The sequence below is a fragment of the Rhinatrema bivittatum genome, chromosome 19 (assembly GCF_901001135.1).
Source record: "Rhinatrema bivittatum chromosome 19, aRhiBiv1.1, whole genome shotgun sequence".
Taxonomy (NCBI): domain Eukaryota; kingdom Metazoa; phylum Chordata; class Amphibia; order Gymnophiona; family Rhinatrematidae; genus Rhinatrema; species Rhinatrema bivittatum.
The window spans coordinates 24,733,433-24,842,343 of NC_042633.1; the positions used below are offsets into that span (position 1 = coordinate 24,733,433).

The window sequence follows — 108,911 nt, forward strand, 5'->3', positions numbered from 1 at the left end:
CTTTAAATTCCCTGGCAAAAATCAAATAAAAGCTGATAACGAAGGTCCCTAGCTCTATCCAAACATCCTGCCTCTCCCTTCCTCCCTACCCGTTTCCACCCCTGCATCCTACTTCTCCACTCCCTCTCCACTCCCCTCCTTCCTGGCCTGACTCCTCTCCCCTCCACGTCTGCCTCCACCGTCACCCCGTGCTTTTCCTTTTGGCAGCCCCTGAATCTTTCTCTCTCTCTCTCTCTCCCCACAGAGAAAGATTTCTCTCGCCACTTCCGGCCGGCCATGCAGAGGATCCTTCGCCTCCTCTTCCACCTCCTGGTCCATATTTATTCCTCCCACTTCCGCGCGGTGCTGGCCCTGGAGCTGCACCCCCACCTCAACACCCTCTACCTGCACCTGCTCCTCTTCTGTGCGGAGTTCCGGCTCCTGGAGTGCGGGGAGATGGCGGCGAGCGAGGAGCTCACCACGGCCCTGCTGAAGGCGGGCCGCCAGTGCAGCAGTGCCTCCTGAGCTCCGCCGGGGGGCCTGGGGGGCCCACTTTCACCGTGCTCCTCGCCCCCCCTTCTTTCGGGGCTGCTGGGGCCTCGGCCAGGCTTCTAGCTCCTTGGGGGCGTGCCGCTGGGAGGTCGCCGTGCAGTTCCGGGGGCCTGGGATGCGAGGCACCGGGCCCGGAGGCTGGAGATGCAGTGGGGCGAGATCCGTCCGCAGCCTGGAATCTGTGAGGGGAGCGGGCGCCTCGGGGGCCCTCTAGGAGATTGGGCGTGCGAGGACAGCCGGCTGCCAGCCCTTCTTCGGCGCCTGCGAGAGCCCCTTGAGATTCCTGGGGAGCTGCTTCTCTTGGACAGCGTTGCCAGTGCACTGATGGGAGCCCCTCTTGCAAATTCCTTTCCAGATCTGGCTGCAGTTTTGACCATTTCCTCCGGGTAGGGGAGATGTGGACTGGGACCTCTGCAATTCCTCCTTCTACGGATCGTGTGGGTGCAGGCACTGGCACGGCTGAAGGCTATGTGCATGCAGGTCTCCGAGTGACATCCTTGACCTGTAACAGCCGCCCCCATGCGTCCTCCAAGACCGGTCCCCTGCTCCCAAAGAACATTTCAATGCTGGAGCAGGGGCAGAATTGGAGGTTCATGCTCTGGATGTGAGCCCGGCCCTCCCTGGATATTATTTATTATTTCTTTGTAATAAACGTCTTCGTACCTGTGTTCTGTTTGTCTCTCTGTCTGTCTGGGCTACTTCAGCACTGCATTTAGTAAAAGAAGGGGTTGCCCCGCGTACTCTGTTCAGGCCGGTGCAGCATGATTCCAGCGTACAGATGGGAGAATGTGCTCTGGGGTTCCCGATCCCTTCCTGTGCTCTAATGGTGGCTGCACTCTTAGGTTTTCCATCTTTATGAGATGGGTGAGCTCCTGGTGTTGGGGTGAAGGACAATTAAGCTCTGGAATTTGTTGCCAGGGGATGTGGTTAGTGCAGTTAGTGTAGCTGGGTTTAAAAAAGGATTGGATAAGTTCTTGGAGGAGAAGTCCATTAATGGCTATTAATTAAGTTGACTTAGAAAATAGTCACCGCTATTAATTGCATCAGTAGCATGGGATAGACTTAGTTTTTGGGTACTTGCCAGGTTCTTATGGCCTGGATTGGCCACTGTTGGAAACAGGATGCTGGGCTTGATGGACCCTTGGTCTGACCCAGTATGGCATGTTCTCTTGTTCTTATGTATGCACCATGCTCCAGTGCAGAGCACTGTGTATGGAGAGTTTCACGGAGGCCCCTCTATGACCCAGCACTCCTTAGAGCTTACAGCCGTGGTCGGTACCCGAGCTTCAGCTGAGAAGCAGGGAAGAAACCCCGCCCTGTGCTGTCTCCTGGTGGGGATCCTCTGAGTCCAGAGAAAGGGAGGTTCCCTACAGCTCCCAAGGTGGAGGGTCAGGGACCTGAACATTGTTTCAGCCGCTGCGCCCCTGTCCTCTGATTGCAGCTTTATTACAGAGCGTTTCCAATCACAAAGCCTGACGCTGCATTTCTGCTGCGTGCACCTGATGCTATACCCTCTGTAGCCTCTTCTTTTGCTTGAGTTACCATTTTGTAATGTGACCTCCTTCTTTTCCCATCCTTTTAGTTGAATTATTCTGTATAGTACTTTGGCAATACGTGTAAAAGGGTCCTGCCACTAAGGTGATCTGAATGTGGATCCAGCTGATGGCCACCCGGAGGCAACAGTGCTGGAGTCTCCCAGCGCCAGGTCAGTGCTGCCCCCTGTGGCCAGTCGGGAGAAAAGCTCTAGTACACTTATTTATGTAAACTTTTTTTTTTTATCCACTGTGGGGAGTGCTGAGAAAAGGATTCCCAGGACAGACAGCAGCCCTGAGCTGGATCTGATCTGGACTGGACATCCTCTCTCCCCAAATCTCCTCCTTCTGCCCATGAGAAAAGCCATTGGGGTCCTGTGTTCAGTCCCAGCTTCTGCCAGTGGGGTAAGCACTGAGGAGCAGCAGCCGTGGAGGAGATCGGTGGGGCGGTGTTGCCACCTCGTGGCCCTGCTCCAGAATGGGGCCAGGGACTTTCTCTCTGTCCTGCCACCCCCCTCTGCGGAGGGACAACCTTTCCCCTGGCAAAAGCTGTGATTCAAGCAGCCCTCCATGCTCGGGGTCTGTAAAATCTTTCCCTACCCACTAAGCTCTGACCTTGCAGGTCTGAATCCAGTCAGGTACCCAGACAGAGGCAGAAAGGAAAGCTCCAGTCCCTGGAAAGGCGGACACTTAATCTCATTTTCCCAGGAAAATGTCCACAATGACTAGACAAAAGAAATGCACTACAAAAAGTAATGAAGCCAGGGCTCGGTCAGTCATCGCATACAAACAAGCCCTGAGTGTTCTCAGCACTCCCCAACCTGTCCGACCCCAGCACTAGCAGCAGCAGCTGGATGCCAGTTCTCCAGATGTTCTTCTCCTGGGGACCAGATAATGAGAAATAAAGCAGCTGCCTCTATGGGGCTGTAACCACGATGGGGAACAGAGATGAGGGGGTTTAGTTATTTCTCTCTTAACTATTCTCTTATCTGTCTCTTCCATTCTCTTTCAGCGGCAGTAGCAAAAGACAGCAATGGGAACTGATAATAAATGCAATTGCTATTCAGATCTGAGCAGAGCTGCGTCAGGGGGACGTGGAGGTGGGATGCAAGGGGTGGATCTCATGGCGGTCTCTCCCCAGCCTCCCTGCGAGAGGAACTGGGACTTGGGGAATCTCCTGTAGCTGAGACTTATTTTCAATTACAAAATCAGCCTCAGCAGGGGCTGAGTTACCTGGGTCAGGAAGGAGGGGGGAAAACCTGATGGACTTATAACTGCTTTCTTGTTCTGTTGCTGCTTCAGTGAGAAATGTGTTCCTACTGCTATTTACCGTTTCTCTAGCGCTGCAGGACGTATGCAGCACTGGACAGCTACATAAGAGGCAGTCCCTGCTCCGTGGAGCTTACAAGCTAGGTGAGAGGAGGCGGGGCAGAGGGAGCTGCGCTTGTGAGGAGTAACGGCAGCAGACAGGGAGCTAAGGTAGATCGGTGAGAAGGAGGGGTAACCTGGTGGGATAAACACTGGAGCGGAATTTCCTTCTGGTTGTAGTAAGGAAAGAGGGCTAAGGGGCACACCTGCCTCCTTTCCTTCAGTGGAGAGAGCGGGGGCATAAGAAGGTCTCCGAAAGTGGGCACTCCGGGTCACCTGGAAGTATCCAGCAGATGTGAATAGGGAAATCCATTCTATGGTCCTTCCCAGAAGCGGTGGAGAACTCCAGGTGTGCATGCACCTGCCCTCCAGAAACTTGTCCAAACCTGTTTTAAAACCCAGCCGTGCGCTCTTAACTTAAATTGTGAGCCCTCTGGGGACAGGGAAATCCCGCAGTGTCGGAATGTAATCCACTTTGAAGTGTCGGAACAGGCACAAAAGGAAGAAACCGAATAGAAATCAAAATGTAAAAAACATAACCGCATCCTCTGGCAATAATTGCCACAGCTCACTTGTGTACTGAGTGGAAACAAAGTACTGCCTTAAATGTATTAAAACCTGCTCCCTATCACTTTCACAATGTGACCAGCTAGTCCTAGCACGGCAGGGCTCTGTTAAAAGCCGTTCCACCCCTCCCGATTTTACAGACCTCGACCCTATCCCCTCTCGGGCTCTCTCTAAGGGAGCTGCCAGCTCCAGGTTGGCAGGGGCAGGCTGAGCCAGGCCTGGTGTTACCCCAGCAGTGTTTCCTCTAAGAGGGCCCAGACCTCCCAGCCCAGAGATGCACGGCGGTAAAACCATGCCTGACTCCGCTGCAGCCGCAGGAGATGATTGGACACGCTCTGCCCTCTCCAGCGTTCACCGCAGCTGCACTCGGCGGACATCTGTAAGCTCCAGGACATCAGTAAAGGCCCAGCAGGGCGCTGAGGGCCCTTAGGGGAGCGCAGGGCCCTGCAAGCCTCCCTTCAGCCTGGAGCAAGAGGCGATGGCTTGGATTAAATAAACAGCTCTGTCCTGAGTGGGATCTCATCCACTGAAACTCAGCAGAAGGGAGAAGGAGAAATCTTCAGCCTATGAGCAGGAGCACAGAGACAGAGTGACTGCATAAAACTGACATTAATTGCAGGGGTAGAGCATTTTAATACCAGGACAGCACTTCTAAAACAGCAATTTCAAAATAAAAGAGCAGAGGCATCTGGTGGTGCCTCTGCTCTGAGCCACCACCCGATCCTCTTAGAAAAACCTCTGTCCAGATGTTCTCTCACCTGCAAGGCTCTGTGCCTAGAAAAAGTGAAAGATAAGTTCCAAAGATGACATAACGTGAAAGCCTTGCCTGCCCAAAAGTTGGGACCTGGGTTAGTAATACTAAGGCTCTGGGTTCAAACCCCACCAAGCCAGCAATGGCCTGGATTCCAGCCTAGCCCATAGCAGGGGGGTGTTACTGCCTCAAGTGAAAGGTCGTTTTAGTGACATTGTGGCCATTTTTCATGGTAAAAGGTAGTAAACCCCCCCCCCCAGCTGCTGATGGCCCATATACTGTTATTAAGTTTTCACTGACTATACTCAGCCCACAGGCCTATCTCATCCCCTCCAGCCCCACTTTCCTGTGCTGACCCCCACCTAGCTTCTGACCAAGCTAGACTGGAGCCCACAATGTAAGCTCTCTGGCTGCTAGACCAGCGAGCAGATGCTCCGGGTATTTTCCCTTTACACTTTTCTTTTCCTGACTCTGCTTCAAAATGATCAGGGAAGGCCCTACTATTAAAGGATCAGTGTTGCCAACTCCTTCTTAAAGAACGTCACTAGATCCACTGGGAAAAGTCTCCAGGTTTAGTGAAAAAAAGTAGCTAAAACCATACTGGGCTGTGGTGTCAGCGTAGCTGGTGAGCCTAAGATTAGTGGGGGAAAGAGGGGTGGATCACGTTCACGTGCTCTCTCAGAAACTGACACATTCTCTCAGTCACACGCACTTTCTTAGAAAACTCCTGCACTGTCGGACACGCACGCGTTCTCTTTTTCTATTGCGCACCCACACGCACTCTGCTATTGCTCATGTGCGTGCTTAGTGAGTGTCCCTCCCTTGACTGGCTATCCATGGGCACGACAGCAACATCATGTAAAATCCTGCCCTTGCCATCCCTTACCCAGCCTGCAGCAGCTACCTTCCTCCTCCTCCCTCTTCAGGACACTCACTGCGTCCATAACCCACTGGCACTGCCCTTCTCCTAGAACAGCCCAGCCAGTTCATGCAGAGGCCTGACTAGCAGGGCAGAGAACATCCCCTGACTCCCAGCAGCACAGCAACAAAATAATAATTGCTGAGCATAAACTACAGCCCCCCTCCTGCTCCTGCTGCTGCTGTCAGTCTCTCAGAAGGGGATCATAAAGTTAATCCAGCTCCTGCTTTTTTTGCTGGCTGAGATTTGTTCTTTCTCCTCCTAGCAGAGAGAGTTCGGCCCTAATGTTATCAAATTCTCTGGGGGTAGGGGAGAGACTCAACCAGCAGAGTCTGTTCTGAGGAGTAAGTGGGGGAGAGGGCAGGACCAGCCAGCATGGTACTAGTCTAGCCAATGGAGGTCTCACTGTCTTCTACGTTCCTGCCCCACTCTAGCCAGAAGAGGTCTAACTCTTTTGTACATTCCTGATCCACTCTAGCCAACGGAGGTCTCACTTTCTTGTACGTTCCTGTCCCACTCTAGCCAGAGGAGGTCTCACTAACTTGTACGATCCTGCCCCACTCTAGCCAACGGAGGTCTCACTGTCTTGTACGTTCCTGCCCCACTCTAGTCAGAGGAGGTCTCACCCTCTTGCACGCTCCAAAAGCACTCTGGTCACAAGAGGTCTCACTCTCTTGTACTCTCCTGGGGCATTCTAATCAGAAGAGGTCTCTCTCTCTCTGGCACTTTTCTGCTTCCATTTGTGCTCTGTAATTAAGGAGCCCAGTGAAAGTTTTAGAGCTGGGTGAAGTCTCTGGTTCCTCTTCGTACCCAGATCAGTCCAGACTCCTGAGTTTTGCATCCCTGCCAGCAGGTGGAGACAAAGTTTTACTGACACTGTACATATCCCAGTGTGCCACCTGAGGTCCTTCAGTATTTCTCTGTCTCCAGCAGATGGTAGATAGTGACAAAAGAAATAGAGAACAAGGAACTAGTTAGAGGAATCTGTGCAGCATCGGGGTTCCCAGCGGGGGGGGGGGAATCTACCTTAGCAGCTCAGTGAGCTCAGCGATGGGGTTTTTCAGCAGCTTCTCTGCCTGTGGAGAACACCGGGTGTTGGCTCCGTGGCACTATTCCCCTGCTTCCTATTGATGTGCTGATGGTGGCGCAGGTGCGGGGGAGGAATAGCATGTATATGCAGCAAAAGCAGCATGGCGTTCAGGAGTCTGCGTTGAGCATTGCCGCACTGGTAGGCGAAGCATGGGGGCTGTTCGCGGCTGGCCGATGTGGCAGGTGGGCACAGACAGGGCCACAGGGACCATGCTGAGAGAGAATTAAAAAGCAGCATCAGCTGCAGGCATCGTTCCGAGAGAGAGAGAATTCAAGAGTGGCAGCGGCTAGCAGGACCTCCCTTCCCTGCAGCGCGGGAACGGCAGCCATCTTAGTTGCAGCTCCCACGTTGCTGATTGGGGGACGGCCTGGCTTCACTGTGTCTGTACATCTCCACGGGTGGATTCCAGGAAAGAATGGGTCACCGAAAGGGGGCTCTGATCCTGGGAGGATTTTATTTACGTGGAGTTTGCACAACGCCTTCTCTGGCATGAGGGATATCGCTGATAGACGGGCCCAATCTCACAGTTCTCAGATGTGGGATAAAACCAGGATTTTCCCTAAATGGCAGGGTTGTTTTATGGCTCTGATGATTCAGAAGCCGACGGGCGTCCGATAGGGATGTCCTCAGGGAGACTTAGCTCTTCAGGAAGGTTGCCCTAATAATCTGGAGCTAGGACAGTCGATTCACATGGAGAGTCCCCATGGCCCAGCTAGAATGTGTCCTTTCCACTGGCCAGTTGAGAGGGTCATTTGATGAGGAAAGGTTGGCGGGGCCATAGCTACGCTTTTATCTGAGACCAAGGTTGCTCTAGAGCTGCTCAACTTTCCTAAGGAGGATGTATCAGTTTCAGGGGTGATTATAAAGACCACCATTCTGGTGGCGGGGTCAACAGCACTGAAGAATACCCGGGACTGGTTGTGGGAATCCATCTTCCAAAGATGTTCGAGGTCTCAGTGTGGCGCGTCCGAGCTGCAGGACGTCTGTGCGGGGTGCGATAGCTCCAGGGTTCTCTGTGGACAAGCACGCATTAACAGCCGCACAAGTGGGAACATTAGCCTCCAGCATAGAGTTTAAACATGCTCAGTATAGCTAAGGCTCAGAAAGTTCTTGAAGATTTTTCTGACCATGCCCTAGTAATCTGGAGCTAGGACACTCAATCTGCCACTGGGGTCTCTTGCTCAAGGGCAACCCAGGGTCACCTCCCAATCTGCCGCTGGAGTCCCCTTCCTCCTGGGGGACACTCAATTTGCTGCTGGGGTCCCCTTCCTCCTGGTGGACCACTCCACCTCTGGATCTGCTGATGTCCTTCGGTTTTTCTCCCTTGATAGGAGGGTTTTCCCTGGCTTGGGTTTACAGCTCCACTAGGCTCATATCTTGTTTAGCGTTCAGTGATTCAGGCCCTCCGCAGTCTTAGCTTTCAATAATTTTAGCTCCACTAAGTTCATGGACAGTCATTCACTGTTACCCAGCCTGGATGTGTCACCTTCTCTCAGCCAAACGGCCAAGATCCAGGCAGGACCATGGAAAGAGAATATATGCACACCCTTACATCCTGCCTGGCCTTTCTTTCTCTTGTCTGAGAACTGGATACCCAAAGGTCTGACTCCCCTTGTTAGTCAGGGTGAGAATCTGTTTGCTTCCTAGAACTGTTTTTCTGTACATGTTTCTCACAAATCCCTCTTTCAGAATTCTCCAATGTAGGACTTTTCCAGTCATAGTTCTGTAATTTAGGATTTTGCAATCCTTTGATTTAAAGTGATATTTCACTGCAAGTTACCAACGGTAGTCCAGGGGGGCTGTGACATGCAAATCCCCTACCTGAGTCTCTGACTCATCTATTCAGTGGTCATTTAAGCACCTTCACAGTAAGAGGTCTGGCAACCTTTTCAATCTCATTCTGGGTTTCCCGGGCTGGCAGCTCATGTTACATAGCTGCATTGTCCTCTTTTTTTCTCTGCTGCAGATCACTTAAATGGTAGCATGCACTTTAACCTCTGTCTCCCTTGGGAGGTGGGTTTCACTCTCCTCCACTTAAATTTCCTCTCTTGCATGTACCTCCCCTTTAAACCAAAGTCTCAAGGCATTCCTTCATTACTTTTGTGTGCTACTGTCAGGGGGACATTCACTGTGTTTCCAGGGCTATCATAAGTGAATCTTATTGTGGGCTTCACAGTCCTGTCATTCTGGGCAGTGGAAACAATTCCTCAGTCTCTATAGTTTCTGATTTTCTCTGGGGGTAAATCTCATTTATGGCACCTCCTTCCCTTTCTTGTTCCAGGTTGTCCATCCCTCTTTTGCCATCTGTACCACCCTCAGTCCTATCATCACCCTTGGGGGCTTCTTGGATTTTCCTCTCCTGGGTTTTCATCCCCGGGAACTGTCTTACTAAGTCCCCATCATGTGCCTGTTGGTTTGGGGTACAGTCTCTCCAATATGGCTCCCAGGTGATCCTCATATTTCCCCCACCTAACTCTCTTTCTGAATCCTCACTATCATATCCACTATGTCTGTCTTCCAGTGGAAATTCAGGGGTCCCTATCAGTTCCGATGGGGATTCCTGCCAAAGTGAGGTTGGGTCTCAGATCTTACTGTTTCCTTTCTTCTTGGCCGGGGTGGAGGGGTTCCAGCTATAGCTTGGGGTAGGGGAAATACCAACTGTCCACTGGTCCAGGATATGGTTTTTGTGTACCATTTTTACTAGTCCTTCACCCCATTCTGGTCTTACTCGATAAACAGGCAGGTTGTTCAGTTTTTCCTCATTAACATAGGAGGTAGACCTCCACCTATTAGCAATTTTGTGTCTCCCAGTCAGCCCCCAGTTCTCTAAGAGTACGCTGTCCCCTGCCATCAAGTTGTTCTGCCTCACCTTTTGGTCATATCGGTGCTTGTTTCTCTGGCTCAGTTTGTAGGCAGATTCAGTAGCCAACCTATAGGCTGCCCCCAACTGTTCTTTTAGCCTCTTCACATAGCTTTGAAAAGTCTGACGCAATGACCCACCTACTGAAATCCCAAAACACAGACCAATTGGCAACTGGGCCTCTCGCCCAAACATCAGAAAATAGGGTAAAAACTCTGTAGCATCATTATATGTGCAGTTGTAAGCATGCACAAAATAGCTCACATACTGGCTCCAGTTCCTCTTTTGAGCTAGCTTCAATGAGTTTGCTTTCAAAATCCCTCCTCCGGTCAGAGTGTATCCAGGCTGGCAGCCCATAGGTCACAAAGAATTTCTCCCATAATACTCAGGAAACAGTCTCTGCTCTCTGGTCCTTGATGGGATATGCCTGTGCATACCTGGTGAAATGGTCTGTCACAACCAGAATGTTCTCTTTATGCTGGGAGTCCATTTCTAAAGTCAAGAACTCTATACACACCAAGTCCATAGGGCCTTGACTAGTAATGTTTACTATTGCTGCTGCTCTGTGCAGTAGGGTCTTTCTTTATGTACAACTAGTACATTGTTTACATTGCAGAAAGATTAAACAATTTTTTTGCTTCGGTGTTTACTGAAGAGGATGTTGGAGAGATACCCGTTCCGGAGAAGGTTTTCATGGGGGATGATTCAGATCAACTGAACCAAATCACGGTGAACCTGGAATATGTGGTAGGCTAGCTTGACAAACTGAAGAGTAGTAAATCACCTGGACCGGATGGTATAGACCCCAGGGTTCTGAAAGAACTAAAAAATGAAATTTCAGATCTATTTCAATAGTGTGATTGTAGCAGTTAATTTTTTTTATTTTATTATTTGTATTTTCTATAACTTTGTTCCATCTTTCATTGTATGGAAAGTCAGTATGGCATTTTTATGGCTGTTCACTGCCTTGGTCATGCCTATGATGGTGGAAGGCTGGTATATATGGAAATTTATCAGTTTTTCTTACTTGCCTGTACGCCAAGAAAGAGCTCTGTGCGAGAACCTCAGATTTTTATATACATAAAAATTGCATTATTATCCCACTGAGTCACCGTAGACAGATATCACTGGGTTTGTTCTCTCCCACCTAGCTGTAGATGAAACAGTCCTGCACCCTGCAGGGCATTTCAGATTTCTTTACTCAGGGCCTGCGCTTCCCGGGCGCCTAGGGTGCCAGCCATTAGGGGCCGTGAGCGGAGTCCATCCCGCTCACAGCCGAGAGGAGTAGAGACTCGGCGGGCCGCGAGCAGCACCCATCCTGCTCGCGGGCGAGAGAAGCAGAGTCTCGGTAGCCACGAGCGGCATCTGTGTGCGAGAGAGAGACCGAGAGGGATTTTGTGTGTGTATATGAGAGTGCAATGGTGTTAGTGAGGGAGAGGGAGGGAACCTTGTAAGGATGCCTGTGTGAATGAGACAAGGAACCTAAGTGTGTGTGTATGAGAGTGCAATGGTGTAGTGAGAGAGGGAGAGAGCCCTGTAAGGATGCCTGTGTGAATGAGACAAGGAACCTAAGTGTGTGTGTGTGTAAGAGAGGGGGCCTGCCTTAGTGAATGGGGCCGTGATCAGGGATAAAAGGGGAGGGAGGGAGGGGGGGCCGCAAGGCACAAGTTGCGCCTAGTACCCTTGCACCGGCCTCTCTGTACCGTATGTGGTGGAAGGGGGAAACGTTTTCTGTGTGTGTGCTGGGAGAGAGAGAGAAATGCAGAGGAGGAGGGTGGTGAAAGTGAAGGGTGCATATACAGAACAGGTGTATGAAGGGGAGGGGGTAAAGGAACGTGCAAGGAGGGAGCATGTAGCAATTGACAGCCAGCGTTGGGGGCTTTACATAGAAACCACGCCCAGCTCCGGCCGCCTGGGACTGACGTACAGACGCAAGGCGTGCAGCCGTTCACACCCCGTATCCGCCTCAAGAGCGTAGGTCCCCGATAGCCATATTTAACTTGGGCAAAAAGCCCGCGCGCAAACACACACATATTTAAATACACTGAACTGTAAAAAGAAAGGAACAGTTTGCTTCAGACTCCTTCGATAGTGTGCTTTTATTTTTTTTATGTGTTCTCTTATGTCTCCAGACAAATCATGAAGTTGTGTTTTTTTGACAACATCTAAGATGGCCGTCAAGCGGGCACGATCGAGTCACGTGGTGTAACGGCGGCGCAGGGGCGTACGCGCGGTACGTCTGTGCGTCTCTGCGCCGCCGCCGGAGCAGGAAGGTTGAGGAGGAGCGGGTGAGTGGTGGGACAGTCTTTGTCACCATGGGAACAGGGCCTACCTAGGGTCTGTAAGCACCGCGTTGGCGGGAGGGAGAGAAGCCCGGGAAGTGTGGCCCTCCACCGTGCAGCTCCCGCACGGTGCATTGTAGGAATTGTAGTCCCTGCACCCGGTAGCTGTGCACCAGAATGCAACTCGGGAGAGCGGCCACTGCGCTATAGCATCTCTTTTTCCTTCTCAATTCTTCCCAAAGTAATGTCTCCCTCCCCCCCCCATCACCCCTATACCCCCCACCTCAGCAATGTCTCCCTCCCCCCCATCAACTCCTCAATAATGTCTCCCTTACCCCTCCTATTATCAATTCTATATAACCCCCAGCTTAGTAATGTCTCCCTTACTCTCCATCACCTGTATACACCCCCACCTCAATAATGTCTCCCTTACCCCCCACTATCACCCCATACACCCCCACCTCAGTAATGTTTCTCTTGCCCCCCCCCCCCCCCCCCCCCGGTCACTTTCCAGAACGTCCTGGGTTTAGCATCCTGCCCGCAGATGGAGACAGAGAAAGTATTACTGACACTGTACATAACCCAGTTGCCACCTGCAGTCCCTCAGTATTTCTGTCTCCAGCAGATGTTAGATGGTGTAACTGCACCTTGAGCCCAGAAGGAACAGGGAAGTATTCTTTGATGCTGGTTTCCTGTGTTGTTTACTAAAGTTGTTGGGGGGGGGGGAGCACAAAGGCCTCTGTTTTTTATTGCCACGGCATTGTGCGCTCGCCGAGAACGCTTGGGAGTGCAGCACTGGAGGCTGGTGGGTCGTGTCAAAGCAGCAGAAATAGGCAGATATCCCAAGGCATGCTGCTCTGGAGGTGAGGGCCTGTCAATACTGAGGGATAGCAGGTGGCACACTAGGTTATATGCAGTATCAGTAAAACTTTCTCTGTCTCCATCTGCTGGCAGGGGGGCAAAACCCTCCCTTACCCCCACCTTTATAACTTATACATCCCACCTCAGTAATGTCTCCTTTACCCCCATCACCTGTATACACCCCACCTCAATAATGTCTCCCTTACCTCCCCCCCCCCCCCCCCACTATCAACCCTATACTCCCACTTCAGTAATCTTTCCCTTACCTCACACTATCAGCCCTATACCCCACCTCAATATTGTCTCCCTTAACCCCCATTACCTGTATACACCTCCACCTCAGTAATGTCTCCCTTACTCCCCCTATCAACCCTATATACCCCCATCTCAGTAATGTCTCCCTTACCCCCCCCCTCCCTACTATCAACCCTATACATCCCATCTCATTACTGCATCTGGTACCCCACCACAAACAACTCTATACTCCCCAGCTCAGTAATGTCTCCCTTGCCTTCCCCCCACTATCATCCCCTCCATATTGTCTCCCTTGATCCCCTTCCCCCCTACTATTGGTCCTATACAACCCTACCTCCGAAATGGCTCCCTTAACCCTTGCTATTATCACCCCCATGGTCACCTCCCACCTCAATAATTTCTGCTCAATGCATCAGTAATATCCTCATTGCATGTGCTCCCCCATTCCGTCTCTAATCTTCCCCCTTGTCTCAGTAATGACCTCCCCCCCCCGGTGGCTCCTGCTCTCAGCTGCTCCTCCTGCTTCCTTCCCAAGGGCACACATGCCTGCTTTTGCTTCCGTGCCATTTCCTGCCTTCTTGGTCCCTGGGAGAATGTGCGACCAGCCCGAAGGAGAAAGCATGCTCCTCTTCCTCAGGCCACATGAACCCTTTGCATGTTTAGACAATCTGTCTCTTGAACTTGTTACTCTTAGAAAGTGACGAATGGTTTTCTTCGGAGAAGCTGCGTTTTTGCCATCTGGTGGGGAGGGAATGGATGGCTGTGTAAAACAGTGTTCGTACCCCAGATCAGTCCAGACTCCTGGGTTTTGCCTCCCTGCCAGCAGATGGAGACAGAGGAGAAAAGCTTTACTGACATCGCCATGGCCCACCCATTTTGAGCTCGGGCCCACCCAACCAGGGCTGTCTGACACTGGAAGAGGCCTGTTGGAGTAATTCCATTGTGGGATCCCATCCCCGTGACAGCGAAGAGGAGGACCTCGGAAGCAAGGCCGTCATGGGATCCCATCCCTGTCATGGCGAAGAGGAGGACCGGAACTGCAATGCTGTCGCTGGATCCCATCCCTGCAATGGTGGAGGGCCAGAGCTACAATGCCATCGCGGGCTGCCATTCCCGTGGCGGCGGAAGTAGGAGTTTGGCTGTGGATGAGAATAGGAACCTGGGTGTGTGTGTGGATTAGAATAGGAGCCTGGGTGTGCGTCTGTGTGTGGATTAGAATGGGAGCCTGGGTGTGCAATTGGAATATGCCATCTTTGGGAATGTGCATTTCTTATATTTTTGTATTTTGCTCTTTCTTCACTATTCCACTGTTCAGAGTCTAGTTTCTCAGGCTTCCTATTTCGGTTTTGTCTGCCTGTTTCTGATTTGTAGTCCCTTATTTCTCTATTAGGTAAGGGTCGGTCTCTTGCCTGTGTGTGACTGAAGTGCAGTATTTCTACTAGTGTGTAGTTTCTCTGTAGCAGTTACTCCAGTAGGTGATGTATTAATGTTCTAGGGCCTGGTGTAGTATTTGCATTGCTGCTTTCTCCTAAGGTTGCTGCTGTTTGAGTCCTGAGAGTCAGTGCTGTGACTGTATGGTATGGCAAGATTCTAGATGTCTCTTTTTTTGCAGGAGTTTATTTATTTATTTATTTAAAGTTTTTCTATACCGGCATTCGCAATGGATATCGCATCATGCCGGTTTACAATTAACAAGTGGAGAAGGAACAAAATAATAATAAATAATAATAATAATAAACATTAAACAAGTGAAGACAAAAGATTGCAGTTACAATAAAACAAGGGAGTTGCACAACTTGGAACAGTTGTTCCAAGTTGTGTAATGAACAGGCGTTCATTACTTCACAAAATGTTTAGCAGTGGAGGGATATTTTTTGCTGGGGTGACACCAGAATTTGAATATTTTTTTTCATGTTGGTTGTAATGTGAATTGTCCTAGCTCTGCTCTGCACCTGTTCTGATGATTAATGATAGTTTATTGTTGTTACGATGATTTCTGGCCTTCTGCAAAGAGGATTCATGAAAGAATACATTCATTTTTGTTTTGTTACATGATTGATTGGAGCTGTTTGTTTTCTTTGCTTTTCACATGATATACTTGTGCATTTATAAACTGCAATAAATATAAAATAAGTTAATACAGATTAATAAGAAATTTTTAATGCTGGTAAGTGCTTGAAATAATTGAGGTAAAATGTTTTAAAGTTTCACGCATGATGCATAATGGCTGTTGCAAACTACTTAGAAAGCCACAGTAGTGTGCAGTATATGGCATTATTTATCAATAAGAATACAACTAGTAGGTCTCTGACCTGCATGCCTAAAGCCCACCCATGTTAACCTTGTGCCCACCCAAAAAATCAGTTGTGGCTCCACCACTGGTGTCTGGGCTAAGAGGCTGGTTGGCAGGGAGTGGTACACTCCTGAGACCGATCTCAGTTGGAATGGCAAAGTTATACCCATTACTGAAGGAGGCACTCGAGCTTTTGATGCTTCCAAAAGTAGATACTTAGGTCTTGGTGGCAACCAAGAAAACCACCATTCTGGTGGCAGGGTCCACCTTGCTGAAAGATTTGCAGAACTAGAAACTGGAAGCTCATCTCCAGAGGATTTTTGAGGTTTCTGCTTTAGGTATCTGGGCTGCGCGGTTTTATGCAGAAAGCTTCTTTGTGCTGGGTTCAGCAGTTGCAGACGAAGGCGACGTCTTCACCATCCTCTAAAACAGGCAGAGCACGTGGAGGCTGCAGTAGCCTATGTGCCGGATGCATTATATGACTTCATTAGAACATCCTCCAGAAATATGATGTCCGCGGTTTCTGCCAGACAACTGTTAGGGTTAAGAAACTGGTCTGCAGATGTTTGGTCAAAGTCTCAGCTAGGGACCCTCCCAATCAAAGATATGTTTGGGGAGGAATTAGTGCAGCTGGTGAAGCATCTGGGAGAGTCCAAGGGGCATGTACTGCCGGAGGACAAACTGAAGGGGGAAAGAAATCCTTTGCCACCCGTTCACATTTTAGAGACTATAAAAGAGGGAAAGCTCGGGCAGGACCCAGTCCTTTTTGAGGTGAGCGAAAACCGATCTGAGCTCCCTGTACATACCAGGATCAGTCCAGACTGTGGGTTATGTCCCCCCTTCCAGCAGATGGAGTCAGAGCAAAAAACTGAGAGAGCGGTCCCTGATAACTGGTGCGCCCTCTGAAAACCTCCGGTATTTCTCTGACTCCAGCAGATGGCAGTTGCACCTTCGGTTCCCTAGTTCATTTAGAGGATAGTTTACAGAATGTCTTTATTCTTTGTTTTTCCTCTAATTCTTTCCTTGGATGGATCATAGTTATAAAGTTAAAAAAAAAAAAAAAAAGCCTGTGTTCAGCTTCTCTGGAGACTTGCAGGCAGACCTTTGTTTTCAGTGACAGATCTGTCTTGTACATTCCGTCTTGCGTTGTTCTGTTGTTTTTGGGGTAAGTGTTTACTTATTTCCTACAGCCAGTATTTCAGCTGCCTTAGGGGTGAATGTTGGTGGTCCAACCTCTCTCCCACGACCCCCTGCTGCCCTGAGATGCCGTTTCTTCCTCGGGGCAGCCTAACAGTTGCAGAGACACGCCATTCCTCCGGCTGAACGGGAGAGCGGGTCGTTTCTGATAGGTAGCAGCGCTGAAATTTCTTGTTCCTGTGAGGAGCTGGGTGCAGGGGGAGGGGTGGTCCAGTCCCTTCCCCGTGGAGACCCCTGAGAAGCTTCATACCTCAGGTCTCCCGTCAGAGAAGTAAAATCCCTCTGTCACTTTAAGACCCCTGAGAAGCCTCATGCCTCAGGTATCTTGTCAGAGAAGTTAAATCCCTCTGTCACTTTAACATCCATGAGAAGTCTCTGGTCTCTTGTTGTCAGAGAAGTAAAATTCCTCTGTCACTTTAGGCTGTCTGCAGGGGAAAAGAAAAAGGAAAAAGAGGAAAGGTTTTTACTTTTTATTAATCAGTACCCTGTATGAGGACCGGCAGCTTACGGGGGAAGGAGCAGAGAGCAGTTTTCTCTCTCTCCTGCTCGCAGCAGCCAGGCACAGAAGGACTTTCCGTTCCGCGGCAACTCCTAACCCCCCCCCCCCCCTCCTCCCGATGCCTCGATTGCCATTTGTATCCACATGTGGAGAGCCAGCCTGCTGCACCTAACATAAGACATGCCATACTGGGTCAGACCAAGGGTCCATCAAGCCCAGTATCCTGTTTCCAACAGTGGCCAATCCAAGTCACAAGTACCTGACAAGTACCCAAACATTAAAAATATCCCCAGCTACTATTCCTTATTGATTAATAGCAGTTTATGGATTTCTCCTCTAGGGACCCACTCAAACCTTCTTTAAACCCAGTCACACCAACATCTGTAACCACATCCTCTGGCAATGAATCCCAGAGCCCAATCATGCATTGAGTGAAAAATAATTTCCTCCATTTTAAATGAGCTAATTGCTAAATACATAGAGTGCCCCCTATTCCTTCTCTTGTTTGTTTGCCAGATGGGGGAAGGGAATTCTCATTTTACTACTGATTCTGTGCTTTTATTACACCTAATTTAAGCCCTGTGCAACCCGCTGACCTAGAGCCTGCCTCTCCTCCCAATGCGGCCCTCCCCTGGGGGGGGACCTTAAAGAGACAGCAGGCCTTTTCTTCTAAGTTTGTGATTCTAATGCACAAAGTTTTTTTTAGAAGCGGAGGCTGAATGGCAGGAGGAGGGACTTATACCAGCAAAGGTCCCCAGGCCATCAGGGGTGTTGGATCCCTCTAGGGGACAGTCAGGACGGACAGCTGTTAATTCCTCGGGGTCTTTAGCTCCTAATCTGCCGGACCCTGGGTCGCAAGACCTTCTCCTTGGGGATGCAGTCGGGGACATTGATGGGTCCGCCCCAGAGAAGTTGGACCAGATAATTAAATTGCTTGGAGAGAATAAGGTGCATAAATTGCCGGAAGATCGTCACTACGAGGACCCGGTTCAGAGGCCAATGGCGTTGTCGTCAGACTAGACCGGTGCCTCACAGGACTCCCTCTTCAAGGTCGCAGTCCAGGTCTCATTCCTTTCAAGGCCAGAGACCGGCTCAGAACTCCTCTATGCACAGAGCTTCTGCTACATCTACCCAATGAAACGTTGCTGGTCCACTCTTCGGTTCCCAGGATAGGAGGACATCTTTCCCTCTTCTACGAGGAGTGGATCAAAATCACCTCAGACCGGTGGGTCTTGGATATTCTACAGCACGGTTATGCTTTAGAATTTGCTCGACCTCTCAGAGACAGGTTTGTCTTCTCTCCGTGCGGTCTCATCAAACAGTGCGCAGTGCGACAAACACTGGATTGGCTCCTGGATTTGGGTGCCATTCTCCTGGTGCCAGTACCGGAACAAGGGTTGGGCCATTATTCCGTCTACTTCGTAGTCCCCAAGATGGTCAACAGGACTCTCAAGATACCACACTTCAGGATGGAAACCTGCGCTCAGTGATTGCTGCGGTATACCGGGGAGAGTTCCTCACGTCCTTGGACTTGGCGGAGGCTTATCTTCATATCCCCATCCTGTAGGAGCATCAGCGCTTCCTCCGCTTCAAGATTTTAGGGCAGCATTTTCCAGTTCCAGGCTCTGCCATTGGCTGGCGACCGCTCCTCGCACCTTCACCAAAGTTATGGTGGTGGCGGCGGTGGCCCTACGGAGGGAAGGGATTCTGGCTCATCCGGGCGAAGTCCACGGATTTGTGCCAGCACTCAGTGGAAAGAGTATTACTTCTCCTCCAGTCGCTAGGCTGCATCGTCAATTTTGCCAAGAGCAGCCTCACTCCGGCACAGTCACTCGACTTTTTGGGAGCTCATTTCGGCACCAAAGTGGGCACAGTCTCTTTGTTTGGATCGGGCCCAATCTCTCCTCTCTCAGGTTCAGTGCTCTCGGAACCTCCGACTTCCCACTGCTTGGGACTATCTCCAGGTGCTGGGCTCCATGGCCTCCACTATAGATGTAGTGCCTTGGGCGTTTCCCACATGCGTCCCTTGCAAAGAGCATTACTCTCCCGTTGGAAGTCGGTGTTTCGGGAATTTCAGACTCTTCTGCCGCTATCATCTCTAGCCCAGGACAGCCTGACCTGGTGGCTCAACCTGGATCACTTGCTAAGAGTGGTGGACCTAGAGGTTCCGCAGTGGGTGATCATTACGACAGACGCCAGCCTCGCCGGCTGGGGGGCTGTGTGCGGATGCCAATCGACGCAGGGGCAGTGGATGCCAGTTCAGTCAGCGTGGCCCATCAACTGTCTGGAGACAAGAGTGGTTCATTTGGCGCTGAAACGCTTTCTTCCTCTAGTCCAAGGCCGAGCAGTCCGAATCCTCTCCGACAACGCAACGACAGTGACATACATCAACCGTCAGGTAGGGACAAGGAGTCTCCATGTCGCTCAGGAGACGAACAAGCTAATGCCGTGGGCGGAACTCCATTTGTCCCATCTGGCGGCGTCTCACATTGCAGGCGTAGACAATGTTCAAGCGGACACCCCATCTCGATCTGATGACCACTCAAAGGAATGCGAAGGCTCCGCGCTTCTTCAGTCGCAGAAGAAGAACAAGGCGCAGAGGGCGTCGATGCCTTAGTCCTCCCGTGGCCGCGGGACCTCCTGCTCTGTCTTTTCGCCTTGGCCCCTAGTGGGAAAGGTGCTCCGAAGAATAGAGTCACCAGGGGCCCATGATCCTTGTAGCTCCGGAATGGCCTCGACGGCCATGGTTTGCAGACTTGGTCAACCCTAGCGGTGGACGGCCCGCTTCGACTGAGACATCTGCTGAACCTTCTCTGACAGGGCCCAGTATTTTTCGACCAGGGAGATCGCTTCTGTCTAGCGACCTGGCTTTTGAGCGGCGCCGGCTGAGAAGAGGAGGGTACCCAGAGGCTGTCATCTCCACTCTTCTCAAGGCTAGGAAGTCTTCCACCTCCATGTCCTATGTCCGAGTCGGGAAAGTTTTTGAGTCTTGGTGCCAGTCCACAAAACTTCCTCCACGTCATGCGACAATACCCCAGATCTTATCTTTCTTGCAGCGAGGTCTGGAGATGGGATTAGCTTCCAATTCCCTCAGAGTACAGGTGGCAGCCCTTGGTGCCCTCCATCATCAGGATGGAACTACTCTTTCATCGCACCCTGACATAGTCCGGTCCTTAAAGGGAGTAAAGCATGTGAAGCCACCGATACGCAATTTAGGTCCTTCGTGGAGCTTGAATTTGGTCCTTCGAATTCTAGGCGGTCCACTGTTTGAACCTCTGAAGAGAGCTACCCTCACTCTCAGGACAGTATTCCTGGTGTCTATCTGTTCCGCTCACAGAATTTCGGAGCTTCAAGCCTTGTCATGTAGAGAGCCTTATCTACGCTTCACGGATTCAGGGGTATCCTTGTGTACCGTACCATCTTTTCTACCAAAGGTGGTCTCGTTCTTTCATTTGAATCAGTTGGTGGAGCTGCCGTCCTTCCAGGACGAGGATTCCAGAGAGCTTAGACGCCTCGATGTCAAGTGCGTCCTCCTTCGATGTCTGGAGGCTACCAATGCTTCCGTTTATCGGATCACCTCTTGTCCTCTGGAGTGGTCCCCAGAAGGGAAACAGGGCTTCTAAAACCATCATTGCCCGCTGGCTAAAGGAAGCAATTTCTACGGTGTATGTTGGCGCTGGGCGTCCACTTCCAGACGGTATGAAGGCTCATTCTCTCCGAGCTCAAGCAGCCTCCTGGGCAGAAAGCCAAGCGGCCTCTCCGCAGGAGATTTGCAGAGCGGCTACCTGGAAGTCGTTACACACATTCACGCGTCACTATCGCTTGAATCTTCAACCACCGATTGTGGGCTCCTTTGGGGCTCAGGTCATTCGAGCTGGGCTATCAATGGCCCACCCTACTTAGGGAAGCTTTGGTACATCCCACGGTCTGGACTGATCCTGGTACATACAGGGAAAAGAAAATTATTCCTTACCTGCTCATTTTCGTTCCTGTAGTAACATGGATCAGTCCAGACGCCCACCCTACGGATTGTTGGGGGTTCTTTGGGATAATCTTTCAGCTCGACTGTGTAATTATTTCAGGATCGGTTTGGGACTGATTAAGAGTTCAGGTTGCAAGTTTTTTGCTTAGACTTGTTTACAGTTGATATTCAGTTTTGTATTGAGCCATGATATTCAATTTGTATTGATCCATCCAAGATGTTTTTCCTTATTGCTTGGATATTCTTAATACTGAAGTTTTACAGAGGGCACACCAGTTATGAAGGACCGCCCTCTCAGTTTTTTGCTCTGACTCCATAACCCACGGTCTGGACTTATCCATGGTACTACAGGAACGAAAATTAGCAGGTAAGGAATAATTTTCTTAAACCCTTGGTCGAGGAACCGGGGGAGCTAAGTCTTCACAATGAACTGAGGCTAGTCCACTCTTCTCTTCTGGCTGTTGGGGGGGGGTGCGGCGATTGCCTACTTTTACAAGGAGTGTACCAGAATCACAACAGACCAGTGGGTCTTGGACATTATAAAAGATGGCTACATATTAAAATTTACTCTCCAAGTGTGGGAAGCATTCAACGTCTCCCCTTGCGCTCCTCGCGCCAAACATTATTTGTGACACAGTGGACTGCTTGCGACAGCTAGGGACGATAGTGCTGTTTTCCCGGGACAACGGAGAAAAGGTCTGCATTCCATTTATTTTGTGATCTCAGTACAGGAAGGGATGTTCAGACCAATTTTGGATTTAAAGAAGGTCATTGCAGCCCGAAAGGTACCATGCTTTTGTTTGGAGACGCTCTGTTTGGTCATAGTGGCGGTTTGCAAGGGAGAGTTGCTGGCATCACTAGACCTCATTTAGGCATACCTACATATCACAATCAGGCAGGAGCACCAGATGGTCCTGAGGTTTATGATTCTGGGAGACCATTTTCAGTTTTGCGCCCTTCCTTTTGGTTTGGCGTAAGTGCCGTGTACATTCACCAAAGTGATGGTGGTGATGGTAGCAACGGCAGCCCTTCGGAAGAAAGGAGTACTGGTACACCCATATCTGGATGACTGGCTCATTTGGGCAAAGTTGGCGTACCTCTGTCAACTTGCGGTACTGTGGGTCCTAGAGAGACTGAGGGCTCTGGGCTGGGTAGTGAACTTAGCAGAGTGCCATCTAATGCCATCCCAATCCTTGGAATAACTAGGGGCTTGATTCGACATCCGGACTGGCAAGGTGTTTCTCACGGAGGAGCGTCAGGTTCCCTACCTGTTTCAAATTAAGGTGCCCAGAGTTTGGGATTATTTGCAGGTCCTGGCATCGATGCTAGAACTAGTTCCCTGGGCATTTGTGCATATGCAGCCCCTTCAAAGAGTGCTCCTCTTCAGTTGTATCCCGTTATCAAAGAAGTTTCAAATTCCTCTTCCTCTCGGAGGGAGGAGTCCAGGTCCAGTCTTTTGTGGTGGCCTGGTTGGGTCAGTATGAAACATGGGATGGAGTTGGAACTAATGGATTGGGTGACAGTGACCACCGACTTCAGCCTTTCTGATTGGGGAGCGGGGTGTCAGGACCAGACTGTGCAGGACCAGTGGTCGAAGGAGAAGGCATTGTGGTCTATCAGTTGGTTGGAAATGAGAGTGGTGTGCTTAGCTTTGTTTTCCTTTATGCCATGATTACAAGGTCAGGCAGTGCGAGTTCTCTTGGACAGTGCAACAACGGTGGCTTATATCAACCAACAGGGAGGGACCAAAAGTCGGATGGTTTTTCAGGACACTCAGTTGTTGGTTCACTGGGCAGAGCAGCACCTGGCAGTTTTAGTGGTATCTCACATAGCCGGGGTGGACAACGTGCAAGTAGATTTTCTAAGCATACAAAATTTGGACTCCAGAGAATGGGAGTGTCAGAGGAAGCAATGCTTCTCACTCGGGCAAGGTGGGGAACGCCTTGCATGGATTTGATGGTGTCGAGACAAAATTCCAAGGCGATGTGTGTGTACAGTGGCAGGCGAGAACATGTAAACCTTCAGATATGGGTATATTAAAACATACACTACATGCATTGAGATACAATCCATATATGTTTTCCTTTTGATTCTATATCCTGTGACCGTATCAGTCCATAATATGCCCTCAATTGTATTCTCGCAGTACTCACATCATCCATATTTAAAGTGACCAGTTTTTAAAAGTGTCAGTTGGGCATTCTTGTAGATGTGCGTGCACCACTCTATCTCTGATGTTACAACCCCGGGTGGTGACTATCAATGGAGGTTCACAAAAAAACGTATGTAAAGATAATACATACTAGTGTCTTTTAATCGATGCCCCTATTAATCCAATTGTAATGTTTGTAAAATAGTTAAAAAAAAAAATAAAAAATGGACTGCATCTTTCACATATGATTTCGCTCATTGCACATAAGGTTGTAAAAAATGATCCACAAATACTGCTGGTGGTTCCAACATGGCTCCATTTTAGAGCCACTATCGATCAAATCGGGGGTGCTTAAACAGATAACCGCAGTGACAGCGATATACTGATTGTACCTCGACACATGTGTGTATGTTTTAATATGCCCATGTCCAAAGGTTTACGTAGGACGTACTTCACGATCAATAAGAGCTCAGTTGAGCGAACATAAATCGTGTTTGAAAACAAAAAATCTATCAGCCCCTATTGTATAGCATTGTTTAGACAGAGATCATAACTATACACAATTAAAATGGACAATTTGATCATGTATCTGTTTCAATACGAGGTGGTGAAACAACAAAAAAGTAGATGCCCAAGAAAGTCTTTGCCAATTCTTTAATAGGTGGAGACATATAAGGTAAGTTAAAATTGCCCGACTCAGGCCGAGTTTCGTCACATTCCAGTGGCTGCCTCAGGGGCTTAAATTTGAACACACTGAAAAATTTGCAATAGAATTCAAATTGCCATCCGCAGTATGGACATATCTTATGTGTAATGGGTAATGCTTAACTATCTGTCGGTTCCTATTCACTGATGGTTCCGCATACGTCTTCTGCAGATCAACTCGAATCGTCTCCCCTCTTGCACGGACATTCGAGTTGATCTGCAGAAGACGTATGCGGAACCATCAGTGAATAGGAACCGACAGATAGTTAAGCATTACATATAAACATAGAAATGACGGCAGAAGAAGACCAAACGGCCCATCCAGTCTGCCCAGCAAGCTACACACTTTATCCTTTTTTATTTCCCTTTTTCTCTCTCCCACATGTTACTATTGGCTTCCAGTACCCTCCAGCCCTAATTCCCCTCCATCCCACCACCAATTTAGAGAGCAGCGCCATATCTGCATTCAAGTGACATCCAGCTCAATTAGGGGTAGCAACTGCTGTAACAAGCAGGCTACACCCTTGCCCCATACTCTTACCCACCCCTGTTATTATTTTTTGTTTGTTTTTTTTATTTTTTTTTGGAGATAGCAGCCCTCCATCCTTCCGCTCCGTGAAGGTGGAACAATAACTACTGGCCACTGGCATCCCGCTCCGTGAATGCCTCTGTGGCTACTGCCGCTCCGTGCAGTGTTTTGCTGCCTCCACTTTATTCACGCCCTCTAGACTTGATGGATCCACAGATATAAGATATGTCCATACTGCGGATGGCAATTTGAATTCTATTGCGAATTTTTCAGTGTGTTCAAATTTAAGCCCCTGAGGCAGCCACTGGAATGTGGCGAAACTCGGCCTGAGTCGGGCAATCTTAACTTACCTTATACGTCTCCACCTATTAAAGAATTGGCAAAGACTTTCTTGGGCATCTACTTTTTTGTTGTTTCCTCACGGCTTTGTTAGATCGCCTGCCTTGCTGTTTTTTGGGTCAATACGAGGTGGTGACATGTTAACCAAGTTGAATTATCGAGAGGCGCTTTGGATCTTCACTTTAAAAACTCAATCTCCTAATGGTTTAAATGAAGAACTGGATTTTACATCTTTATTATAATAATCCCTTTATGGTTTAAATGAAAAATTGGATTTCATTATGAGATGTGGCCTCATTGGGAGAGCAGTAAGCTTTTTTTCTCACGTCAATTACCTATTCTGAATTAGGAAATTCTATTTCAAACTATGAAATCTTTATGATGGAATATCGTCTCCTTTGATATGAGTCTTTAACAATTGATTTTTAAATTATGTGCACATTTTTTAGCACTTACATAAATTTAAAAATTAAAAATATTTTTTTCAACTCGCTCAAGCATTTTAATAAATATTGGATGGAGGTTGGACGGTTAATGATTATAAAAAAAAAAAAAAAAAAGTAGAACTATCACTGGGTAGTGATGTTAAAATGATATGAAATCTACCACCTCTTCCATATATATATTTTTGAGGTACAATTATTTATATTTTTGGCATAATATATTTGGCCAGTCAAGGGTTAGAAAATAATTTTATAATTGTCTTGATTTGGAAGGTGCCAGTTTTGGTGCTTAGTGTTGGGATTATACACCTTTTATTGTGGTATTTTTTTGATTTTTGGTATATTTGAAAAGGCCATCTAGTGTCGGAGGCTCTAAGGGCTCACTCAGCTGGAGCGCAGGCAACCTCATGGGCCAAGTCAGCTGGTTTCTTCGCAATAAATTTGTCGGGCGGCTTCTTGGAAGTAGTTATACATTTTCTTCAGACATTATTGGTTGGATGTCCGGCATCTGGACTATGAGGGGTTTGGAGAGAGTGTACTGTGAGTGGGGCTATCACATTCCTACCCAGTATAGGGGAGCTTGGGTACATCACAGGAGTCTGGACTGATTTGGTGTATGAACAGGAAAGGAAAATTGATTCTTACCTACTAATTTTTGTTCCTGGAATAGAACAGATCAGTCAAGAACCCTGCCCGGTCAGTAAAGCCCTCTCATCATGGCAGTTTGTTTGGGTACATGATCTTCTGCTTAATGTTGTTGGAACGAGTTTTCCTTAGAAGTTCTGCTTCCTTTCTGCTCATTGAGGGGGGTTGAGGGTCTCATAGTTATTCTCATCTTGGCTTGGGTACAGGTCATACTGAGGGACTGCAGGTGACACTCTAGGTTAAGTAGCAGTGTCATTAAAGCTTTTCTTCTCTGTCTCCATCTGCTGGCAGGGAGGCAAAACCCAGGAGTCTGGACTGATCTGTGATATTCCAGGAATGAAAATTAGCAGGTAAGAACCAGTTTTCCTTTCCCTCAAATCGGATTGTCTGTATCTGTTCCGTCCTCAGCGCCTGCAGCGTGAAGAAAGAGAGCTGCAGCCTCCCCCCTGGCAGAGATGGTGGTCCCGACGCTGGATGCACCAGGCCAGGGCAGCGGCACCATGGTGGCAGACGTGGTATTCGTTATAGAGGGTACAGCTAACCTGGGAGCTTACTTCGAATCTCTGCGTAAACACTACCTGCTACCTGCCATCGAGTGAGTATAGGGTGCAGGGGAGAGGTCATCTCGCAGCATCTGGGATGAGAAACATGGTCCAGTGCGGCAGCTAGTTTCATCAGTAAACGGCTAGGTGACCTTTGAGGAGGTCACACTCTTTACATCAATACATTGTGTGATTATGCATCATTGTTAAGTAGAAATCCCCGGTTAGATTTGCCAGTAAATATTAGAGAAAAACTCGTCTACCCTCTTCATCTCTGGACTTTGACAAGTTTCTTCTCTTAGCACCTGGAGCAAGAGCTTACTGACAGACCGATTCCTGTTGGAGAGGGAGCAAGGAGAGAAGTGCAGAGCACCAGTATGGCTCACCTATCTGACGGAGATTTGTGAGGCCAAGCTTGCACTGAAACTCCACTCTATTGGGAATGCTGCTGGATGGTTGAGGCGTGCACCTCCTGACAGGATGACTAACCATTTTACAGGGATCCCTATAGGAACGCGTCGGCCACTGTGGCAGCCCTGTCTTCAGGGTATTAGAGATGTGTAGCCAGAAAATATTTTTTATTTAATTTTTTTATTATTCGTTTTTGTTTTTCGGTTTGCTTTCGTTTTAGTGTTCACTAAATTGAGTTAGTGCACGCTAAAAACAACAACAAAAAAAACCCCTGTAGGGTTTAGAGCGGGCTTAGCCATTTCTAGAAAGTCAGAGCTCTGTAGTCCCCTGCCTTGCCACACGTGGCACAGTCTCACCACCCAAGCGACAGGGATATTCTCGAGAGTTGCGTAGTCCTGTGCTATGGGGCAGAAAGCAGCTCAGGCCGGCCTTTCTCAGCTCTGTGCTTTCTCTGCAGGTACTTTAACGGAGGCCCTCCAGCTGAGACAGACTTCGGAGGGGATGTGAGTTTATGCCTTGCACAAGTTTCTCCTCTTTGGATTGGGTCATGATGGGGAGAGGAGGAGATGTGAGTTCTCACTAACATCCTGTCTTTACTCTCCCACGGTCCTGGGCAGTATGGCGGCACTCAGTACAGCCTGGTGGTTTTCAACACAGTGGACTGTGCCCCAGAATCCTATGTGCAGTGCCACCCCCCAACAAGCAGCGCCTACGAGTTTGTGACGTGGCTGGACAGCATCCAGTAAGTGTCCTGACCCCTCCCTCGTCCCTGGTCCATGTGCCCAGCAGGGCTGAGTTGGGCTCCTTACTGTGTGGATGGGAGCTTGAGGAGCCCGGCCTCCCTGCCATGACATCACACTTAACTATCTATAAACTAATGTTTACCTACAAGTCAGTCGGTGTTTTTGGTCCCTCCACTGGAAATTTCATCATCAGAAGGGCTACATGCTTGGATCTTTACCCCTTTACCTACTGTGCAGTGCCTCAAGGAATGGCTGTCCTATGCACTGCTTTCTGGATTGTAACCACAGGGGGTCCAGGAGGAGGAGGAGCTGGCCTGGGAGGTTTCAAATGGAGATTAGATGGGGAGGTGTAAACCTGGGGGTTTGGATATATGGTGACAGTTAAGATTTTGAGGTGGCCGTAGCCAGCGATGTGAGGCTGGTGATGTCAGATGCGGCCTGCTAAGTTACAGCCACAGATGTGCTATATGAGCCGGGGGGGAGGTGTGGACCAGAAGAATGAGAGCTTTGTGATGTCCTGGCTGCCCCAGTCCTGTTCCTTAGCAGCTCTGTGGTGCCTCACTCTCATTTGCAGGAGCGACGCTGTGCTTCCTCTGACCAGTGACCCTTGTCCTCTTGTCTCACCCTCCTCTGCAGGTTTATGGGTGGTGGAGGGGAGAGCTGCAGCCTCATCGCAGAGGGACTCAGCACTGCTCTACAGCTTTTTGATGACTTCAAGAAAATGAGGGAGCAGATGTGAGTCCGTAACATCTGCATGTCTGTATTTTCTGACCACGCCTGTCGGTCTGTCTGTGCCTGCTGTGTTTCTAGCTGCTGATCACTTTCTGTCCCTCTTGCTTCTCCATAGTTGCTGCTCACTGCTAACATTTGTGTTTCAGAGGGCAGACGCACAAAGTGTGCATCCTAATCTGTAACTCCCCTCCGTACTTGCTGCCGGCCGTGGAGAGCACTGCCTACTCTGGCTACACCACTGAGAACCTAGTGCAGAAGATCGGGGAGGTGGGTACTGAAGTGCTGCCTCCAGGGGCGTCCTCTCTCCAAGCGTGGAAAATTAGGAAAATCCTCAAGCCAAATGGAGGTGCTCTGAGTTAAATTCGCTGCATCTGGTGCCCCCTGCCTGTTGGGAGAGCCCTTCTGGACCTCATAGGTGACAGGAGGCCAAGATCCCTGTGCTTACGTTCCCTGTACATACCCAGCTCAGTCCAGATTCCTGGGTTGTTCATCCCTGCCAGCAGATGGAGACAGCGAACGTTTTCACCGACACTGCCTCAGAAACCCCAGTGCCTGTGCTTATAAATAGGAAGGAGCAGTGCTATGTTCTCTGTCTGATTCTGGAGAGTGATGCTGGTCTCTGTGTGGGGAGAGACCGGGCTCACCCCTTCCTGACCTCTCTGGAAGGGCCCTCACGTCACCATCTGTCCCTCTCTTTCAGCGTGGGATACACTTCTCCATCATCTCGCCCCGCAAACTGCCGGCTCTCCGGGTGCTCTACGAGAAGGCTGCTCCCGGGGGCGTGATAGAAGCACAGCCCAAAGACTTCAGCCAGGACCCACGGCACATGATCTTGATTAGGGGCATGGTCCTCCCAGGTAGGGAAGGCCCCTCCATTTCACTTATTTCACTGGCAGACACGTCCTGCCATCCTTGCTGTGCCATAGTCTGGATGGGCACCACCAGGCCGAGGCCAAAGCCTAGTGCCCTGGAAGATTCCGAGATCGAGCCAGTGGGTTCTCAGTGCTTGTGTTGACCAGGCTGATCCTGCCGTCTCCTTGGATGTAGTCCCTGGGTGATTTGTTACCTTGGCCCCAGATCGCTCCACCACTACCTCACTGACCCTTTAATTCTCTTCTGTCCCTTGTAGTGGGGGGTGTAGCGTCGGCATCCGGCACGGTACAGCCTAAGCAGGCCCTTCCTCAGCCACCACTGCAGAGTGCCCCAGCGCAGATCCCGCCAGTCCCACAAGGCCCACAGCCCTACCAGGTGAGCCCCAGCTGGCACTGTCTTAAGACTTATGTGGTTTTACCCTGTTTGGACAGTTCTGGTCAGTCCATTCTGTGCCCGAGTTAAATATCTGATTTTCTGAACAGTTCATCCTGCTTTCTCGTTCAGAAATCACAGTCTGCTTATTTTATTTTCTGTAGATTTGTAATTTGTTTTTCCCTGCACGTGCCCAGATTCAGTCCAGACTCCTGGGTTTTGCCTCCCTGCCAGCAGATGGAGACAGAGAAAGTTTCATGGACACTGTACATAACCCAGTGCGCCCCCTGCAGTCCCTCAGTATTTCTGTCTCCAGCAGATGGAGGAGGTGCAAAACCTGCAGTCTGGAGAGCGAGAGGGAAAAAAAAAGATTAAAAGACAAAATTTCTGGATCCTCCCAGGGGGTTGTGAGGTCCTGGTGGGGCAACCCCGGCCCCGGTTTGAGGTGGACAAGCAGGGCGCTGGTGACCCTTCGGATAGCTCGGTCCGGAAGTCTGTGGGGTGGACATCTAGTGGTCCAGATCCCTCATCCCCCGTGAGACAGCGGTGGAACCTGCTGGCAGTTCTGCACTGCAAGCCCAGTGGAGCTGGGAGGTTTCCCTTTTATACTTTTATTGTATTTATTTATATTTGATTCCCTTTTATAGTTTTATTTACCAATTGCTTTTACTGCTTGCTATTAACCTCACCGTTTTAGATTATTGAACTGCCAATTCAGATTATTTATCTCATCTTTCTGGAAACACTGTGATTCATGAACTACACCTCGCTTTTACTGTTTTAATTTCGAGCCATAGGAGGATGTTACCGAGGCTAATTTTAGCGATGTTTTAAATGTTGTTATTGTTTTTAAGTTAAATGTTTTAGGAATTGACATTGTATTAGATTTTATTAAAAACTGTTGTAGACCGTTATGATGGAACCCACCGAATGGACGGTATACAAAAATGTATAAAGAAATAAATAGGGTTTGCCCTGGGCTGGGTTGCTAAAGTTTGGTGCAAGGAGACGGATATAGCCAGTGGTCTGGCTCTTTTCTGATCTGCCATGCGGCCTGCGCTCCTGGAACTGGAACCTCTGCACCATAGGAAAGTATTGGTTTCTATGGATCTTTATTTGTTCTCAGAGAGTAAAAAAAAAAGAGAGAGAGAGAACAAGGAACTAGTTAGAGGAATCTATGCAGCAGTGGGGTTACCCGTAGGGGAGGGCTTCGTAAGCAGCTCGAGGAGCTCAGCGATGGGGTTTTTCAGCAGCTTCTCTGCCTGCGGAAGAGTTCAGAGGTTGGCTCTGTGGCGCTGAGAGATTGTTCCCCTGCTCGCTGTTGAGGTGCTGCAGGCGCGGGGAGGAATGGCAAAAGTGGCATGGCATCTGAGGGGTCTGCATTGAGCGTGGCCGCACTGGTAGAATGAGCCTCACGGGTGACGGGGTCTGGCGCTGAGGCTTTCCCCGTCTGCGAAAACGGCGGCCACTTTCAATTCCCTAGCAGCGGCGGAAAAGGCAGGGGAATTCCCTCCTCAGCTGTCGCCAGCGGTTCCCTGTCCCGCGGAGATGCAGAGAAGGCAACTTGCAGCGAGGAGGAGTCTCTGGTTCTGGTAGAGGTCTTCTGCCGGTTTTAGTTTGCTTATGCACAAAGCTTGTTTCCCTGTACGTACCCAGATCAGTCCAGACTCCTGGTTTTGCCTCCCTTCCAGCAGATGGAAGGCACAAGGAGTGAGTGTACTAAAGGGAGCCCTTCTTGAGGATCACTGATACTGGAGGTATCCTTGAGAATGGTTCCCTCCTTTCTGCCTAAGGTGGTTTCCTCTTTTCATTTGAATCAGTCCGTGGAACTCCCTTTCCGGCTTTGGATCCTTCCACTCCTCACTCTAGAGATTTGTGGCGCTTGGATGTGAAACAGGTACTTTTGTACTACTTGGAGGTTACCAACTGTTTTCGCCTGTCGGATCATCTTTTTGTGCTGTGGAGTGGCCCCAGAAGGCGGCATAAGGCCTCTATTGCTCAGTGCTTGAAGGAGGCTATCAGTTCTGCGTACATCACTCACGGTCGGCTGGTGTCTGTGGGTCTTTGTGCTCATTCTACCCAGTCGCAAGCGGCCTCCTGGGCCGAGTGTCAACAAGTTTTGCCACAGGAGATCTGTAGGGCAGCTACTTGGAAGTCTTTGCACACGTTTGCCAGACATTACCGTCTGGATGTCCAGGCCACGGAAGCAGGGGGTTATGGTGCCCGTGTGCTACGAGCGGGACTCTCAGGGTCCCAACCAGTGTAGGGAAGCTTTGGTACATCCCAGGAGTTTGGACTAATCCGGGTACGTACAGGGAAAGGAAAATTGGTTCGTACCTGCTAATTTTTGTTTTATGCAACGTGCGTGCTTGCACTGGGTACAGCAGATGCAGGAAGGTCTCCCAAGGTCAGGCGAGGAGGCAGATAGGGCTGAACCTGTTGAGGCGGCAGTGGCTTACGAGGCGGATGCCCTGTATGACTTGGTTCACACATCGTCTCGGATTATGGTGTCAACCGTATCCGTTGCTTTGGTTGCAGAACTGGTCAGTGAACATATCTTCTAAGTTTTAGGTTCGCTTCCTTTTAAGGGCTGGCTCCTGTTTGGTGAGGACCTGGAGCGGCTGATGCAGTCCCTAGGTGGTAAGGTCCTCAGGTTGCCAGAAGATAAGCCTAAGGACAAGAGATTTTTTCAGATCTGTTCTCATTTTCGGGATGGTCTAATTCTCGTCTGGCAAGGGCAATGCAAGTTCCGCAAAAGCAGTTTTCCCTGTGGGGTCAATCCTGGGGTCAGTCCTTTTGGGGCACCCGGAGACCATTCAGGGGCGCTACTGTTTTACTGTAACTTTTCGCTCCTTCTAGTTATTGTTAATGTTATGATTCTTAAGTTCCATGTAAACTGATGTGATATGACCTAGCTCATGAATGTCGGTATAGAAAAGCATTAAATAAATAAATACTGGGGGTAGCGCAGCAGGAGTTAAGTCCTCGCAATGAGGCGAGGCTGATCCACTCTGTCATTCCTATTATGGGGTGTCACCTGGCACGGTTTTGCGCGAAGTGAGCCAAGATTGCTCAGGACCAATGAGTTCTCGGTGCGGAAAGAGATGGTTACACTTTAGAGTTTGCTCGGCTTGTTTCTAGAGTTAAAGACTTGTTTCTAGTTTCCCCTTGCAGTTCTGTAGACAAACAAGTGGCGGTTCGAGACACGCTGGACCTTCTTCAACAGCTGGGGGTGGTAATTCCGGTTCCACACGAGCAACTAGGATTGGGAAGGTCCAGAACCCGCCCGTTTGGTAGAGAGTGAGAGTTGTCCGCTCATTTCGTTTGTATAATATGAAATACAGGATTGTTTAAATAAAGTTTATTAGTTGAAGAGAGTTTTTGAAGTTTTGGATAGATTTTTGTGGTTGCTTGGGTGCCAAGTCATTGTATGACTTCATCTGTATGTCTTCTAGGTCTATGACGTCCGTGGTTTCCGCTAGACGGCTTCTTTGGTTGCAAATCTGGTTGATGGATGTTTGGTCTCAGCTAGGTTCACTGCCCTTTAAGGGAAAGCTTCTTTTTGGGGTGGACTTGGAGGAGCTTGTGAAGCATCTTGGAGAAACTAAAGGGCACAAGCTGCCAGAGAACAAGCTGAAGGTTGGCAGAGGTTCCTCTTCTTCACAGGCTCGATTTTGAACGAATCGGCGTTTCCAGCAGTCTCGACCTTCGGGAGGCAGTCAGAGACAAGGAGCCTGGGAGGCAACAATTTTGGAATCAGTCCTTTCGAGGCAGGAGACCGAATAGAAATGGACCTGGTCAGAGGGTCTCTGGTTCTAAGTCTACCAAATGAAGCAAGGCCGGCCCACTCCTCAGTTCGAAAATCGTAGGTCGGTTAATCTTTTTCTTCGATGAGTGGGCCAAGATTTCATCAGATCAGTGGGTCCTAAACCTAATAGAACACGGTTCTGCCTTAGAATTTGCACGCCCATTAAGGGACTTGTTCATAAGGTCCCCTTGTATTTACGAGCAGAAAAGACGAGTGATTCGAGAGACTGACAATCGTCTGCGAATGCTGGGGTCCATAATTCCTGTCCCTGTGGAGGAGCAGGGGTCAGAAAGGTATTCCATTTATTTTGTGGTCCCAGAGAAGGAAGGCACATTTCAACTGATCTTGGATTTAAAGAAGGTGAATATGGCTCTCAAAGGGGAGTTTTTAGCTTCTCTGAATTTGACCGAAGATTATCTTCACATTACAATATGTTTGGATCATCAAAAGTTTCTAAGGTTCATGATTCTCTGAGCTCATTTTCAATTTTGTGCTCTACCTTTCAGATTGTCGACAGCTCTAAGGACCTTTACCAAGGTGATGGTTGTGGTGGCAGCGGCTCTCTGGAAGGAGGGTGTTCAAGTTCCACCCGTATTTGGATGATTGACTGATCCAAGCAAAGTCTGAAATCCTTTGTCATCAGGCAGTTGCAATAGTGGTGCAGTGCTTGAGGTCCCTGAGCTGGGTTGTGAATCTCCCCAAGAGCCACCTGGTCCCATCTCAGGTTTTGGAGTTTCTGGGAGCTTGTTGCGACACCGGGCTCAAAAGAGTGTTTCTCACCGAGGAATGGATAGTCAAGATCCAGAGGCAGGTTTGCAGCTTGCCGAACAGTGCTGTTCCCAGGGTGTGGGATTATCTGCAGGTTCTTGGGTCTATGACTTCCACGTTGGAATTGGTCCCTTGGGCTTTTGCTCATATGAGGCCTCTTCAGCCAGCATTGCTCTCAAGGTGGAATCTGTTATTGGAGCAGTTTCATCTACCATTGCCTCTTACAGAAAGGGCCAGATTGATTCTAAAGTGGTGGCTTTGTCGGGACAGTTTGAATCGAGGGGTGTCCTTAGAGGTTCCGAATTGGATAGTGGTCACGACTGATGCCAGCCTTACCGGTTGGGGGACTGTGTGTCGGACTCAAGTGGTCTCCGGAAGAAGAGTCACGGGCTATCAATCGTCTAGAGATGAGAGTGGTGCATCTGGCATTGAAGGCTTTTCTTCTTCTTTTACAAGGAAGACCAGTAAGAGTTTTGTCAGACATTGCGACGACGGTGGCTTACATCAACCGGCAGGGCGGTACCAAAAGTCGAGCAGTGGCGCAGGAGGCCCAGGAGTTAGTTCACTGGGCGGCACAGCATCTGGAGTTACTGGCAGCTTCCCACATGACCGGGTTGAACAATATTCAGACGGATTTTCTCAGTCATTGGAAGATAGATCCGGGGGAGTGGGAGTTGTCGGAAGAGGCCTTTCGGCTAATTCATCACAAGTGGGGAGTCCCTTACATAAATCTGATGGCAACGCAGAAGAATGCCAAGGCTCCGTGTTTCTTCAGTCTGAGAAGGAAGCACGGAGCAGGAGTCGATGCCTTAGTACTCCTGTGGCCCCAGGGGATTCTCCTGTATGTGTTCCCACCGTGGGAAAGGTCTTGCGGAGGATAGAAATTCATCTGAGGCAAGTAATTCTGGTAGCGCTGGAATGGCCTCAGTGGCTGTGATTTGCGGATTTGGTCAATCTTACAGTGAATGGGCCACTGCGTTTGGCTCATCTTCCCAATTTGCTGTATCAAGATCCCATATTTTTGGATCGGGTGGATCGCTTCTCTCTCGCGGCTTGGTTTTTGAGAGGAGGCGTCTGAGAGGTAAAGGTTATCCGGAGGATGTTATTACCACTTTGCTGCAAGCTAGAAAGAATTCCATTTCCTTGGCATATATTTGGGTGTGGAAGGTTTTTGAGGCCTGGTGCAAGGAGCAGGAGGTAGATCCAACTCGAGCTTCGGTGGTCCACATATTGTCATTTTTGTAGCAAGGTTTGGTGAAAGGTTTGGTTTTCAACTCTTTGAGGGTCCAGGTGGCGGCGTTGGGATGCCTTAGGGGCAAGATGCAAGGAATGCCTCTGGCGGCACATCCAAATGAGGTATGTTTTCCTGCAAGGTGTGAAGGATTTGCATCCTCTGGTGCGAAAAATATGTCCCCCGTGGAGCCTAAACTTGATTCTTAAGGCGCTGTGTGGGGCACTGTTTGAGCCGCTGCGCAGGGCGACTTTGAAGGATCTTACCTTAAAGGTCGTTTTTCTGGTGGCAACTTGTTCTGCTAGAAGAATTTCAGAGCTTCAAGCCCTCTTGTGTAGAGATTCTTTTCTAAAGATATTGGATACTGGGGTCTTTTTGTGTACAGTTCCTTCTTTTCTTCCAAAGGTAGTTTCATCTTTTCACTTGAATCAGTCGGTGGAGTTACCAGGACACTATGGTGCCTTTTACTAAAGAGTTGAAGTGCCTAGATGTAAAGAGGGTGCTGTTACGGTATCTGAAGGTTACTAATAGCTTCAGGGTGTCAGACCATCTTTTCATTCTCTTGAGTGGTATGAAGAAAGGTCATAAGGCCTTCAATAGCACGGTAGTTGAAGGAGGCGATAGCTTCAGCATACATTTGTAGGGCCATTCTGTGCCTCGGTCTGAGAGCTCACTCGACTCGCTCACAAGCGACATCCTGGGCCGAATGTCAGCAAGTGTCGCCACAAGAGATTTGTAGAGTGGCCACTTGGAAGTCATTGCACACTTTCACCAGACATTATCATTTGGCTGTCCAGGATCCAGAGTCTAGGAGCTTTGGTGAAAGCATGCTTCGAGCGGGACTCTCTCAGTCCCGCCCTGTTTAGGGAAGCTTTGATACATCCCGGGAGTCTGGACTGATCTGGGTATGAACAGGGAAAAGAAAATAGGTTTGTTCCTGTAGTACCACAGATCAGTCCAGACACCTGCCCATTTACTGTGGGGGAGAGTTTGCCGCTCATACTGTTGCTTTGCATATAGTGCCGAGTTGTTGGAGGTTTTCAATGCTGATCACTTATGTTCAATTTGGGAAACGAGTTTTCCATTGTCTTTTTGGGCAACTTCACCTTCTTCCAGCTCGTTGGAGTGGAGGGAGTTTGCTTAGAAGTTTATGGTTGTTGCTGACATCTTGGCTTGGGCGCAGGTCAATACTGAGGGACTGCAGGTGGCGCACTGGGTTATGCACAGTGTCCGTGAAACTTTCTCTGTCTCCCTCTGCTGGCAGGGAGGCAAAACACAGGAGAATGGACTGATCTGGGGTACTACAGGAATGAAAATTAGCAGGTAAGAACCAGTTTTCCTTTAATGCTGCTCATACAGATCTACGAGACAACATATTGATTGATGTTGCCACAGAAGTCTCTGTATTGTGCTTTTCTCTTGCCCCTTGATGCTGTTACTGGGAGGTTGTATTGGGTGGGGAGAGGTTGCTAGCTTGGAGTCGGAAGGGGTTGTCTTTACCAGTGACGCAGTAGTCTGGTTTGCAGTTCTGTCGAGCCGGGCTCACAGAGGTGTCTCCTCCAGGACCCTGTCAGCTTGGGAGGGAACTTAGTGGAGACATTGCATCTGTAGTCACACAGTTCATGGATGGGCAGTACCCCCTTTGTAATGTTCCCCCCCTTCAGCTCTCCAGAGACGGCCTCAGAAGTCCCTAGCTCCCTAATGCCCCCATCCCAGACCGCAGAGCTGTCATCATCCGTCCTGCCTGTGTGGTAAAGGTGAAATGATTCCAGAAGCAGTGCTGGGGTTGACCCTCTCGGAACTGCAGTGGTAACGCTTCTGTCCTGTTTTGCCCGCAGGTGTCTCAGGGGAGCTCTCTGAATGCTGCGCAGGCGGCAGCCCAGTCCGCCGTGGAGGCTGCAAAGAACCAGAAAGCTGGCATGGCAAACCGCTGTAAGTTCCACTCTAGGCCACGAGATCTGCTGTTGCATCTCCTCTCTCTTTTGCTCACTGCATCCCGTTCTCTTTCCTTTGGCAGTCTCTAATCTGGTTTCGCTGCCCAGCGCCCCCGGAGTTGGGGCCACATTCAGCCAGGCCCCCACGCAGCCCATATCAGCCAACTCCGTGGCGGCCATGCCTCCCAAGCTGCCCTCTGCCCCCATGATGCCGCCTGTGCAACCCAGCCTGGTCTCCACGGTAACCACAGGGCCCAGCTTATTACCCCAGCAGCAGGGGCCTCCGCAGCCTGGATCCCAGAGCATGGTATGTATGTGGGTGCAGGGTTGGTCTCTCTCCTGGCTCCTAATGGAGCTGTAAGGGAGAAAAGTAGCAATCAATGTCTAGCAAGCCCCCTCCCGTCTCCCTTTCATAGGGACGGAGAACGTGTTGGTGGATTAAAATCCTGCAAGGCTCATCTCTTCTGGCTGTAAATGCTGCAGGTGCCAGCCCAGCTTTCGTTTTGCCTTTACTTTTCCCTCTTCCCCTCTAGCTCCACCTCTCTTTCCTTCTCATTCTTGTTCTTTGCTCACAGCCGGCAGGAGGGAGCGTTCCCCAAGCCACAGGCGCGCAGCTTCCTACGACGCAGCAGTCTGTCACCAACAAGGTGCTGGCCTGGAGCGGTGTCCTGGAGTGGCAGGAGGTGAGGCGCAGTGTGGAAAGAGGTTTTTTTGGGAGGGGGGGGGAGAGGGGGGACCCTGCTGTGGTGCCATGCTGTCTTTGACCCCCCTGGTCTTTTTCTTTCCGGTCCTTTGGAAGAAACCCAAGCCTGCATCTGTGGACACAAACGCTAAACTGACTCGTTCCCTACCATGCCAGGTCTACGTCAACCAGGGGGAGAATCTGTGAGTGCCCGTGTGTCTCTTTGTCCTAGCCTTGTCTCTGGAAGGGGGGCCCATGGACTGCCTCTGCGTACAGAGTATTTCTGGGCTGGCGGGGGTTTGCAGGCGTGGACTTATGTGCATTTCGAGGGCAGACTTAGAAGGGCCTGCGGGCTCTTTTTGCCTGCCAGCGCAGTCTGTTTGCATGTATCGGGTGCACTTTATATTGTGTACATATTTGCTTGCTGGTCATGTTCTCTGCTTTTCAGAAAAGCTGACCAGTGGCCTCAGAAGCTCATCATGCAGCTCATTCCTCAGCAGTTGCTGGTAAATATTCCCTCGAGGTTATATCCGGCTAGACTGTGTGGTAGCGAGACGGCGTACGGACCACTCCTTCCTGTCTCTGGGGTGGGAGGATAGGGTTGCAAACTGCTCTCTCATATCTCTCTCCTCCCCTTGCAGACTGCACTGGGTCACTTATTTCGGAATTCACGGATGGTTCAGTTCAACTTCACCAACAAGGACTTGGAGTCTCTGAAGGGGCTATACAGGATCATGGGCACAGGATTCGTAAGCAGATCTAGTCTTCTGTCCCGCCAGCCTTCTCCCAGCTCTAGGGGAGACAAGCATGCAGAATACCGGCCCTCTCACTCCTAGCTCTGTGTGTCTCACACCATCCCTTGCTGTCTCCGATCTATGCGTGTAGCCCCCATTCCCTCCCTCTCTGCTTCGTATGTTCTAACCAGCGCGGGTAACTGTGGTTTCTCGCTTGGGTCCTAGGCGGGCTGTGTACACTTCCCGAACACGGCCCCCTGCGAGGTGCGCGTGCTCATGCTCCTGTACTCGTCAAAGAAACGGATCTTCATGGGACTTATACCCTACGACCAGCCAGGCTTTGTGAATGCCATCCGGCAGGTCATCACCACCCACAAGCAGGTGCAGCAGCAGAAACTGGATCAGCAGCGCGGCGTGAGTACCATCTCGAACCTTGCACCCTGACCTCGCCTTGAACTTTGGACTCTTCTTGTCTCTACTAACCTGCCTCTTCCCAGCATCCTCCCCAGCCCCGATGCCAAAGTACTCCTCCATCCTGACCTGTTCCCACGTTGTGCGGCGTGGTGTGGCGAGCCTGTCACCATAAGAGCATAAGACTTGCCATACTGGGTCAGCCCAAGGGTCCATCGAGCCCAGTATCCTGTTGTCAACAGTGGCCAAGCCAGGTCACAAGACCTGGCAGGATCCCAAAGGGTAGATAAGACTCCAAGCTGCTTAACATCCACCTCATTCATCCAATATCATTTTCTTCCAGCAGTTTACAGTGATTAACAAAAAAATATCATCATTGAACATTTGGTATTAGGACTAAGGATCCCTTGTAGCGTTTGCTCCCATACGACTATTAATATTCTTAGAAGGATCTAGATATATTATTGTTTTGTTGATCACTGTAAATTGCTGGAAGATAATGATATTGGATGACTGAGGTGGATGTTAGGGAGTTTGTATGGTTATGCGCATTGGCATGGTGTGAGAAGAGAGAATTCCAGTTAGATTTAAAGTGTTTCTTGGTCTCAAACGAATTCTGCTATATTACTTTAAAAAAGTGTTTGTACATAAGTTTATGTATTGGGACTATTGATTACTGTTCTGTTTTTTTTAGTATTGTGGGGTTTTTGACCTTAGACTGAACAGTTTGGGGTGGTCGAGGTAGTTTTGTTTTTTTTACTGATCTCTGTGGTACTGCAGAAACGAAAATTAGCAGGTGAGAACCAATGGACTTTTCCTCCAGGAACTTGTCCAAACCCTTTTGAAACGCAGCCACACTAATAGTTTTCACCACATTCTCTGGCAACAAATTCCAGAGCTTAATTATGCATTGAGCAAATAAATATTTTCTCTTATTAGTTTTAAATGTATTGCCCAGTAACATTGTGTGTCCCCTGGTCTTTGTACTTTTTGAAAGAGTAAACAACTGCTTAACGCTTACTCGTTCCATTCTACTCATTATTTTATAGACCTCTATCCTATCTCCCCTCCTCCAAGCGGAAGAGTCCTAACCTCTTCAGCCTTTCCTCATAGGGGAATCGTTCCATCCCTTTATCATTTTGGATGCCCTTCTCTGTACCCCCCACAGTGCTCGCCAAATCTTAAACTTATCTCTGCATCCCCTACAGCTGGGATCGGCTCAGCCTATGGCCCTGGGAACAGTGCCACCCAACAGCCAAGCATTCATGCAGAAGCAGCCGGGGGCCCTGCCGGTGACCCAGGGGGGTCCGCAGGTGAGTGCGGGACACCAGGAGCTGCATGTGTACTTGCTCTAGATGGAGTCTCCAGCATGCTTTAGCAGGGTTAATTGCCCGGAGCGCTCCCAGCCTGCTCTGGGTAGAACCAGGACTTGAACCAGCCTCTTCAGGTTGACCTATGAGAGGGGGCATCCCGAATTAGTCACCTGTAACACATCTTCGTCTTTTCCCCCCCCGCAGCTCGCTGGACAGCAGGTCACCCCAGGCATGCCTGCAGTCAGTCAGGTAGCCATGATGGATGAACAGCAGCGGAATCTGGTGAGTTACACAGATTGGCGAGTCCTGGTGGATAGACTGCCTGAGGGGGGGGTGTGCTGATGATAATCTGGTAACGCTCCCTGGGTGTTACTGAGGTGGTATCCTAAAAAGAGACAGGATAGCATCTGTCGCGGTAATTTGGTGACTCCTCCGGATGGGGTTGGGTGAGCGGGGGGGGGGGGGGGGTGTTTCTCATTGTGGTGGTAAGTTGGCTGCATTCTTGCTCATGGTGACAGTTTTGTGGCTCCCCTGGAGGTGGGGGATCTACTCTCCTAAGGGGGTGGGGGGGAGAGGTCTGTGATGGTGTTAATTTGGTGGGATCTCTAGTGGCAGTGGTGAGAATTTGGCGATGTTCCTTGGTGTGGGTTTCACGGAGGTGATGGTAATTTGGCTGCACCCCTGGGATGTAGGCGCTCTCGTGATGGGGATAATCTGCCTGCATGCTCTGGGGGGGGGGGGGGGTTGTCTCATGGTGCTTGAATTTGGTTACATTTTCTGGGGTGACGGGTCTCGTGATATGATGGTGATAAGTTTAGTGAACCCTTCTTTTGCATGTCTCGGTTGTAGCTCAGAGTACAGCAGCAGCCGGCGCCAGCCCCACCTCAGCCCCAGCAAGCCCAAGTACAGGCCCCAGGCCAGCCCCAGCCCCCCCAGGGAGGGCCTATGCTGAGACCCCAGAACCCTGGGGCCAACCCACAGCTGCGCAGCCTCCTCCTCAGCCAGCAGCCGGTGAGTACTGGGACCAGCGTCGGGGGGGCTGCAGGTGGTGCGGGGGGATGGTCCTGGACGCGCAACAGTCGGGCAGGATTTCTGCCCGTTCTGAAGACCAGGACCAGTCTAGTGTGGCTCTAGGAGAGAGTACACAGATGCACTGGGAATAAAACCGTGCCTGGCACTGCCAAACCTGCTAATCTGGGGCTTTCCTAGCGTGGAGCCAGATGCACTCAGGACCAATGGGTTACATGCTCCCCTGCCAGGTAGTCTCGGAGTTTCATTTGAATCAGTCCATTTCATTGCCATCCCTAGATAGGCCCAAGGACATGGAAGAATACCGCTTCCTCTGCCATTTAAACGTCAGTAGGCTTTTGGTGCGGTATTTGGAAGTTTCAGAACAGGTCTGCAAGACTGACCCCTTGTTTGTTCTTTACAGTTGAAGGAGGCAGGGCGAAGCAGCTTCGCTAGCTACCATAGCTCGCTGGATTAAGGAGGTGGTCACGGGAGCCTGTGTGGAGGCAGGAAAGCCATTACCCCTTCAGGTTAAAGCTCATTCCACTAGGGCTCAGGCGGTCTCATGGGCGGAAGCTGGACTGCTGTCTCCTGTCGCTATCTGCCGGGCGGCGACGTGGTCCTCCTCGCACACCTTCTCCAGGTTCTATCACCTGGACGTTCAGGCCCGGGAGAACGCAGCCTGGGAGAACGGACCGCCCCGATCGGGAGTAGCTTTTGTACATCCCATGGGTCCTGAGTCCATCTGGCTACACACTAGGATATGGAGAAATTACTTACCTGATGATTTCGTTTTCCTTAGTGTAGACAGATGGACTTAGCATCCCTCCCACGGCTGCCCAAGAACAATGCCAAGGAATTGCCCGTGAAATGAATATCGATTCCAAGAGATTATGGGTAAGCCGTTGCCAAATCCCTAGATCAGGACATCTATAATGTGGCTGGGATTCAGCCTTTGTTTGGTTGAGGACAGTTACAGTGATCCGTTTTTTAGTCCAGTTGGTTTTAATCAAGTTTTTCAATACTATGTCCACAATGGCTTTTGAAGAGCCTACTGAAGGGCTGAGGTCACTGCGGGGGTGTATCGAGGGTGACGGCAGCTTTGATATACCTGTTCCCTGTACGTACCCGGATCAGTCCAGACTGCTGGGTTATGCCTCCTTTCCAGCAGATGGAGACAGAGAAAAACCTGAAGGGCGCCCTCTCTTAACACGGTGCGCCACCTGCGTCCCCTTCAGTATTTAGCACACAACCCATTGGTCCTGAGTCCATCTGTCTACACTAAGGAAAGCGAAATTCTCAGGTAAGCAATTTCTCCATTGTTGGCAGTGCTACTCGCCGCACATAATGGATGTGCAGTGGCAGGGTGGGAGGGAAGGAGATGGGCTACGAGTGCCGGTGTGAATCATGCTCTCTCTCTCTCTCTCTCTCCCGCCTTCCTTCCTGCCCTATATCCCCCTTACCTCCTCGCTCCCGTTTTGCAGCCGCAGGCCGGAGTCGCACAGTCCCAGCAGGCCCTTCACCACATGCAGCAGACGGTTCAGGGGATGCTGTCTCACCAGAGCCTGGGCCAGCAGATGCCTCACCAACCCTCGGGCCAGCCCCAGTTACAGCTGCCAGGACCAGCGCTCATGCATCAGGCGCCTGGCCAGCAGTGGGGAGGCCAGATGACACCTCGGGCACCGCTGCAAGGTGAAGCTGCCGTCAGGAGGGGGGCTGGGGATTTCCATATGTTTATTGGCATTGGGGGCGCATAGTTAGCTCTCGCCATCCTTAGTGCATGCACTGGGCTTGACTCCATGTCAACACTTGCTCCTCTCCTTCTCACTGTGCGTCTTTCTCTCTCACCCTGTGCAGGTCAAATGATGATGAATCCGGGCCCCCGGGGCCCTGTCTCCCAGCCAGGCCTCCAGCAAGTCCAAGCCCCCAGTGTCATGGAAGAGGACATCCTAAGGGACCTTATTTGAGTTGGTTCTACACTGCAGCCTGCTTCCCCCCATGGGCTCTAGGGGGCAGGCTGGGCTCTCCTTTGCAGGGCAGTGTCACCCTGCACATCCTGGACTGTAGAGGTAGGGAGAGCTGGCACAGGGGCCCTCCACCAACACTGCAAGTCTTTCCTACCACAGCTGATTTTATTTGCATTTTGGTAAAATGCAGACTCCTGTACCTTTTTACAGCGAGAAATAAACCTGTACTTCCTGTTCGTTGTGTGCGCTCTCTTCCGTTGGGGGCCTGCTGCAGCCATGTCTCACACACGATCGCTTCCCTAGGATGCTTACACTCCTGCTTTTTCTCCAGTGGCCCTTAATCTCGCTCACATTTCATTTCCCCGTTTGCTTCTGTGGCTGCTGGTTGCTCTGTCCCGACAATCTGGGACTTGCTTCATGCCACCGGTGGCCCGGTTATTGAACCTCTCCCTCTGCTCTTACAAAGAGCTTCACCGGTCAGACACAACTTGGACAGGGGGGGCGTGGACAAAAGTAAGACAAAAAGCTAAGACAACACGTTGAGAAACAAACCTCTTTAATTCCGTAAGCTCTGTTGTGGACGCACCGGTTCCTTACAAAGCAGACCTTTGCTAGCCTCCATCATGGCCAGCGTTGTGTCTTGGGGGTTTTCTGAATGTTTTTATTTGGTTGCACCTTAACGTGAGGGCCGAGAGTGCCCAGCACAAAGGCTAATCCAAGATTGCAGGCAAGCTCCGGGCCTTGAGGGGCGAGGGGTTTAGTAAGGGGTCGGGATGCAGGAGCTGCTTCCCTGCCAGTCTGCTCTCTGCTCACTTTCAAGTTTGTTTTTTTTTGCTCCTGCCACGGATTCATGACAGGCAAGGCTGGAACGCGGAAGGCAGTGGGGGGTGCACCTGAGCCAGGAGCAGGGAGGCGGCGCTGCCAAAGCCGCCCTGTCCAGGGTTTATATTATGGGAACTCGTTGAGCCCGATACAAACACACCGAATGGGCTGATTAATAAGTTCAGTAGATCCCGTATCAGGCCTGTGGTGTCACTGAAACACTATTTGAATCAGGTACCGAGAGCGTGTGCTCTCAGGATGTTGTCCTATCGATATCCTTTGATCCTCCACCACCACCCCCCCCCTCCCCTAGCACAGCTGCTGTCTAGTCCGTAGCGAGCACCACATAGTTGGCTGGGTAGAGCCCCACCTGACCCCGGCCCGTGACACCCTTGCACCAGCCTTGCTCATCTTCATCTTCAATCTTCGTCAGCTCGTCACCTGCAAGGAAGCAGCAGGGGAAGGGTCAGCACAATGACTTCTCCTCCCCCGCCCCCTTTCCAGAATACAGGAACTCTGTGCTGTAAATCTATCCAGTGTACCACGCCCTCTCCACCCCATCCCAGCACCTCTGGCAAAGGCTGCCTGCAGTTTGGCTGCCATCAGCAATGGCGGCTCTGGGGTCTTGGCTCACCCCTGTGCAAGCAGAGTAGCTTGGTTAGCTCAGGCCTGCCTGCCTGTCCCATGAGCCTAGGGAATACAGTCAAGGGTTAGGGGATAATGGTGGGGGCAGAGGAAGGGAGCTAAGCAGGCTTGCCCCCCTGTGTTACCTGCTCTGAAGCTGAGCTCGTCGGGCTCCTGTCCCAAATAATCGTAGACAGCTCGCACCCGCACCCCTGGAACATTCACCGGCGGCTTACTGGTACTGTGAATCAGAGAGAGGTAAAGAGGAGTTAGCAACTGGGGTAAGGCACGTTCCCCCCCCCCCCCAAACAGCTTATTGGCACTGAATCACAGAGATACAGGGGACGAGGAACCAATGTATGTGTACCACACCCTCTCTCCCTCCAGGAGATGGGAATCAATGTGTGTGTGTGTAGCACACCCTTTCCCCAGAAGATAGGAATGAATGTATGTGTATATCACACTCTCCACCCACCAGGAGACAGCAACCAGTGTTTTTCTGTATGTACCTAGATTCAGTCCAGACGCCTGCGTTTTGCCTCCCTACCAGCAGATGGAGACAGAGAAGGTTTCACTGACACTGTACATAACCCAGTGCGCCACCTGCAGTCCCTCAGTATTTCCCCTGTCTCCAGCAGATGGTGTAAAACCTGCAGTCTGGAGAGAGAGAGAGGAAAAAAAAAAAAATTAAAAGACAACATTTCTGGATCCTCCCAGGGGGTTGTGAGGTCCTGGTGGGGCAACCCCGGCCCCGGTTTGAGGTGGACAAGCAGGGCGCTGGTGACCCTTCGGATAGCGTGACGTGGAATTGGAGATTCTGAATTGGGTAATAGTCACCACCGATGCAAGCCTCTCCGGATGAAGGGTGGTGTGGGAAGATCAGTCGGCGCAGGGCCAGTGGTCAAAACAGGAGGCCTCATGGTCTATCAATCGGTTAGAGACGAGAGTGTTGCATTTTGCGTTGCTTGCCTGTCTGACAAGGTTATGCGGCCATCCACTACAGATCCTATCAGACAATACGATGACAATGGACTACATTTATTTATTTATTTATTTATTTATTTATTTATTTATTTATTTATTTATTTCAAATTTTTTTATATACCCGCATTCGAGACAGCAGTCACATCATGCTGGTTCACATAAAACAGGGGTGCATAGAAAACATAACTATAACAAAGGTGCTGAAAAGGCAGTTACATATAACAGGGTGATAAGAACTTGGATGAGAAGGAAGAGAAAGGATAGGTTATTAAATTACATATGTAAAACAATAGAATGGATAACCAAGGTGTAGTTGGAGATTAGTAGACTATGTTGGCGTCCGGGAAGGCTTGTAAGAATATCCAGGTCTTTAGTCTTTTTTTGAAGGTTGAGATGCAAGGTTCTGTTCTGAGATTTGAGGGGATGGAGTTCCATAACGGAGGGATGGCTGTAGAGAAAGCCCGGTCTCTTAGTGTGCAGTGTCTGGTAGATTTGGACGGTGGTACCTGTAGCGATCCCTTGTATGCATCTCTTGTCGGTCTTGATGAGTTGTGTAGTCGGAGGGGGATCTGTAGGTCGATGGGAGCCAGTTGGTGGGTGATTTTGTATGTGGTGAGAATGGCCTTGTATATTATTCTAAAGTGTATAGGTAGCCAATGGAGGCTCTTTAGTATGGGGGTTATGTGGTCCCTTCTCCTGGTATTTGTCAGAATTCGTGCAGCTGCATTTTGCACCATCTGGAGCGGTTTAGTGTATGAAGCGGGAAGGCCGAGTAGGATGGTGTTACAATAGTCTAATTTTGAAAAAATAATTGCTTGTAGAATGGTTCTAAAATCTTGGGCATGGAAAAGAGGTCTAATTCTTTTCAGCACTTGTAGTTTGTAGAAACAGTCTTTGGTGGTTTTGTTAATAGTGGCTTTGAAATTCAGGCGATTATCAATTAGGACTCCTAGGTCTCTCACTTGTGTGATTTTTGGCGTGGCTTGTTGTGCAGAGGTGATGGTGTTATTTTCTGAGGCGATGAGCAGGAGTTCAGTTTTGCCGGAGTTTAATACCAAATTTAAGCTGGTGAGGAGGAGTTTAATTTTTTGAAGGCATATATCCCAGTAAGCCAGAGTTTTTGCGAAGGAATCCTTAATGGGTATCAGGACCTGGATATCGTCCGCGTAAAGGTAGTGTTTGAGGTTGAGGTCGGTGAGAAGTTGGCATAATGGTATAAGGTAAATGTTAAATAAAGTAGGAGACAGGGAGGACCCCTGTGGGACTCCTACTGACGACGGATGTTGAGAGGATTCTTTGTTCTGTATCTTGACCTTGTATCCTCTATTGCTGAGAAATGATATGAACCAAGATAGTGCTGTGCCTGAGATGCCTATGGAGGCTAACTGGTTAATGAGTAAGGCATGATTGACGGTGTCAAAGGCTGAAGAAAGGTCCAGTAGGATCAGTAAGAAGGCTTGCCCTTTATCGAGGCCCAGGATGAGGTGATCCGTTAAGGAAATGAGGAGGGACTCCGTGCTTAGTGTTTTGCGGAAACCGTATTGTGATGGGAATAGGAGGTTGTTTTCTTCAATATAGTTTGAGAGTCGGGTGTTCACCAGTTTCTCCATAATCTTAGCTATGAAGGGGAGGTTGGCGATAGGTCTGTAGTTGTTTGGGTCATTAGGATCTAGATTAGGTTTCTTCAGTAATGGTTTGAGAGAGGCCAATTTTAGGTCATCTGGGTAAGAACCTTGTGTTATTGAGCAATTTATGATGTCTGACAGGGATTTGGAGATGGAGTCAGGAATTGATAGAAGCAATTTCGAGGGGATGTGGTCCGAAGGGTGAGAAGATGGTTTCATTTTCCGTAGAATACCTTGGATCTCGATGGAATCTCGATGGAATCTCGATGGAATCTCGATACATCAACCGTCAAGGCGGAACCAAAAATCAGCAGTGACTCAAGAGGCCCAGGAATTGATTCTCTGGGCAGAGCAGCACTTAGAGCAGCTGGCTGCATCTCACATCACCAGCGTGAACAACATTTAGGTGGATTTTATCAGCTGCTGAACAGAACACAGTACAAAGGAATTGGAGCTCTGGTGCTGCCGTGGATTCGAGGGATTCTTCTTTGTCTTCCCTCCCGAGGCCTCTGCTCGACAAGGGATTAAGGTGGATTGAGAAACATCTAGGCAACGTGATCCTGGTAGCTCCTGAGTGACCACATCGACCATGCTTCCCAGATCTGATCAACATGGCTGTAGACGGGCCCCTGAGGTTTGGACGTCAGTCGACTGCTTTCCACCAAGGCCCAATATTTTTGGGTCAGGCGGCTTCAGTTCTGAGAGGAGACTACTAAGATGGAGGGGATATTCTGAAGCGGTTATTTCCACCTTCTACATCCTTGATGTATGTACAAATTTGGAGGATCTTTGAGTCCTGGTCTGCTGTTGATGGAGTGCAGCCTCAGTCTGTTCAGACTATGGTGTTGCATATTTTGGCTTTTCTACAGGAAGGTTCTGGTCAAGGGACTGGCCTTTAACTCTCTGAGAGTCCAGGTAGAGAGATTGGGTTGTCTCTGGGGTAAGGTGCAAGGGTATCCTCTGTCCGCACATCCGGATGTTCTATGGTTCCTTCAGGGAGCTAAGAACTTGTGTCCTCAGGTGCGGAACATTTGTCCATCTTGGAATCTGAATCTAGTCCTTAGAGGATTGTGTGAGGCTGTGTTTGAACCATTAAAGAGAGCTACGGTTAAGGACTTGACTCTTAAAATGGTTTTCTTGGTGGCTATTTGTTCAGTCAGGAGAATTTCAGAGCTCCAGGTGCAGTCGTGTTGAGATCCCTTCCTACAGATGTCTGATTCGGGGGTATCTTTATGCAGGTGCCCTCTTTTCTGCCTGAGGTAGTCTGCCGTTCCATCTTAGTTAGACAGTGGAGTTTCCAGCTTTTCCAGATATGGATTCCTGTACACCTCATGCAGGGAAGCTTAGGCTCTTAGATGGGAGGCGTGCGTTATTGGGGTATCTAAAGGTCACGTATGATTTCCGCAGATCAGATCACCTCTTTGTACTGTGGCGTGGTCCAAAGAAGAGAAGTAAGGCATCTAAGGCTACAATAGTGTGGTGGCTGAAGGAAGCGATCAGGTCAACTTGCATTTCTAATGGGCGCCTGCTGCCGGGGGGGGGGGGTTAGGGGCACACTTGATGTTCTCAGGCGACTTCCTGGGCTGAGTCACAACAGGTGTCTCTGCATAAAATTTGCTGGGCGGCTCCTGGGAAGTCTTTGTATATTTTTACTAGGTGGCATCGCTTGGACATGGGGGATCCGGCTTCCATGTGCTTTAGTGAGCATGTTCTACGAGCAGAACTCTCTATGTCCCACCCAAGTTAAGGGGAGCTTATGTACATCCCAGGAGTCTGGACTGATCTCTGTACATACAGGGAAAGGAAAATTGGTTCTTACCTGTTAATTTTCATTCCTGTAGTACCACAGATCAGTCCAGAGACCTGCCCGTTACTGGGGGGGGGGAGAGAGTCCGCCACTCATACTGTTGCTTTGCATATAGTACGGAGTTGTTGGAGGTTTTCAATGCTGATCACTTATGTTAAATTTGGGAAATGAGTTTTCCATTGTCTTTTTGGGCAACTTCTTAGAACTTGCTTAGAAGTTTATGGTTGTTGCTGTCATCTTGCCTTGGGTACAGGTCAATACTGAGGGTGGCAAATTGAGTTATGTACACAGTGTCTGTGAAACTTTCTCTGTCTCCATCTGCTGGCAGGGAGGCAAAACCCAGGAGTCTGGACTGATCTGTGGTACTACAGGAATGAAAATTAGGTAAGAACCAATTTTCCTGTGTGTGTCACAACCTCCTCCCAGGAGACAGACATCAGTGTGTGTGTACCACACCCTTCCCCCAGGAGACAGGAACCTGTGTGTGTGTGTGTAAGGCAGGAGTCTGTGTATACTACATGCTCTCCACAGGATTCAGGAACCAGTGTGTGTATCACACCCTCCCCTCCCCCCCCCAGGAGGCAGGAACCAGTATATGTGTACCACATACTCCCTCTGACTGACACAAGCATTCTGTACAGATTTATGTATACAAGGCTCCTCTGGTAAATTGCTACTCACCTGCCTTCTGTTGGCGTGATGCTGCAGAGTCTCACCTTGTCTGTTTCCTTCCCTGACTTCTTCTTCCCAATCTGTCGCTCCTCCTCAGGATCCCACTCCTAGGGTAAAGAGCCTGTTATTTGAGGCGTGATGCATTGCTGGACAACACCTGCTCCATATGTTTTCACTCTGTCATTTGTATGTCTGAATAATTGCCAGTTCCTGAACATACCCAGATCAGTCCAGACAAGTGGGTTTTGGCATCCCTACCAGCAGATGGAGGCAGAGAAACAAAACTTGGAGGCACTGCTGCATAACCTCGTGGGCCCACCTGCAGCCTCTTCAGTATTTCTGTGACTCCAGCAGATGGTAGAGGTGCAACCCTGCAGTCTGAGAGAATGAAAAAAAAAATTGTATTAAGAAGAGAAGGCTAGTAGAAGATTCAGACGAAGCTCGCTGAGGTGTTAGGCTCCTTGGTGGACCATCCCTCAGGTCGAGCTGGGCGTCCGGGGGTTGGGAACCCCTGTCAGTTGCTCACCCACATCGTGCAGGTGATCTTGATAGCCAGGGGACTGGCTCCCTTAAGACTGCCGAAGCCCCTGTCTGTCTGTTTGGTTTTTGGTTGTTTTTGCTGGCAGGTAAAGTTTTGAAAACAAAAAAAAAAGGGCAAACAGCTTGAGAGCCTGGGGGCGGACGGCCCGGCCTGCAGCGGTGCAGGAGCCTTTAAGCATCGGGAGTTGCTGGCTGAGGCAGACAGCAGGACACATTGGGGCAGGTAGGACGCGCGCCTGGGGGTCCCGGGAAGGAATTGCACCGGTGGTCTGCTCTGAGGCATTTGGTAGCGGGCGGCTTTGACATGGCCTTCTTTGGTTTCCCACGCACCACTGGGCAAGCGATTGGGTGTCCCTGCGGCGGCAGCTGACTTTTTTTTCTCGCGCGTTAGTCGGCACAGAGGAGTATGAGAGGCACGGCTCAGGTGAGCGCTTAAGGCCAGCCAATTGGGAAACCGCGTGGTGTTCAGTGGTGATGCCGCCAAAACCATGGATGCAAGTCTGAAGGGTTGGGGGGCCGGTGTGCTTGGATCCGGACGGTGCAAGATCTGTGGTCACCGAGAGAGAAAGTCTGGTCCATCGATCCCACCTCGAGACAAGGGCGGTTCGTCTGGCCCTGCAAATTTTTCTTCCCCTGGTCAGGGGGGGCGGATGATTCGTGTGTTTCGGGCAATTCGACAATGGGTGGCGTACATCAACCGTCAAGGCGGGATGGAGAGTCGGGCGGTAGCTCTGGAGGCACGATGTTTGTGTGGGCAGAGTGCCATCTCGAGGGCGTAGCAGCCTCGCATGTCACGGGGGCGGAAAACGTACAGGCAGATTTTCTCAGCAGGCAGCAGATGGACCTGGGAGAGTGGGAGTTGTCCCATGAGGCTTGGAACCGCATTTGCGCCAGGTGGGGTGTTCCCCAGCTGGATCTCATGGCGACGTGGGTCAACGCACAGACAGAGAGGTTTTTCAGTCACAGAAGAGAGGTTGGTTCGGTGGGTCTGGATACTCTAGTGTGCCTTGGCCGACGGGGATCCTGCTGTACATGTTTCCTCCTTGGCCTCTGGTAAGTCGAATTCTGAGGCAAATAGAGGCACATCCCAGTTCCGTGGTGCTGGTAGCACCCGACTGGCTGTGGCGTCCGTGGTTTGCAGATCTAGTGCATCTGGAGGACAGGCCCCTTCGGCTGGCTTATCTGCCAAAGTTGCTGCGTCAGGGTCCCATAATTTCGGATCAGGAGGATCACTTTTGTCTCACAGCCTGGCTTTTGAGAAGCGACTGCTGCGCCTGAAAGGTTATTCGGATGAGGTTATCTCCATACTTCTCCAGGCTTGTCGACTTGCCACTTCCTTGGCATATGTTCGCATCTGGAGGGTGTTTGAGTCTTGATGCTGTCAGTAGAGGTTCCTCTTTTCTTGGAATTTTTGCAACAGGGCTTGTCTAAGGGTCTCGCCTATAGTTCCATTTGCGTTCAGGTATCTGCATTGGGCGGTCTTCGGGGCAAAGGGCGAGGGAGGTCCTTGGCCTCGCTTCCGGATGTGGTTCGTTTATTTAGAAGGGGTCAAGCATTTGCGAAGTTATGCCCAGATTGGAGCCTTAATCTGGTCTTGCGTGTTTTTGGTTGGGGCTCCGTTTGAGTCTTTGCGGAGAGCGGTGCTGAAGGACTTGATTCTGAAGGCAGTCCTCCTAATGGCCATCTGTTCGGCCAGACAGGTTTCAGAGTTACAGGCCCTGTGGATTTCCATGGACGAGATTTCCTTGTGGACGGTCCCCTCCTTTTTAGTCTAAGGTGGTGTTCTTTCAGGTTGATCAGTCAGTAGACCTTCCGGCTTTCCTGGAGTGGTCTAAGGATTCCCCGAGGGACAGGGAGCTGCATCTTATGGATGTGAGGAGTACTCTGTTACGTTATCTGGAGGTGACAAATAGTTTCCGGCACTCTGATCACCTATTTTGTCCAGTATGGGATTAGGAAGAAGGGAGGGAGAAGCCTCTAAGGCTACCATTTCCCGTTAGTTGAAGAAGGCTATTTGCATGGCCTATATTTGTAAGGGCCGTCAAGTTCCAGCGGGGCTGAAGGTGCGCTCCACAAGATCTCTGGCCTCTTCCTGGGCAGAATGCCAGTTGCTGTCGCCTCAGGAGATTTGTAGGGCAGCATACTTTCACCAGACAATACCAGTTAGATGTGCGGCCCGGGAAGAAGCATCCTTTGGTGAGTGTGTCCTGCGCGCAGGTCTTTCAGGTTTCCGCCCAGTCTAGGGGTGCTTTGGTACATTGGACTGATCTGGGTATGTTCAGGAAAGGAAAAATGTTTCTTACCTGCTCATTATTGTTGCTGTAATACCACAGATCAGACCAGAGACCCATCCCGCCACTGCTGAAAAACTGTTTTTTGTCAACTGGTGATTCAAGTTTGCTTTTCAGAGTATGTGGGCAGCTTTTGATCTTGGTTTGGGTTTTTCAAGTTTAGTTTCTTCGGAGTGTTTTGGGCTCCAGTTTATGGGGGTTTCCAACCCTATCGGTTTCCCTGTTCATCCGAGAGATGAGTTTGTCTGGACTGATCTGTGGTATTACAGGAACAAAAAAATTAGCAAGTAAGAACCAATTTTCCTTCACTCTGGTGAAGGGCGCAGGAGACCTGGCCTGCACCTTCTGCAGTCCCAGCCTATTCCAGCAGGAGGCATTGTAGGGGAGTGGTGCATGAACGATGGCAGTGGTGCAGTCCCAGTCTCTCCCAGCAGGGGGGGGAGCTGTACGGAATGGTACAGGATCGCTGGGTGTGTGGGAATCTGTCCTGCAGTTCCCGCATCTCCCAGCAGGAGACACTGCAGAGAGTAGTGCAGGAGCTGATCGGGGGTGGAGCCTCATAGCTTTGTTCCCCCTTTCTCCACATCAAGTCAGAGGTCAATATTCAAAGCGCGTTCAGCGCTATTTAGACGGATAAGCAGGATTTATGTCGCTAAAGTAGCGGCCGCTGAATAATCGCCCATGTTCATCTGCCGCCACTTAGCTGTATAAGTCCCTTATATAGCTAAAACGTATGCACAAAAAAAAGTGGGTAGGCATTGGGCGGACTGGGGGTGGAGCGAGTTAGACGTATAACTTAGACGCCTAAGTTTAGATGCCCCATAGAGCAGGTATAAGCTTAGTCAGGTAGACTTCTCTGGCAAAGCGCGCCCATGCATTCAGCGGCTTTGCCATGCCGCGGAATATACACCATAACTTAGCCGGGATAAGTTCTATCTGGCTAAGCTATTTAAACGGCCAGATTTGAATATCGACCTCCTAGTGTATAAATTCTTAGTGGGGGGGGGAGGTCTCACCTCAAACTGCGGCCAGTTCATGAGCATTCCTGGGCCATGCGCGTTCCTCCACCACCTCAGGTCCTCCTGCTCGCTCACAGCCTGGATGGCCTGCCGCAGATCACCGTACACTGCCCCAATGCTGCCGAGGGAAAACAGGACTGCTCAGAGCTTGGACTGTCCCCAGGAGGTGCCCCTCATTGTCTGACACAGGGCACTTCCCCTGGTTTTTGGGGAGCATGCTACAGGATAGGAAGTTTGCTTTTCTTCTTTATCCCTACTCGGCTCTCCATCATTCTCTCCCTCCACCTCTTCACCCTTCCTCCGGTCCTCTCCTCTTCTCTCTGTTTCTGCAGCCATCCTTTCCCTTCCCCCTTTGTTTTTCTCCCTCCATCCTATCCCCCCCTCCCCACTCCTTCCTCTGTCGTTCCCTCTACTCTCCTCCCTCTGAGGCCTCTAGATTTTCGCCATGTTGCCTGACAACGAGGAAGAGGTGGGTCAGTGCTGGCCTTCCTGCTCGTATACCGTGAAACCAGAGGCAGCTCTGCTGATCCTTGTGACCCCCCCCCCCCCCAACCCCTTTGCTCACCTCTCATTGCTGCTAATGTCCAGGTGCTTGTGGATGGACAGGAAAACCTGTTTGAGGAAGAGGATCCGCTTCCGCTCGAACTGCTGACTCTGGTCAAACACCAGCTCCATCTCCTCCATGTACTTTGGGCTGTATCTGTTCAGCTCCTGGAGTGCCTTCTCGTACCTTTGTCTCACCTGCGCATGGGGGGCGGGCCCCCGGGAGAGAGAGCAGAAGGTCGGAGGAGCATGATGGGCTCCTCTCCAGCACGGCTGCCAGAGGGGGTGGAGGAAGGAAAGGGACGGTGCTAGAGGGGTGAGGAAGGAAAGGGACGGTGTACAGACCTTCTGCATTTCCTGGCTACACTTCTCCTTCTCTTCGTGAAGTTTCTTTTGCTTCTCCTGAGATAGCTCTGGGCTCATCCGACTGCTGTTCTCCCGTACCTTGGCTAGATGCACCTTCTTGCACGCCTTGTGATAGGCCGCCTTGGACTTGTCCAGCTGGGGAAGAAGAGGTTAAAGGGGTCATGAAGAATGACTTTCATCTCAAGCTGGAGGGTACGGGACAGCCCAGAGTGGAGAGAAAAGGAGGCGCCATGGTGCTTTTGCTATCCCCACCCCTGCAGTCTACCTTTTTGAATTTCTTGGCCCATGGTTTCTGTGCCTTGGAGAAGCCGCTCTCGATCTCATAGGACTCCTTGAAGCCCCCAAAGATCTTGCGGTGGTACGTGTCTTTCTGCCAGTCGCGGATTTTGTTCCCATCCTCCATCACCAATGTCTTTTGGATCTCTGTGTGCAGCTGGCTCAGGCGCTCTGTGGCCGACATGAAGGCCTGCCATGCACGCAGGAGGGAGCCGTACATGGAGCCTGGTCATGGACAGAAGAGGGAGATGATGAACCACTTACCTTGCAAAGTAAATTCCTCCCTCCCCAGTCCACCTTCTGCCACACTAGACTAAGCTCTCATCATGAGGGTAATGTTCCCAGGCCCCCCTAAGCAGTGGTCTCTCTGCTTCCCTTGGAATTCATGCCCTCCTGCCCCCTCCATATCAGGAATCCAAGATATCTTGCTCTTCTATGAGTTTGTTTTTACAATTTCCACCTGTAACTGAGCTCAGACCAAGATACTCTGGGTAAAGGGGACTCCTGATACATGGCTTGGTCCTGCATGGTCTCCTCTCATGAAACCAGAAACTTACTGCCGTTCACTAGTGGCTTCCACTTGCGTGTCCAGTCCTCCATCTGTGCGGCGTACTGCCTCTCAATCTTGGCCCTGTCCTGAAAGCAGGCCACAATCTCGTGGCACAGGTGGTGCCCGTCTTCCGTGCGCTTCACTGTGCTCTGGTAGTGATTAGGCTGCATGGGAGGAAGAGAAATAACAGCTAGTGAGTGGAACAGTCATCTCTCACCTGCACAGGAGCCAGGGCTGTGGTGGGCTGCTGTTCCTGCCACCCCAAGCTGGAACATGGGCTCTGTTCATCAGGCCCTCGGCAGGCACTTTCTAGGTTACCAGACCTATCCCCAGCCACTTGGGTTTTCAGGATATCCACAATGAATTTGCGTATATATTGTCAATACAGCGAAAACCAGACAAAGAAGTTTGCTGTGTCTCATTAGATACTTTCCAGTCTGTTTGGAATTCATTTGTGGATATTGGTTGAGTGTTTTCCACATATAAAGATGTCCACTTTGTGCTGGCATATGAGTTGCTGTCGATGATTTGTAGCTATCTTCTTATTTTTTTTTTTTAACTATTTGCTATGTAGATTTCATGAGCATTAGATTTAATAATAAAGGATTTTTCAAAGAGTATCTGATTACAGATTGTCTTGTGTGCTTTGTATGCATAATTCTGAAATGTGGGATATCTTTCCAAATACTATTTCCTTATTATCTTGCTACACCAGTCCAGATGTGGGTTTATCTCTTCTGACCAGCAGATGGAGACAGAGTAAATATTTTTTTCCTGTTCATACCCAGATAGGCACAGACAAGTGGTTTATGCACCACTACCAGCAGATGGAGGCAGAGAACAAAAACTTTTCAGGCACTGCTACATAACTGAGAGCGCCACCTGCAGTCCCTCAGTATTTCTCTGTCTCCAAAAGATGGCAGAGGTGCAAACCTGCAGTCTTGAGAGAGATTTAAAAAAAAAAATAAATTTAGGATGAATTAGTTTTAAAAAAAGACAAGAAGAAATTGAGGAGCTCCCTGAGGTGTTAGGCATCTTTGTGGGCCATCCCTCAGAGGAGCTGGGCGAGCGGGGGGTTGGCGATACTTGCCCTGGCTCAGCCCATGACATTCAAAAGGACCAAAAGCCAGGGGACCTGGCTCCTTGCTCCCTTTGAGGCCTTCTCTTCTCCATTGGCCAGAGCAAGGACATTTACCCTTTCTTTTTCTTAAGGGTGTGTTTTGATGCTGCTGCTCCTTTAAGATTAAAAAATGTACCGTCTATTTTTCCAGATCAGTCCAGACTCCTGGTGTTTTGCCTTCCTTCCAACAGATGGAGACAGAGAAAGTTTTGCTGACACTGCCACATAACCCGGAGTGCCACCTGCAGTCCCTCAGTATTTCTCTGTCTCCAGCAGATGGTGGAGGTGCAAAACCCGCAGACTGAGAATAGTTAAAAAATAAAAATAAAAAAGAAGAGAAACCGAGAGAGATTTAGACTCTCCGAGATTGCCTCCCAGGAGGTTGGTAGGTCCTGCTGGGGCCATCCCTCCTAGCTTTGAGGCAGACGAGCAGGGAGTTGGGGACCCTCTTCTTGCTCAGTCTGTCACTGTCAGGCGCAGTTCTCGGCCCCAGACAAACTTAACAGGGCAGGGTCGCAGGCAGCGAAATCCCCACGTGCCTGAGGCTGCAGGTAAGCATCGGAGTATTTCGATTTCAGCAGGGTAGACTTGGAAATGACTGCTCTAGAGAGCAGCCCGCGACCTAGTTTGAATGGTCTGCAGCAGAATGCTGCTTCCCTGTGTACTGCACTCCACAAATGAATCCTGTCCACAGAGAAACTGCTACAAAGCAATCTGAACAAATAAAGTCGTCTCAGACAATGGCAAACTATCTATTTATATATATATAATCTCTCTCCCTCTCTTTCTCTCTCTATATATCAGGAAGGAACACCACTAGTATTGCAACAAATGTTTCAATTTGCATGCACTTTTTATTATACTTTATCAAAAATGCTGTTACATCTCAATCTTTATAAACTTCCGTTAAGAATTGCTTATTAACAGTTAACAAATGCACTGTATTTACCCATTAGCATTCATTCCATCCACATCAAGAGCTCCATTCACTACCCACTCGTACATACGATAAAAACAAGTTCCATGTATTGCACTTATATACCCCTATGAATATTGCATCTGACGAAACGAGGATGCTCCCACACAAAACTTGCTAAATTAGTTACAATACAGTTCAACCATTTCCACAATCTTGAATGCATTCCTTAGTTTCTAATGTACTGAACTCACTTAATCCCACATTGCAACAATTTTCGCAAGAATTTGAAAGCATTCCTTCATTTCTAATGTACTGCTCGAGTCCCTTGTATTTCCAAACAGGCCAATACGGTAAGGTGCGCTCGGCTGAGCGCACTGTTTTACCCGCGGTTGGAGGTGTGTCCACTACCCTTTATACAATAAGGGGTTTAGCAGGTCCAACCCCCCCTGAAACATGCAAATGCATATTGATGAGGCTATTAGCTATTTGCCCGGGATACAGAAAACAAAATGTGCGCTCGATCCGCATATCTTACGCTCAGAAATTAGCGCCTGCCCGAGGCGATATTAAGTTGGAGGAACCAAAAAAAAAAAAGTGCCGGCGGGTCAGGTTAGGAAAGCCGGGCGCTCAATTTTACGAGCGCCCGTTTTCCTAACCCGTGACTGTGCACGGGCGAGGAAAATGGACGCTCGTAAAATTGAGCGCCCGGCTTCCAAACCTGCTGACATCCACCTCTCCTGGGCTTCCGCTGCTAAGGAGGCGCTGGGGGCGACCTATTGTCCCTAGCGCCTCCTTTTTAGCGCCCCTCTCATTTAAATACTGTATCGCACGCCCAGGACAGGTCTATGGTATTGGCCTGTTAGTAAATAGTAGGACCTGAGTGTAGATCATGATATTAAGAACATAAGAAATTGCCACACTGGGTCAGACCAAGGGTCCATCAAGCCCAGCATCCTGTTTCCAACAGAGGCCAAACCAGGCCACAAGAACCTGGCAATTATCCAAACATAAGTGCCGTGACATCCCTTGTCCCTGAGGTTGAGATGGCAACATGACTTCTGTATCCTACCTCATTCCTTCCATGCTCCCCCCACAACCAGGAGGGTCTCACCCTTTCAGAGAGAGAGAGATGCACACACATCTCCACCACCTTGAAATTCCACAAAGGCCCCTATTTTACTATCCTCATCTGACCCCAGCACTTCCACCCTCCCCAGCCTTAGCCCATCACTTCCTTCCCTTCTCCTCAGCTTGTACTCGGCATGACCCCAGCACACACCCCCTCCACAGCTCCAGCCCAGCACGCCCTTTCCACCTTCCATCCTCACTGACCCAGCCCCAGCACACTCTGACCCCCCCATCCCAGCTCAAACCCCAACAAATCCTGAAATACCCTTTCCAGCTTGACCTCAACACACTCAGATCCCCCCCCCCCCCCCCCCCCAGTTCTCAGCCTGACCTTAGCACTCCCTTCCACATACAGAATACCCTTTCTTGTAGTATCGGGGAGGGGAGGAGGGATCCAGTACGGCATGGTACATAAATATGACCCCAGCCTTGTACTATAGGGGAGATCCAGTTCCACCTGCTGGGTAGATAACATTCTAGCTTTATGCTATTGGGGAGATTCAGTCCTGCAAGCTGTGATTCCTTCCCATTAACAGCTGGACATTACCAAGGTGACATTTTAGTCCTCACCTTCCAAAAGCTGTGGTTGCAGACCTCATCTCCTGCTACTTCGCTGTAGATATCAGACATGGCGGTTTCTGGGAAAAGAGAGAGAAGGTGAATATTCCCCTCCTGACCCTCCCAAGGATCATAACTGGTGATCGACATCAGTGCCCGGTCCTTAGAATTTGAGGCTGTAGCCAATGACAGGTGACTTTCATGACATAAGAAAGTGTCCTAGAATCAATTGAAGACAGCAGAGGAGGCAAAGCTGACATCTATGCTTGAGACATCCAAGGCTCACCCTGGGTTTGTGTGTGATAGCACTGGGGAATATCTCATGGCACTCAACTAAAATGAAACTGAATGGGATGGGGTCTGTGCATGAGGCATCCTAGGGGAGGTGGTGGAGACAAAACAGTAACAAAATTAAAGAAAGCCTGGGATAAGCACAGAGAATGCTTAGGTGTGAGGGGTAAAGCCTGGGATGTGCACAGAGAATGCTTAGGTGTAAGGGGTAAAGCCAGGGATAAACACAGAGGATGCTTAGATGTGAGGGTAAAGCCTGGGATAAGCACAGAGGATGCTTAGGTGTAAGGGGTAAAGCCTGGGATAAGCACAGAGGATCCTTAGGTGTGAGGGTAAAGCCTGGGATAAGCACAGAGGACGCTTAGGTGTGAGGGGTAAAGCCTGGGATAAGCACAGAGGATGCTTAGGTGTGAGGGGTAAAGCCCGGGATAAGCACAGAGGATGCTTAGGTGTGAGGGGTAAAGCCTGGGATAAGCACAGAGGATGCTTAGGTGTGAGGGGTAAAGCCCGGGATAAGCACAGAGGATGCTTAGGTGTGAGGGGTAAAGCCTGGGATAAGCACAGAGGATGCTTAGGTGTGAGGGTAAAGCCTGGGATAAGCACAGAGGATGCTTAGGTGTGAGGGTAAAGCCTGGGATAAGCACAGAGGATGCTTAGGTGTGAGGGGTAAAGCCAGGAATAAGCACAGAGGATGCTTAGGTGTGAGGGTAAAGCCCGGGATAAGCACAGAGGATGCTTAGGTGTGAGGGGTAAAGCCTGGGATAAGCACAGAGGATGCTTAGGTGTGAGGGTAAAGCCCGGGATAAGCACAGAGGATGCTTAGATGTGAGGGGTAAAGCCTGGGATAAGCACAGAGGATGCTTAGGTGTGAGGGGTAAAGCCTGGGATAAGCACAGAGGATGCTTAGGTATGAGAGGTAAAGCCTGGGATAAGCACAGAGGATCCTTAGGTGTAAGGGGTAAAGCCTGGGACGTGCACAGAGGGTCCCTATTGGTAAAGAAGTGAGGAAAAACCAGAGATCAGCTGGGGTAATTGGCACTGCATCAGGAAGACGTGGACAGACCAGACAGGCCTGACTATTTTCATCTGCCTTCACTTTCTGTCTATATGCAATGCTTCTAACCAGGCCCAGGGGGGTGTGTGTGCGCGTGACAGCTCTGGGGAATATCTTCCGGCACTCACTGGGTTCTGTCTCTTAGACGCTCAGTACGTGATGTGCTGGCAAGCAGCCCTCTTCCAATGTGGCCTGTGACCTGGCTGCTGAGGAATGCAGATAGAGAGAGTTCGAGGTCGTGGCTCCTACAAGGCCTCTGCTACTAAGCAGAGCTCCCTGTTCTGCAACAAATGAAAGTTTAACTGGTCCTATCCTGTAAGCTCAGAGGCTGAGATTTCTAGTCCTGCTGTTGGGAAAAATATAGGATTACAGCTGGCAGAAGGCTTTAGAATAGGAGTTAAACGTTCTGAGCTGCAACAGCATATCTCAGCAGCATGCTTGCTAACTTCTGGCCCTGCGCGTCCCTGCATCCTGAGGTTTGTAGTCTTGATTAGCCTAAAAACAAAAGGAGAGAACGAGCCACAGGGTAAAATTTGCCATGTAGTGTAATATGGGGTAAAGCATGCCTTGTATTGCTGAACTGTAATATGGGCTACAGCATGCTGCATGTCACTGAGATGTAATATAAGATACGTAGCGTAGAGCATGATGTGTCGCTGAGCTGTCATATGGGGTAGAGCATGTCGTGTATCGCTGGGGTGTAATATGGGGTAGATGGAGCATGCCGTGGGTCACTGAGGTGAAATATGGGGTAGAGCGTGCCGTGGGTCACTGAGGTGTAGTACTGGGTAGAGCGTTCCACGTGTCGCTGAGGTGTAGTATGGGGTAAGTTGAGCATGCCGTGTGTCGCTGAGGTGTATGGGATAGAGCATACTGTGTGTGGCGCTGAGGTGTATGGGCATGCCGAGGTGTAGAGCATGCCGTGTGTTACTGAGTTGTTTGAAATAGAGCATGCTGGGTCGCTGAGGTATAATTCTAGGTAAGTAGAGTATGCTGTGTCGCTGAGGTATAATTCTAGGTAAGTGGAGTATGCTGTTTGTTGCTGAGGTATAATATGGGGTACATAGAGCACGCCGTGTGTTGCTGAGGTGTGATATGGGATAGAGCATGCCATGTGTCGCTGAGGAGTATGCGGTAAAGCATGCTGTGTGTCACTGAGGTTTAATATGCGGTAACCTGCATGGAGCGGCAGTTACTGCCCTTAACAAAAACATGGAGGTAACCTGCACAGAGCGGTAGTTACTATCCTTAACAGAAACATGGAGGTAACATGCATGGAGCGGCAGTTACTACTTTTAACAGAAACATGGGGTAACCTGCATGGAGCGGCAGTTACTACTTTTAACAGAAACATGGGGGTAACCTGCACAGAGCGGCAGTTACTACCCTAAACAGAAACATGGGGGTAACCTGCACAGAGCGGCAGTTACTACCCTAAACAGAAACATGGGGGTAACCTGCATGGAGCAGCAGTTACAATCCTTAACAGAAACATGGAGGTAACCTGCACGGAGCGGCAGTTACTACCCTTAACAGAAACATGGAGGTAACCGGCACGGAGCGGCAGTTACTACCTTGGGAAGCTTGCTGGGCAGACTAGATGGACCATTTTGGTCTTTTTCTGCCGTCATTACTATGTTACTATGTAATATGGAGTAGGAAAAGCCTGCATTATGTCACTGAGGTGTAATAAAAATGGTACAGTGCACCATTTTTCTCTGAAGTGTAATATTGGGTAGAGTGTGCCGTGTGTCATTAAGTTGTAATATGGGTTAGGTAGAGCGTGCTGTGTGTTGCTGAGGTGTAGTGTGAGGTAGATAGAGCATGCCGTGTGTCACTGAGCTATAAACATTGATAAGACAGGCTGAAAGAGAATTTGAAAAGAAGTTGGCCATAGAGGCAAAAACTCATAATAAAAACTTAAAAAAATATATCCGAAGCAGGAAACCTGCAGCGAAGTTGGTTGGACTGTTAGATGATTGAGGGGTTAAAGCTTCACTTAGGGAAGATGAGGCCATCGTGGAAAGACTAAATAAATTCTTTGCTTTGATGTTTACCGAGGAGGATGCTGGGGAGATACCTGTTCTGGAGATGGTTTTCAAGGGTGACGATTCAGATCAACTGAACCAAATTATGATGAACGTGGAAGAGTAGCAAATCACCTGGACCGGATGGTATGCACCCCAGGGTTCTGAAAGAATTAAAAAATGAAATTTCAGATCCATTACAAGAATTTGTAATCTATCATTAAAATAATCCATTGTACCTGAAGACTGGAAGGTGGCCAATGTAATCCCAATATTTAAAAAGGGCTCCAGAGGTGATCCGGGAAACTATAGACTTGTGAGCCTGACTTCAGTGCCAGGAAAGGTAGTGGAAACTATTCTAAAGATCAAAATCACAGAGCATATAGACAGATAGGATTTAATGGGACACAACCAGCATGGATTTACTCAAGGGAAGTCTTGCCTCACAAATCTCCTACATTTTATTGAAGGAGTTAATAAACATGTGGACAAAGGTGAACCAGTAGATGTGGTGTATTTGGATTTTCTGAAGGCGCTTGACAAAGTCCCGCATGAGATGCTTCTAGGAAAAGTAAAAAGTCATGGGATAGGAGGCGATGTCCTTTCGTGGATTACAAACTGGTTAAAAGACCAGAACCAGAGAGTAGGATTAAATGGTCAATTTTCTCAGTGGAAAAGGGTAAACAGTGGAGTGCCTCAGGGATCTGTACTGGGACCTGTGCTTTTCAATATATTTATAAATGATCTGGAAAGGAATACGACGGATGATACAAAATTATTCAGAGTAGTTAAATCTCAAGCGGATTGTGATAAATTGCAGGAGGACCTTGCGAAACTGGAAGATTGGATATCCATATTGTATGGCAGATGAAATTTAATGTGGACTAGTACAAGGGGTTGCATATAGGGAAAAATAACCCTTGCTTTGTAGCTACATGATGTTAAGTTTCATATTGGGAGTTGCCTCCCAGGAAAAAGATCTAGGCATCGTAGTTGATATTACACTGAAATTGTTGGCTCAGTGTGCTGTGGCAGTCAAAAAAGCAAACAACGTTAGGAATTATTAGGGAAGGAATGGCAAATAAAACAGAAAATGTCATAATGCCTCTGTATCGCTCCATGGTGAGACCGCACCTTGAGTACTGAGTACAATTCTGGTTGCTGCATCTCAAAAAAGATATAGTTATGATGGAGAAGGTACAGAGAAGGGCAACCAAAATGATAAAGGGGATGGAACAGCTCCCCTATGAGGAAAGGCTGAAGAGGTTAGGACTTTTCAGCTTGGAGAAGAGATGGCTGAAGGGGGGGGGATATGATAGAGGTCTTTAAAACCATGAAAGAACTTGAACAGGTTAATATAAATCGGTTATTTACTTTTTTGGATAATACAAGGATTAGGGGGGCACTCCATGAAGTTAGCAAGTAGCACATTTACAATCAGAAAATTATTTTTCACTCAACAAACAATTAAGCTCTGGAATTCATTGCTGGAGGATGTGGTTACATCACCTAGTGTAGCTGGGTTTAAAAAAGCACATAGATAATTTCCTGGAGGAGCAATTCATAAACTGCTGTTAATCAATAGGGAATCGCCACGGCTATTACTGGCATTGGTAGTTTCAGATTTATTTAATGTTGGGGTACTTGCCAGGTTCTTGTGGCCTGGTTTGGCCTCTGTTGGAAACAGGATGCTGGGCTTGATGGATCCTTGGTCTGACCCAGTACAACATATCTTATCTTCTTATGTATTTTGGGGTAAGTGCTGCTGTACTCTAATGTAGCGTGTGCTGCTGATCGATGCTGTAGATTAGAGTGTGCTGCTGATCGATGCTGTAGATTAGAGTGTGCTGCTGAGCCATGTGTTACCAGACCATTTGCTACTGAGCAGTATCCTAGGGTGCATGTGCCACCGAAGCATGATGTGGGAAGGCAGTGTTATAGACCCCGGGAAAACATGGAAGCTTTGGGGACACAAAGGGCAGATTGTGGAGAAGGGAGGCAGGATTCAGCTGAGATTACCAGCAGACACATGATCAGAGTCACAAGTGGCTCACTTCTTCTCTCCCTCTCCCTGACGTGTAAACATACTGCACCCTTTCTCCTCCTGTCTTGCTGAGATCCTCCTCACTTTCATCAGCATCCCAGGGTGAAATGTGGTCTCTCTGAATACACAGGCCCTGGGTATCCCTGGCACAGATCTGGGCACACTGCTGCCACCTTCATGACTCCTCCCTCTCTGAATACACAGGCCCTGGGTATCCCTGGCACAGATCTGGGCACACTGCTACCAGTGCTGCTGCCACCTTCATGACTCCTCCCTCTCTGAATACACAGGCCCTGGGTATCCCTGGCACAGATCTGGGCTCACTGCTGCCACCTTCATGACTCCCCCCTCTCTGAATACACAGGCCCTGGGTATCCCTGGCACAGATCTGGGCACACTGCTACTGGTGCTGCTGCCACCTTCATGACTCTTCCCTTTCTAAACACACAAGTGTTCTGCTGCAGTTCTTGTTGGACAGTGAGCCTTGCAAAATAAAATCCCTGGAAGCAATAAATTTTAGCCATCTGTGGTTCTTATTTTCTTTTGTTTCTTCCTCCCTGTCTCTCTTCTGGTGTGACCGTGTGTGTCTCTGACTGTTTCTCCTCCTCCACGCTGCAGGGTCGCAGCAGCTGGAAGCTGGGGGAGTCTGTGTCGTGTCCGTCCCCCCCCCCCCCCTTCGATCTGGACAGCACTTCCCAGGCCAAAAAGCATAGATTCAATGATGAGCTGGGGCAAGAGGATCACAGAGAGGGCAGGGTGCCAGAATTGGGCAAATCTCCATGCTCGCCCCTTGTGTCTGCTGCCTCCTCATTCGTATTAATTATTTCCACTGTTTGCTAAGATCCGATGAATTCCACGTGCCAGCTGAAGGATTTTCCACTTAGGGAAGAAAAAAACCAGACTCGTCTGTTCCATGTTGCAATATCTTCCTCACTCTCTCCCAGCCAGAGAGTTTCCCTGACGTGACACGAAGACACCCAGACTGCCAAAGCAGGACAAAAACTTAATCTGCAAAATCCTACCAGTCTGAGAGATCATCACAGACTCTCTACCCGTCTTCTGTGTCACCGGGCTGTGGGAGAATCAGTGCTGTGGGTCACTCAGCTCCTGGCACCCTGTAAAAGACTCTCTACCCGTCTCCAGTGTCACGGAGGTGTGGGAGAGTCCGTGCTGAGGGTCACTCGGCTCCTGGCACCCTGAGAAACTGTCTCAGACTCTCTACCCATCTCCAGTGTCATGGAGGTGTGGGAGAGTCCGTGCTGAGGGTCACTCAGCTCCCAGCACCCTGAGATACTGTCACAAACTCTGTACCTGAGCAAGGGCAAAGGCAGGGAGAGACAGCAGAGTGGGAGATCTGATAATGCAGTCCCTGGCTCTCATCCAGTCCTCCTCTGCTGCTGTTAGTGTCAGGCTGGGCCCATAAATCCAGGAGTTCCCACCCCTTACTGCTTTTGACCATACCCACAGACATTAGGAGCAAACGATGCTGCATCTGGGAAGCAAGTAATGATTGCTCCTTGAATTATTTAGTTTGTACTTAACAAGATTCCTAATGATTTCAGTCCTTATCTTCTGTGCCTTTGATATACACACACCTAGAACAGGATGCCAGGTAGAGATCTCCAGGCCTACCCCCATCTCAAACCCACTTCAAATGTTGCTGAGGATCCTCGCTGCTTGTCCCAGGCTTTCCCCTCATTCCTCCCCCTATCACTGAGGATCCTCTGGGCCCCTTCCAGGCTTTATCCTTTAATCTCACCCTCTCCCCACTGAGGGTCCTCTGTGCTTTTTCCAAGCTTTCTGTGGAATTTCAAGATTGTCTTTGCCACGAACACCTCCTTCTGGGAGGCTGTTTCTTATTTCTCATATCCCTTCCGAGACGAACGTGCTCCCACCTCGATTCCTATGTTTGTGCGTGCGTGAGGAGGATCCCGGGATGTATTTGCAAATATATAATACAAGCACTAACACTGAAGGGTCGCTGCAGTAAAGTGCGCTCAGCCTGGCACACAGCTTAACCAGCGACTGGACACGCATTTTTTGGACGCGCTAGGCTATCCCCCCAATGCAATAAGGGGATTAGCGTGTCCATAACGCGTGTTCCAACTCAAGCACGGCTAACAGCGCTCATCACAGGGAAATGCCATGTAGATGAGGCTCTTAGCTATCCCCCCCATGCAGAAAATCGCCTCTCGGCTAACGCACCCTTGTTAACGTGGCAAATTTAACGCCAGCCCCTGAGCTAGTGTTAAGTCAAGGGCCCGTTAGCAGTGCGGTGATTTTCTGCTTCCTCCTACTGACTTGCCCGGTTGGTAAAACCCAAGCCCAGATTGGCCCCAGTACTGCGGGTGAAGTGCATTGGCTTCCTGCTGTAAAAAAAAAAAAAAAAAAAAAAAAAGGGTTGACATTTTGCAAGGCTGCACGGCTGCTCTTTGCCACTGCAGGGGATTTCCCGCGCCAGCTTTTCTTTGGCGGGGGCGAGGAAATGGACACGTGTGCCGAGCATCCGTTTTCCTAACCCGCGCACCGCCGTCTCCTGGGGGGCCCGATGCAGAGCGCTAGGGACACGGAGTTGATCCCCCCCCTCCCCCCAGCGCATCCTTTTTAGCATGGCAGCTCGTTATAATCCTGCGTCGGACACCCGGGAGAGGCATTTGTGCGCGCCTTAGAACGGGCGCTCGATATGAGCGCCCGTTTTACGGCACATCATATTGCATCATCCCCTGAACGGGTTGCCATACTTCTGCGTGTGAATGAAAACCTGCGTGTGTGTGTGTGTGCCTGAGTAACCCTTGGGTGTACCTGCAGGAAACTGGCCAAACACAGCCGCTGAGCGTGTTTCCATGTTTATAGGCATGCGAGGAACCCTTGGATGTCGCTGCAGGATATTGCACAAACACAGACACTGAGTAGTTTTCCATGTTTGGGTGCATGCGAATGATCCTTGGACGCCTCCACCGGATATTGCAGAAACCCTGATGCCGAATGCGATCCCATGTTTGTGGGTGTGAATGAGCCTGCGTGCATGAAGGGATCCTGAATGTAATCTGCTTTGAAAATGCAGAAAAAAAGTGTGAAAAGTGGAATATAAAAATCTAAATGAAAAAACAATGTATCCACAGGATATTGCAGAAACACTGACACTGAGGGTGTTTCCATTGGATGTATCTGCAGGATATTGCACAAACAGTGGCGCTGAGGGTATTTCCACGTTTGTGTGTGAAAGAGCCCGTGTGCACGAGGGATTCTTTGATGTATCTGCAGGATATTGCAGGGGGAACACTATCAGATGTCTTGTTGCGTGTCAGCCCTTGAAAGAAGGGGCGCTCGCTGCAGAGACTGTGGTCAGAGCTCAGGACATTGTGTGTGCATTTGTGTGTGACAGAGGGAGGCAGAGCTGTGTGTGAGTCCTTTCTGTTCCCTGTAATTTTATTTTACTGTTATCACTATTGTGTATTTTTGTTTTCCCTTTAATTTTAACCACTTTATACGTTACTTTGACAACACAAAAATGATTATGCCTATAAAATGTCCTAAATTTGGAATCTATATGAGCGTGTATGTATGTGTCTGAGAGAGAGAGTGTGAGCATATATGTGTGTGTGTGTGTCAGAGAGAATGTGCATGAGACAGAGGGATGTAGATGTGTGAGAGAGTATATGAATGTGTGTGCATGTGGGAGAAAGTAAAAACATGAGGGTGTGAATGTGAGAATGTGCATTAGACAGGCATATATGTGTGAGGGAGTATGTGTGGGAACATATGCTTGTGTAGGAAATATTGGGTATTTCCAAGAGTATATTGCGTGTGTGCTGGAGAGAAAGCATGAATGTGCAAGTGTCAGAATGCATATGTATGAATGTGAGCATGTGTGAGTGTAAAAGTGTGTATGAAAGAGGTTGTATGTGTGTGATTTTGTGAGAAACAGTGTGAGCATGTCTCTGTGAGAGTGAGAATTTGTGTATGATTGTGTACGAGAGGGTGTAAGTGTGAAATTGAGAGCGTGTGTGTGTGAGCTGTTTGTAAAAGGCAGTGCGAGTATGTCTGTGTGAGAATGTGGATGAGATGGTATGTATGTGAGTATGAATGGGTGCAAGCATTTGTGTGAGTGTGTGCAAGAGTGCAAGCATGTATGTGAGAGAGGGTGTATGGGTGTGAGCATGTGCAAGAAGGTAAGCATCTATGTGTATGTGTGTGTGTGTGTGAGAGAGAGACAGTATATGTATGTGAGAATAAAAATGTGTGTGTGAATGTATGTGAGCATAGGCGTGTGTGTCTGTGAAAGAAGACGGCATCACTGTGTGACAGCTCAGGACTTGGGGACTGTGGCGAGAGAGAGAAAGAGAGAGTGTGTGTGTGTAAGTAAGTAAATTCTTGGCTCCTTCTTTCCCCTCTCTCCACTTGTACATGCCTCTCCCTCCTTCCCCAAGTGCTCCCATTGGGGGTGGCGCAGAAGATGAACATGTGCCTGCTGTCCCCTGCCCAACTGGCGTGTTAGGAGTTTGCCCCGTCCTCAGGTACCACCTTGTCTGGGGGGCCCAGAATGCTTGGGGGAGGGAGTCTGCGGAGGATTCGCCCCATGGACCTGCAGGAAAGATCACCCTTTCCTGTCTTCCTCTATCCTAGTATATTGTATATTTGTTTGACAGAAGCGGAAAAGTCATATTTCAAATACCATCCTAGTCCTTTCTCTAAACTCTCCTGCTCTGCTCTTTCTGTCCTAGCTCTCCTCTGCCGTCTCGTCACCCGCCCCCCCCACCCCCCATAGCAGTTTCCCCTTGCATATGGCAAGTCCCAGCTGTGCTGGAATATCCTGAAACTGGATCCGTCTCCTGCTTTCTCCATTTGTGGAGGATTTCAGGCACTGTCCCGGCAGAAAGGGAGGGATGGAGCATGCCACGCAGCAGCAGCCCGGCTCTGGCCGTCAGTAGTGGTTCCCTCCCTATCACAAACCGGGCTCAGCTACCCCTGGATGTTGCACTTTGGGGGGGGGGGGGTCATTCCCCAGCGGTACCTTCCATGCGGCCTGTGCCAGGGGCTGGTGGATGTCCCTCTGCCTCTCTGGGCTCATTCTTTGCCACCGTCCCATCCCTGAGCGCTGGCCCTGGCCAGCTCCCCCCCCTCCGAGCCCTGGGAGAGATCGCGGGTGCCTTACCAGAGCAGGCTCTGCATGGAGTCCGGCTGTATCTCTCAGCCCTTGCCTTCTTGCTTGATGACTTGTGGCCAGCTGGCAGAAGTTATGGATGACTTTGGGCAGGGTTGGGAGGGGGGAATGTGGGAGGGGTAACATTACTGGTACAATCCCAGTCTCTTGCTCTGCTGCTATTGCCAGCCTGAGAGAATTCTTCACTCACTGCTGCCTCCTCTTTATCCCCCTCCCGTCTTGCCATGTCTCGCTGTTGGCTGGCGAGCTGGAGGCTGATAAATAAGAGGGACACGTGCAGCTCAGCCTTGCCTTTCTGCTTACAGGAATTCCTGATAGTGTACACTTATATCTCTCATGGGATGCACAGGTCCGTCTTTAACCCTCAATACCCCTCAGTGCAGGAGGGGGCAGGGTGGAGGGGGGGCCAAGCTGCTCTGCAAGGAGTATCTGATTCCATAAAATGTGTCTGCCTCTATCTTTGCTTACTGCCCCTTTCCTAAAGGATAGGGGAGGGGTTCTCTCTTAGTGCATCAGTATGCTAGGAACACAGGGAAAGGTGCGCACTGGGGCAAGGGAGAAACAGGTGCGTGGGCAGCAGGAGGCTAGCAAGCGCCCAACGTGGGGCTGCAGAAAGGCACAAGAGGCATCTTCCACGAACGATGGCTCCCTGATGACACCTTCCCTAATGTGCTATTGTCATCAGCCTAAGCGTCATACGCACCAAAATCTGTGGTATCCTGTCACCTGGCCAGACCTGAAATCTGAGCAGGCCCAAAACCTGAGACTTGGCCCTGATGCACTTTCTGTAACTTTACTTTTTTATTATTTTGTAAGTTTTCCTTTTTTGTCACCTTTCATTTTAATCATTCTGCCTATTACTCTGGCAACGCGTGTGAAATCGTACAATGCCAATAAAATGGTCTGAAAGTGAGGTGTGACGCCCTCATGTTAACCTACTGGGGCTGGGATGAAAAATAGGGTGAGCTCCACTACCTCCACAGGCCACCGGCAGGCTCCAAGGGTTTTCCCCCCACAATAAAATGCTTTGGGAATGTCGCCCTGACTTGCACTGCTGTAGGTAGCTCACGTCGCGGCCTTGCAGGGACTCCTTCCTCTCCCCATGCAGACTCTTAGAGATGCCATACTTTTATAGGTTCCCCTCTCCCCACTGCCAATTCTACACCCCCCCCAGAGATCCCTTAGAGTTATACACTGCTTGCTGACCCCAGGGCCCCCCTTATGTGCCCCCTGCTAACTCCTGGGGAACCCTTATACACCCCCTGCTGACTCTCAAGCTTTCCTGTTACACCCCCTCTCCCAATGCTGCCCCCACTACTGTTATACACCTCGTGCTGACTCCTGGGGACCCCTTATACCCTCATTGCTGATTCCAGGGAACCCCTTACAGTTATACACCCCCTGCTGACGTCTGGTGACCCCTTACAGTATATATTACCCCCGCTGAATCCAGGGGATCCTTTACTATTATATGCTCGGTGCTGACTCCTCGGGAAGTGCCTGCCTACCACTAGCAGCAGAGTTACAGAGCTGGACTGGTGTCACATTGGCTCGTGTCTGGAAGTATTTTGGTGACCTGCGGTCTCTGTGTCTCTGCTGCATTCCAACCAACAGCTGACAATGCTAAAAATAAGAACACTACTCCACCCCAGCTCTGCTGCACCCCTTCAGCTCCCTCCCCAACCCATTGAACTCGCCCCATCCAGGCTCTGCTGCAGCCCTACAGCTCCCTCCCTACCCTGCTGCACCCGTCTCAACTTCCTTCCCACCCTGGCTCTGTTGTACCGCCTCAGTTCCTTCCCTACCCCAGCTGTCCTTCACCTCTCTAGCTCCCTCCCCGACTTGTTACATCCTCTTGAACGCCCTCCTCACTCCAGCTCTGATGCATTCTCCTGAACTCTCTCCCCACCCCAGATCTGCTGCACCCCCCCCCCATCCCCCCTCAACTCCATCCCCATCCAGCTGTACTGCAGCCCCTCAGCTTGCTTGCTCTGATTCGCATCGCTGTATTGGCTTGACTGTTCCCTGTATTGCCGAAGAAATATAACGATTAAAATAAAAGTGGAAGAAAATTAAGTAAATTATAGAGCAAGAAGTAAAGTCCCACGTGGCGGCCAGTACAGCACGAGGGCCATGTCTCAGGTTTCGGTGCTGATCCATATTGTCCCTGGTCAGGTCTAATTCTGGCTCTGCAGTACCGTGTCCGTCTGCCTGCAGGAGCCATTGGAAAAAAAGTCGCCTGCTGCTTTGGCTCTGATTCTGGAGGAGCAGAAGACGGGGTCAGCAGCAGCCCTTTACCTCCTCCGCGGGGGCGGGAGGGGTAGCAAGGCGGCTCACATTTGTACAAAAGCTCTGTGTGAATATTTTCTGGCTGAGGGCAAAATGAAAGGCAGAAAAGGCTCCAATTATCCCCCAGTGCACTTCACCTCCACCCCAGAAACCGAGATCCCGAGGGTATTGATGGTTGGGGTGGGATTAGAACCAGGAGCCTTCCCAGGACATGGGAAACCCCGGGCGCGCCTGCGCCCACGGCTGTCAATCACTCGCCACTACCAGGGAGATCAGGAGGCGGGGCCTGTCTCCGGAGCGAGGCTTGAAACGCTTCGGAGGGCCTTGGCCGGGGAGGCTGCCGAGTACTGCCTGCGGGACGGACGGCGAGTCGGGGTGGAGGGGGAGGCCATCGAGCCCCGATCTGCCTGGGAGGGGCGGAGATCCGGTTACTCCTACTCCCCCCCCCCCCGGCTTAGGCCTTGCTCTCCAGTCAGGCAGTTCCGGGGCAGCCCGAGGGGGCGGGGACTTCATTTGGGCTATAAGAAGCGGCCGCGCCGTTTTCTCCTTCTCTAAAGCGTGGGAGGGAGCCAGGGAAGTCGGTGAGAGCGCGAGGATGGTGTCGGGTTGTGGCGGGATCGTGAGAGGCCGCGTGAAGAGGGAGGCGGGGGGTTACAATGTGGTGGTCGAGTGCCGAGGGGGTTCTAGTACGGAGAGGTTGTAAAGGGCGGTGGGGGATGGCAGAGGGCGGGAAGTTATAGTTTGGGGGTCTGATACAGGCGATGTGGTTAGTGTAGCTGGGTTCAAAAAAGGGTTGGATAAGATCTTGGAGAAGTCCATTACCTGCTATTAATTAATCAAGTTTACTTAGGGAATAGCCACTGCTATTAATTGCATCAGTAGCATGGGATCTTCTTAGTGTTTGGGTAATTGCCAGGTTCTTGTGGCTTGGTTTGGCCTCTGTTGGAAACAGGATGCTGGGCTTGATGGACCCTTGGTCTGACCCAGCATGGCAATTTCTTATGTTCTTACAATGTGGTGAGAGGGCGGTTAGAGTACGGCGTGATAGTGAGGGTGTGGTAGAGGGCGATAGTTACAGAGTGGTGGTGAGGAGTGGCAGATGGTGGAGGGGTTATAGCGTTGGGTGTGTCAGAGAGGGGATTATAGTGTGGGGTGAGGTAATGGGTCAAGGGTTACAGTGTGTCTCTGAGGAGTGTCAGATATGGGGGGGGGTATAGAGTAGTTGTGGAAGGAGGGGGTTATAGGGGTGGTGAGTGCAGAAGGGGATTACAGGGTGGAGGGGTGGTAGAGAGGGGAGTTAATGGTGTGGGAATATGGTAGAGGGCGAGGGGCTACATTGTGATGGTGGGGGGGGTGGCAGAGAGTGTGGATTATAGCATGGGAGTGTGACAGGGCAGAGAGGGGTTATAGTGAGGGTATGGCAGAAGGCAGGGGATGATAGTGTGGGGGTGAAGGTTGGCAGATGAGTGGGTGGTAAGGGTGGGGGAGTTATAGAGTGGGGGTATGGAAGAGGGCAGTGGGATTACGGTGATGGTGAGGGATGATATAGTGAGGGTTATAGGGGTGACAGATGGGCGGTTACTGTGTGGGGGTATGGTGGGAGGTGTTATAGACTGAGTGTGGCAGAGGGTAGGGAGTTATAGCGATAAGGGGTGGGGATGGCAATCAGGCCGATACAGTAAAGTTCGCAGGAGAGTGGGCGAGCGATACAGTAAAACAAAATATTTAAATTAGGGCCGGCGGTAAAAAGAGGCGCTAGAGACACTAGCGCGTCCCTAGCGCCTCTTTTTGGACAGGAGCAACTGCTATCAGCCAGTTTGACAGCCGATGCTCAATTTTGCTGGCGTCTGTTCTCGAGCCCGCTGACAGCCACGGGTTCTGAAACTGGACGCCGGCAAAATTGAGCATCCGGTTTTCAAGCCACGGGCTGATTTTAAATTTTTATTTTTTTTTAATTTTTGGGACCTCTGACTTAATATCGCCATGATATTAAGTCGGAGGGTGCACAGAAAAGCAGTTTTTACTGCTTTTCTGTGCACTTCCCCGGCATCGGCAGAAATTAACGCCTACCTTTGGGTAGGCGCTAATTTCTTAAAGTAAAATGTGCGGCTTGGCTGCACATTTTGCTTTCTGTATCGTGCGGGAATGACTAATAGGGCCATCAACATGCATTTGCATGTTGTGGGCCCTATTAGTCGTGGGGGGGGGGGGGTTTGACGCGCTATTACCCCTTACTGAATAAGGGGTAAAGCTAGCGCATCGAAAATGTGCGTCCAAATGCGGGTTAACAGTGCGCTCCGCCAGATGCATGCTGTACTGTATCGGCCTGAATGTGAGGTGTGTTAGAGGGTGGGGGACAGCAGCAGACTGGAACACTTGTGCAGGAGGCGTGCTGCTGATTGACTACTTCCTCTCTTTCCTGAACTGCTCAACTCCTCTTGGGACACTGCTGCCTGGGCTCGGTGAGTTCAAGCTCCAGTGGCTGGCTTCCTGCTCTCCCATGGCTTCAGCCTGGGGACTGGGCCAATGTGCAGGGTCGGGGGCCTGTTCTGTGATGTGAGCACTGGGCTCTGAATGTGCTGTGTAGATGTCCGTGCCTCCCTGTGACTTGACATGCAGGGAGACTGAGAACCAGGCTGGGGCAGAGGGTGGCAGCTAGAGGATTTAATCTCTGGGACTGGGAAGACTGTTATCTCTTGTTGGTTCCCACTGGTGGGAAATGGCAGATGAGCAAATAAGGGGGGAATCGTCAGATCTCCCGGCATTGTACATACTAATTTGTGTTGCTTCACCTTCCTTCCTAGCTTCTGTGGGCTCCCGCTGACCATCTCTCCCATCCTTGGGTATGTATTTGTACACAGCTGCTTCGGCCCACCTTGCTGTCATCTGGGTGGGGTTGAGGGTTCCTTGTCCCAATGATGTGAGCACTGGGCTCCTACTTAACCGTGGGGATGACTGTGCCTCTCTGTGACTTGACATGCAGTGAGCCTGAGGGGCAAGGACCAACTGGGGGCATTGATGAGCCTCAGGGTGGGAGTGGTTTAGGTGTGCTGGGGTGCTCTGGGCTGCCCATATCCTCTCTTGCTAATCTCAGGCCTTTCTTCTTTCCAGGGCGACTGGGAGCTACCGGAAACAGTGGGATGCACACAGCAGTTCCTCTGTGCCAAGTGCCAGTCTTCAGCACACACTATGAAAACGGGGCAGAGCACCGCAGCTCATAAAGGTGCTGCTCAGCACTTAAGGGGACTGACGAATCATTGTGTGTCAGCAGAGGGCCCTCCACCTTCTGCCCATGGGCCCTTTGGTGCTGACTCTGGTAAGACAATGCAGGGTCGGGATGCTTGACTAACCTGCTGCTCCTGCTCCCAGGGGCCTTTTGAAGTATTTTAATGATGTATATTGTTCCCTTTTTAATTATGTATGTATGTTTTATTTTTGTAAACCGCTCAGGTCTCTGCCCAATTTGTGGTCTATAAATCTTTTAAATAAATAAAATAAGTCTGAAGCAAAAACAACTCAGGTTTTTGTTATAAAGTTTTGCTTTTTTTTAATAAAACATTCCTAATCCCCCCCCCCCAATCCTGTGGTCTCGGTGCTGGCATTGTTCATGAGAGCTGGGCCTGCCCGCCTGCTGCTTCTCATGGCAGAGGGTACCTCTGCTTGGCAGCCTTCTCCACCGCCCGTGGATGCTGACCCAGCACTAGGTGCAGGGGCTAGGGAAGGAGCGGCAGAGCCATATCTTACACTGGCCGGGCTTGTGCCTCTTTGCGGTGGCCTCCTTCTCTTCAGGCACAGTCTGCCTCCTTCTTCTGCTTCCAGTATAGCAGGGTCACTGCGAGCAGGGTCATGCTGAGAATGCCGACGGTCACAGCCAGGGCCGTGACCACCGCTCCTGCAGAGAGACTAGAGCATGAGCCTCAGCAGATGGAAGACTTACCTACTGCCCACCCTTTATTAAAATCACGTCCCCTCTCCTCCTCTGTGCCAATGCAGCCCGTGCCCTCCCTGCATGTGTTTTTCCTGCTTATGCTGAAGTCAGTGCTTCTTCCTTGCTGGGCTGTAACACTTTGCTCAGCTCCCTGTGCTTAGTCTTACCTGGGCTGGCAGCTGCAGCCTCTGGCCTGTGACATTCGTCAGCACCATCCTGTGGAATAACTGGAGCTGTCAGCTCAATGAAGTGACTCAGAGGGCAGGGTGAGGTGCAGCCTGGCAGTACCAGCTCATATGGCTCCTGGAGAGAGTCATTCCGGTAAAACATGGCCATGCTGTAAGTGCTGCGGAGACAGGATGGAGGGTGAGTGGCCTCTCCCAGATAATGTGTGTCTGTCCACATGCACTAGGCTAGTATATCCCTTAATCGTAAGAGGGTTTCTCCTTGGCTGGAGCGGGGCTGCTCTATCATGTAAAGCCGTGCCCATCTGAACCTGTTTTCTAAAAAATGTGATCATTTCTGCTTGGCTCTGGTTTCCCTCTCTGTACAATAGCTCAGGGCATTGGTCTCTGTCCACTGTGGAGTGCTCTGCTGTAGCTACCTACTTGTCTGGTTCACGATAGAACTCAAAGATGTGGCAGGCCCGCGTAGGGTGGGTGCATCCTGTTGTAAACCTTGAGTGCACCTTGCAGAGCGATGAGCGTGCTGTCATGCTGGGAGAAGAGATGCCCGTGGTTATTCTCAGAGTCTATACCCACCCGTACTCGCCTGTTCTTCTCTCCCCTCCCCCAATCCGTGTTAAGCGCTGGTCCACATGCTGCAGGCTCACAGTTCACAAGCTGTTGCACTTAGCTCACGGTTAGATCACTGTCTGCTGCTATCCCTTCCACAACTCATCTGGTAAGGGAATAGGACCCCAAGTGTCTGGCACAGGACGTAACTGGTGTAAAGGGAGCTGTGCGAAGGACAGTAGAGTAACCCTGATGGGTGTGGCTTGGGGGAGGGGCATATGAGACACTTTACTAATAATGCAGGGCTTTATTAAAGAAATACAGTTCATGTTGCAGCACTCTCATAATGAGACCTTGGGCAAATCAAGCCATCCTGGACTGTTAATTCTTATTGGCACAGAATTCCTGCAGCCATGCTTGATCCTTCCTTGGAGGGCTCCAATTCATGCCATGGAGGACCACTTACCGCCGAGTACATGATCATCTTCAGTGGCAGCGACCTTTGCAGCACCTCCGTAAAGTTCTTCAGGACTGCGTCCACTAGGATCCCTGCAAAAGAGGGACTAGTTGAGACGGCACAGCACTGGATTCATGCTTTGCTTGTGTGGGGGTAGTGTCTGAAGGGGGGTATGGACCCTGCTTTGTTCAGATTTGTTACTATACCACCCGACTGATTTCAAATCCCACTACTTATACAATACACAACAAACTATTTATAGGAATTCGTGATGAATGTGTTTGTGTGCGGTGGCACTTAACCGTGTGATAACCACTGTGAGGTTATCATTTCGTTAGTGCTTACCAGGTTTTTTTTAAATATAAATTTATTTATAACTGCATCTTTGTTTTTATTTCATCAGTCTCTCTTTTTCCTTTCACAAATTTCCTTAAAATTGCCAATATGTCTTATTGGCTTGCCTATATGTTATATTGGCTCCCTTCTGCGGTGATCCTGACCCACCTAAATTGTTTTCCTTGTTTGATTTTCTTCTTTTAATACTGTTGAAGCTGAGGACCGCAGTCCTTCCTATTGCTTTAGTCCTATTTCGTGGGTGTGGTCCGGCTGCCCGACATCGGCCGTGTTTCGAAATCTGCTTCGGGGACGTCAAAGAGCCATCTTCATGTATCTCTGCTTTTACTAATAATAAAGTTTTCTGTTCAATTTCTTATTGAGTCCTATAATGCACATCCATCTACTTAAAGTTGCCTTGTTGTCGATACTCACATCTTCAAACGTCTCTGCTCTTGCTGAAGGAACCGCTTTCTTTGCTTCTAGGTAGCCCTGTTCTCATCGCCATTATTCAGACTCCCTTTCTCCTATCGCCGCTGTTCACCCATCCAAGGCTGTGACGTTTCTACTTGTCTTATCAGTTTCCTCTCTTGTCCGCTGCGTCCGCTGGCCCTAGTGTTGTGAAGCCGACTTGATTGAAGACTGTCCTTGAAGCCCCCAGGCTGCCGGGGAAACTTTTTTTTTAAGCGGACTTGGTGGAGAACTACTATCCGTATAACGTTCTCTTAATGCCTTGATGACCTCCTTAAATCGGACTTGATGGAGAACTGCTAGCCGGGTAGTGCTCTCTTAATGTTACCTTATAGAAGACTTAGCAACTTGTCTCCTAACACGTAATGGGATTACACTTACTTGCCCTTGTTGCTTGCGATTTGCATGTTGTAATAAGATCGGGCTGAACTTAACCTTTATTTACTTCACTAAAAGAATAATGTCCAATCTAGTTCCCGATTTAACCCGTTTGGGGCCCACTGTGCACTGGTAGAAGAAGGCTCTTTGAAGTCCCTGAAGCAGAAGATTTCGAAACACGGCCGATGTCCGGCAGCCGGACCATCGGGCAGAAGAGCTTTCTTCATGGATCTCTGCTTTTGCTAATAAAGTTTTCTGTTCAATTTCTTATTGAACACTGGTTACAGGCAGCTGATCAAATCGGAGACTTTACAGTAGCGGCATTATTTCAGCTGGAAAAGGCGCCATGAGGAGGGGACACCAACTTGAAACGAACACAGATCGAACAGAGATTCATTTACCAGTGGAACAAGGTGGCCCCAAACGGGTTAAATCGGGAACTAGATTGGACATTATTCTTTTAGTAAAGTAAATAAAGGTTAAGTTCAGCCCGATCTTATTACAACATGCAAATCGCAAGCAACAAGGGCAAGTAAGTGTAATCCCATTACGTGTTAGGAGACAAGTTGCTAAGTCTTCTATCAGGTAACATTAAGAGAGCACTACCCGGCTAGCAGTTCTCCATCACGTCCGATTTAAGGAGGTTATCAAGGCATTAAGAGAACGTTATACGGATAGTAGTTCTCCACCAAGTCCGCTTAAAAAAAAGTTTCCCCGGCAGCCTGGGGGCTTCAAGGACAGTCTTCAATCAAGTCGGCTTCACAACACTAGGGCCAGCGGACGCAGCGGACAAGAGAGGAAACTGATAAGACAAGTAGAAACGTCACAGCCTTGGATGGGTGAACAGCGGCGATAGGAGAAAGGGAGTCTGAATAATGGCGATGAGAACAGGGCTACCTAGAAGCAAAGAAAGCGGTTCCTTCAGCAAGAGCAGAGACGTTTGAAGATGTGAGTATCGACAACAAGGCAACGTTAAGTAGATGGATGTGCATTATAGGACTCAATAAGAAACTGAACAGAAAACTTTATTATTAGTAAAAGCAAAGATACATGAAGATGGCTCTTTGACGTCCCCGAAGCAGATTTCGAAACACGGCCGATGTCGGCAGCCGGACCATCGGGCAGAAGAGCCATCTTCATGGATTTCTGCTTTTGCTAATAAAGTTTTCTGTTCAATTTCTTATTGAGTCCTATAATGCACATCCATCTACTTAACGTTGCCTTGTTGTCGATACTCACATCTTCAAACGTCTCTGCTCTTGCTGAAGGAACCGCTTTCTTTGCTTCTAGGTAGCCCTGTTCTCATCGCCATTATTCAGACTCCCTTTCTCCTATCGCCGCTGTTCACCCATCCAAGGCTGTGACGTTTCTACTTGTCTTATCAGTTTCCTCTCTGGTCCTAGTGTTGTGAAGCCGACTTGATTGAAGACTGTCCTTGAAGCCCCCAGGCTGCCGGGGAAACTTTTTTTTTAAGCGGACTTGGTGGAGAACTACTATCCGTATAACGTTCTCTTAATGCCTTGATGACCTCCTTAAATCGGACGTGATGGAGAACTGCTAGCCGGGTAGTGCTCTCTTAATGTTACCTGATAGAAGACTTAGCAACTTGTCTCCTAACACGTAATGGGATTACACTTACTTGCCCTTGTTGCTTGCGATTTGCATGTTGTAATAAGATCGGGCTGAACTTAACCTTTATTTACTTTACTAAAAGAATAATGTCCAATCTAGTTCCCGATTTAACCCGTTTGGGGCCACCTTGTTCCACTGGTAAATGAATCTCTGTTCGATCTGTGTTCGTTTCAAGTTGGTGTCCCCTCCTCATGGCGCCTTTTCCAGCTGAAATAATGCCGCTACTGTAAAGTCTCCGATTTGATCAGCTGCCTGTAACCAGTGTTCAATAAGAAATTGAACAGAAAACTTTATTAGCAAAAGCAGAGATCCATGAAGATGGCTCTTCTGCCCGATGGTCCGGCTGCCGGACATCGGCCGTGTTTCGAAATCTTCTGCTTCAGGGACTTCAAAGAGCCTTCTTCTACCAGTGCACAGTGGGCCCCAAACGGGTTAAATCGGGAACTAGATTGGACATTATTCTTTTAGTAAAGTAAATAAAGGTTAAGTTCAGCCCGATCTTATTACAACATGCAAATCGCAAGCAACAAGGGCAAGTAAGTGTAATCCCATTACGTGTTAGGAGACAAGTTGCTAAGTCTTCTATCAGGTAACATTAAGAGAGCACTACCCGGCTAGCAGTTCTCCATCAAGTCCGATTTAAGGAGGTCATCAAGGCATTAAGAGAACGTTATACGGATAGTAGTTCTCCACCAAGTCCGCTTAAAAAAAAAGTTTCCCCGGCAGCCTGGGGGCTTCAAGGACAGTCTTCAATCAAGTCGGCTTCACAACACTAGGACCAGAGAGGAAACTGATAAGACAAGTAGAAACGTCACAGCCTTGGATGGGTGAACAGCGGCGATAGGAGAAAGGGAGTCTGAATAATGGCGATGAGAACAGGGCTACCTAGAAGCAAAGAAAGCGGTTCCTTCAGCAAGAGCAGAGACGTTTGAAGATGTGAGTATCGACAACAAGGCAACGTTAAGTAGATGGATGTGCATTATAGGACTCAATAAGAAACTGAACAGCAAACGTTATTATTAGTAAAAGCAAAGATACATGAAGATGGCTCTTTGACGTCCCCGAAGCAGATTTCGAAACACAGCCGATGTCGGGCAGCCGGACCACACCCACGAAATAGGACTAAAGCAATAGGAAGGACTGCGGTCCTCAGCTTCAACAGTATTAAAAGAAGAAAATCAAACAAGGAAAACAATTTAGGTGGGTCAGGATCACCGCAGAGGGGAGCCAATATAACATATAGGTAAGCCAATAAGACATATTGGCAATTTTAAGGAAATTTGTGAAAGGAAAAAGAGAGACTGATGAAATAAAAATAAAGATACAGTTGTAAATACATTTACATTTAAAAAAAAAAAAAAAAAAAAAGGATAACCTCACAGTGGTTATCACAAGGTTAAGTGCTACCTGCACAAAAACACATTCATCAAGAATTCCCTATAAGTAGTTTGTGTATTGTTCAGATTTGTGACAGGCTGGAGCTTGGTCAGAAACAAAAACCTGAACCTGGAGGAGGACTGTGTTTAACTGCCCAGTGAAGTAAGACCCTGGCGGAAGAAGGGTGCCTCAAATCTGCCCCACTGGCATGACTGCTTTCTCCTGCTGGGGAGGGGGGGGGGGGGGTGTGAAATGTTTTTATGGGTTGCCGGGCCTCTGCTATCTTGCAGAGGAACTACAGGCATGCCCCAGGAGAGAACAGATGGCCTGGCGCGTGGCCTACCTCCTGTCAGCCGTGCCTTTTCATTGACTTTGTGCAGACCGACGTGAGACATGATTTCAAAGGCGGAGAGCTCTTCCAGTGTGCGCAGCGTGTCCGGTGTGGCCCACTCTGGCAGACTCAGGTTGTGCATCCTCTGCAGATAGAGGTGGGGGGGAGGGGGGGAGAGGCCTGTTAGCTGTGGCAGGTTGCCTTTGGCGGTTTTACCAGGGCAGCTCCAGCCTGTCTTACCTGGCAATAAAGTATATCGTACACTTTCCAGGTCCTCCGGAGGGCACCACGTTCCATACTGTACCCTGTGTGGTTTGCCAGCTGATTGATGAAGTCCTGAGGACACAGAGAAAGGTGGCTGGTGAGGGATCGGGCAGCTGATGGTTTCCCCCCTTCCCCTTTTTCTGGTCCTTTTCACTATTCCTCGCTGGCATTTTGGAAGTGTGCATGGAAACTCCCAAGTTCACTCGTGTCGCTATCTAAGGGAAAAGTGTTCCCTGCACCTGAATAGGGTACTCTGCACTTCTGAAAAGGGTTGGGCTCTTCCCCTATCCCAGTAGTGGCCGTGCTGGCCTCTGGTCTTGCTGTTCTTGACCCATTCTTGTGTCACCTTCCAGCCATTCATCTTGTCCTGGTACTCGGGTAACTGGGTTGTCTCCTCCATCAGCTCATGGTAGTGGGGGCAGTCCTTGATGGGGAGCTTCAGAAGCTAAAGGAGAAAGGCATAAGAACAGATCTTTAATGCCCCTGGGGGATGTATCTGGCAAAAACCTGCCCAGTGAAGAGCTGTTCCTTTGGAGGGTAATTTTCAAAAGCCGTTTATCTGGAGCAAAGGGATTTTTGAAAATTGCTTGACTTGTATGTGGGTAAAAGCAGGGCTAGGCCAGGGGAAGTAACAGCAAGCATGGCTTTGAATTTTGCCTCATTCCTTTTCTTTTAATGTTGAAACTCCCTTTGTCTTTACCCTGCTGCTCGCTTACCCTGTCCTGGGACACGGGCATAGTGTGGATGGGGACGGGCTGCCATGGGATCTCTGGGTTCCAGCGCTGCGTGCCATTGGGTGGGTACAACCCTGCCAGGTTCACCTGGGCGCTCATCAGCGTGCGATCATAATCCGTGCTCCGCACATAGATCTGGGAAAGGGAAGAGGAGGGTGAAAAGCAGCTGGCCCCTCACCAGCCTGCTGTCTGCCCAGGCACAACCCATAATCACCAGCCTGACATGTGCTTGCAGTGGGGCTCAGTAATGAATGTTCTCTCTGCCCCAGCCCAGCAATCCGCTGCAGAAAGGATTATGTCACCAAAAGAAGCTCTGCACGTACAGGTGTGGGGGAAAACTCGTGGACCACACTTACCTCCTGCCTCCGGTACGAAGGACTGAGGAAATGCATGTATCTCCTCCTCAGGTACTCTCCCAGCTCGTACTGCTGCCGCATCCCTTCCTGGTGATGAGGAAGAGAGAATGAGAGCCCTGCTGGCAATCTTGCAAGTTGAGTAAATGATTCCACCTTGTGCCTGTCTGTATAATCGTGGGGTTGCATTCATCCATACATTCCAGGAAAAAGACAGGCAACAGGAGAGGAGAACTAAATGGTCAGTTTTCCGAATGGAGAGAGGTTGTTAATGGAGTGCCCCGGAGTCTGTATTGCGATCTGTGCTGTTTTTAACACATTCATAAATTATCTGGAGAAAGGCACGATGAGCGAGGTCATCAGATTTGGGAGGTGACACGTTGTTCAAGTCATTAAAATGGCAGCGGATCGTGAACTGCAGAAAGACCATAGGAGACTGGGCTTCTAAATGGCAAATAGAATTGAATGTGGACGAGTATAAAGTCATGCCCGGAGGAAAAAATAATCCAAAGAACAGGTACGCAGTGCTGGGTTCCATCTTAGGAGTCACCACCCAGGGAGTCCTTGTGGACAATACTTTTAAAATGTTTAGGTCAGTGTGTGGTGGTTAAAAAGGCAAATAAAATGTTAGGAATTATTTGGAGAGGTCTCGGCTTTTCTCTCTATTCTATCATAATGCCTTTGTATAGATTCCATGGTGCGGTTCTGGTCACCCCCATCTCAAAAAGGACATAGCAGGCATAGAAAAGGTGCTGGGAAGGGTGACAAAAGATGATGCCAAAAGTTCCCTTTTGGAGAAAAGTTAAACAGATTAGGGCTCTTTAGCTTGGAAAAGAGTAGACTGAAGGGATAGGACTGAAGTTTATTCGAGCAGGAGTGGGGGTGAATTTTAAGAGCCCGCTGCGCGCATTAATCGAGGGGACACGCAAATAAGTTGGGCTCCCGCCCACCGAGCGGATTTTACAAGTCGGCGAGATGCGAGCCTAGCTCCCGCAGCACGCCCATCTAGAAAGCTTTCAAAGAGGGGGGCAGGGCATGGGGGTTTCAGGGGCGTGAGCAAGACACGTGCTACCCGCAGTGGTTACGTGATGTGGTGCTCCTGCCGCATAACTTTACTTCTGCTATGGATGATGTGTAAGTTAAAAAATAAAGAAAAATATGTGTGTGGGATTTTAAGAGTCGGGGGGGTGAAGGACCTATCTCGAACCAGGGATGAACTGGTAAATCTGGGAATGGCGTCAACGTGTGCCTCTTTGAAAATTCCCTAATTTTATGCGGAAGCGGGAACCCGCGCGCCCACTTAAAATTTGGCAACCCGTGCGTGCGGCCAGACGATTTTGTAGCGCGCATGCGTCTATGCACGCCAGTTATAAACATAGCGACGTCCCTGAGTGCGGACCAATGCACGCTTGCACAGGTGCGCCCACACGCTGGTTTGAAAGTTACTGTCCCTACGTCTAACGTACGAGGTGCAGAAAATCTGATCACAATGTATATAACGTACATTCGTCGGTGTAAATTTCATTTTTCACCTCCAACGCAATGCAGATAAAGCACCCTGCAGTGCATAAGGTCTGATAATGCTTTGCAGATAAACCGTCTCATAGTGCATAACAGCTGACCACACTGTAGAAGGCCTACATTAGCACAATACTAAACTGGAGTAAACATATAATTCTTAATCCTAATAATCTATATAAATGCATAAAGGAATCATTTTACATGCAAAATGTGCTATACATACCTCAAAGTACTTTGCATATATCTATATATACACACACGTGATATTTTGTGTGTACATTTATTTTTCTAATAAAATGGTAATTTTTGTAAATTTGCACATAAAATAACGATTCCTTTATGCATTTATATAGATACATTACAGCAGTGCCCGATGCAGCATCTGCCTGCATTCTGAAAGCAGGACAGCAGGAAGCTCACCTGTGTAAGTTGTTGCAAGCCATTAGGCCAGACCCGCTCCTTGTGTGGGTCCTTGGGATAGGTGTCGATGGGCGCGCGGTCTCCATGGCGGAATAACTACAAGTAAAGAGGTAACAGGACAGTTTATATGTCCTTGTTGGGGGTGTAAAGTCATCCACTTCTGCCCCCCTTTTTAGAGACAGCCTATTCTGTGCACCTGCCGCAATCTGCAACCCGGTCACTCACTGCCCGCCACCTGCGCTGGTGGGCTATCTGGTGCACCCTGCATAGGTGGTGTATTCTTCCCAAAACACCCAGTTATCCATGCAAACCCATCCCAGCCCTCTCAGGATTCGGTCACGAGCTCGTGCCTCCTGAGCCCATCGTCGGCCCTGAGAAAGCTCGGGTCCTCAGCTGTATGCAGGGGCATTGTTGCCTAGCAGGGTGCCCCTGGTTTTGAGAGGGTCCGCAGAGAAAACTGAGGACTAGCTTACCAGGGTGACGAATCTCAGTGTTCTGAAGTGGGCAATCTGCGGCTGGGTGAGAAAGAGTGGCCACAGCAGGGTGAGCACCTGGCACGGCTGCATGCTGGCAGCAGGTGAAGGGATGGAGTTGCTTGCGATGAAGAGCCACATCTGACACTTATAGCCTGGCACCTCTCACCTGCCTGAGGAGGGGCTTGGCAGTCACGGGTGCTGACTGGTCTGAGCTTGCGTTGATGTTTTCTTCTGTGTGTAACCGCAGGCCCAAGCTGCTAATTGAGAGGTATCACGGATGTTTGTCTGTGGGTATGTGTGTTTCACCTGCTGCTGCTGCAGCGTCTGAGGTAAAGGCTCCTTGTTTTGCTCTGAGATACTCTTGTTCAGGGAGGTGTCTTCCATGGGGGGGCGGTAGGAAAGGAAGCTGGGCACTCTCCCAGCCGCTAAGACTTGGAAGGAGAGAGAGCGCAGTGGCAATGGAGGGTGAACTTTCTCCTTTTGAAGGAAATCAGTTTTACAGACCTAAAGCAGGAAAAGAGCAGAGCTGAACAAACAAGAGAGCCAGGCCAGAACAGGATGAGAGGAGCTCTTTGGGGCAGGGACCATCTAACCCTGTGATCCACCTTATATCTTAGAGAAATAAATATTGCTCTTATGGAACTATATTGGGACGAGAGCCCCACCTCCCCGGACAGGGGCCTGGGGTCTGGTGGGAGCAGACTGAAGATGAAGAGATAAGGGACGACATACTTGAGGAGAGGTGGCTGAGGCTGGTGTTGGCTGGTTGGGTTTTGCTGTCGTTTCCCGGATTCTCCCAGGCCTTGGGTAGCTGAAGCTGAGGTGGGCAGGGCCCCCCAACTCCTCTCTGCGGTTCTTCCGATGATGACATCCCACAAGGCTCTTATTTGCCAGACAGGTCAGTTCCTGCCTTGGCTGTTTGTTTCCTGCTTGTTGTTATTATCAAGGATGGAGGATTTTATGGAAGAGATGACAGGGCAGGTCGCAGCTGTGGATTATGAAGTTATTAGGGCCTCAGCCGGTGCTTCTAGTGACATCAGAAAAGAAAAACACAAGGATCAAATATTAATTGCAGCCATTTTTTTTTTTTTGCTAATTTCATTTAACTTATATTGGACCTGAAAAACAGCTTGGGGCAATCACAAATTCAGTTCTTATTGAGCATAGAAAGCAAACAGCACAAGAAGAGATGAGAGCAGTTTTGGGAGAGCCATTGGGTGGGGCTGTCACCGGGGCGTGATGTCCTTTAATAGAATAAAGGGGTTACGCTTTGAATATAATTAGTTCCTCTGCCTCCCCCAAATATCACACAGGAACAGTATAGGCAGGGCAGGGGTACCCCATGTCCTCAGCAGCTGAGGTAGGAGAGATAGATGGGGGGGTGGGCAAAGAATACATTTATCTGGCACAAAGTGATATACGTGTCTGAGACAGAGCACACGTGTGAGTGTACACAGGTCTCTTGATGCTAGTTTTGATTTCCCAATGACAAATTATTTAGTAGGTTTCTGCAGAGAGAGAAAAGCACACATGTATGTCCTTGGGAAAATCTTGTGCACGCCTGCCGCAGGGCTGGAAGGGACACATCTCAGGATATTAACGGAGCTCAGAGAAGTTCTGCTGAGGCCCCTGAAGGAGCTGTTCAGTCATTCTTTGGCGATGGGGAGTGGTCCTGCGGGACTGGAGAAGGGCAGGTGGCCCCTTTTATGTCAGTGGTAACAGAGACGAGGTTGGAAATTGCAGGTCAGTTAGTCTGACTTGGGGTGGGAAAATGAATGAAGACGATTGAAGGAAAGGATAGTGAAGAAACTTGCATCATGCTAGTGGCAGAATCCCAGGCAACTCAGTTTTACCAGAGGGAGATTGTGTCAAACAGATCTGATTGATTTCTTTGATTGGGTGGCCAGATAATTAGATCGGGAGTGGGGACTGGATGGTTGTACGTTTTGCTTTTAACAAAGCTTCTGATGCTGTTCTGCATAGGAGACTCATGTACACTGAGCAACCCGGGAATGGGTCCCAAGGTGGCGACCTGATTTAAAAACTGGATGAGGGATAGATAACAGAGCTCGGTGGGAAATGGAAATTTGAGGAGAGAGTGGTGATTACTGGGGTGCCTCAGGGATCAGTTCTGGGGCCAGTTTTGTTCAATATCATTGTAAGAGATATTGCAGAGCGGTTAGAAGGAAAAGTTTAGTACCTTTTTTTTTGCGAATGACACTAAGATCCTTGAGGGAATAGACAGAATGAGATCTAATAAAGCTTGAGGACTGGTTGAATGCTATAAAAGCGTAGAGTCCTAGATAAGGGTACAGAAATCCAAGGTGCACTGACCAGGAGAGAGAACGATTGTGTCTAATAATCTCAAGGCATTGTGTATTAGGGTTTGTGTAATGGGGTTGTGTGGAAAAGAGGTGTGTTAGGGTTGGATTTTAGGGGTCATGTGGTGGATTGGGGAAATGTATTCGAGGTTACATATTTAGTGTAGTGTATTAGGAGTTGAATAGAGGTTCTGTTAGGGCTGTGTATTGAGACTGTGTAGTAGGAATTGTTTATTAGAAGTTGTGTAGCGGTTGTGTATTAGGAGTTGTGAAGAGGTTCTGTGTTGCAGCTCTATATAAAGAGTCATATCATGTAGAGGTTATGTATTGGGGTTGTGTATTAGGAATTCTGTATTAGGGGTTGTATATTAAGGACCTGATTTTCAAAAGCACTTACACGCTTAAAAACGGGTTTTACACATGTAAATGCACTTTATCCATGCAAGTGGGCTTTTGAAAATTGCTACAATATAAGCCATTGAATTGTCCATAGGATTTACCCGCATCAGTGCACATTATGTGGGTAAATGGCTTATGAAAATTGCTACAGTAGTAGTTACATTTACATGTATGAACCCTTTTGAAAATTACCCTCTAAGAATTGTGTAGAGCTTCTCTGTTGGGGCTGCATGTTAGCAGTTATATCATGTATGGGTTATATATCAGGAGCTCTGTATTACATACTCTGTATTAAGGGTTCTGTTCAGGCTGTGATTGTCTACTAGATGTTGTGTAAAGGTTGTTTATTAGATGTGTATTAACAGGTAAATTTTAAAAGGAGTGCGCGTGCACCCCTAAACGTGCGGATTGGGCATTTGTGTAGTATATTAGAAACACTATAGGCTATGTATTAGAGGTGGTGTATTAGGGTGGTATATTAGAAGTACTGCAGGGGTGTATTAGAGGTGGTGTATTAGGGTGGTATATTAGAAGTACTGTAGGGGTAGTGCATTAGGGTGGTATATTAGGGGTTGTGTAGTTTGGTGGTATATTAGAAGTACTGCAGGGGTGTATTAGAGGTTGTGTATTTGGGTGATATATTGGAAGTACTGTAGGAGTTGTGAGGGGTGTATTAGGGTGGTATATTAGAAGTACTGTAGGGGTAGTGCATTAGGGTGGTATATTAGGGGTTGTGTAGTTTGGTGGTATATTAGAAGTACTGCAGGGGTGTATTAGAGGTTGTGTATTTGGGTGATATATTGGAAGTACTGTAGGAGTTGTGAGGGGTGTGTTAGGGTGGTATATTAGAAGTACTGTAGGGGTAGTGCATTAGGGTGGTATATTAGAAGTACTGCGGGGGGTGTATTAGGGTGGTATATCAGAAGTACTGCAGGGGTGGTGTATTGGGGTGGTATATCAGAAGTACTGCAGGGGTTGTTTATTAGAGGTGGTACAGTAGAAGTACTGCAGGGGTTGTGTATTAAGTAGGGTTGCCAACTTTTCCATGGAGCAGGCCCGGACACTTGGGGAACGGGAGGGGAGAGGCAGCAGCCTCCCTCCTTTTTTTCCCTTTCAAATCGAGCTTTGAATTATTTTTTTTTCTGGCAGAGTCTGCCTGCCTGTCTTTAGGGCTCGGGTCGACGCTCCCACGAGGGCAGCGCGAAGTAGCAACAAGTGGGAGAGGCAAAGGAGGCGGAGCGTCAAAGCGAGCCCCGAAAAGAGGCAGGAGAGTGGAGCGCTGGGCCCGCACTGATTGGCCCCTGGCAGTGGGTCACCCTCGTATTAGAAGTACTGTACGGCTGTACGTCATGAGTTGTGCCGGAAGAATCTTTGCAGTGAGTGGTCGGCTCTTGCAGAAACCACGGATTGGATCCGTCAGACGGATAGGAAGCAGTTGCCATCAATCAGTAGATTTATCCCCGCCCACTGCGCCCTGATTGGATGACCTTGCGACTCACCCTCATGGAGTGCGTCACATAGGGTCAATGCCCTGCTATTTTCTGATTGGCTGACTGGATGGTGGGTACGTCTCTGCACGGAGATTGGCTGTGCGGTGTTGGCAGTCAGTGGGCGCTCGTTTCCGGCGGAAGTTGTTGCTCTGGCTCCCGGAAGTGGCGGTGGAGGTGCGGGGCGGGAGGTACCCGGAGCAGAGTGCTTAACGGGAGGAAGAACGGTTTTGGTCCTGAAGGTGGCTGGGGGATTGAGGATCCCAGGTCTTTTGTAGCGGAGGCGAAGGGGATTATTGACCCCCCGGGCATGAGAGCCGTTCTGAAGAGGAGGAGAATGTGGATCCCTGGGCAGTGACCCGTTTTGGTCCATGAGTGGAGGTGAAGGAGTTTATGGATGCTTGATGAGAGGGAGGATTGTGGGTCCCTTGGCTGCGGTTGGTTCTGGTCCTTGCATGGGGAAAGGGAGGACTGTGTGTCCCTGGGCTGGGGGGTGGTTTTGTCTGTGCAAGGAGAGAGGGGGAAGATTTTGGGTCCTTGGGCTGGGAATGGTTCTGCTTTGTGCCTGTTGAAGGGGGGCTGTCGGCGGTGCTGGGATTGGGGAGAAGAGCATTTCTGGATCCCAAAGTGCAGGGCCATTGATTCTTTGCTGATCTTGTCCGTCTCTCTATGCGCTTGAGGCTGGGTTTGCATTGAGTTAATAATTGCTGAGCTGACTGCAGCGCTCCTCTACCCTGGAGCCTTTGGCTCTGCAGCACTGCTGTGGCTCAGTGCCTAGCAGGCACTTTGTTTGGACTCTTTGCCTGTGTCCTAATCTCTGACAAGATGGACCCTGCCAGGGCTGGAGCCTGGGAGAGCCAGACTAGAAGCTGTGCACTCCGGTCCTTGCTCTTTCTCTCCCTCTCTGACGCTGGACTTTGACCACTCTCTGACTGAAAGTCCAGAGCTCTATGCGGGCGGAGGCAGTACTGGAAACATTGGTCGAGGAGAGCAGGTTCAGACATGAAGAATGGAGGCCCTCGGGGCTTTGGGGAGTGCATGAGGCGCACTGGTATGTCGCACCTTCACTACGTGCAATGCTGGAAACAACGAGTTCACATGCAGTCCTTGAGCCTGAGCAGTAGAATTGTTTCTGGTTTCACAAAGCATTGCTGGGCAGGGGCAGAATCAAGTGCCAGGTGTGGTAGAGAGCATGAAGACAGGGCAGGGAGTGGCTGGGCTGGCTATGTATTCTGAGACATATGGACCAGTTGGAAACATTTCCAGACAGGGAAGTTTGAGGATTAATGTTTTTGTTTTTTTTAAGCAGAGGAGAGAGGCCGGAGGAATCCTGATTCCACTATATCCTCTTAATGCCTCCCTGTAAGTCTGGGAGATACTTACCCCTCCTCTGCTTGCAACCTGATTCTTCTGGGGCAAATCCTGAGACATGGTCAGGCAGGAAACGTTTTAGGGGTTAATGCAAGCTTGGCAGAGGTTATATGGTGCTGCTTTGTGCATCAGAATCCCAGCCCATTTCTCTGTTTTGACTTTCTGCTGTACAGACATAACCTGAAAAAAAGTGCTTTGATGTATCTCAACAACATGAGTTTAGTGGGTTTTGGTGACCAGGCAGAGTGATGATGACTGGACAGATCCTGATAACACAGATTGCAAGGGATGGGGAGATGGAATTGTTGGAGGAGGCAACAATGCCCCCTGCCTTAATCCTCTCATGTTCATTGCATTTTATTCCTCTCTCTGTAGTGTCTAGGCTGGAGAATGCAGGGAGACGTGTGATCCCAATATGTCAGTCACGACCGTCGATGGCTCCGATGTGTCACTCGGTAAGAATTCCTGTTTGGGGTAGGAGGAGGTGTTACAGAGCAGGAGGGAGGCACATTAACAGAGGTGTGTTGGGGGTGCTGGTTGCACTATTCTTAGCTCTCTCTCCAACTAGTGACTTTTAGATTTATTATGTATCATATCCTTCCTTGCTGTAGTTGGTGGATCAGCCGGTGCACAGGCCTACTCTGCCTGGAGCTCTCACTTCCTCTATCAGGTCAGGAGTGATGTCCCATGCTTCCTGTCATCCTCCCCCCAGTCTTCTGGAGGGAAGCTCTGGCACTGACTGTGGGGGCATGTGCATATCGCTTGTCCACAAACATTTTCCTGCACCAAAGAGCAGATATGGGTGAAGGTCACATGGCAAGGAATGGGAGGGGGTAGCCAGGCTTCTGGAGGTGTTTTGGGGGACCCTGTTTTGATATGAGACAGGGAGTGCGGTGGGAGGCCTTAGCGGGCTGTAAGTTCCCTCTCTCAGGGTGGCAGGAGGGAGTGAAAGCACCTTCAGCGAGGCCTATGTTTTATCTGATTTTTTCCTGTGCCTGCTTTTCGCAGATGGCGATGGCTTTCAGCCCGTTGGCACACTGCTCCTGGATGCTACTGGCCATGCCAGGCTGCAGATAAAAAAGGAAGGAGCGGAGTCCAGGGAGGCATGCCTGTCAACCACAGAGAATGAGACCCTGGGGACCGATGGGGAAGGATCCACTCACAGTGCAGGTGAGGGACGATTCTTATGTGACACGGCCTTGGAGGAGGATGAAGCCGCACTGTGCAGCTGAGCTAGAGACTGCTCGGGTCTCGGTGTCAGTGGGGGGGGGGGGGGCACTGTTCTTGTGCAATGGGTGAGGGGGCACGGCCCCTGGTGAGGGACAGACTCTTGGCAGCAGTCTGTGTCACATGGAGGAGGAGGTTGCAGGGGCGCTGATCCGTGTGTGTCTATGCAGCAGAGGAGCCGGAGCGGAAGCGAAAGAAGGGGCCGGCTCCCAAGATGCTGGGCAATGAAGTCTGCAGCGTGTGTGGGGACAAGGCATCGGGCTTCCACTACAACGTCCTGAGCTGCGAGGGTTGCAAGGGCTTTTTCCGCCGCAGCGTGATGAAGAGCGCCCAGTACACCTGTAAGAACAGTGGCAAGTGCGAGATGGACATGTACATGAGGAGAAAGTGCCAGCAGTGCCGACTGCGCAAGTGCCGGGAGGCCGGCATGCGTGAACACTGTGAGTACCCCAGGGGGGTGGGGGGGCCTGAGCTCTCCCTGCTGCTGCCCCGGCCTTGGCGTGATGCCCTGACCCCCCCCCTACCTCTCGTCCCTTTCCAGGTGTCCTGTCGGAGGAGCAGATCCGCAGCAAGAAGATCAAGAAGCGGCAGGAGGAGGAGGTGGTGCGGACGGCCGTGGCCACGCCCAATCCCGTGGTGCTGGAGCTCGACGTGGTGCAGCTGACGCCGCAGCAGGAGGAGATGATCCAGCAGCTGGTGTCGGCCCAGCAGCAATGCAACAAGCGCTCTTTCAGTGACCAGCCCAAAGTGACGGTGAGTGAACGGCAGCCACCCCCGTCACAAGAGCTCTTCCGTGTCGCTTGGCCTAGGCCAGAGTTTGTCCTTCTGACTCCTGCTGCCTTTGTTCCTTTCTTGCAGCCGTGGCCCCTGGGTAGTGACCCCAACAGCAGAGAGGCGCGTCAGCAGCGCTTTGCACACTTCACGGAGCTCGCCATCATTTCGGTGCAAGAGATCGTTGACTTTGCCAAGCAAGTGCCCGGTTTCATGCAGTTGTCACGGGAGGATCAGATCGCACTACTCAAGGCCTCCACCATTGAGGTCTGTATGCTCACTTTAGAAAGGAGGGGATTAGTGTGGACAGGGTGCGCTCTAGCCATGTGTTATGCTCCCTAATGGTAGGGCCCTGTGAGCTTGCACACTTAGCACTCCCTTACTATAGGTTGCATTCCCTGATGGTAAGGCCCTGTGAGCTTGCACACTTAGCACTCCCTTACTATAGGTTGCATTCCCTGATGGTAAGGCCCTGTGAGCTTGCACACTTAGCACTCCCTTACTATAGGTTGCATTCCCTAATGGTAAGGCCCTGAGCTTACGCTCTCGTGCTGTGTATTATGCTCCCTAATTAGAGGTACTTTGATCTTGAGCTTTCTTGCTGTGTATGAGCATCCTCTGAAGGTGGGGGCACTGTGAGCCTGTGCTTTCTGGCTGTGTTACATTCCCTCCCTGATGTTGGGAAACTGTGAGTTCACCCCCTCTTGCTTAGTGCAAGGTTCCTGACTCCCTCTGGCTTTCTCCCCGGTGCTGCAGATAATGCTGCTAGAGACGGCCCGGCGGTATAACCATGAGACAGAATGCATCACCTTTCTGAAGGACTTTACGTACAGCAAGGATGACTTTCACAGAGCAGGTAGGGGTGTGCGTGTGCGTGCGCCGTGGTGGATCAGGTGAACTTGGCTTGCTTAAGTTCCCAGTGCTATCCTGCCACCATTCCCTCTCGGTGTCTCTGAGCCCCCCCCCAAGCTGCTGCCTGCTTTTGTCTCTGAGGGCCGCTGGCATAATTTCTGACAGTCTCGTGTACCTCAGGCTTGCAGGTGGAGTTTATAAATCCAATCTTTGAGTTCTCGCGAGGGATGCGTGAGATGCAGTTGGATGATGCAGAATACGCCCTCCTTATCGCTATCAACATCTTCTCGGCGGACAGGCCCAACGTGCAGGATCACCAGCTGGTGGAGAACCTGCAGCAGCCATATGTGGAGGCACTACACTCGTACACCCGCATCAAGAGGCCACAGGTACGGAGCCACACTCCCCCCTTCCAGCCCCCTTGGTCAGGCTCATATATCCACAGCAAGAGGCCACGGATACAGACCCCCTGTCCCCTCGCGGCAGTACTACATCTGCATTAGATCAAGAGACCACGGGTATGGTGTAATCCTGCCAACTGTCCTCATATCCCCACAGCAAGAACTTGCACAGGGGGAGATTCCCCTCCCTATTCCCGTTGCACGCCAAGGGTAACAGACTGCAGCTGAGGCGTACAAATGCATTCCCACCAGTTGTGCTCAGACTGCTGTGTCAGGAGTCCCCAGGCTGGGAGCACGACTCCTTCCCCCTCACCCTACAGCAAGTGACTGCAGGCTGGGCTCTCCCCTCTGCCCCCTTTCACCGGCGGTTGCTGTACTGCTCAGGCAGGCATGGAAGCAGGCAGCTCTTCTGTATGGAGGCCAGGGCCGCTGTGAGTAGGAGCTTGTGAGACGTCTTCCCTTTCTTTCTCTCTCTCTCTCTCTCTCTCTCTCTCCAGGACCACCTCATGTTCCCGCGGATGCTGATGAAGTTGGTGAGCCTGCGCACGCTTAGCAGCGTGCACTCTGAGCAGGTCTTCGCACTGCGCCTGCAGGACAAAAAGCTGCCTCCGCTGCTGTCCGAGATCTGGGACGTGCACGAGTAGTGGGCAGTGCAGTGCATTCAGTTCGGAACGACTCCCAGGCGCTGAGCGGGACAGGCAGGGCATGGCGGAGCTTCTCCTCTTGGACGTGGGAAGCAATTGGACCTGAACCAGAAGCAGAAATGACCCTTACCCTAAGGGAGTAGAACATTTTTTTTCCTTTAATAGACTTGTGGCGGAGGAGGGCTCGCAGGACCCTCCCTTACCCATGGTGCCCTGTATCTGCAGGCGAAGAGCTGCAAACTGAGCAGGATGCCTGGGAGCCCGCCATGGACGCTGTGGGTGTGTGGAGGGGGCTGCCAGGGCATGGGAGAAGGCCACGTCGGGGTAATACGGCGCCAGGCTAAGATGCAATGGGGTATACGACAGCCCCATGTGCCATGACTGAGGGGAAAGGGGTTGGAGGAGTGTGAGATGGTACCTTACCTTGATTCAGGGAAGGGAGAACTGTATTGTGCTGGGAGTTAAAAGTAAGAAATGATCACCACCCCCCCACCATTGTCCTGACCCTCCTGTTCCCAGGCTGGCACTGGACCCACGTTATCCCCTACTCTTACCCATCCATGTCTCCCAGACTGGGAAAAGGGAATGTCGGATCAGTCAGTGGTTGGGGGAGGAAAGGAGTGCTCGGAGCATAGTTGGCAGGATCTCTGGGTGGAAGGATTGGTAGGTGAAGGAGGCTCTGAAAAGGTGGCTTGGTTGGGGGGGGAGGGGGGTAGATAGATCTTTAACTTGTGTAACTTGATGGCTGCAGCCTCAACCCTGGCGCCCCCTCTCTCTCTCCCCCCCCCCCCCCCCCCCCCCCCTCCACATACAATGTGAGAGCCTGGCTCCTTTAGCACTGGGGCGTCTTGTTATCCAGTGCACCTGACCATGCTGCCTCCATCCTCCTTCCCTTCGCTGAGTAAAATCTTCCATGCAAAGCCGTGACTTAGAAGCTTTCTGAGGATATGCAGACCAGCTGGGGAGACTCGGGGCGACTGGCGGGGAAAAGAGAGGCCAAGCGCCGCTCTCGCACCCCTCGCCAGGCCTTGGTGGGGGCGTCTCTGTCTAGAGAAATAAAGTGAAACCTTTTAACATGGCACTTGAAACCAATGAGCTGCCTCTGCCTCCTCTTTCTTGTGAGCGTCTCGTGCTGCAGAAGCCTGGGGCTTTTCACTAAAACGTAATTCCTGTTTGTATCCCAGCTCAGTCCAGACAAGTGGGTTTATGCACCCCTACCAGCAGATGGAGGCAGAGAACAAAACCTTTCAGGCACTGCTACATATCCGAGAGCGCCCCCTGCACTCCCTCAGTATTTCTCTGTCTCCAGCGGTTGGTAGAGGTGCAAATCCTGCAGTCTTGACAAAAAAATAAATAAATAGGCTAGGAGGGTAGAAGAGATGCTCCTTGAGGTGCTAGGTTCCTTCATGAGCCGGGCAAGCGGGGCGTGGAGGGTGGGCCTGGGTGTCTCAGCTAAGTATTGGGCCGTTGGTCAGGAGGTTGTACGGCAGCTTTTGTTGGGGAAGAAGAAGGCTGCGAGTGGGGCTGCTGTCCGGAGCTCGGGGCAGCTTAAAAGGTGACTCGCGGCGCAGGCAGTCCTGCCGTTTTTGCCTAGGCAAGCAGGCTCGGTAATAGCGCTGCATGTGCTGCTCTAATGGGCGCCTCCTGCTGAGCGTGGGAAATCCTGTGGCTCCAGCCGCGCGTGGCTTACCTCGGCCACGCTCTGTAGTGATTGTGCTGCGGGAGGGGAGGGGCCCTCCAAGGGGGGCAGCAGGCAACAGGAGAGCCACCCAATCGCAAGGGCCCTGTCCCGGGTGATCCCAGGGGAGACTTTAACAAAGCAGGCAGGAAGGCTGCACGTGGCAGCACCTTCGTGGGAGCCTAGAGACTCCCCTCCCCCTCTGTTTCCGACGATGCAAGCCGAAATGGAAGGTTCGGTGGGGGGAGGAAGGACTGTCTGAGGAGGTCATGTCAGACGACTGGGAATAGTGAGCTGGAAGGTTTTTCCACGGATTTTGTTTTGCTGCTGCAAAAGGCCTATCTGGCCAGGAGAGAAGCAAGGGGTAAAAGGCCCCTGGATCAGAAATCGCAGCGGACCTAGAAGAGGTCTAGAGGGTTCCCAGGCAGGGGACTGGGGATCTGCTCCGTCGTTTGGGTCTTCGCCATCCTGCTGGAGATGATGCATCGAAGGAGTCCAGTGACTTGCAGGATGGCCCAGGGGATGATCCAACAGATGGCACAGTGGGGATGGACCACGACTGAACCAAGGATTCCGATCCGGAGGGAGATGACCCACTGGTGGTTCAACTGTTCCTCAAAAAGGAGTTGAGACCCCTAATTCCCCAGGTGCTAACGGAGCTGGGTATTAAGGTACTCCAGGAGGATTCAAATAATGAAGGGGTGGATCTAGGTCTTGAGGGATTACGAGGTCCACTGAAGGCTTTTCCGCTGCCTAAGAAAGTTAAGAAGCTAGTGAACCGGGAGTGGGATGCTCTGGAAGCAGGTCTTAAGGTGGCCAGGGCCATGGCGAGGTTATATCCTTTAATGGAGAACACTTTGCAGCTATTGGTGTTGCCTAAGGTGGATGCTTTAGTTTCGGCGGTCACCAAGAAGATGACCATCCTGGTGGCAGGGTTGGCAGCGATCTGTGGTAGTCTGAATCAGAGGACCTGTTTGCGCTGGGTCTATAAGACTCAAGAGACGGGGGGGGGGGGGTGTCTGTCGCTGCTGGTGATTCTAAGCAGGCAGCCCATTTAGAAGCCGGAGTCATGTATGTGGCAGACGCATTGTATGATTTGGTCCAGATGTTGGCCAGGAGTATGGTCTTGGAGTCCACACGCCGGCTTCTGTGGTTACGGAATTGGTCGGCGGATATGTGGTCCAAGTCTCAGCTGTGCAATCTTCCCTTTAAGGGAAAGCTACTAATTGGAGGGGACCTGGAACAGTTGATGAAGCATTTGAGGGAGTCGAAGGGGGAACAAGCTGCCAGAAGAGCAGCAGAAAGACTTTCCCTCTTCGTGCCCGTTTTTGGGATATGAGATTTCGTCCCAGCAAGAGTAATTTGGTGGCCTCGCAGAAGCAGGGATCAGGGAAGGCAGCAGTCCTTTCGGGGTTCCCGCAGACACCCCAGGGATGGTTCCAGAAACACTAAATCCTCGCAATGAAGCCAGGTTGGCCCCCTCCCTCGTGGAAGTAGTCAATGGGTGTCTGACATGGTTTTACGAGGAGTGGACCAAGATCACCTTGGGCCAATGGGTCCTGGAAGTGATAAGAGATGGCTACATATAGAATTTTCGTGCCCCATCAGGGAAACCTTCATGGTCTCTCATTGCGCATCCCACGGCAAGCAAGATGTGGTTTGGGATACATTGCATCATCTTCAGAGGTTAGGCACAATTATTCCGGTGCCATCGATTAGAGCGGGTCTGAGGGAAGTACTCCATTTTACTTCGTGGTTCCCAAGAAGGAAGATGCTTTTTTTGGCCCTTCCTCTATCTACAGAAGGTCAATGTGGCTCTGCGAATTTCACGGTTCTGTATGGAGACGATGCAGATAGTGATAGCGGCGGTCCGTCAGGTCCCTCATTGTATTTAACGGAGGCCTGCCTACCTGCCCATCCCCATACATGAGGATCATCAGAAATTTCTTCGTTTTATGGTGCTGGGGCAGCATTTCCAGTTTCGGACTCTTCCTTTCGAGTTAGCGAGAGTACCGTGGACTTTCACAAAGGTGATGGTTGTGGTGGCTGCTGCGCTGAGAAAGGAAGGGGTTCTTGTTCATCCTTATCTGGATGACTGGCTTATCGAGCAAAGTCTGAGGAAGAATGTCGTTGGTCAGCCTGGGTAGTGATTCTACCAAAGAGTCCTCTAGCACCGGACCAGTCATTAGAATACTTGGGAGTGAGATTAGACACCCAGCTGGGCAAGGTGTTCCTTATTTCAGAGAGGATTCTGAAGCTGTAGACACAAGTGGTCCAGCTACTGTGAATGTCTATGCCCAGGGCCTGGGATTATCTGCAGGTCCTGGGTTCTATGGCGTCTAAGCTAGATTTGGTGCCAGAGCGCACTTCTGTTCCATTGGAATCCGTTGTCTGAGTAGTTTCGTGGGCTTTTACCACTGCAGGGGGCCTCCAGATCAGTCTCTCGTGGTACTGTCTGGACCCAGTTTGGAAAAGGGGGTGATCTGGAAGTTTCGGACTGGGTGGTGGTGATCACGGATGCCAGCCTCAGGAGTTGGAGGGCGGTTTGTCAGAAGCGGATGGCCCAAGAGCTGGGGGCGCCAGCGGAAGCAACCTGGTCTATTAATCCTTTTGGAAACGAGGACAGTTCGTAGATCATGCAGGGGTATCTCTCAAGTTCGGGGGCAAATGGTGGGCATGTTCTCGGACAATGCAACAACGGTGGCGTATATCAATCTGCAGGGCAGGTTGAAGAGTGAAGGTGTGGCTCTAGAGGCCCAGGTATTATATATCTGGGCAGAACAGTATCTGGAGGGGATTGCAGTATCACATGTGGCTGGAGTGGACAATGTCCAAGGGGATTATCTCAGCAGGCAGTAGTTGGAGCCAGGGGAATGGGAGTTTTCAGCGGAGGACTGGAACCTCATTTGAGCCAGGTTGGGCAGTCCCCCAGCTGGATCTGATGGTGTCGCGCAACAATGCCAAAGCAACATGGCTGGTTCTTCCATGGCCAACAGGAATTCTGCTGTATGTGTTTCCTCCATGGCCTTTCGTAGGTTGAGTGTTACGGCACATAGAGCAACATCCAAGCAGGGTAGTGTTGGTAGCGCCAGAGTGGCATGATGACTGTGGCTTGTGGATCTGATTTGTCTCGCTGTGGACAAACTCATCAGGTTGGCTCGTCTGCAAGGCTTGCTCAAGCAAGGACCTATCTTTTCAGATTGGGTGGATCGCTTTTGTCTCACAGCTTGGCTTTTGAGAGGAGACGCTTAAGATCAAAAGGGTACTTGGAGTTTTATTGCTATAGTTCTTCAAGCTTGGAGACCATCCACCTTGCTACCTTATGTCAGAGTTTGGAAAGTGTTTGAGTCCTAGTGTGTTGAAGAGGGCCTGGATCCATTGCGAGTGGATATTCTGCACATCTTGGCCTTTTTACAGCAGGGCTTAGCAAAGAGTCTGGCCTATAATTCACTTTGAGTGCAGGTGGTGGCAGCCTTGGGGTGCCTTCAGGAGAAGTTGCAGGGAAAGTCTTTGGCTACTTATCCGGATATCGTACAATTTCTCAAGGGGGGCCAAGCATTTGCTACCACCAGTGCAAAGAATGTGTCTTCTGTGGAATCTTAACTAGGTGTTATAAGGTCTTTGTGGTCTTCTGTTTTGAGCCTTTGCGGAGGGTGTTGTTGAAATACTTTACATTGAAGGCAGTGTTTCTAGTAGCAGAAGGATTTCAGAGCTTCAGGCCTTGTCCTGTAGAGAACCGTTCTTGCGTATTTAAGACAATGGCATTTTTTTACGTGCAGTACCCTTGTTTTTGCCGAAACTTTTCTTTGTTCCATCTCAACTAGATGGTGGAATTGCCGGCGTTTCAAAATTTGTCTGCGGAGGGAACGCATGCAAGGGAACTTCACTTATTGGATAGTCGTTGGATTCTGATACATTATCTTAAGGTTATGAACAGTTTCCATCAGTCAGACCATCTATTTGTCTTGTTCGCGGTTGCAATGAAGGGAGCTAAGGCATCTAAAGCCACTATTGCTCTTTGTTAAAGGAGCTTCTTTTTTTCGGCCCCAGAGGACTTGCGGGCGCATTCTACTAGAGCACAAGCAGTCTCTTGGGCAGAATGTCAGTTGGTGTTGCCACAGGAGGTCTGTAGAGCGGCGACATTTTCACCAGGCATTGCAGGTTGGATGTGCAGGCGCCAGAGGAGGTGAGTTTCGGTGAGAGTGTCCTGCGAGCGGGTCTTTCGGTTTCCCACTCACTGTAGATGAACTTGAGTACATCCTACTTGTCTGGACTGATGTGGGGTATGAACAGGAAAGGAAAATGTGTTTCTTACCTGCTAATGTTTGTTCCTGGTGTACCCCCAAATCAGTCCAGATTTGGGGGTATACCCCTTGATCCCGAAAGACTGAAAAATTTTGATATAAACCTTTAATATAGAGTTTAATTTTGTGTATAGTTGAATCTTGGGCTTTTCGAGTCCTTTGGTTGTGAGGGCTCCAGTTCAGGGGGATCCAACCTGGGGTTCTGTGTTCACCCTAGAAGGGGAAGTTTGTTTGTTTGAGTTGTGAATGTGTCCCTGCGTTGGCTTGGATACAGGTCAGTACTGAGGGACTGCAGGGGGCGCTCTCGCTTATGTAGCAGCACCTGAAACGTTTAGTTCTCTGCCGCCTCCTGCTGGTAGGGATGCAAAACCCCCTTGTCTGGACTGATCTGTGGCATTCCAGGAACGAAATAAGAACCAATTTTCCTTTGGAAGAGGCTTTACACTTGGGGGGGGGGGGCTGTATTTGAGAAAGTTGCCATCTTGGCCTCTGAGTGGCACACACCATTGGGAGACTGTGCCAGGGGCGCGCTCTCTGATCCTTCCACATACTGCTGGTATGTTTGTGTAGCAGGTTCAGGTGCGACGACTGAAGTCCCAGCCTGACAACGTGTGGGTTGATTGCAGCTCCTGTCTGCTGAGCTCTCTTCCACATATCTTCCCCCCTCCATTTATGGGCTTGAACCCCTTTCACCGCGGCGGATGACTGCTGTATGCTTTTCTCCTCCCCCCTCTTTCTGCTAAAGGTGTAGAGCGCCTCTCTGCTGCCTAAATTGCTTCCCGACGTGCTGTTCCTAAGCTGGCACGGAGGGAGGATTATGCGATCACCCTATGCGCGTGTCTCCCCTGATCCTAACTTTCATATGGAGGACGATATGATTTTATTTTTTGCTGGACCTGCATCGGTGAGTGCCTCTTGTGCAAAGGAAGCACCATTAGTTTGGTGTAGAGCTGGGCATTTTTTTTTTTTGGTCTGTCTAGTTTTTGTTAAAAGGGTACTGAGCTGCTGTTGTGCTGTGACCGCCAGAGGGTGCTGCAGCCCTGCCTCTGGCTCCCGCCCAGTGGGGATTTCCCACCGCAGGCAGAGCCACTGAGCCCTTGTGGGCGTGAGCCTTGGACACGGCTACCCTTCTTCTGTGGTGGCCAGGTGAGACTTAAAGGAAGGGGGGGGGATGGGTGAGGTTTACCCAAAGGACACCCCCCCCCCCCACCACCACCATTCAGGGAAGATGGGGAGGGGAGGGGAATTTACTAAGGACCCCCCCTCTTCCTGCTTAAGGAAAATAAAAAGATTACGGAATTTCCATCCAGGGGAGATTACGGGGTGGGGGACAGTGAATATAGTAAGGACCCCACTCATTCAGGGAAGCAATGGGGGGGATGGATTTAGTAAGGAGCCCTCTAGGGCAGGGAAATGCCAAATGTTAGAGCTCTCGTTGCCCCCTTTCCATGTAATCCCACCTGTCTTACATTTTGGCCTTTGGTTTTCCTCCTGTGTCCTGTTGGCCTGTCCTGACTCGAGTGCAAGCTCCAAGGAGGAGGGAGTGGCCCTCGGCTCTCTGGCTGGTGCTGTGTACATGGAGCCTGCCCTGCACAACTCCGTGCTGCTAATGTAGGAAGAGCTCCCTCTGCACAGAGGAGGGTGGGGAGGCAAGGAAGGGCCCCTGCCATTTGGGGAAGCTGGAGAGGTGGAATAGAGGAAGGTCTACCCCCCCCTCCCCCAGTTTCTGATCAAAGATGATGGGGGCTGAAGGGCCCCCTTCATTCAGGGAAGCTGGTGCTGGGTCTCCTCGTAAGGTGCGGTTGCAGTATAAAGGCCCCTGCATAGGGCGGGGGGCTGAGACGGCAGTGCGAGTGCCTTTTCCAGCCTCATCGGAGTCCCTGGGATTCAGCTTCACACACTCCTTAATTCTTATAAGGGCTTTGCATTGTGGGGGGTGCCGGGGCACCCAAATGAGTGTGATAGTACTTGGGTGGGTCACAGGAAGGGGTGCAGGGTGTAGCTGACAGTTTCTGCTCCCCAGGGCAGGGGAAGGGGATGACCTTGGCTGGGCAGGCTAGCTCTTGCTCACTGGCCTGCCCGCTTCTCCCTCCCACTGTGTTATCTTTGGCACTTGCCAGCTGGTGCGAATAAAGCAGGCCTGGCGTGGGTGGTGAAGTGGTGCTGATGAGAGGAAGATTTCCCCTCTGCCTCCGGGCTAGGGACCCAGCGGGAGCTGGCCATGGAGCGCTCGACTTGCTGGGAAGTCCCAGCCGTGGTGCTGGAATTCTTTGGGTGGTCTCATCCTCCCTCTGAGGTGGAAAGGATGGAGCCGGGAGGCTGCCACCTTGAAACGCAGACTCCAGCTTTTAAAGCAGCAGCCCTTGCAAAATAGGCTTTTTTTTTGGGAGGGGAGGGGCAGGCAAAGCTAAATCCATGTCGACTTTTTCAGGCTCGGTCATTAAGCTCCCACCTGCTCCATTTTTTTTTATTTCATTCATTCCCAATGAGCAAACCCATCTTTAAAATAAATTTTTTTATTTTATTTTTTTTTACACTTCTAGTGGCTCACTTTTTTTTTTTTTCTCCATTCGGAATCTTGAATAAAGCAGGGGCCTTGGCTTTGCGGGTCTTGAGGGCTTCTCCTTCTCCCATGCCCCTTTCCTCCCCTCCATGCAGATGTCACACTGATACGTGTAAAGCATAGACAGCGGCAGAGTAGCTCTAAAGCTTGAATCCAGCAAGGACAAAGGAGCAGATTTTCATCAGAGCCCCACCTAGGCCTAACACTGGTAACACATAAAGTGAATACAACCCAGGTAGCCGAAGCACAGATCACCAGATTCCCATGCAGGTGTCGCACCGATATCTAAGTACAGAGCAATAGCTAATGCGTTAGCCGGTTTCTCCTCCATGTGGGGTAATGCTCAGTCATGCTCTGGGCCGAAAGAAGGTGCTGATTGCTGAAGAAATGGAGACAGGAGGACTAGGTTGGGTGAGGAGGGATTAGTCTCCTAATCCTTTCATGCACTGGAAGTCTGGTACGGCATGGGGCTGGCAGCTTCTCGTGGGGAATTTTGCTGCTCCTCGGGAACTGTCTACTTCACCATTTCAGGAAGAGGTGGGCCTCTCTTTGGCTAAGATCCAGGGCAGGGTTTGAGTCGTGAGCTGAGGACAGCCCTTCTTGGCATTTGGCTGATAGCCTGTACACGGTGGCCCTGCCACCCAAACCTTATGGCAGCGAGGAAAGGGATGGGGCCATCAACCAGCCGGAGGATACAGCTCCTATTAAGAACAGTGGGGGGGGGAATGCAGCAGCTGCCAACATTAAGAGCGACATGTGTGCCCACTGCCCCTGCCTGAATCAGAAATCATGGGCAAACTGATACCCTAAGGATTTTATCCCATTCTGGGTCTATGGGAAAAGACAGGCAACGTGTGCCTCAAGGGAATTGCCAGAATTCTGAGAGATCTGTTGTCCTACCTCCATGCAAACATATAGGAGTCTTTCCCTGCGCACTCGTAGCCGGAGCTCCTTTCTCTGCCTCGGATACTGAGTGATGCACCTTTGCCAGGTTGCCATTCCCCATGCTTCTGCCTATTGCTCCTAGCACTCTGCTCATGACTCTGTTGGCCTGTGAAGTTAGACGGTAAGCGAGTCTGTTCCTGGCAGAGAGATCAATCTCCTAGAACGTACAGGAATGTTAGTGCTACACCTCCAGCAGCTAGTGCAGCCCCTGGGAGCAAAGTGAAAAGAGGAATGGACACCACAGACATGAGAGGCAGAAGTTGTGGCGTGGAGGACTACAATCCAGGGAAACATGGGTTCCAATCCCACTGTTGCTCCTTGTGACCTTAGGCAAGTCACTTTACCCTCTGTTGCCTCAGGTAGAAACTTAGATTGTTAGCCCCGCGGGGATAGGGAAATACCTACAGTACCTGAATATAATCCATGTTGAAGTGCCAAAAAGCGGAATATAACAATCCAAATTAAAAAAAAAATCTAACTAAAAGCCAGTTACCTTCTCAGATATATAAAGGGGCTAAGAGAATACAGAAAAGGAAATCTGTAGGGAATACACACAGTGCTGGGACAGGATGGGACCCCCTGTAACATCTTTGTGGAGAGAAGATAAGATAAGCCTTACTGGGTCAGATCAAGCCCAGCATCCTGTCCCCAACGGTGGCCAACGGTGGCCAATCCAAGTCGTAAGTACCTGGCAAGTACCCAAACATTAAACAGATCTCAAGCTACTATTCCTTACTGATTAATAGCAGTTTATGGATTTTTCCTCTAAGAACTTATCCAAACCTTTTTTAAACCCAGATACACTAACTGCTGTAACCACATCCTCTGGCAATGAATTCCAGAGCTTAACTATGCACTGAGTGAAAAAGAATTCCCTGTACGGACCCAGATCAGTCCAGACTGCTGAGTTTTGCCTCCCTTCCAGCACATGGAGATGGTGAAAACTTGAAGAGCACCCCCTTTTAATCTGGTGCATCATCTGTGTCCCTTCAGTATTTCTCTGTCTCCAGCAGATGGAGGAGGTGCAAAACCTGCGATCTTAAACTTCCAAAAAAAAAAAGAAAGTTTTTTTTTTCTTTCTTTCTTCGCAGCAGATCAAGCAGGACAATAGTTAATCCGCTCAGGGGTTTGGCAAGTCTTATGCAGTGAGCGAGCCTTTTGAGGCAGCGGTGGTGTTTGGTGCGGATGCCTTATATAACCTCCGTACCTTGTCCAGGACTATAGTGTCCACGGTTTCGGCCAGAAGGCTCTTGTGGCTGCGCAAATGGTCTGCCGATGTTTCAGCTGGGGGCATTCCCCTTTAAGGGCAATTCTTGTTTGGGGAGGACATGAAGCAACTGATAAAGTCCTTAGGTGAGAATAAGGTGCATAAGCTCCCTGAGGACAAGCCTAGGGGACCTAGGAGTTTTCTCCTGCTCTCGTTTTCGGGGTCAGAAATGTTTCCGGCAGAGCAGGGCGCTCCCCTTGGGACAGAGGCAATCATTGGGGAGATCTCAATCTTGGTCTCACTCCTTTCGAGGACGCAAACCGAACCGCAATGGAATCAATCAAGGGTCTTCAGGACTCGAACCCTCTCAGTGAGATAATGCCAACCCATTCCTCCGTTCCAGTCATAGGTGGACGACTGTCCTTGTTTTACGATGAGTGGGTCAAAATAATGTCGGACCAGTGGGTTCTAAACATCATAGATCAAGGCTACGCTTTAGAATTTGCTCGGCCTCTTCGAGACCTGTTTCTGATCTCTCTCTGCGGGTCACCGGTAAAGAAGCAGATCGTGAATCAGACCCTTCACTGGCTGGAAGGTCTTGGGGCCATCGTTTCTCTTCCCCCAGACGAGTGCAGGACCGGGAGATGTTCCATCTATTATGTGGTGCTCAAAAAGGAAGGCTCTTTCTGTCCAATTCTGGATCTCAAGAAGATGAACAGAGCACTCAAAGTACCACATTTTTGGATGGAAACCCTACGCTCGGTCATTATTACAGTGGTGCGCAACAGCAAGTTCTTGGCTTCCTTGGATCTAACAGAAACATATCTGCACATCAGAATAAGCAAGGATCATCAACGATTTCTTTGATTCATGGTCCTCGGGAGGCATTTTCAGTTCCGTGCCTTCCCGTTCAGTTTGGCGAGAGCTCCCCGCACCTTCACCAAGATGATGGTGGTGGTGGCAGTAGCTCTCAGGCGTGAGGGAGTACTGATTCACCCATACCTAGACAACTGGCTTATTCGAGCGAAGTCGGAGGACCTCTGCAGGCTTGCGGTACACAAAGTCTTACACTGCCTGCACGCCCTCGGTTGGGTCGTCAATCAGTCCAAGAGACATCTGCTTCCTTCCCAGGTCCTGGACTTCTTGGGAGTGCGATTCAATACCCAAGTCGGCAAAGTCTTCCTCATGGAGGAATGGATAACCAAGCTGATGTCTCAAGTTCAACGTCTCTTTTTAGTGCCGGTACCCAGGGTCTGGGATTACTTGCAGGTTCTTGGCTCCACGGCGTCCACCCTGGAATTGGTCCCGTGGGCATTTGCTCATATGAGGCCTTTGCAGAGCGCATTGCTTTCTTGCTGGGATCTGATGTTGGAAGAATTCCAGGTTCCCTTGCCACTCACAGAGTCCTCCAGGTCCAGTCTTGGTTGGTGGCTTGAAGCGAGGTGTGGACCTCGAGGTGCCTCAGTGGGCAGTGACCATGCTTGCCAGCCTCTCTGGTTGGGGAACCATGTGCCAATCTCAGTCGGTCCAGGGCCAGTGGTCACAGGAGGAAGCACAATGGTCCATCAATTACCTGGAACCGAGAGCGGTGCGCTTGGTGTTGTAGAGATTTCTTCCTCTTGTCGGCAAACGGGCGGTGTGAGTTTTGTCTGACAATGCGACAACTGTAACCTAATCAACCATCAAAGGAGAACCAAGAGTCGTTCAGTAGCCTTGGAAGTGGAGAAACTGATGGCCTGGGCAGAACTGCATATAGCCCTGTTGGTGGCCTCTCACATAGTGGACAATGTGCAGACGGATTTACTCAGCCGTCAATGACTGGACCCTGGAGAATGGGGGCTGTCCTTGGATGTAATGATGCTCATTTCTCGCCGGTGGGGCACTCCTCATTTGGACTTGATGGTGACTCAGAAAAATGCAAAGGCACCATGCTTCTTCAGTCGCAGAAGGGAATATGGGATAGATGCCCTAGTAATTCCTTGGCCCCACGACATTCTACTCTACATGTTTCCTCAATGGCCTCTGGTAGGCAAGATTCTGAGATGAATAGAAGCTCACCCAGGCACGGTTATCCTAGTAGCTCCGGAGTGGCCTCAGAGACCATAGTTCGTGGACCTAGTCAACCTGGCTTTGGATTGTCCTCTGCGCCTAAGTCATCTTCCAAACCTTGAGCCACTAGTCCTTGACAGTGAATGTCCCACTCCCAGAGAGGTCACCGTTATCCAACGGGAGATTCAAGATCCACTTCCAGGTTCTTGCTTACCAACTACCAAAGCAAAACTCTCCCTAGCTGTGTCATCAGAGGAAGCTTCGTAGAATATACTTGGGACTGAGGAGACCACTTTGAAGGCAAGGCCCTCTACAAGAGTTTTATGTACACCCTTGCCCAAGGCACTAAATCCAAGGCAGCTGCCATAGAATACCAGAAGATAAATCCACATCCTGGATCTGTGAATCCTCAAACCATGTAATTTCTGGATCCTTACATCTGTCAACTGAATCCAGCCTTCCCTGGTGTCAAACCAAACCCCCAGGTACTCCAGGAATTGAGAGGATAATATGTTGCTCTTATCAAAAGTGAAAACCCAGTTCAGGTTCTGCAATTACTGTATAAATTTGGCTATCGCTGATTCATTTACCTAGGCTGACTTTGCTCAGATCAACCGGTCATCCAGACATGAATGCTCCAACATATCTTTCTACTCAGGGCTGCTGCCACCCTAGCCATCACCTTGCAAAAGATCTTGAAGCTGTGGCCAATCCCAAAGGGAAATCCTGAGTTTGAAAGTGTCCCCCCTCCATCATAGCCATGTCTGATGCCCTTCTTTTATCGGGATAGGTACATTTTATAACATTAAAAATTCTCCTTGTTGCACTCCTACACTTCCTAGCCACCTTACCTTTAAAACTGTATGCCCTCTTTTTCTCTCTTTCCCTTTCACCTCTAGAATGCTCTGTCTCTCTGATGGGCTAATTGCTCCGCAGCATTGGGCTGCTTCTGACTACGTGGCCCCCCCTACTCCAACCCAACCGGCCAGGACGATGCTTTACTTCACCTCGCGCTCTGTACCAGAAATTATTCTAGGATCCATGTTTATCACAGAGCCCACAGTACCTTATTTCAGGTCTGTAACTCAGTATTCACTTGCTGCTCTTCCACTGCCCCGTGTCCTGCCCTTTCCTCTCTCTGATTAAAAAGGTTCTTCCGAAAGGCGTTAGAATTATCATGTCTCTGTCGGCCAGCTACTTGCTCTGTGAGCCACCTGGCCTGTATCTTTCTTGGTGTCTCC

General features: G+C 50.0%; 5 protein-coding genes, 1 long non-coding RNA gene and 1 other non-coding gene across 15 annotated transcripts in view; 5 read left to right on the forward strand and 2 right to left on the reverse strand.

Moving 5' to 3' along the window:
* The window catches only part of LOC115080972 (MOB kinase activator 2-like), a 9,441-nt gene extending 8,242 nt beyond the window's left edge, over positions 1–1,199 (forward strand). For all 3 annotated transcript variants that reach the window (XM_029585467.1, XM_029585466.1, XM_029585468.1), the window contains one exon: positions 245–1,199. In XM_029585467.1, coding sequence (XP_029441327.1) covers positions 245–504 — 260 coding nt within the window. In that variant the 3' untranslated portion in view covers positions 505–1,199. The remainder of the gene's footprint in view (positions 1–244) is intronic.
* A 10,480-nt stretch (positions 1,200–11,679) lies between these two features.
* On the forward strand, positions 11,680–43,565 carry MED25 (mediator complex subunit 25). Of its 3 annotated transcripts, none has more exons than XM_029584145.1 (20): positions 11,680–11,906; positions 26,209–26,395; positions 27,211–27,256; positions 27,371–27,495; positions 28,133–28,231; positions 28,375–28,495; positions 28,929–29,085; positions 29,358–29,476; positions 37,119–37,212; positions 37,298–37,521; positions 37,790–37,897; positions 38,014–38,099; positions 38,345–38,402; positions 38,538–38,645; positions 38,856–39,044; positions 40,250–40,354; positions 40,559–40,636; positions 41,204–41,365; positions 42,847–43,054; positions 43,220–43,565. In XM_029584145.1, exons 2-20 carry the CDS (start codon positions 26,256–26,258, stop codon positions 43,327–43,329), a joined length of 2,337 nt encoding a protein of 778 aa, XP_029440005.1. In that variant the 5' UTR covers positions 11,680–11,906; positions 26,209–26,255; the 3' UTR covers positions 43,330–43,565. The 3 variants fall into 3 exon arrangements, with proteins under 3 accessions (XP_029440005.1, XP_029440007.1, XP_029440006.1); XM_029584146.1 differs by lacking the exon at positions 11,680–11,906 and adding an exon at positions 11,932–11,955; XM_029584147.1 differs by lacking the exons at positions 28,929–29,085; positions 29,358–29,476.
* A 303-nt stretch (positions 43,566–43,868) lies between these two features.
* On the reverse strand, positions 43,869–69,935 carry LOC115080115 (protein kinase C and casein kinase II substrate protein 3-like). Of its 3 annotated transcripts, none has more exons than XM_029584148.1 (10): positions 69,745–69,935; positions 59,186–59,253; positions 55,456–55,612; positions 54,888–55,123; positions 54,602–54,757; positions 54,279–54,454; positions 53,711–53,831; positions 49,873–49,970; positions 44,922–45,016; positions 43,869–44,592 (listed from the first exon to the last, which is right to left on the reverse strand). In XM_029584148.1, the coding sequence occupies exons 2-10, from the start codon at positions 59,243–59,245 to the stop codon at positions 44,477–44,479; spliced, it is 1,215 nt and encodes a 404-aa protein (XP_029440008.1). In that variant the 5' UTR covers positions 59,246–59,253; positions 69,745–69,935; the 3' UTR covers positions 43,869–44,476. The 3 variants fall into 3 exon arrangements, with proteins under 3 accessions (XP_029440008.1, XP_029440009.1, XP_029440010.1); XM_029584149.1 differs by lacking the exon at positions 69,745–69,935 and adding an exon at positions 62,599–62,660; XM_029584150.1 differs by lacking the exon at positions 69,745–69,935 and adding an exon at positions 62,576–62,623.
* Positions 69,936–72,572: 2,637 nt separating this feature from the next.
* On the forward strand, positions 72,573–75,549 carry LOC115080699. Of its 2 annotated transcripts, none has more exons than XR_003853634.1 (3): positions 72,573–72,623; positions 74,847–74,885; positions 75,154–75,549. It is a non-coding gene; the product is annotated as an uncharacterized LOC115080699 (long non-coding RNA). The 2 variants fall into 2 exon arrangements; XR_003853635.1 differs by lacking the exon at positions 72,573–72,623 and adding an exon at positions 74,263–74,504.
* LOC115081253 lies at positions 74,950–75,041 on the forward strand. The gene has a single exon (XR_003853762.1). It is a non-coding gene; the product is annotated as a small nucleolar RNA SNORD88 (small nucleolar RNA).
* Positions 75,550–75,606: 57 nt separating the features above from the next.
* On the reverse strand, positions 75,607–85,734 carry LOC115080697 (testicular acid phosphatase homolog). The gene is given in 12 exon segments (XM_029585056.1): positions 75,607–75,934; positions 76,138–76,316; positions 76,579–76,616; positions 76,618–76,686; positions 77,171–77,253; positions 81,696–81,828; positions 81,924–82,019; positions 82,294–82,392; positions 82,664–82,816; positions 83,038–83,124; positions 84,976–85,071; positions 85,449–85,734. Coding segments are annotated over 12 exon segments (1,281 nt in total). The 5' UTR covers positions 85,590–85,734; the 3' UTR covers positions 75,607–75,827.
* Positions 85,735–89,800: 4,066 nt separating this feature from the next.
* Positions 89,801–96,016, forward strand: LOC115080695 (oxysterols receptor LXR-beta-like). Of its 2 annotated transcripts, none has more exons than XM_029585054.1 (9): positions 89,801–90,039; positions 91,405–91,484; positions 92,038–92,199; positions 92,427–92,696; positions 92,798–93,009; positions 93,115–93,294; positions 93,784–93,883; positions 94,060–94,268; positions 94,778–96,016. In XM_029585054.1, exons 2-9 carry the CDS (start codon positions 91,445–91,447, stop codon positions 94,922–94,924), a joined length of 1,320 nt encoding a protein of 439 aa, XP_029440914.1. In that variant the 5' UTR covers positions 89,801–90,039; positions 91,405–91,444; the 3' UTR covers positions 94,925–96,016. The 2 variants fall into 2 exon arrangements, with proteins under 2 accessions (XP_029440914.1, XP_029440915.1); XM_029585055.1 differs by lacking the exon at positions 89,801–90,039 and adding an exon at positions 90,563–90,709.
* The last annotated feature ends 12,895 nt before the right edge of the window (positions 96,017–108,911 follow it).

What these genes read in the sequence shown, in the direction of transcription:
- LOC115080115 (XM_029584148.1), bottom strand. Translation starts at nt 59,245, where the DNA reads ATGTCTGATATCTACAGCGAAGTAGCAGGAGATGAGGTCTGCAACCAC. An exon ending in GACATTAGCAGCAATGAGAG is followed by an intron (nt 53,832 to 54,278) that starts GTGAGCAAAGGG and finishes TTCCCTCGGCAG; the next exon opens with CATTGGGGCAGTGTACGGTG. An exon ending in TGAACTGGCCGCAGTTTGAG is followed by an intron (nt 49,971 to 53,710) that starts GTGAGACCTCCC and finishes TCTTTACCCTAG; the next exon opens with GAGTGGGATCCTGAGGAGGA.
- MED25 (XM_029584145.1), top strand. Translation starts at nt 26,256, where the DNA reads ATGGTGGTCCCGACGCTGGATGCACCAGGCCAGGGCAGCGGCACCATG. An exon ending in AAGGCCCACAGCCCTACCAG is followed by an intron (nt 29,477 to 37,118) that starts GTGAGCCCCAGC and finishes TTTTGCCCGCAG; the next exon opens with GTGTCTCAGGGGAGCTCTCT. An exon ending in GTCAACCAGGGGGAGAATCT is followed by an intron (nt 38,100 to 38,344) that starts GTGAGTGCCCGT and finishes TCTGCTTTTCAG; the next exon opens with AAAAGCTGACCAGTGGCCTC.
- LOC115080695 (XM_029585054.1), top strand. Translation starts at nt 91,445, where the DNA reads ATGTCAGTCACGACCGTCGATGGCTCCGATGTGTCACTCG. An exon ending in GTGACCAGCCCAAAGTGACG is followed by an intron (nt 93,010 to 93,114) that starts GTGAGTGAACGG and finishes CCTTTCTTGCAG; the next exon opens with CCGTGGCCCCTGGGTAGTGA. An exon ending in CCCGCATCAAGAGGCCACAG is followed by an intron (nt 94,269 to 94,777) that starts GTACGGAGCCAC and finishes CTCTCTCTCCAG; the next exon opens with GACCACCTCATGTTCCCGCG.